This window comes from Populus nigra, chromosome 12 (genome assembly GCF_951802175.1).
Source record: "Populus nigra chromosome 12, ddPopNigr1.1, whole genome shotgun sequence".
In the NCBI taxonomy this organism is placed as follows: domain Eukaryota; kingdom Viridiplantae; phylum Streptophyta; class Magnoliopsida; order Malpighiales; family Salicaceae; genus Populus; species Populus nigra.
Window position 1 is genome coordinate 3,195,381 of NC_084863.1, and position 136,703 is coordinate 3,332,083.

The window sequence follows — 136,703 nt, forward strand, 5'->3', positions numbered from 1 at the left end:
AAAGATCCACATATAATGTAATGCTAGCGTTGCTAGATTTTATACGTACTGAAATTACTTACATGATGCACCTTATCTAGCAACATTAATAGATTTTATTTTAATAACAATAATAATAACATGATAATAATAATATAGTTGTAGTTGTAAATGTAATTATAATTTTCATTAATTTATCAATTTATTTTTTTCAAATTGAGTTTTCAACAATAAATATTGTTTAAGGTCAATTTTAAAGTGTGACCGAAATTATTTTTTAATATGTTTTTCACTCAATAATATTTTATTTTTTAAAAAATTATTTTTGATTTCAATATATTAAAACAATCTAAAAATATATAAAAATTAATTTTTTTTTAAATTCAGAAGCACGGTTCCACCGCACTCCTAAATATACTTTAAATATATGTGATGATCAAGATGAAAATTTTAAAAAAATTATTAAAATATTTATTTTTATATTTGTTTATATTTATTTTAATCATAATATCAAACTATTATTTCAATTTCTAACTATGCTTATAAATAAATTAGTAATAATGAATTATGTATGTTTTGAGAATCAAACATACTAACTTTATTATAATTATCAAACTTTTTACAAAGTAAATTTAAATTTTAAAAATCAAACTTTTTAATTTAATAAATTTTCAAATTTATTCATTTATGCATAATTCAAAACAACCTATTAGATTAGAGACAAATACAACAAAATAATTTAATGATACAGATATGAAACATGTGCCAAGAAAACTAGAATGTTAACAACCAAACAGAAAATAAACCCTGGCTTGGAAAGTGTCTTAAATTCGATCGATTGTATATAACTTTTTTCATGAATTAGTATGCTTGAATAACTAAATTAAAATTAAAGAATTAGTTATTTCAAATCATATCAGTTTCCTCTAATATATTACAATATTGTAATTTCAAGAATTAAAGAAAGAATAAAATAGAATAACCGATAATTTACTCAAAAAATTATCTAAACTATGATTATAAAATCCCTCTCTCTAATAAATCATCAGGCATCAATTGACTTAATGAGCGCAGCAGAGAAAGAGAGAATATGGGCTTAAGGCTGAGCTTAATGAAGTAGATAAAAGGGCTGCAAACCAAGTTCAAGAAGAGAAAATATGGGTTTAAACTCAAGCCCAACAGCAAAGTGGCAAACCATGAGCAAAAAAGAAATCAAACATGAGCAAAAATGCAAAAACATTTGGGTTATTCTTTAAAATTATCTTTTTCCTTGTAAAACATTAAAAAAAAACAAAATCAATAATAAGAAGAAGACTGATGATTTGAAAAAAGCTAGCTCGGAAAGGTTCTAGATATATACAGAAAAATCAGGTTGAAGTTTCAAACAAAATATAGAGCCTAATCATACCATATTGTACCTAGAATTGGAGAGGTAATGGAGATTTAATGTCAAATCAAATAATTTTTGGATGAATCTAAATAAAAATTAAGTTCAGGAACATAATTAGATTTTTTTTAATAGGCTAATTTAATTTAATCACGGGCCAAATTAAAAGTTTAATTATATTTAAGAATTAATTTGGATTTAATTAAAAGATTTTAATTAGGTGCAAGGACTTAATTATAATTTTAATGGGTAAAATTAATTTTATTAGATTTAATTGGTGAAAAATTAAGTTTGGGGGTCTAATTTGAATTTAATTGAGAAGATTGAAATTTTAGAAAACCAAACTTAATTTTTACAAAGTCAATTGCTTTACATTAAAGGTAAAATTGCAAGAAAAACAAAGTTTACGATCAATTAGAGGTTAAATTGAAGAAATTCGCAACTAATGATCTTTATAGAAAAGACGTCGAATTCTAGGAACTCAATTTGGTTAAAGACAAGGGCGAAATTGAAGAAAAATTAAAGTTTAATGGTCAATTTGCATAAGTCTAAGATCAATGATCAAAATGAAAAAGGCTTTGAAACTCAGGGCTGATGTTGAAGTTCAGTAGAGAAAAATTGCATAAAATTAGAAGTCTGAAGTCAATTAGGGATGCAATTGAAAGCAATTAAAAACCAAAGGATTAAATTGAACTTTGATCAAATCCTAAATTAAAACCCTAAAACCAAAACAGAGTCATTTTGACCATTAAAAAAAAACCAAACGACAAGTCGTCTGATTACTATTCATCATCATCTTCTTTTTGCCTGAAAATATTGTTTGGGTGGTTACCTTTTCAAAGAATTTAATACTTCATCTCTCAACGAAATCGAATAAACCCTATACCACTATGATGACCTGATATTGTATTACACCCCAAAATAAGTCTCGCCAACTGATTGCCTTTATAGTAGCTGCGACGCCGCCCCAGAGTGGCCAACTCGGTCTTTTAGCTTCACATTTTCACTGATTATGATGGCACCTTTGAGCTAACGGTTAGAACCTTTCCCACTTGAATCAAGGGCCAATACTTGTCTCTGATGAAGATGAAATGTCTCTCTTCCACCCCTTATTAATAGGGGTGGGTTCTAGGCATTTGAGGAGAAGTAATTCGAGTCTAAAATTGGTAAAAAAACCAGCCCTTCCCCCTGGTTTTTTACCAGCCAAACTTTCCTCTCTTCCTCTGCCATGCCTTCACAATTGTTTCCACTATCAACCACATGTTGGTCTTCCCAGCACCACCAACTAGCCACTCCCCATGCCAGGTAATCCTTTTCTTCCTTGTTGGTTGCACAAATTGCAGTCATTTGCATGTATAACGAGAACCCATTCTGTATGTAAAATGTAAAATAATTAACAAGGTCGTTGGGTTAGGCTAGTGATCATGTGGGCCTTGGCTGAGCTCGTTTTAGCCCATCTCATATGGTTGGGCTGGGTTTAGCCCAAAAAAAAGGAAAATAAAAGGAAGAAGAAAGGTTGTTCGACTGTCAGTTGGCCCAACCCATCTGGGTTGAACCTATTTTAGCCCAACATAATGTTTATTTTTATTTTAAAAAAAGGAGAGAGGTCTGTTAGGTTGTCAGTCGTCCCAACCCGACTTGACTGGGTTTAGCCCAGATAGCTGGATCAGGCCTAGCCCACTTATAAATAAATAAATAAATAAATAATATATATAATAATATTAAAAAATTTTCAATTTTTTCAAAAAGAAAGTTTAAAAATATTTGTGGGTCCCTCACATGTTTTTCCAATAATTTTGCATAATATCGAGTTGTAGAGTTACATTATAAAGTACAGACTTGGTATTAAAAATATCAGGTTTCCTCTTAAACTTAAAAAAAAATCTGAAAATTCAAAAATAAACTTTCATTTCAAAAAACAAAAAAAAAAGTGTTTGGTTTCCATGTATATAGTCAAGTCCTTAAGGTTTTTCATGCATATTTTCTAATATAAAAAAATAAAACCACCTTTTTATAATGTTTGAAAAAAATACAAAAATGAATATTGTAACCAATTTATGATTATCCATTAGGGTTTGATTAAAATATAAAAAATCCTATTATAATTAGTTGAGAGGTCATTTAGGTCGTCAGTCGCCCCAACTCGACTTGACTGGTTCAGCCCAGATGGTTGGGTCAAGTCTAGCCCACTTAAAAATAAATAAATAAATAAATAAATAATATATATATAATAATATTTAAAAAAAATCAATTTTTTCAAAAATAAATTTTAAAAATATTTGTGGATCCCTCACATGTTTTTCCAATAATTTTGCATAATATCGAGTTGTAGACTTACATTATAAAATATGGACCTGATATTAAAAGTACCCGGTTTCCTCTGAAACTAAAAAAAAACTAAAAAATCCTAAAATTAAAAAATAAACTTTCATTTCGAAAAACAAAAAAAAAACTGTGTTTGATTTCCATGCATATAGTCAAGTTCTAAAATTGTTTCATACATATTTTCTAATATAAAAAAATAAAACCACCTTTTTATCATGTTTTAAAAAAATACAAAAATAAATATCGTAACCGGTTTATGATTATCCATTAGGATTTGATCAAAATACAAAAAATCCTATTATAATTAGTTTGTCATTTAGAATGCTAAGTCTCAACTATATTCAAGAAATAAATAAGTTTGGACCTTAGAATGATTAAGATTACCAAATAAAGTAGAGACTTTCTTACGAAAATAGATTTGTCTTGTATCTTAGACAAGACCAACAGATATGAACACGACTTAGAATAATAATTAAACGACAATGCAACTTATTTTAGATAAGGTGCACTGAGGATGATGTGTTTTTTCCTTACACAATCAGTCTGTTATTCAGACTCTTGCAGACCATTAGGTTTTCTAGTGACCATAACACTAGATGACGACTCTAAACCTTATAATTATAATTTTATGATTAAACCCAAATTTTTTTTTTCAATACATTTAGGAGACATATCTATCATTCGATGTTGTACACGTCACGATGATAATAATAATTAAAAAAACTCCTTTTAATTTCACTATAATGGAGTCCCATATGTGACATTTTTTGCACTTTCAGGATGAGATTAATAATGTGAAAAAGAAAAATGAAAATGAAAATGATTCTTTACTTTTGAGTTGTTTTGATTAAAACTTATAAATGATTCTTTTTGAAAAATCCAAAAAGAAACCAAACAATTCTCTGCCATTTGATGTGATATTATGTTGAGATGGATAAAGGGTTCAATAACAATAAAGGTAAATGTGGTTCGGATTTGTGTGATATTAAGTTTTATGGTTCTACAAAAGAGCAATAGGATCCCTTAATTATATGTAGATATATTTTTTCTTTAATTTGGAGAAAATTTATCTCTTTGTCTAATTCCATCAAACTTAACAATCACGTCAAACTTTTTAACCAACCAACATATAATATATTATTGGAATGAAATAGGAGAATTAAGGGGATTAATAACATCATCTTAAATTCAAAATAGAAAGGATTCAATCTCTTTTTATGGAAATCATAGGGTAAGATTGACTGAAATCAGAATTATAAAAACCATATCATTGAACAATAAGTGCTTTGAGCTATTGTGAATTTTAAACCTTCTAATTTTTATTTATTTTTAGAAAAATTAAATATAATTTAAGTTAATCACATTTGGAAAGGATTTGTATTACACGTATTTCGAGAATAAAACTTAAGACACGTAGATAAGTATAACTAATCAAATACAGATAATACATATACGAGTATTATGACTAATTAATCGAATATAGATATATTCTATCTAATAAGTTAGTGATAAGACTCCTCTTTAAAATACTAAATAAATATTTAGTATTTCAGATCTTATTTAATCAAAATTAATTTTTGTTTTGAGCAATTTTAACTATACCATTAACTTCATGTATTTAGAAGAATAAATTCATTTAGATGCTAATATTGAGTGTGAAGACGAACTCACAAAATCCTAGCTTTGATGAGACGGAGAAAAGACTCAAGGAAAGGAGTTAACAAAGGCTACAATCACGACTGCAGATTAATGGAGGATTGGTGGTGATTCATGGGAAAAAATCATGGCTGGAAATGGAATGCGTGTTCCCCCATCTTCAACTGTAAATAGAAACCATTTGTAAGAGCGAAGTACAGACACGACAACTGAGGGGAGAACGAAGGCAGATAGAGTTTCCTTGGCAGTAGCTTGTAGCTGCAAGCTAAATGAGAGAGATGAGAGTTGAATTTCCTCCTCCTCCTCAACTTATATAGATATCTAAATAATTTGCATATATTTTATTAATTCTACAAGTTTTAAAATTAATAATTATATAAATTTTTAGTAATCTCAAAAATATTTAAATTTATAAAAAACAAATTCAAGACTTGAAAAGTTAACTTTCACTTATGTAAATTCTTGTTCTATGGATATAGAGGGAAGTTGCCAAACCATGCTTAGACTTTGCACACATTTTTACATGCTTCTCCGGAGGCTTTGGAGCTTGTTTTTTTTTGTTTTTGTTTACTTTTCTTTTACTCTATGCATATCAAATAAATTGGAGGATCACGTACGTGACATCATGAGAACCAGTAAATTTTTTAGTAATGTCTAGCGCTAAAAGTCTAAATAAAACAGTTTTGACAGTTAATTCTCGCGGGAATCTTTGCTGTTCTATTTTAGTAGTATTTGATAAAGCAAAAAAAAAAAAAAAGGGGGGGTCTCTTTCAAATCTTTTAAGTAGTCTTTTCCAAGTCTTTTTTTCAAAGGGCAATGCTTTCGGTCTCTTGTCTGCCATCAACAAAGCCGACTTTTAGCTGTTGGTCTGCTTGAATTTCCTCGCCTGTCTTCTCCTTCGACATTTTAATATTGTCAATGTCTGAAAACAACGTGCACTGTTGTATTTATAATCAAATACTTGGAGAATAAAAAAACAAGTACTTGTCTTGTTTTTGTTTGTCCTGTTTGAATCTCTCTCTCTAGTTGTACATTCCTGTCTGTTTTTTTTTTTTAAATAAAATTACTGAGATAACAGCTGCATGGGATTTGTTTCTTGTCTTGGACGTGAAGATGGGTCACTTTGACTTGAATCTCTGGCTCTGAATTCTTGGTGGTTTCTTGGATTCTTTACCTGCTCAGGTCAGCCTGTTCAGCTTTGACTTTTTTATTTATATATTTCTTCTTCTTCTTCTGGTTTCGATCAAGAATTTAATGTTATGTTTTTCTTTGTTAATAGTATTGGTTTTGAATTCCTTACAAGGGTTTTGTTTTGTGTTTTCTTCTGCCATGGATGTTAATTATTGTCAAAAAAATTATTTTAATCTAAATATTTAAATTATTAGGTAATATTTTAAAATATAATTTGTATTATTTTTAATATATTTTCTTGAGTGAAAATATTTTGAGTCTGAAATTTACATAAACTCATATTATTTTGTGCTTAATTTTTATTAAATAATTAGGGATGATGAGATTTGAACTCATGATCGTTTGATCATCAATGTTTTAATATCATATTAAAAAACCATCTCAATTTAAATATTTAAACTGTTAAGTAAATTTCAATATATGATTTATATTATTCTTTAATAATTTTAAAAGCTTTTGATTTCTGAAATTCATCCTCTAATTCAATTCTAGTTTTGTAATTGTTTTTTTTTTAAATAAATTTTTTTTTTGCTTCTAAGCTTTGGCTATCTGTTGGTACTTCCATTTTCATTTTCTAATTTTGGCTAAAATGCATTTTTTTTTAATAGTAAGCTCCTAATTTGGGTTCTAAATGGGGTTTTTTGGCTGTTGATACTGTGAAAATGGGGAGGTTTTCCATTATTCAAATGTTGACCTATCACGTCACCGGGGTTTTTTCCATGTTTTTTCGTATCCTGGTGCATGGGTATTGTCTTTTCCTTTGAGTTCTGTCTTTTCTTGTCAAGCTTTGGCTGCACATTTATATTTGCTTTTATCGATTTAGAACTTTCTCCCAAATTATCAAAAGAAAGAAAGAAGTTAGATTTGGATTCGGAATCAGATTATAAGTTTTTATCATGAAATAGAATTGGGTCTGCTAGCTTCTGATGTGGAAACATGTCTATGACATTCTTTTTATTTTATTAGTTTCAGGTCTCCAATATTCTTCAGGTTTATTACAGTGTTGAATCTTGCTTCGGATTGTTGAACATTTCAGGAGGGTTGGAGTTTCTGTTCCTTCGATTAATCAATATCCCATTCTGAAATTTTTTAATCCTGCTGGAGCATGGCTGCCAGTGGGGTTTCATCTATTCAATCAAAGAAAAAGTCCTGGAGTATCAGCACTGCTTTGGCATCTGCTGTTTTGGAATGGTTGCTAATGTGTATGCTCTTCACCAATGCTATTTTCTCGTATTTAATTACAAGATTTGCATGTCAATGGGAATTGCAAACCCCATGTTTGCTATGCTCAAGACTGGATCATATTCTGGGCTCTAGAAAGTTGAGATATTATTGGGATTTGATCTGTGGCAATCATAAGTTGGAGGTCTCATCCCTGGTTTTCTGTCACGCTCACAACAATCTCGTCGATGTCCATGGAATGTGTGAAAATTGCCTTTTCTCATTTGCCACCACCAATAAGTCCAATGCTGAAACATATAGATTGTTGGTTGGGAAGTTGGGGGAGGATTCTAGCTTTGGTTTAGATCAGGACCCACTACTTGATGATCATAGTTCAGTTGCGAGACTATGTTCTTGTTGCAATGAACCATGGATTCCGAGAGGATATTTCCAAAACTTGATGCGGGCTGCATCAGTTGGTTCCGGGGCTGCTAATCTTGATGTCCTTTTGTCAGGTACCATTAAACATGATTGCAGTAACATAAAGAAAAGTAAAAGATCTACATCCATCAGAAGCACCCGTCGAAAAACTAGTGGGTTTGATCCTTTATCTCATGTAGGTTACACTGAACTCAAGTTCATTTCTGATACTGAATCTGAAGTCATGTTTTTTTCTGATGATGGTGGTGCAAATGCTGCAACTCGCAAAGATATTTCAGTTGGATACGTGCAGCCAGAGCCTCGCACTATCATATTAGTCGATGATTCTGCCTCAGAGAAACTGATTGATCCGGTCTCTGCACCTGAGCCATCAATTTTGACCTCGAAGGTGCTATCAGATGTTATCCAGTCCCACAACGTTACAGCAACAGCATCTGCATTTCCTATTGGGAATGATTTGGAAGAGCTTAATTGGCAACAAGCTGATTGGAAGGCTAATTCCTTTGCACTTCCTGAGTTCATTTCCCATGATAAACTTCCTCCATCATCAATTTCCAGAGACAGCCCTCGAAAAGCGTCAAAAGGAAGAAAGCATATTTCTCTAGACGAAGTTCCTCGATCATCATATGCCAAAGAAACTCCATTGGAAGCATCGAAAGAAAGCAAGATTATTTCGGTGAACATTGTTCATCCATCATCAAAATGGAGAGAGAATCCTGTCAAAATTTCAGATGAGAGAAAGCTTATTTCTCTTGCTGACTTCCTTCCATCATCAAATGGAGCAGAAACTCCTGTTCAAGGATTAAAAGAGAGATGTAAGTTCAAACTCCTTCTACAAAATTGTGTTGGTGTTTCTTTTATAAACAAAGGATGCACTGGGATAATAAAAACGGAAAAGAAAAAAAAGCTCCTTTCTAGTATATAATTGTATAGAATACAAATATGAGACACATGCCATAGTATATAGCAGTTCTTTTTCTCAAGTAATAAAATAACGTTTGAGTTGCACCCAATACATATTAAGGATATCCGAGAAATATCATTTACACATTCAAATGCTTAACATGTTTAAGAATTATGCGATACACGCCAGGGAGAACTTGAACTTGAAGCAAACTCCTTATAGGGTGATGGAATTTGAGATTGAATAATTTTATTCTGTAGGGGCTACAAAGCAAGCCCAAATTATTGTGAATGATGGTAATTCATATTTTGGTTACCTTCTCACACTTAATTGTTATATTCCACAGGTATAGCCAGAGAAGTGGAAGATTGGCAGGCATATGTGATGGATTGTGAGGATCTATGCAAGGCAGAAAGTCAGCCAGCTAGAAGAACTGACACAGCTTCAGAAATAAACCCTATTTCAGGTGAAAATGGTCAGCAATTTGCAAACTTATCGGATCTCAGTGATGCTTATAAGCTAGCTGTTGGCAATAGGGGAAGACAGGTGTCTGGTGTTCTTGCTGAACAAAGGACTGGGAAGGATTCTTCAAGATTTAGCGAAGAGTTGAAGCTTTTACTTTCACAGCTCTCCACTTCTAGAGACCAGTCAATGAATGCTATGAGTCCTAAAGTTCCTATCAGTCCTAGAGTCCCTGTTAGTCCTAAATTATCATCAAACAGTGATGAATTAAGGATTTCTGATGCTTCTAGTGTCTTAGGAATGCATATTCTTCAAAAGCGAATCACACTCGAAAGAAATGAATCTTGTCTATCTTTGGATGGAAGTATTGTCAGTGAAATTGAAGGTGAAAGTGCCGTTGATCGGTTAAAAAGGCAGGTTGAGCATGATAAAAAACTGCTGAGTGCATTGTACAAGGAATTGGAGGAAGAAAGGAATGCATCCACAATTGCTGCAAATCAAGCTATGGCCATGATTACTAGACTACAGGAGGAGAAGGCAACACTCCACATGGAAGCTCTGCAGTACCTAAGAATGATGGAGGGGCAATCTGAGTATGATACGGAGGCCCTGAAAAAAAAGAATGACCTTCTCACAGAGAAGGAGAAAGAGGTCCAAGATCTAGAAGAGGAGCTTGAGTTTTATAGGAGCAAGTTCCCCGATGAAACAATCTTTCAGACACCGATTTCTGATAGAAAGGAAACAGGTTCAAGTGCGGATCACTCAGAAGCTGGCTGGATAGAAGATAGCACAACCACCAATAGAAACTCGGTTACAGAAAAACCTAATGTCTGCCATAAAGTTGAAGCAACGAATATGTCACTTGGGGATAAGAATATCGTTACTGTGAATAGTTCTTTGTTAGAGTTTGAAGATGAAAGGTCATATATTAAACAAAGTTTGAAGAGGTTGAAAAGGAAGCTTTATCTGTTATCTAACAACGGGCTAAGCTTAGACTGGATCAACGGTGAACATTCTGAAGGAGAAAAAGGAAATGACTTGAGGGAGCTGAATAAAAAAGTCGGTGTTGAACAGAACATTGGGGCAGAAAAGAATGAATTATCAATGACTGATAGAAGAAGCGAGCCTGTTCAAGGACATGTTTCTGCACTTGAGAAATTTTTCATTGGTAACGAGAACAATGAGGTTTTTTATAGTGGGGAAAGCTCTCCTATGCCCCCTCGAGAAATTGATCTAGACTCTCTCGTAAATGAAGTTTCTGATATAAGTGAGAGGTTGGAAGCTCTTGAGGCAGACCGGAATTTCCTTGAGCACGTCGTTAACTCAGTCAGATATGATGAGGAAGGGCTTCATTTTATTAAGGAGATAGCTTCTCACCTGAAAGAAATACGAAAGATCGGGATACCGAAAAGGGAGCAGGAGCAAATCACTGCTTAAGGCTGTCGTATAAAAACCATGACAAATGTGGGTACTTCAATGCATTCTTTCGCGTTAGAGACATTTGATTCAGAATTTCTCAAGGTTCTTTTGATTATGCAGTTCATTCATAATGCTTTCGTGCTTTAATTTATCAGGTGCTTCGTTATGCAAAAAGACATTGATGCGCAGGAAAGTATAGAAAATTTGCCAAACCTGGCAAAGAAGATTGCAATCAAGTGTACAGTATCACAAGCTTGTTTTCTCTTTGGACAGAAACCATAGGATTGAATATCAAATAGTGTCATCTCTCATTATTCCTTGGCTTGCAGTCATCACAAATTCAGTGATATTAATACCAATTCCCTTGCCCCCTTCAGACCTGCGTTTGGAGGGGGTTTTCTTCTTTATTTTTCAGGTTTTGAGTGTGATTAGTGAATGCATTGTAGTGCAATAGTTTATTTTTGTGTTTGTATATTAAACTTGACCATTCAAATATTACAAAAGTGAATAATTGTTAAACCATCATATCTATCCATTTAGAATAATTGTTCATATTAAGATAATATTTTTTCTATATTTATAGGTGTATACAAGGTCTCTTAAAGGACTAACCATACTTACTATCTTGTTAATGATATACCTCTCATTAATGTCACTAAAAGCAGAGGACTTTCCAGTTTTTTTTTTTAAAACGATAAAGTTTAGGGGATATAAATATCCTCTCAACCATCCAGATAAAAAATTCATAACTATTCATCTCTTAAGTCTTAATAAGTACTTGCATTTTTGCTAGACAGAACAAAAAGGAACATGAAGAAAAGCATGGCATTAAGGCTTTACACTATCACACTATGTAATCTTTTGATCATCAAACTATATTTAAAATTGTGATAGTGGTTGTTTTTTAAAATATTTTTTATTTAGAAATGTATTAAAATAATTTTTTTTGTATTTTCTAAAATTTATTTTAATATCAGTACATCAAAATAATTTAAAAAAATAATTTAAAATAATTGCATTTGACTACATAAATTATACACTAATAATAAGTACCAGCAATTCTGCTAGACACAACGAAAAAAAAAAAGCAAAAGAAAAAGCATGGCATTAGGGCTTTATATGCAAACTTTTCTGATTGTTTTTTAAAATGTTTTTTATTTAAAAATATATTAAAATAATTTTTTATTTTTTAAATTTATTTTTAATATCATCACATCAAAACAATTCAAACTCATAAAAAAATAATTTAAAAAAAATAAAAAAAAACTTTTAAAAAATTTTAAATGCAAAAATAAACACCCAATCACTCTGGCCGGTAAAGCAATAAATCGCCCACTCGAAGTTCTTTTCCAGGCATTTACAATTGGCATAGGTTTTTTTTTTTATTGTCCTTAAAATTACTCTAATTAAAAATGGTAGCATGGAACTCTCGATAATATTTAATAAATAGAAAACGACGAGTCCTTTTAAGGACTAAAATAGTTTTACTTTTAAAGATTGAATTTTTATTTTTATTTTTAATGGTTACTGGATATTCAGTGTTTCTGTAATGCTAGGCGGTATTTTTTTTTATAGATATAACATGTCTCTTAGATGTTAGTTTTCATATATATATATATATATATATATATGTTATGGTACTGAGGAGCAAGAGTCAAATTCCTCTTCAATTGAGTGTTTCAAGCTCACTACAAGTCTACAACACAAGCTGCTTGAAAGTATCACAGTTCGAAACACTGCCTAAACACGTGGAAAAAATTAAAAAAAAAAACCTAGGAAGCAAGTGTCTAACGTTTGACACTCCATTACCTTCCTAGTTACTAGTTACAGTACAGACAAAACCCCGGCCACAAAACCCGCCTCAGGTACAAGGATGATGCTTCTGCAACAGACAACCTCAGTGCCAAGACTTGTAGTGTTTTCAAAATCTGATTTTTGTTTCAAGCCTTGTTCTTCCTCTTCAACAAGATTATCTTTTATGGACAAGCACACCAACTCCTCCTCTTCTTCCTCTTCGCTAAAACAGTCTCTCAAACAATACCAAAGCCCAGTCTTGGCTTGTCAAGCATCAACTGACACTAACGATACTTCTTTCAGGTTCGTGCCCATATACCAATTTATTTTCTTTTCTTTTTATTGAATTTTATCAGTACCCAGATGGATTTTTTGCATGTCTTATTCAAGTTTGTGTTTTCATTGCCTTTTGGTTTTATTATATAGTGCCCTGATAGAATTTTTGATAGAAAATAAATACCTGTCTTGGTTGGTATCTTGTTGGAGCTGAGTGATTAGATTGTTTGATGTGGTGAATATAGGAAAGATTACTTGCCAGTTTATGGAGTGTCCGAGCTGATTGTTGGTGTATTGGGAGGTGGGCAATTGAGCCGTATGTTATGCCAAGCAGCTTCAGAAATAGCTATTAAAGTCATGGTTTTGGACCCACTTGTGAATTGTCCAGCGAGTTCGATTGCATATGATCATATGGTTGGAAGCTTTGATGATAGTGCAACTGTTCAGGAATTCGCAAAAAGGTTCGGTGTTGATGGAATTCAGTTGTGGGTATTGGAGATTTTGTGTCCTTTTGTATTTAATTTTGTCATTGTGGTGTTGTAGATGTGCAGTGTTGACTGTGGATATTGAACATGTTGATGTTGCTACGATGGAGAAGCTTGAGGAGCAAGGAGTTGATTGCCAACCAAAAGCTTCTACTATTAGAATTATCCAAGTATGCCCCTTTTAATTTTCAGAGTTAACTGGTTATGCTATTTTGCAAACCATATGCTACTTTGGCATTTAGACTTACTTTGTAAGGAATTTTGATTTGACTTTAAAACCAAAAACGATTTTGGCTTCATGATGAAATTTCTTGGTGGATCCTTGTTTTCAATCTTACAGGATAAATATCTCCAGAAGGTTCATTTTTCTCAGCATGGGATTCCCCTTCCTGATTTTATGCAGGTTGGTTGCTGTTTATAAGTATTTCCCTGGAGGATGCTACCTACAGTTTTCATTACCTATTATTAGCTTCATATGCTCCAGTTAGCTGGTATTGAAGTATGACTGATACAGATTGATGATCTAGAAGGTGCCAAGAGGGCAGGTGACTTATTTGGCTATCCTCTAATGCTCAAGAGCAGAAGGCTAGCTTATGATGGGCGTGGGAATGCAGTTGCTAAGAATGAAGTGGAGCTTACTTCTGCAGTAAATGGTAGGATGTTCTTTACTGAAGTTCAATTACTAAAAAATTCAGTATCCTATTTAGGCTTGAGAAAGGCTACACTTGTATTCCTATATGCTATTGATTAATAGCAGTTTAGTATCCACCATTTCTTAATTGTCATTCTAAATGTTAAGGATCCAAATGCTGTGGCTACAGAAGATCTATCATACGTTTTAATAAAGGCTATTTTCGTCTTTTGTTCTTTTTGTCTGGATTAGGCACGGGTAAATCATAATTGCTATTTGGCTTGTGGAGACCCAATCAAAAGATGTTATAGACCTTTAAGCTGGGTTTTTTGGGGTTTTGGGTGTAGAATCATACAAAATGAAACTGGCCCCTCCCAGGGCGTTGGAAATATATTTGATGGCATTATCAAATTCTTGGAAAGAATGTGAAAGCCAACTCGTCTAGTTTGGACCCATTAAATGGAAAAATTACCTCCTCTTGACAGTCAGGAATCTGTGTGATTGTGTCATGGTTTAGATTATGCTATATTCATGGTGTCTAGAGCTCATAATTTCATATATGTTAATCCAAGGCAACAACAGGAAATTGTTTCCCTCGTATCCTTAACAACTTTAGCAAAGAGCTGTTGAGACCTGGTACATTCTTTGCCCAGACAGGAAAGGTTTTCAATAGCTTGACTTAATGTTTTTGAATGATTATGCTTTACAATCTCTCTTGTTAATCCTCATCTTTTCATAGTTTTCTTGCGTATACTGTAGGAATTAAGCTTGTCTGACTACCTGCTTCATCTCTCCATTATTTCTCCAACCTTTCTTTGTCATACTTGCTTACATCTCGTCATGTTCATAGTCATATCGTTTTGAATGTCTAGGTGATTTTGAACAGTGGTTGGCAGTTGACTTCTTATCATTTTATGATCAAGGGCGTTTCTTGCTAAATTCTTCCTTGAACCTCATATATCTAGCCTTGCCATTTCAATTTTATCGAATGATCTACTTTAATTTCCTCATCCTTGCTGCATTTCATGCCAAGTTTGTGGCTCTTATTTTTATTTTCTATATGGAAATAGGTTGTGGTGGATCAACTCCTTTTTGTAATGTAATATTTATGATACTTTCCAATTTCCAGCTCTTGGAGGATTTGCTCGTGGTTTATATGTTGAGAAATGGACTCCCTTTGTAAAGGAGCTAGCTGTCATTGTGGGTAGAGGAAGAGACAATTCCATCTCCTGTTACCCTGTTGTTGAAACTATCCACAAGTATGATACAGCTATGACACTTCCATGTTCTTTCTAGTAGCTATTTTTTGGTTTTCAGTGCATTTGGTAGCAACAATATTTGAGTTTGTCAGATGTGTTTGATGTGATAATGTTTATCAATTCTTATTGTTGCATCTGCTTACATCTGATTGAAGACATTGAGTCTTGCAGAGAAAACATTTGTCACATAGTTAAGGCTCCTGCTCGTGTACCATGGAAGATCAGAAAACTTGCCATTGATGTTGCACATAAAGCTGTTAGCTCATTAGAAGGTGCTGGTGTGTTTGCAGTGGAGTTGTTTTTGACAAAGGATGATCAGGTTGTGCTTGTAATTCAGACTGTTAGATTTTCTCTGCAATGCATTTCATTATTCTCGGTCTCAGGAACTTACTGTCTTTGACTTACTTGTTGGTGTTTTCCCCTCTGAACAGATTTTACTGAATGAAGTGGCTCCTAGACCTCATAATAGTGGTCATCACACAATTGAGTCCTGCTACACCTCACAATTCGAACAGCATTTGAGAGCTGTTCTGGGTCTTCCACTTGGTGATCCATCAATGAAGACTCCAGCTGCTATCATGTACAATCTACTGGGTGAAGATGAGGTGAATTGTTTTCTTCTCCATTTCCAGTTTTTCTTTTCACATTCCATCTGTTTACTCTTTAAAAACTATATTAAGAACATTGGTAGAGACTTTTGTTTCCAGGTCACATGTTTGAACATCCTTTTATCATATGCACACCCACAACTAAGCATATGCACTCAGATAGAATTTGGTTACGTGTGTGTTAAGATGCGTGGGCTGATTTGATGATTTCAAAAATGCTTGCACGAGGCAACTTACACAAAGCATTGGCCAAATATCTTGTATGATCTGAGGGCCAATCTGAGGAAAGGGAAAGCTAGGACATGATTTGAATATTAACTTTGGATCTTGGGTGGGGATTATCGATATTACGTGCAACCAATTTCTTGAACTTGGGGGCATCAAATATTTTTAACATATTGAAAATTGGAAGAGGAGGCTATTCAAAGTTCCTAGCTAATAGTGAGTTCGCAATAGAAGTCATTCGAAGTTGGCCTGTGACATGAGCTTCTGAGTTTATAATCCTTTTTTCTAAATATTTGTTCACTTCTGGTGCTCATGGAACTCTGATTCAATTCCAGAGTTGTAGGATTCTCCATTGATTGCGTGGGCATTTTGTTTTGTTAGTTGGAAAATAGGCAGCTCCTCCATAAATCAACATAAAAAACATTGTCAAAATTTTGCTATGTTATGTTGTTATTTAATTGGCTAATGACAATGTTTATGCTTTTAGGGTGAGCCTGGTTTTCAGTTAGCTCATCAGCTGATTGGAAGGGCATTGAACATGCAAGGGGCTGCTGTTCATTGGTACGATAAACCAGGTTTGTTTTTCATAAATTCTATAAATTACCCAATTGCATTCTTTCTCCTTCTCTCTTCTTCTTCGTTATCATAATAATTGTGCAGAAATGCGAAAGCAACGAAAGATGGGTCATATCACTATTGTTGGCTCTTCTGTGGGCATAGTAGAAGCACAGTTAAAATCAGTGCTGAAGGAAGAAGGTTCCGAGACTCAGACCACAGGTAGGTTTTCCTAGCATGGCCTGATCACTGTACTCAATCTGTATGGCTAGATGACATGTTCTAGCTGTATGGTTTTCCTCACCTTCTCTCAGAACAAATTTCTGCAAGTTGCATTAGAAGTATGTATCTGTCCATAAGTTAAAATGGAGATTAATGCCCCCCCTTCTATTGTTCAATCAGGTTCAATTTTTGGATTCATGTTAATTCTTAATTTCTTGGAGATAGGTACTAGGGGTGGTGGACTTTTCTTGTTGTTCATTATGGAGGCTCTATCGTCATGAATATAAGCACAATTATGATCAGTTGCATATTTTTTTCTGGTTATTAATTACTATTAGACCTTACTGTTATGCTTTATGAGATATCTGTTCTTTCAGTTTAGGTTGATTGTGTTTCCTGTTTGTTAAAATGTAGTTACGCCATGTGTTGGGATCATTATGGGCTCTGATTCAGATCTTCCTATTATGAAGGATGCTGCGAGGATTTTGAATACTTTTGGCGTGCCTCATGAGGTTTACTTTCAAATTTGCATTTTTGTTTTCCTGGAATGCGCCAGCACTGGTTTCTTTTGGTCCATGTATACCAGACATTCATGGTTAACAATATATAACATGCAGGTGAGAATAGTATCAGCACATCGAACTCCTGAAATGATGTTCTCTTATGCCCTGTCTGCTCGGGACCGAGGCATTCAAATCATCATTGCCGGTGCTGGTGGCGCAGCTCACTTGCCAGGCTAGTTACATATATGCTATGCTTTTTATAAAATATTATGTTTGTCAACTTTCTCACTGTCCATAATGAAGCATCGGTTTAACTTCACAGGTATGGTAGCTTCACTAACCCCCTTGCCTGTTATTGGTGTCCCTGTGCGTGCTTCTGCTTTGGATGGAATGGATTCGCTCTTATCAATTGTACAGGTACACTATTTTATCGTAGATAATATAAATTTTTCATGATACCCAATGTCAAAAGTACCAGGGACCTCCAATTCTAGCGTTCTAAGTTCTAATACTAGTTTATTTCCCAAAATGGGCGCATGGGAAAGTAGACATGTCCATTTCCTTTCTTTAGATGCTTTTTTTTTAGGGGGAGGGGAGGTTTCTATTCTACTTTGAAAGGAAGCTATGGTTGTTTGTGACTTTGGTGGGAATTGTAAATGCAAGATTCTTTGGTTTGGTATTATCACTTATATTTCGTAGGTTCAGTTACTCTATAATGCAGGTAAAAGAATGAGAGCAGATTTTAACACCGTGTTTATATAAGTACAGAACATAACCCCAAGTTCCCATTTAAATCAGGAAGTTATAAGGATGATTTTGCCATCCAACACAGAATCTGCAGTTTGACCCTCGTTGCAGGAAGTCGGTGTCTAACAATAATATCCCCAGATACAATCCATTACTAGTATTTAATGTTTGTTTCATTGTTTTTTAATTTTCTAATTTCTCTGTCATTAAAGCCTTTGTTGCTCTATTACTATCCAGATGCCAAGGGGAGTCCCTGTTGCAACTGTGGCAATTAATAATGCCACAAATGCAGGTTTGCTAGCTGTAAGGATGTTGGGTGTCGGTGATGCTGACCTTTTGGCAAGGTTCTCTCTTTCTTTCTGTTTGTGTGTGTGTGTGACAGTATAACAATTGAAGGTGTCCCTAACGTTTCCTTTTTGATTTGCAGAATGAGCCAGTATCAGGAAGACACAAGGGACAATGTCTTGAAGAAGGCAGAAAAACTACAAACTGATGGTTGGGAATCTTATTTGAATCCTTGAGCACCAGAAAACTTGTCTGGTGATTTTTGTTTTCTGTCCCTTCTCTCTGATGGACCACAATCTTGAGAGTTCTATGCCTACCATTGAAATTCCTTCAACTTATCCCTACACAACAATTTTGTATCCGCAAAAGGATTATGAGTTAGTGTAGCAGATACCAAAAACCTGCCGCAGGCGAATTGAATTTAGGTGTGATGCATTTGGGGTCACAGTGGAATAACTGATTACTTTTCTGATAATTTTGTTGCATATTGGAAGGCTGAAAAGGAGATAGTTTTTAGATAGAGAGAGAGAGAGAGAGAGAGGGCCTTGTATCCGTAATTGTATGATACCTGTTTTTCCCTGATCAATTGTCAATTAAAGTTAATTCTTTCTGTTTGTGCTGAGAACCAGTTCATTTCTTTCTTCTTCTGTTTGTTCATTGAGGCTTCACAAGTCTCACAACCTACACTGTAAAGCATGTTTAGCAAGGTGATGGCAACCATGTTCCTCAGTATTCTCGAGCGATCCCTAACCTGCCAGGAAAGCAAATGGAGATCCCAAATTCCCTGCTTAGCACGTTAACAGTAACTGGGCAGTTGAAACTCTTTAACAATTGGCTGTCCTGCCTGGGACAGTGTCAAACCTTGACTTTGTCAAGATACAAGAGGTTCTCCATTCAATTACGAGTATTGGTAGATGGATTAATTTCCATGCCACCTTGGAAGACCGCTACAAGTAAATTTGTTTGAAGTCAGAAGTGGAAGTCATGAAATCAAAACTCAGGCGAGCCATTGCGGCCCGAATTGAGCTTGCATGTTGATCCTAGCACGTCACAGTACTTCACCGCTGACCAGGGGAAGCGGAAAAAGGTGTAAGGTGATGGCATTAGACAGGTTTCAAATAATGGAATAGACATTAGTCGCAGCAAACTGATGACTAAAGGGCATGAGAGAAGCAGAATAAGGAGCAAGGTGATGGCATTAGCCAGCTTTTCAAATAATGGAATGAACATTATTAGCAGCCAGCATAGTGCTAAAGTTCCAAGGACTGAGTTTTTTCTTTTTAGAGTATGATTGAGGGTGTTTTTAAAAGTATTTTTTACTTAAAAATATATTAAAATAATTATTTTTACATTTTAAAACTTGTTATATATATATATATATATATATATTAGCACATTGAACTAAAATACTAAATGAGCCGAAGATCATAACTCTCTTGTAAAGATACGAGTGAACAAGTTTGGCCGGCAAAGATGCCATGACCGTCAGTACCCGATTGAATTCCTCCGTCTCTGTGGTGGTAAGATGTTTCACGTCAATGGCAGAGGGTCGAAATCAAAATCCAATTGCATTCACATTTCATGAGAGGGGGTTTGTGCTGTGAATGCATGGTCAACCATTAGAACGAAGCAGAAAAATCAACATATTGGCCATAATTCTTTTTATGTCATGAAAAAGTCAATTGACCACCCAGGATTTGACCCCAAATATGGAAGAGAAATATAATAAGGCACTCAATATGAAATGCGTCAAATAATTTTACAAATTAATTAAGCTAGTTCTTGACAAAGTGTTGTTTTTTATTATTATTATTATTATTTCCTTTCTCTATTGATTTTACGGCTAGATCATATTATTATACCATTTTTTTGTGCAAAAAACATATGCACATTAATTATAACTACTACATAAATTTATTATTCTCGTATATGTAAACTTGAGATTATAATTAGAGCAAACCCTTTAATCTCAAACTTTTATCATTAGACCACCTACTAAATGATTAGATATTATTCTCATGCCAATTTATGTAAAATTGAAATGAAAATAACTTTTTTTTTTCTTTTATACTATTGATTAATAATCATATCACATATCCTTGAAAATAAATATTGAAAAATAAAAGGAGGCTCATAATAGCAGAATGTTAAGTGAAAATCATTCAGTAATTATTATTTTCAAGAGTTATACAGTTAGACTATTAATTATTATGTTTTGAACGACAATCCAATAGTACCCTGATTTTTAATTTGGTGCAATTATAGAATATATAATATAGATAAAGAATGAAACAATCTAGATTAATCACAATAAAACATATTACATGGTTCAAAGATTAAACAAGCTAAATAAAATCAAAGATGTATATTTAATAGATAATAAAAGTTATTTATTGGTAAATAAATATAGAAAATTATTGGAAATTCAAAAAGAATAAATATATATGTATTATAAATTAGTTAAATAATATGCACAGGAAGAAAGTAGAACAATGAAGAACACGAGTATGGACCCAAAACGGCAATTGACCAACAGCAAAATGTTCCCAAAACGAAGCCCAAATAACAGCAGGCTCCCTTAGTGGGTTGAGAAAGGAAATATTGCCTCCCACTCCCAGAATTCCATGGAGGACTCCTTCAACCTTTGATTTATATAAAAGTAAGGACTTGTTTGTTTTTCAAGGTCCGTGTCTTTGATTTTTACTCTCGCTCCATTCAAACTTCAAATCCGCGGCCATAAGTCAACACATGACATATACTGCGAAGCAACACCACCACACCATGCCTTAAAATATAAACCCCCCCACCTCCTCCTCCATTGGCACACACCGCAACTTACCGACCTAGCCTTCTTCGTCCTCAAGAACACACGTCTTGCTAACTAGCTAGCTAGCTCTTTACACATACCATAACGTTGTTGTTGTTTTTGTTTTGAGTCTGTCTTCTCTGGTATCACAAATGGGTTCCCAAAGAAGAAATCAGTGCTTAACGGTAATGATTTTTGTTACCATTGTTCTTGGATCATGTTCTCAGCAAGTATTGGCAGCTAGGCCATTGGAAGGAGAGCGGTGGTCGGAGAAGATTGTTGGAAATATCCAGTCTCTCCAAAGGGGTCCGGTTCCACCATCTACTGGGTCTCCATGCACCCATACTCCTGGCCGTGGTAGTGGCAAATGTTCCTTGGGTGAAATGAATTTTGCTGGCCATACTGTTGCTCTTGCACCACCTGCCTTTCCTGATGCCATCATGAACTTCGGCGCCGCAGCTTCTACCACCAGTGGAACTCATAAGCAAGATTCAAGCTCTTGAATATCGGTCTTAGGGACTGAATTAATCATACAAGCAGGTTCTTTCCAAGTTGTGAATAGCCGAAATAAACAAAGGATGGAGATGCTCAGCTTTAACTTCATACTTTCTTATTTTTTATTTTTTCTTTTCTTTTTTTGGAGCAACCACACTTGAAAAACAAGGTGGTGGTTTAGAAACAAATGATATTTGATGTTTATTCATTTTACTTCAATGAATATTTAACTTGATTCTTTTAGATTATATATTATGCTGTCTTGTTGTAATTGTTCAGAGAGTTTTAGAAAAGAAAAGATATATAATTAGTTTAATTACTTCATTCAAATTCCACTTCATTATTTATGCGATTACGTGTTGTTTTTTTTTAAAAAAAAAATTTGTTTTACTTTAAATTAATTTTATATTTTTTTTATTATATAAACATGTTAACATCAAAAATAAATTTAAAAAATTTATTTTAATACATTTTCAAATAACAATTTAATTCACTCTTGTGCAGCTTAAATATGAATTTTTCTCTATGTATTACTTTACTATAAGATTCAATATACTTTACTCTTACTTTATTTTGTTTCAATTATAATGAAGCCAGTAATTATATATCAAGATGGATCAAAGATTCATGAGCACAGACAACCAAAACAAGATTCATGAGCAGTGGTGAAGACAGCTTTTTTTCACTTTTAAACATGATGATACCCGCAGTTGATATTTTCAACGAAACAAATTATTAAAAAGAAAGAAAAAGTCGAGTATTTTAACGAGTTTGGGCGTCGTTTGACCTTATATATAATGTCGGTGTGTGTTACAAATTGCACAAAAACCTTTGCGAGGAGGAGGGTTTTGACTAGAATTGATCTGAAGACAAATTATGAAACAGAATTCCGGCTTTCATAAAGAAAAGGTGGAATTGTAACTCAGAGACGACGATATATGGACTTGGAACACCATTAAAGCTAAATAATAAATTATCAGTACCGGAAGATCAAGCTAGTGTTAATTTAATTAGCCATGCTATACTTTAAGATCATCAAGAAACTTAGTTCCTAATGACATATAAATTCATTCGAAGATATTCTTATCATAAAAAAAAATATGTTTTTTTTTATTATATTAATATTTGAAACGAATCAACATAAACATATACAAATTAATACAAGTATCAATTACCTCAAAACAAAGGCATCCCCAGCTTCTTTCTTTACTCAAGTCAGGGCCCTCAGATTTTGACCATGCAAAACTTGGTCAAAGCTATATATAAAAAGGGAAAAAGTCTTATGTTTTTCATTATTATTATTTTGGGTTGCGAGTAGCCACAGCTTAAGGACGAGCTAGGGCGTATGCGAGGGAGAAAACCCTACGAGGATTGAGTCAATGTTACAAAAACTGGGTTTATTCACGTATGAGGTATATGTATTATCAATTTGACCCGGTTTTATTCACGTTCAGCTTAATTTCTTGAGTAGAATATGAGAAATTGAGAATGGTTCATCTTTGATTTTTAATTAATTTGTTGGTTGGCATTATTTATATGCTACCATCTTTGGTATTTTATGTTTAAATAAGATGTTCTCGTATTAATAATTCTATATATAAAAAAAAAAAACTTGAAGAGGGTACGTAAGAGATCTAGCACTGAAGGGAATCACTCCAAACAAGAATACTAAAACATGCCCAGTGATGGCTATTGATTAAAGACACGGTGCCCTGCGATGCTGTTGTTCATGAATGTTCTCTCTGTAAGAAATTAAATTGTAGTGTTTTTCTAGCTCAGGGTAGATTGTTTCTGTCCGGACATGCGTGATTGGGTAGCAATCAAATAACAAGACAAGAGAAAGGGAACAAAGTTTTTTTTTTTTTTTTATAATCATGATGGAGTTGGTAAAGTAGATGGGTCAATAGGTATGTTTTCTACATGTTCATCAATTTAATTCTTTCTGTTCTGTTTTGTAAGCTTATTCAAAAGTGTAAAGATCTAGTTTCTTACATGCAAGCTGTTTTATATATATATATATATAGTTTTGTGTTGAAAGTAATCCTATGTCTGAAATTTTTGGTCCAAGAAACGAATAAATCAATCCTAGAGAAAAGTCGCATTTTGAAGGAATTATAATGTATAAGCTGACATGGTACGTCATCTCTCCAAGTCAACCCATGCAAGATGAAAGATGATATATACAGCCATCCAAGTCCCTTGTGATTGATGGTACAGCAAGCAGGCACAGACAATACAATAAGCAAAATGGTGGGCTCGTCTCCTTTGCAGCCCATGAAAGATCATAGATTGGTCCATGAGGACGATTTGATGAGATCATGGTTGTTGAGGTAGTAGAAATGGTGATGGTGATGGTAGTAATAGCGCCGGTTGTTAGGGTGGTGATGGGGTAATGGCCGCGGAAATGGTGGCGATAGCAGTTGAGGAATTATGGTCTGTTAATTTGAACGAACGCTCTAACTTGTGGTGGAGTAAGACCCATTGAGCTCGACTTTATTTGACCACAGACAGCATCTTGGGCTTTCAATGGGCTCAAGAGCACAGCAATTACTTAATCGAAGATAAAAATTTCATGAGTGGAAAGCATTAATTGCTTTTTATTTTTAATTTTAGTTAACTGAAATATTTTATTTTATTTTATCTTGTAATTGTTTTTCTATAAGAAAAATTATTTTCTTACTATAGATGAGTGGTTGAGGTTTTCAAGTATTCTAAATATTGTGTGACACGTGAATGGTTAAATTGATTGCCACGTATTAAAAAGAAGGAATTCTTCCTATTTGGGTAGCAAAGAATTATTGTTTTTCATTATAGAAAATAAAATTAACTGACACACTCTTTTTAGAGAATTATTGTCTCTAAAAATCATACATTAAAAACTTTATTTAGAAACTAAAATATAGGTTCAGATCTAAAATATATATATAATAATATATTTTACAAGTATATAGATAATTGACAGAGTCTTTTTTCATTAATTTATCAACAATTTTGTTATTTTTATATTTTATTTAATACTCTTTTTTTTATGTATTAACAAGTGAAACTTTCATTATAATACAAAAACTTATGAAATGACAGAAAAAACAATCAAACAAGAATCTTAAACTAAAAAAATATAAGATAAAGGGGATAAATATTATAACAAAAAAGCAAGCCTAGTAGTAAAAAACGCTAGACCTGTGATTCTTGCAGGTAGAAAGGACAAAATAAAGGGGAAAAAGAAAAAATAATTCTAAGAAAAAGTGTTGGGTGACAACTTACCTCAATTATTATTTAAATCAACAATGATATAGGTGTTTTTTTTTTCTTTTAATTTGGTAATTAATTTTTTAATTTTATCCTACTTGATTTTAAATTTATTTTCATAAATTATTTCAGCTTGTTTTTATAAAGTTTTTATACTTGATTTTACAAGTATTATTTTTGTAATCGTATGATTAAGTGAAAATATTTTTAAAATAAAGATCATTTAGTAAAGTCCATCACCTAGATTGCAAACTTGACGGGTTAAGTTTAGAAGCCGGATCAATTTAATATCTTGACATTTTATTATTAAAAAAATGATATCTTGAATTATTATTATTTTTTAAATAAAATCATAGTTTTATCATTATTTCAGTTATTTTTAGATATATCTGATTGAATGGGTCATGTCAGAATAATTCCTACACATACTTTAAAATTTTAAAGATTAATATGTTGGATCAAATTTAATAAGTATATTTGTTGATAAATACAATAGAAGTTGAACATCCACTACTCTACTCAAGAGTAAATAAATGGGCAATTTAATAATATAAATGTACTACAAAAGAAATTGATTTTTTTTTTGAGGGGGGGGGGAGTTGATACGGATTTAACACATCTTTGCTGGCTAATACTATATATATATATATATACTTGTTGATAACTTTTCTTTTTTCTTTTTTCTTTTTTATTTGACGAGTATAGGTATTTTTGAACTAGTTTTATAAGTCTTAATGTATATTTGATATATAAATTAATAATAATTTTCTTAATTTATATATTTTACTTGATTGGGAGTTTTTTTAGATTAGTTTAGACACCAATTAAAACTATATATTGTCTATTTAAACGATATTAATATTCTCTTTAATAAACTTACCTTGTAACGTTTTAAATCATACATTATTATACATTTTATTCTAAATGTATAATACTGTAAACGGCAAGATCTAGAGTTCATGGAATTCAGGTGATGAATTCCATCACCTCTCTCTCTCTCTAAAAAACAAATAACGAGTACGTTTCTTAATGAAAAATAGAGAAGTTAGGTTAAAACAAGTTCTATTTAATGAAAAATTGTGCAGAAGTTATGTTAAAAAAAGTTCTATCTTGAATATTAAGAAATAAATGGAATGGGAAGATCATTTCCAAGATCAACAGCATGGAATCTATTTCTGAAATTTTCTTAGCGATGGTAGGGAATAAGTAAGTATTTTATTTCTGAAATATTTATAAAGTTAGATCATAGTAATAAATTTCAACTGTACAATATAAACTGAGAAAACTTGTGTACGAGCATGTCAATAATATCATGAGCATTGTTCATGTCAGATGTCTTTGTAGATGAACGTTGACGGAGTAACAAACTGCAAAATAAATGAGCAGCGGCAAGACCTTATGCCATGGACATGGAGGGTACGATCCACAGGTGATGTGGGATAGAAATTAATTCCCCATGGATCTTTTAGCTGTGAGATTGTGTGTGTCCAAAGTGTTTTTCCAGCCTCCACGGCATCTAGTCGCATGGTGTTGGTTTAAATCTCCACAATAAAACTTCAATTATAACATCACTTGTAGTATTAAAAAAAATTTAATCATGAGAAAAGTAGTTTACTGGTTAGATTCTAGATTTGTTTTCTAAAAATTATCAATTCGAGTCTTACAAACCTCAGGGCCACTGAAGATTTACATGATTATTAACTTCAGGATCTGTGGGATTAGTCGAGGTGCGTGTAAGTTCACCCAGACATTTACATTAATAAAAAAAATTAATAAAATAAATTCAAGATATCAAAAAAAAAATCATTAATAGTAATCAATAACACTTTTTGCTTAAATGCATGGGAGTTGCCTATTGCAACGGCCAACTCTAGTGACCATCGATGATTTTTTTTTATATTGTTATATTCATTTCATGAATATTTTTTAGTGTACTTTTGATATTTTATTTTTCTTGTTGTAATTGTTCACTTGTTGTCAAATAAAAATTGTCACTAACTCCAATTACCATTCATGATTTATTTTAGGATAGCTAGAGTTGTCTTGTTAAAATCTTTTTGTTAATACTAGTGGTATGGTAATTAAAGATTCGAAATGTTTTCAAAATCTTTTTTCTATTTTTTCTTTTCTTATTATAATTTATACTTAGTTTTTAATAATTTCTTTGAAATATCATGTTTTTCATTAACAGCATCTTAAAATATCGCATTTCTTCATTATAATATATACCAAACTATATTATATGTTTTTCGTTACTTAAATTATTTGGCGAATATTTTGTTGAGATGTTAATAGAAAAAAAAACCCATATATTTCCCTCTTAGCGTCACTTTTTTTTCCTCTTCCGACAGCAAAACCTAGGCAGATGCATACATACATTACACTGTTACTCTTTTCAATGAACTTCAATCCCCCATCACAGTGGAACCACCCTGCTTTTTGCCTAATTGGAGAGCCAATTGATAGATGCTGACGAGTGACGGGAAAACAAGAAATATAAGCCTGGGTATTTATTCCTTCTCGAGTTCCAGGTTTGAATACATGGCAAATGTTTGGTTTTTTTTTTTTAAAAAATAATTAGCATAATAAATATAAAAATTTGGTATAATAGCATCTTTAAAAAAAAGTAATGAAATAATATAGTTTAATATTATCACACTTTAAAAACACCATATTTATTAAATATCATTATTAAAAAAAGCGACAAGAAACATCATATTTTTAAAATGTAATAAAGTAGGATATTGAAACACTTTACACTTTCAAAACACGACGGAAAAAAAAAAAAGTTGGTGTTGCAGCAATTAATCTTCTTCCACCAACACCAGCATATCACATACCTAAAGATCAATCAAACACACACTCAATCACACCACCATCTCCACCGCTATAAGCAGCACCAAGTCCCGCCATTTTAATCCTCAAAAACCCATAACAGAACTCGTTGGAGTTTTAACAAAACTTTGTGAATTGAAAATATTGTTTAACAGACGAATTAGCTTTAAAGATTGACTCATCGTAAAGTATTTTATTTCACAATATATTGATCAACTTATTTATAAACTATTCTATACAGAATATCAGTGGTGGACTTTTTAACCTAAAAACCAAGGGTTTAAAGTACTTCAAACATCAAATCAAGAGGCAAAGAAAGATAAAACAAGTGGCTAAAGTCGTGAGGGGAAGCGCGTGGAGGGAAGTGCCATGTGGGACATGCAGCAGCATCTTACACAGATAGACAGTCATAGGTGTAGCTCAGACTCTGCTACGAAAAGAAATGATAGGATTGGAATTTGAGTACACAAATCAACGAGACACCCTAACCACCCATCATGTTCGGAGAGCTGGGAGCATTACCTACCTTTACATCACTCTCCTTTCCACTGTGTATTAATTTGACCGACCCGATATTTTGTTAGTATTGCCGGTCTCCCACTACCAAAGGAACCCTCCTGAAAAGGTCGACAGTCGACACGCCCCTTCATATGAAAAGGAAGGCGACGCTGTTGCTGTTGCTGTTGCTGATGCTGCTACTGCTGTTAGAAACCAGTACCATGGTATGCATAGCAAGGTAGCTCGTAAACAGTTAGAAGATTCCTGAGGGGTGGTGGCCGGATACTGCTGGAGGACAGGTTTGGGGTCACGTTGACCTTTGATTATGGCCTGGAGGGACCTGTTAAAGGCCAGTAAGAAATGGACTGGACTGCACTAGCATGAGGGCATGTGAACATTTGGGTCCCATGCATGCGTTTCCCAACATTTCATTTCAAGTCTAAATGATTTTAATGTGTGCCCAGAAGTCGAATCATTCAATTGCTTGCCGCTCCTCATATACTGTAATCAACTGGGAAGATTTAATTCTTTTTTCTTTAGCATATTAAAGAGGTTTGATCCGAGTTATTTGAGAAAAAAAAAAGTGACTTCATCAAGGGTCACACAGTTACAATTCAATAGTTCAGATTCGGGATTTTTGTTTTAAATTAAATTCTTAGAATCAAAAAATGAAATTTAAGGATGAAATTAAGGAGTTCTTTTTTTTTAGTGCTACTGCTTTTATTATTATTTTGAGTTTCATGTATTAGTGGGGAATCTCATGTCTATAAAGTTTAATTATGATAGTATAAATCAGGGCAATGATAGAGATTTGCTTCTCCGTGTTTGAAGGTCGAGAAGATGATGAGGCCAATGATTTATGTTTAGGGATGGCAATGAATATTTGGGGTGTTTAAAAGTATTATAGTAATTATTTTTAAAATATTTTTAGATCAAAAATATTATTTCAGAAATATTTTTAAATTGAAAATATTTTTAAATTAATTTTTTAAAAAAAATATTAATTTAAACACAATTTTAAACAGCTCCTAAATCAGGTTGAAATCTTTTTTTCACTTATCCAGCTCTTTAAAAAATTTAAAATTTATATATCACCTCACAAAGACACATTCTAGTAAATTAATATGAATAATTTAAAATCATCGTAGTAATCTTATTTTTATAAAGTCCTATTTAAAATATTAACAATAAACTTGATTTAAAAATATAAAATTACAATCTTAAACATCACTAATAGTTCATACTAATTAGTAAATTATTAGCGATTAGCATGATTATACAACTTCTCATTTATATTTAAAAACCATGTGTTGAATTATGTGTTTATTATTGGTTAAATGACTGTCATGACTTTTACCATGTATCACTCTCAATACTTCATAAATAATATTATATGCAACATCATGGGACAACAACATGCAAATTTAATATATTCTTATGTAAATGTAAATGTAAATGGTAAAACATTATATAGTTTTTGCTCATACTATTCTTTTATTTCTATTTTCTCACTAGTCTTCTAAGAGTTTCTTGAGGTTTCTCTTGGTTACCACCTTCGTCCATGGTATTTTTTTCCTTTTATTTATTAAGATATGATTTTTTTTTTTTGTTTTTCGGGATCTTTCTTTTAGGTTTTGGTTTTCTTTTTTTATCTTGTAAAGTTTTCGGTGAAAGTTCATGCCAGGGATATTAAGCCGATTTAATAGATAATAATGCTTAAGAATGGAAAAGAATGCAATTACACTTTATTTTAAAAGATATAACTTAACTAGTTAGATTTTAAATTTATTTTTTAAAAATTATCAGTTTGAGTTTTATAAATTTCAGGGTCATTAGAAATTTATATGGTTATTAATTTTAAGATCCATAAAATTAATTGAGATACACACAAACTAACTCAGACATTCATGTTAATAAAAAAAGATGATGTACCAGAGTTGCATAATAATTTACTTCAAGTGCAATCCTCTTTTTATCTGTTTTAAATGTTATTTGAGACTGTAAAACCTATTTTATACAACTAATTTATCAATAAATCTTTTATCTTTATCAAGATAAAATAAAATATTTTTAATTAATAATCATTAATACTCTTTTTACTTATTATCACATGATCACAGTTATAAAAAGTAAAGGTAAACAGTATTTGTTATGTTAGTGTAACTCTTTCTCTCTCCCTAATCATTCATGATTCATCCATTGAAATCATGTTTCAAATCACGTTTTATAAAAGTTTAAATATTTTTATTGAAAATTATTTTTTTAATACATTAAAAAACACTTTTATAAAAAATCACTCTCGCAAACGCAGACGCCCACCAGATTGTCTAAGATCTTGGTTTGCTGGATGTGGTCCTGTGGAATATGAACACAAGGATTGCCCTAGTAGCTAGCTAGCCAGAACCTCTGAAACCTATAAAACCTATGAACAATTAATAATTTGAGACAATAAATTCACAGTCAATCTGGTCAAACAAGAAAACAAACTTAGGATAGCAACTACTCATTTTTCTCTCCCATTACGTCAAGTTACAGTGACTCGGTTAAATTTTAATTTACTTTTTGTTACTGAGTTATGTGAATAAAAACTCTTAATTTACTGTTTTGAAACAAAAAGTTGAAGTGGTTAACAATTTATGTACTAAATCAGCATTTTTATTATTTTGTAGTGATGTTCATGTTTATTTTAAAAAAAAACAACTTGAAAACTTATGTAGCTATGCATTTGGAGGGAGTTAATTTACCTTAATAATGGATTCGGTGGTGCCCAAATACCATATTTTGTTGTTAAGCATATGACTCAAGTTCAAAACTAACAAACAAAAAGGCCAAAGCTCTTGGAAAAAGATGAAGACCAAGAACAAGAATGCACAACAAAGAAAGTTTATCTGGCCACACTGGATAGCAAGAAAGTTTTCCGATCAAATTAAACAATAGGATTTGCATCGGACTCGAAATACAAATTTTCCTGTCAAGTTTTGTGGGTTTCAACTAAAGAACAGATTAGACAACAAGTTGTTCGGTCAAATTTGGTGAATCTTGACCCAAACACCAGACCAAATAATGAGTTGTCCAGTCAAGTTTAGAGGGTTTAGACCCAACACAACTCTTCGCATGCACATGATCATATATCACTCAAACTCTTTACTTCTTAGCATGCACATGCTCTCACATGCACTTAATTATTCGAGAGCACACATCTTGTTAGTACAATATTGTAGCCTTCCAAGACATGGCTACACACACCTTCTTCTCACTTGTAAAGCTATAATTTTAGAGCTTACAAACATATAGATTGTCAATGTGACGTCTACTTGTCTAACCAATAACTATCGTGCGTCCAATAATCATTACGATGCCTAATCTATCTTATGTGGAATTTGCATTTGACTACTCATCGTATAGGTTTCTCGTGTGGTAAAGATAATTATTCTTCACCGTTACTTTCATTTGGTATGTTTGCAACTTCACACTCCGCAAGGTAATTTCATGTTATCGAGGTATATAAATATCTCAAGTTACCATGTAATGATAGACAACAAGCCCACATAATAATACCACACATAATAATCACAACATCCATTGACTATGCTTTTCGTTCTCATTCCTTTTATTCTACTTATATTAAGGATCTCCTATTCTATCCTAATAAAGAACTTGTTTTGCAGGAGTTTGGGAACCAACCCAGCCCAAGTTAAAACAAAAATATATTCATAATTCATTATACCAGTCGTGAAAAGGCTCATGTTCAATTTGAGGTTTTTTCCAACTTCATCAAAAGCATTGTACGTGGGAAGTTGAACAAAATCTAGTTCACTCCCGTTTTACACACCACTAAAAGTTGTTTCCGTGGTTGACTTAAAAATGTCAAGGCACGGGAGAGTATTTGACCTTCCTATCACATGTACATCAACTCTTATAGATCTCAAACAAATCGTTCATCAAATAAGAATGCTCAATGAAGCTATTTAAGCTATACAAGAACAACTTTGAACTTTATCATCTCCTCAATAAGTGACATAATAATTGGCTTTCATTGTATGCATCGCCAAGTGCACTACTGAGTGCATATAAACAACTGCAGTTTCATGAAGGAACGAGGCAAAATGATGTGCATGAAATTAAGCATGAGAATGATCTATTGGTGTATATGCCCTCTAACTAATTGATCGGTTTTTTGTAACATTGACGTTGTTAATGTAAAAATATATTTATTATTTATTAAAGACTTGTTTATCTTTAATATTTATTTATGTGTGATTAATGAGTTTAGAGTAAAGAAAAAGTATTATGATAAAAATACTTTGAAAAAAAATATTACAAAGTAGTTATAATTATAAGATTTATATTACATCGTGATTAATACTCTATTAAAATTGAGCATTAGTATTCTAGATTCTTCTATTACGTAACTAAAAATTAATTTGGATATTTGGTATTCAATTTTAGTTTTTTAAGATATTAAAAAGAAATTGCTGGATTTGGATTTTTTTTTTATGATTTTTCAATTCATTTAATTTATTAGGCATTTTCTCATATATTTTTTAAACAAAAAAAGGCAAAATCAAACGTCAAAGAAGCCCTTAGAAATATCTCTTTTCACCGTCTTGATTTCTTGAAAAGCACACTAGTTCACACTCCGCAAGGTAATTTCATGTTATCGAGGTATATAAATATCTCAAGTTACCATGTAATGATAGACAACAAGCCCACATAATAATACCACACATAATAATCACAACATCCATTGACTATGCTTTTCGTTCTCATTCCTTTTATTCTACTTATATTAAGGATCTCCTATTCTATCCTAATAAAGAACTTGTTTTGCAGGAGTTTGGGAACCAACCCAGCCCAAGTTAAAACAAAAATATATTCATAATTCATTATACCAGTCGTGAAAAGGCTCATGTTCAATTTGAGGTTTTTTCCAACTTCATCAAAAGCATTGTACGTGGGAAGTTGAACAAAATCTAGTTCACTCCCGTTTTACACACCACTAAAAGTTGTTTCCGTGGTTGACTTAAAAATGTCAAGGCACGGGAGAGTATTTGACCTTCCTATCACATGTACATCAACTCTTATAGATCTCAAACAAATCGTTCATCAAATAAGAATGCTCAATGAAGCTATTTAAGCTATACAAGAACAACTTTGAACTTTATCATCTCCTCAATAAGTGACATAATAATTGGCTTTCATTGTATGCATCGCCAAGTGCACTACTGAGTGCATATAAACAACTGCAGTTTCATGAAGGAACGAGGCAAAATGATGTGCATGAAATTAAGCATGAGAATGATCTATTGGTGTATATGCCCTCTAACTAATTGATCGGTTTTTTGTAACATTGACGTTGTTAATGTAAAAATATATTTATTATTTATTAAAGACTTGTTTATCTTTAATATTTATTTATGTGTGATTAATGAGTTTAGAGTAAAGAAAAAGTATTATGATAAAAATACTTTGAAAAAAAATATTACAAAGTAGTTATAATTATAAGATTTATATTACATCGTGATTAATACTCTATTAAAATTGAGCATTAGTATTCTAGATTCTTCTATTACGTAACTAAAAATTAATTTGGATATTTGGTATTCAATTTTAGTTTTTTAAGATATTAAAAAGAAATTGCTGGATTTGGATTTTTTTTTATGATTTTTCAATTCATTTAATTTATTAGGCATTTTCTCATATATTTTTTAAACAAAAAAAGGCAAAATCAAACGTCAAAGAAGCCCTTAGAAATATCTCTTTTCACCGTCTTGATTTCTTGAAAAGCACACTAGTTCTCACTCAAATTGTGAGAAAAACGGGTAGGAACACATTCAAGCGATCCTCTGACGGACCGTTGCATTTGCAACAGTTCCCATTCTCTTCACTTGGTTTTGTACTTTCAAAGACACAGAACAGGACACTTCTTCTCTCTCTTTCTTCTGTCACGTGACATCTCAATTATAAAGAGAGGGGGTAAAGAAAGTGACTATTTTCACCAAGAACCCAAGACAAAGACACTTATTTCTTTGGTCCTCTCCCTCTTGTAATAATATCTATCAATCGATCTTTAGGAGATTCAGGCCGCTCTCTCCGTGTTGGATACTTGTCTGTTTAGAGAGACGGAGAGAGAAAAGAGAGTTTTTTTTTGTTTGTGTTAATTTGTGTGTGCCCGTCGTTGCAATATAGGTAAGAAAGAAATGCAACAGCACCTGATGCAGATGCAGCCCATGATGGCAGCCTATTACCCCAGCAACGTCACTACTGATCATATTCAACAGGTTCTCTCTTCCCTTCTCTTCTCTGCTTCACGCCTTCTCCTTCTCTTTTTATCTGCTTTTTCTTCCCTGTTTCCAGTAAGTACTTCAGCTTTTGTTTGCTTGCTTATTTTTCTTTTTTTCGAGTGTTTTGTGTGCCTCTAAAGTCCAAGTAATGTTAGTGGCTATATATATACGCTGTTGTTTTCACCATCTATTTGCTACCTTTTCCTTCAAGTTTTCTTGTTGGTTTCTGTTTCCTTATCATTGACAATTTCTTTTTCGCACTTTTCTTGTGAATTTTGATGTGTATTGGTTTACAAGTTTGTTCTTTATGTATGTTCATCTCTTTTTGTAAGTGGGTTTTTATTCTTTTGATGTTTCTTTATGTCTTGTACATGCTTTACTCATCACCTGGGGTTCATGTCCAGTTCATATTTTTCTGCTTTTTTGGCAGCAGTAACTTTTTCTCTTTGATATTTCCCAGCAACAAAAGCTTGAATCTTTAGATTATTTGGTGTATTTTTCTTTTGGAGCCAGAGGTCAGCAGGTTATATAGGGCATGTATAGCATCATGCTATTGATTTTTTTTAGCTGTTTCTTGGTTGTTCTTTATTTAGTGTTTACTTATTGTTTATTCCATATTTGATCATATAATATTGATGGATCTCATTGTTATTTTAAAATCTAATGTCCTTCCTTCTTTTGTTCTTAACTGGATAGCCTAAAAATGATTGGTGCCCTTACCAGCTACCATATGTTAAAGAGTTGGTATACATACAGAGGTTTTAAACCGTGCAAGTAACTGCTAGCATGGCAGAGCAGAAAACAAAAAATTAACATATTGGCCATTTGATTTTACAGATGGATGTGAGGACTCAATTTCTGCTGTCCAAAACCCAAGAAAACTAAGTAATAACACAAAATCAAAGGGATATGAAATACAACATGGTTTGGCAAATCCTACTTCACAAAAACATCTCACCATCTGAAATTCGTTTAAATCCAAGGAATTTTCATTACACAACTGTTAGCCCTCACAAACTACAATTGTGAAAAACTATACGATAAGGCAACCCTTTCACAAAACCCACCACTGCCCTCATCAAACAATACAACTATCAAGAAAACAATTATTTATTGTTGTATAAAACTAGCCACCACACATGCTATTTATTTATACTAGCAATAAGGTGGATCCTTGTTTTACTAGGAAAAAGGCTTCAAGTTCAAGTTCAAGTTCAATAATAGAATATGTTAACCAATCTAACCTAAACCAACTCACCAATTTAAGCCACAACTCAACAATTTCTTTGATTTTTCCTTTTGATCTTAAAAGTCATTGAGACAGAATGGTGTTATTGAAATGCTGATTTGCAGCGACCAGGTTTCTTGTTTGATCGAAATGAAGCACAAAAAAGGAGATAGTAGTTGACAGGACAAATAATGGTAAAATTAAATGTGCTAACCCAGTAATATGGTCCGTTTTATAGGCGGTAGAAACTATGAGAGGGTGTCAGAGTTTTATAAATTTTGGTTAAGATTTGCCTATTGGTGTACCTATTTTTTAGTTAGATAATCATTTGTTGGCTGCTGGCCTGCAGCTATATAGTTCTCTGTAGTTTCCTTGTTCGTTCCATGACTTTCTGTAAGTGCCTTGCCTTTATCGTAGGTGTATTAAGAACTTCTGAGGGGAAACACAAATGTTAGGTATTGTTATGGCTTTCATTCAACACACTTTTGTTTTTGATAGTCAGGATCAACCATATGAATGCCAGTTATTGGATGGAATAATGGCCTGCACTGCAGGGTCCTTTCTTAACATAAATTGTCATTTGTTTGGATATGTTCGCATCGTTGCTGATGAGATGGTCCTCTCTCAATGTTTTCATAACATGTCGTTTTCCATTTTTTGCCGTACATTTTTGTAATAAAGTTCTATTTCGTGGCTAACATGGCATTCTTCTCATGTGGTGAAACACATTAAGGTTACCCTAGGCGTTTGTTTTGTGTTTTTTAATGTATTATTGGCTTCTAAGCACTTAGGGGAGTACTAAATTACTAAGCTTGTACGGGACCCTCAACAACTGCCAAAAGAACTAGGGAAAATAAACAAAAGTATTGCTTCTTAGCCTATTTGAAGGGATGCCAAAATTAATAGAACCTTATGGTACAGCTACAATCAACAAGTTACTGTATAGGTGGTTTCATGTAGTAATGACTCAGTCCATTATGTTTACTATAGGAATAGAGAGATTTCATTAGTTGTAATCTCCATGACATCAAGGGCCAGTAAAAGTGTTTATGCTCTTGAAGTGAGCAATGCTTGTAGTTGCATGACTCATGATGTTTGGTCCGGATTAGATCTATCTAGGATTGTGCTTGTCAGTTGATGCAACTAGCTCACTGGTTTCTGAATTAGACATGAGAAATGCTTGGAAACAAATCACAGCAAGTTTTCCAAGTTTTGTTGGAAGCAGTTAAAAAATGGTTGGTTGGACTTGTAAGAGTGCGGACTTTGTTTTTATGTGTATTTTGTCAGTTTGGGCTGTGAAGAAATCAAACCTCTACATGCATTGCTGTATCTTGGGTAAAGCAACCAACTTCATTCTTGATGTCAGATGTGTTATCTACTTTGCAAATTAAACAAGAATAGGTATTTCTTTTTCGGTATGATTATGGAGAGCTGAGGGCAATGAAATTGATTACTGAGGCTTGGTGATAAGATAAACTAAAATGTATGAATAAGGCTAGGTAATGGAGACCTGGAGAGAAAATTAAGTTGCGTTGGATGGTGATACTAACTAGTGTTCTATCACTTACCGTGGAGGGAAAAGACTTGGCATTCATCTAAATCAATTTGTTCTCTCTCTCTGTTAGTCTTCAGCACTCCTTTTATGTGCCAGAAACTGTGAAGAAAAGGAAAGAAAAAAAATGTTGAATTGCTTCAGAAGTTGGTGATATTTCTTTAAGCATATTCACTTGCCATGTTTTCTTGTCCCTTTCATGAATCAACTGGAGAATAAGCTAATTTTTCAGGCCCATTTCCTCGAAAGAAGAAAGAGTTTCTTTGCCTACTTCTTTTATTCGTTATTTGTCCCTTCCTATTTATTATTTAACTATTTATTATTTATGCCTTCATCGTTTATTCATGCAGTATCTGGATGAAAACAAGTCATTGATTTTGAAGATTGTTGAGAGCCAGAATTTAGGGAAGCTCAGTGAGTGTGCAGAGTATGTAGTAGCCTCTCTCACTTTTAATTTGAAAATTTGCCTTCTCTCTGGTTAGAGGAGGCATCCTTGCTGCTAATAGTCTGCCTTTTACATGTCGGTAACATACACCTGTTTGGTCTTTGCTAGAAGTAAGGGAATATGGTAAAAGAGACATTGAACTTGGATCATAATCAGCGATTAATTTGTCCTTGATATCTTCTGCATTTGGCTGCTCACCATACAACTGGATATCTATCAGCCATGATCATTTTTAAACCTTTGGCATGCTGGTGTTTTAAATTTAATTGACTAGCCCATTTGTCGATGCAGGTTAGTACCAAAAATTTGCCCACCTATCTTAAGGGTTATACAGATCAATTGATCAGACTTTTAAGTGACAGAAACTTCACATGGCCATCCGAGTGCCTGTTTAGAGCTTATATTCTACTCATTTTCTCTTACCAAGATGTCTTCTTCTCTCCTCCAGGGTGGTGACTTCTCTTGGTTATAAAGCATTCTCTGTCATCTTCTTCCATTGTTTATTTTGTACCTCTCTGGTCCCAAAAAGATACTCTCCAAAGCTTGGCGAGCTGAAATGATGGTCTTGAATTCTATCTGGGAAAATGATTTTGTCCTTGATGTAGGCAATTTAGATCCTAGACTGATGTCTAAAAGTTAGAGCTGTAGTATAGGTGATGTCTGTTTGTGCCCTTTCTAGTTGGAGTCGTAACTGAATCCATCTGTCTGGAAGTGATTATTAAAGGATTAATTGATGACCTAAATATGTACACTACAAAATAACAAGCCGCGCCGAGGTTGGAAATTATTCATAATTAAATTGCTAAACACTGAGCATTTTGTGTCGTAGGAACCAAGCAAGACTACAGCGGAACCTGATGTACTTGGCTGCAATTGCTGATTCTCAGCCCCCGCCACCTACCATGCATGCCCAGGTAAAAGTGCTGTTGAGAATGTATAGTATGTAAATGCGCAGGCTTTAGAGAAGTATTTAATTTGTTACAGTTTGATTTTGATTTTTTTTATCTGTAAATCCCTGTAGTTCCCTTCCAGCAGCATTATGCAGCCAGGAGCACATTACATGCAGCACCAACAAGCTCAACAGATGACACCACAAGCCCTTATGGCTGCTCGCTCTTCCATGCTGCAGTATGCTCAACAGCCATTCTCAGCTCTGCAACAACAGCAAGTGCAAGCCTTACACAGCCAGCTTGGCATGAGTTCTGGTGGAAGCGCAGGACTTCATATGCTGCAAAATGAGGCCATCATGGCAGGAGGCAGTGGAGCACTTGGTGTTGGAGGATTTCCTGACTTTGGAATCGATGCTGCTGGTAGAGGAATTGCAAGTGGGAGCAAGCAAGATATTCGGAGTGCAGGATCTAGTGAAGGGCGAGGTGGGAGCTCTGGAGGCCATGGTGGTGATGGAGGTGAAACCCTTTACTTGAAATCTGCAGATGATGGGAATTGAGATGTAAGAAATGGTGAACCTACTGGTTTGTCAACATCTGAACTTAGGAATGTTTAGCCAGGAAGTTGATCTAGAGATAGGAACCAGGGAGGACTTGCTGCCTAGAAAACTTGTCATGCAAAAACTCGTTGAAGACTTACCCCAAACCATTGGCTGGCTTGTTTTGAAGTATTGGGACAACGAATCTTGTGGTAATGTATCATAGTAAATTTCTAGGTTATGTTTTGGTGTGCTTTAATCTTGCTCCCTTTCTTCATGTTGTTTGTGAGCTTGAAATATGGGTGGCTAGTTCCAATCTAATTTTGAATGTGGTCGAACCATCTTCTAGGAAAGCATGTATTTGCTAGCCATAGAAATCACAGAGGCATCACTTGGATACTTTCACCCGTAACTTTTGTCAGAATCAGAATCTAGAACTTAAATAAACACAAAGTAACTGGCGGTTTCAATTCGTTAATAGAAGTGAAGTTTGGAAATCTGAAACTTTGAACGACAACTTTGTTCTGTAGGTATTATTGAATGTAAAAATTGCAGTAATGAAACTGTTTGGAGAAGAAAGTCATGCTCATACGTGCTTTCAATCTTATGTTTCCAACAAGACAGTATTGTGCTGCTTCAAAAAAACCCAACAGCGTAGAAAATATAATTCAAGCTTATAGATTTTTTCGTGCCGAAATAGTAGAAGAAAATATCCTGAGAGGGGGGGCAAACCAACCGTGTAGCTGCAGGTAAAACGTAAGCTATTAATTAATCATACAAAAACACAAGGAGATCGAAATTCAAAAGACATCTCTGAAACATTTCCCCAAAAGAAACCATCTTCTGTCTGCAGCAATGGTGTACTGTTGGGAAAAACATCATGCACACCTGCCACATTGAACTGTGGAGTTCCATAGTAAGGAACTTTACTGGCTTCTTCATTGCTAATCACCGAATATGCATCAAAGGGATCTTCAACTTTGGAATCTTTTCCTGTTAATTCTTGAACAATTGCCCTAAACTCGGAGGCATTGGTTGCTTTAACCATTGTTGGGCTTGAAATGTATGTTATCTTGACTGGTTCTTTCTTGTGCTTGGTGGGTTTTTTTCCCCTTCTAGGTTCTCGACGGCCAGAATATTGTTCACCAAGCTGGCTCATTTTCTTCGATATTTGGTGGAAATATGAAGACGAGGAAGAGAGAGAGAGCAGCTGGTTTTGGTTTTGTTGTGTGTTGATCCTTTGCCTCTTATAGGGTTTTTTTTTGTGAGGAGCAGTTGAGCTCGAGGGTGCTTCCAAGAAAGGAAGTTTGAAGTTCGTGACAAAATTGGAAAAACCAACGGATGACTGGAGAGGAAAAACGTTCGGAGCGAACGCTGACTTCCTTCCTCTGTTTGGTGGGCACTAACTAAATTTCTACAATGGCTGCCTAAACCATGAGTGACAGCAGCAAATGTAGTATTATCCATCTTCTTTCCAGACAGAAATTCTAAGAAGCTATCTCATGAATAATCACTCCCAAGAAAACATTTATCTTGTACTTCGTTTTTTCGGACGGTCCACATATCACTTTTAACTCGAGATTTGAGTTCCAAGTACTCATGAGATATGATTTCATATCTAAGATTCTAAGTTGCGTGTGTGGCAATCAATTTCATATCTGGTAAGGTATTGACCATGTTCATGGTTAACAATGCCTTTGAGTTTCAGATTACCGGGAGACCAAAAATCTCCTTTACAGAGTAACCTAGATTCGAACTTTCTATTCTTTATTGACCAAAAACCTTGTTGTAATTAGCATATATTCTTATCACCAAATTAATTTTTTTTATTAGATTACATTAAACTTAATTAAAAAAAAAAAAAGACTTAGTAGCTGATCAAGAGGCAGTGAAGGAAGTAGAGTGCTTGCGTCCACTTTCGCAGCACGCCGGCATCAATATTGACTGCACAGGATCAATTATTAGACGAATCTATTTATCACAATTTAACCGATCATCAACCTAAAAAAATCCTGATTTCAATTTCCAGGACCATGCATGATGCATCAATAACCTAACCTTTATTCCTTGTAAGAATTTTCAATATATCTTTATCAAAACTATGAAAAAAAGATAGCAGGTTACAAACTTCCAACCATACCTCCAAGATCTGAAAGCAAAATGGTTCGACAGCCAAGTGTTGTCTTTTATCCAAGTGACTTGTGATCCAGCTAAGCTAGCCCACCAACTTATACTCAAAAAACTTTACTTGATTGAATGTGTGTTTATCAAGGTTTAACCCTTTTGAATTGCTTGAGCCTAAGTTTTGATTTGTACTTGGATTGATATTTAACTATTACACTCGGGTAGTTTAATCAAACTCCAATAAGATCTAGTTGGATTATCTTTAAAGACTTTTTTAATTTTTATTTAAAATAATATTATTTTGAGTTTGATTTGTGATCAAAACCTTAAGATTGTCGAAGAATTAATTCAACTCAATAGCTTAATCTTTTATGTGAGGTTCCAAGATATGATTTATATTATTCTGTAACACACTCTCTAAAGTGAAAGCCCTTTGGATTTGAAACTTGCACATATTTGCGCTACCTTGTGCTTAATTCTTATCAAATAAATAGGGATGATAAAATCCGAACTCGTGACCGTTTGGTCATCAAAACTCTGATACCAATTCTCTAATATATGATTTATATTATTCTCTAAAATACTCAAGATTTTGATAGAATGTTAAGATCTAATTCAAACTAATAACTTAATTTTTTAAGTGATGTTTCAAGATGTGATTTATATTATTTTTTAATATAAACGAGTATTATCGATACAAATAACAATAACGAGTGAGTTTGATTCAAGTATTCATATCGAAAATGAATCAACTATTTAAGTATTTATATAGAAAATGAATCAGTTCAATATATTATTTTATATATTTAATAAATAAATTTGTGTGATAGCTAAGCTATTATCGTGTATAAGTGATAATATGTCCAGTCATGGGTGACAGCAACAATATTTTTCTTGTTGATTCAGTCGACATGCTCATAAATATTTCATAATAACTAGTTTGAAAATCATAGAAGAAGTTTGACTATTCAGCTGGTCTGGTTTTCTCACGTGCTAATATTATTCTATTAACAGAAGTAGTCAAGGTGACGTCCTTGCAATCTCTATCAAGCTTTCGTATCAATCCTGGAAAAAGGGGTAATTAAATTTTTTTTTAAAAAAAGAAAAAAGAATAGAGAGAGGGCGTAGATCTATTGGTAGAATTGATGCATGTCTTGTTCTTGGGTTGAATAATAAAGGGCGTTGAAGCTTCCTACAAGATATGATCGAAGAATTACTCCAAAGAAATTTCTAACTTTCAACCCATATGGCCTCCCAAGAGGGTGTTTGTTTTAGTGGTGGAAGTTGAGGTTTGGGTGTGAAACCCACTAAAAAATTATAAAAAATAAAAAATATTAGTTTTTTGTGATTGAGTTTTATATATAATTAAGTTGTACCCAACCACAACCTTAACCGTAAAAGTTAAACCAAACACACTTTTAAGTGAAGTATGCAGAAATTGGTTCGTACATCTATGTTAATTAAAAAAAATATTTTTGATATTAGTATGTTAAAGAAATATAAAAAAATAAAAAAATTAATTTAAAATAAATAAAATACAAATACAGATAATAATAATAATAATATGTGGTGAAAGACAGATTGAATAATATTCTTGGTATTGCTAAGCAGTACTAACCAAAAGACAAAAGTGTCTTCAAATTGTTGGGGAGCACGTGTGAACTCTCTCTTCGGAACACGAGAACTGACAAAAGTGTTGGATTCAATAAATCTGTCTTTCTTTCAACAAAAATATAGTTTTCATATATTTTGATTTTTTTTCCTTATTCAAAAAATAAGCTGTATATCGAAATTAAACCCCTTCTCCTCGCAATTTGAAGGAGCACAATCTCCACCTGGATTTGATATATTAAAAAGAATTAATAAATTTTAGTACTGGATGCTAGCTTTAATACTTTAATTTAAAAAATCAAGGAAAATGATATATCCTCTCATCCACAAGCAACCCTTGATTGTTACACATATTTTCATGGACAATTTATTTGTATAACATTGTCAAGCAAGAAACATATACTTTTAATTAAGATGTAACTTAAATAATTATTTTTTAAATTTATTTTTTAAAGGTTATCGATTCGATTCAAGTTGTATAAATTTTAGAGTCACTGAAAACTTATATAATTGTTAACTTCAGGACTTATAGTATTAGTTGAGGTACTAACAAACTGATCTGAATATTTATGTTATTAAAAAATAAAAAAAAATTATTTTTACATAGGAAAATTGTTTTTTTTCCCCGCTGTTTATATCTTTGGTGATAGAAAATAGATGCTTCTAGAAAGGATTGTCAGTTTTAATCCATCAATTAATTAGTGGGACAGTCAAAGCAGATTTTGTTGACTTTATCACCAAATCAAGTTAACTTTTTGGAAAAATAGTTTTAAGACAAATGTTTTATATTAAATTTAATGTGTTAATCGATAAATTGATAAATTAGAAGTCCCATAAAATTTAAACAATTGGGCTCTCGTGAAAAAATAACTACACGTGTTTGTATAGAAATCTTGTGTGAAGACTTTCACTACCGGAATTTTTTTTATTTTCTTTTATTTACTTAACACCGCAGTCATTTTTCCTTATTTTAAGTAAACATCCTTTGTTTTTTAGCTGTGGTTCTAGTCTCTGTAATATAATTTGCTAAAAAAAAAAGGAATTTAATATATCAAATACATGCGTAGTTTGTTCTATAAATATAATTGTGTATGTAATATAAATCCATAAAACCCCAAATTAAATAAATTCTTCTATACCAAAAAAAAAACCCAAATGTGCTGACACTGTTAAATGAGTTTTTTAATATGAAGATTTTATTTTAGAAGGTTAAATAGATACCAAAACTTTTTGATGGGTTTTTTGGATAAGTGATTTTTTATAAAGGGATTTTGGTAATTATCCCATACAAATATTAGATAAATTAAAAAAAATATGAAAAAATCATGATCTGATAATGTAAACACTAGATTAGAGATTATTTAAGGTTGGGGGGGGGGGAAGGAATTTATATAGTGAAATTATTATTTTGATCTCAATAATAAAAATCATATAACTTACTGAACAAAATTATATTTTTCACATAACTTAATTCTCATTACTGAATTGAAAAGGGATAGAGTGGTTTTTTATTTGTGTAATATAATGTCTAAAATAACCTTAAAAATTAGATTTGTTTATTGTTTGGGCAGGGATGTTTTCGGTTTTTTTATCTTTGTTAGTATAGTGTAATTATTTAGATACCCTTAGAAGCAAGAAATCTATCGCTTAGATCAAAAGGATTTTTGGTTTATTTATGATTTTTTCATTAATATTATGTAATATCATGAACACTTAGATCTTTTGATAAATTAAATATAAAAAAGTTGGTGGTATGCATAGCATCCGTGCTAGTATGTGGGAGGCGTTCGCGCTTTTTGAATGAAAGCGCATGTGGTGCCGGCCATCAACAAAAAATAATCAACCGCTGTGTTTGCCAATGTATCACATGGAGGCACATCTAACGAGGTGATGCATATAAAGTGTGTCGCAATGATTGAATTTTTTTTTTTATCGTCGTTATTTTCTCTCTCTCCCACTTGAAAAATATGCTAGCTTAGTCAAAATTAAAGATTATTGTACATTTTTTTATTTCAATTATGATCCTTATTTTTTTAATTATTCTTTATTTGCTTTGAATGCTTTTTTTAATTCCTTAACATCTTATCATATTTAGTATTTAATCAAATTTGATTTTCTATCTTTTTATTGTTATTTTTTTTTATTTTTCAATTTCATCTCTTATTATTTGACTTAATTTAATTTTTATATAAATTTAACCTTATCCAATTAAATTTTTTTAGGAAAAAAAAATAGCACTATATACTTATTAAGCAGTACTAGAAATTAAAAAAAAAAACAAGTTGTGCCTTTTAATTTATAAACAATATAAATGGTCAGGTAGTAAAAGCCTACCATATCATCACCTTTCTCAACTCTCAAGGGAAAATTTACAATAGTAAATAAATAATTATTAATCCTTGCTTTATAAAAATAAAAAATATAAAAAAAGAAAAAAATATCTTTATATCTAGATAAAATTATTTTTATTGTTTCAATTTAATTTTTTTCATCTCTCTCTCTCTCTCTCTCTCTCTATATATATATATATATATATATATATATATATATATATATATATTACCATGAAAGGCTACTCATTCAATACTCTGAAATTTCTCCATTTTAACTTACCTTTCAAGTCCTTTTTTTTCCCCTTTTCCTAATCATCAACCACTGCAGATTCCTTTTCTTTAATTTGTTTATTTTTTTTATGCATGTTTTTTTAATATTGAATGGACTACATGTCATCCACACAATTTTAAAAAAGAAAAATGTGAGGTGCTTTTGATGGCCTTCTAGGTCCACAATCTTCAGATTTAATTTCTTTTTAGAGGCCTGGTATACGGGGTGACCTACACTCATAAACATGTATTTAAAAAAAATTAAAAGATTTTTTTTAAAATTAGTAATTTCATTTCTATCCCAAAATTCGTTTGTGAAATATTTTTTAAATGATATTGTTAATTTTGGTATAGTTTCTATTAATTATTTTATTTTATTTTTTCATATAACCACATGAAAATTATAAGAACAAGATTCTTTTATTCTTGTTTGAAACTTTCCTTTTAGATTATGACAAGTTTGTGTTTAAAATGATACAATACTAATAATTAAGAAAAATACATGTTTCTATAAAAATAAATTATAATGAAATGAGAGTTTTGCCTTAAGAAATAATTTCCCCTCGATTTAAATTATCAAGATTCTTGAGAATATTTATTTTAATATTCCAAATAAACCAACAACACTGTCTAACAATAAAACCAGAAATTAAATTTCCATTTCATTAACATGATAAATGATGACAAAGTTCCTTCCTTCTCATCATATTCAAAGGAAAACCCTTTCATGGACTGCTTGAAATGTTGTGATCATGGATTAAAATCAAACGGCCATTAAGAAGAGATGCAGCATAACATGGTACCGTCAGTCATAGCATACAGATGGAGACATTTTCGTCGAGAGAGAGAGAAGAGGTGGTTAGTAGCCACGAATTGGCGCGAAACCATAGGAAACCAAACCGAACTCAAAGGTCCTCTTGAAGACTGTCTCACCTATTGTCTTCCCCTCTCCCCCTTCACTCTCTATCCTTTCTTTTCCCCTTTTCTATACTAAGAAACAGATATAAAAAAAATTCTTCATTTTCTTTGAATATCGAATCTTTTATATCTATTTTTTACCCATAATTGGAATTGGAGTCGTTTTGTTTTTAAAAAAGAAATCTAAGTTGATCTAGTTTCTGTGAAATTTTGAGCTTGATTCATGTTTGTATCGAAAGTGTCATGAATGGAGGTTCCTATATGGTCATTGCTCTACTTATGGATTTGATATGATCAACAAGGTAGAATCTTGAGAGCCAAGAGAAAGTTGAATGGTTGGATCCTTACATTTTATGAAGATGGAGCTTGCTTAGTCCAACCTTGAATTTAAATAGCTTCAAAATGGTGCGTGGATATATATTTTACTAACTTCTTCTTCTTCTTCTTTTTTGGTATAGGCTACAAATTGATTTCTTGTTATTGGTTTTTTTTTTTTTTCATGTGATGATACCATGTCTTTGTATGAAATGAATCCCATTTTTAAGGGAAGAGTAAATGGTATGGCATTGATAAGGTTTGAATCTGTGTGCCTTGAGTGTGTTCTATTGAAGGAAAAAAGAAACAATTAGTTAGACTTGGCTGCTTATAAAGACATTGGGCTGATGATTATGAAGAAAATAATGACTACGTTAAATAGTTTGGTGATTCCTGGAAAGATACTAGATATATGGGGTTATGATGTGATGTAAGAATAAATCAGAATATGAATCAGATTCAAGGGAACATAACTCGGCCATTAGTTTCTATCTGTAGATCTATCCACACAAGGTTGAGCAGCTTGCAAAATACTTTCACAGAGATATGACCATACGGGGATGTAGTTTTGTAGTAGTGATGTGCAATATTCTGATGGGAGGCTTGATAGTGTTGTAAGATGGAAAAAGTTTGTGAAGAAGGATGCTGTTCGATAGGTTTTCATGCTTTCTAATGGATTGCCTCCCATTGTTTCGTTGGGAATGGATTGAACTTACTTTGGTATGTAAACTTTGAACTTAGTATTGTCGATTTGATCTAGCAACAATGTGGTGGTATTGAAGCTGTTAGATTGCTCCGAGGAATTGATGTAGCTTTCCACAGGGCTTGCAACGTTAAATAGCAATCCAGTTAACTACTCATCATCTATCTTTCATGAAGAAGAGAAGAAGAACGCTGGAAGAGAGAATATACTGTTGAGGTGTTAGCGAAGCTGAACATTTATCACCACTTCCTTTTCTTCTTCCTTGATCCTAAACAAGTTTCAGATAGCAACTGAATCAATGAAAAGTAAGGGTCATTTACACCTCTTAGGTTTGAGAGAGATAAGAGACAAACATTAGAGCATTGGCGTTACAAAGACTTCGGAGACAGAGAAGAAGAAGAAGATATTATGCTTTTAATAGGAAAATTCGAGCAGATTCTTTCTTTTATCTGTTGAAATCTCTCATCCAGTTTTATAAAGTATAGCTAAGCTACATTGTCGAATATCTTAACATCCCTTGTGCTATGATGGGGGCTTAAAGGTTAAGTTTCTGTTTATTTGATTTCTTTGCATCTGATTAAGGATGTGAAACCAGATATGCATATATTGTGAAAGTAATATTGTATTTCTAGCTAAATATTTACAGTCTGCACCTTATATATGTTCATGCTTTGAATATCGGCTTCAGCAGGGAAGTACGGAGAATATAATTGTAGGTTCTGAAGTTTGGGTTGAAGACCCTCAGTTGGCTTGGCTTGATGGAAAGGTATCAAAGATTACAGGGCAGGATGCGGAGATCGAGACTTCAAACGGAAAGAAGGTGCATCGAATGCCTTAGTTTTTTATGTTTTGATTTAATTTCTTCCCATGGAGTAACAGCTCCTGTGGTTAATGGTTGTCGAATGATAGTTATACCTGGATTTTGATGCTTTGTCCCTCTGTAATCATGCTAGAGTTGCATTTCATGGACTAGCTCTACATGTTTTGAAATTGAGAAGAAATTCTTCTTTTTAGCAGCTTGTGTCCTCGGTAACCGTTCATGCATGTCTCTGTTGCTAAAACAAAAAATTAAAACTAATCTTGCTGAAATATTCATCTGTTATTTATGATTTAGATACCGGTTATACAAAAATATAAAAATTTAAAGCAACTTGATAATAAAATCACTTAATCAGAACAATGTTCACATTGCATTTCAATGTTGGTTTTTTCCTGCTCCCTGACATTCTCTTTTCTGTTTGTCTACATACAAGGTCACTGCTAAATTATCAAAAATATATCCGAAGGATATGGAAGCTCCTGCTGGTGGAGTTGATGACATGACAAAGCTTTCTTACTTGCATGAGCCTGGAGTTCTGGAGAATTTGAAAACGAGATACGAACTGAATGAGATCTATGTAAATTTTCCTTCCCCTTCATGTTAATATTATAACTAGCATTGCTCTAAGTTTTCAAAAAAAGAAGAGGAAACTGTTAATTTCAGCCTCGATGGTCCGTGCAACAATATAAACCTCCATGTTTCTATTGCAGACGTATACCGGAAATATTCTTATTGCCATTAATCCATTTCAAAGACTGCCTCATCTCTATGATGGCCACATGATGCAACAATACAAGGGAGCACCATTTGGAGAGCTGAGTCCTCATGTTTTTGCGGTTGCTGATGTTGCATACAGGTTATTCCTATTCGTATTTTTCACTTTTGTCATTTTCTTTAGAAATGAAAATATATTCAACAAAGAGTTTTATTGACTTCAGGGCAATGATCAATGAAAGGAAAAGCAATTCCATTTTGGTCAGTGGTGAAAGTGGTGCAGGTAAAACTGAGACCACGAAAATGCTTATGAGGTACCTTGCATTTTTAGGAGGTCGAGCTGCCACCGAAGGACGAACCGTTGAACAACAAGTTCTTGAAGTATGTTTGAAAATTCAGCTTTTGTTGTAAAATTTGAAGTTTCACTATTCCATTTAATCTTCCATTTGGTGACATTCCTTTCATTTCTCATGAATTCTGACTAGGCCTTTCTATTATCTGATTTGATTGCAGTCAAATCCAGTACTTGAAGCGTTCGGGAATGCTAAAACTGTTAGAAATAACAACTCCAGGTGAGATAATTCACTTGACATGAAATTGGTATCAGATAAAATTGTTACATGCTTTAGCATCGGATCTTCCACAACAATAAGGGCTGAATTTTTACTGCCATGAACTACCTCCAATAATTTTATGGACAATGTCATTAAGATGTTTCAAAACTATATTCATTGGTGTTTTTGCGTTGATGTGTTCCTAAAATTAATACTGGTGCAGCCGTTTTGGTAAATTTGTTGAGATCCAGTTTGACAAGCATGGAAGAATTTCTGGAGCTGCCATCAGAACTTACCTTTTAGAGAGATCTCGTGTTTGCCAAGTTTCAAGTCCTGAGCGCAACTACCACTGTTTTTACCTTCTTTGTGCCGCACCACAGGAGGTAACTTTCTGGTGAAATGATAGCTCCAAATGTGATTTTATAGTCAATGGCGAATGCTTATTATGCCAGCATGTTACAACTTCTAGCCTTTTGTTAACAGGAAGTAGAGAAGTACAAGTTGGGGAGCCCAAAATCATTCCACTATCTTAACCAGACAAATTGCTTTGAACTGGCTGGTGTAAGTGATGCCCATGACTATCTTTCCACTAGAAGAGCTATGGATATTGTTGGAATAAGTGCGAAGGAGCAGGTAAGCTTTCAAAGAAGTATGCTTTTGACTGCTGCCAGTCAAGCAGTATCTTACCCTCTCTCTCTCTCCCAGGAAGCAATTTTCAGAGTCGTTGCTGCAGTCCTTCATATTGGAAATATTGATTTTTCCAAGGGAAAGGAAGTTGATTCGTCCGTTCCTAAAGATGACCAAGCTAAATTCCATCTCAATACAACAGCAGAGCTACTAATGTACAACACTACAACTCTAAATTTGCATATACGAGCATGGATGGTATCTGATACGTTTGCTTTCATGTAAGTGTAACTGTTGAATTTTTTATTTATTTCAGGTGTGATCCTGTAGCCCTGGAAGATGCATTATGTAAGCGTGTTATGATCACCCCTGAGGAGGTTATCAAGAGAAGTCTTGATCCTCAAAGTGCAGTGACTAGCAGGGATGGTTTAGCTAAGACGATTTATTCTCGTTTATTTGATTGGTAAGACATTAGTGTCTTCAATTGATATCATCTATAACTTGAAGAGTCATATGATGATAACCATGCGAGATTATGTACAGGATAGTAGATAAGATTAATAACTCCATTGGACAAGATCCTAACTCAAAATCTCTGATTGGAGTCCTTGACATCTACGGTTTTGAAAGCTTTAAGACGAATAGGTAAGAAGCAATGAAAAATAGAAGCATATATATATATATATACATACATATATATATATATATCTCGCAGGAACTACTTGGGCAGTTTTCATAACAATTTTACAATTCCTGCTGTGCAGCTTTGAGCAATTCTGCATTAATTTCACAAACGAGAAGTTGCAGCAGCATTTCAACCAGGTAATGCTGCAGACCATGTTAACTATTTAGCTAAAGTTATTTTGAACTTTTAACTGAAGAAGGTTTCATGATAACTTTCAGCACGTCTTCAAAATGGAACAAGAGGAATACACAAAAGAGCAGATTGATTGGAGCTATATTGAGTTTGTCGATAATCAAGATGTCTTGGATCTTCTTGAAAAGGTTTTTTCCCTGTGATTCACATTTTTCTTTTTTCTAAACCTGAATTCTAGAAAAAATATCTTAATGGGGCATGTATGTGCAAATTTTGAGTGTTGTTCTAACTATTTTTGAGTTGTTTTTGGCTCATTTTATACTCCATCACTCCAATTATTTACTACCCTTTTTTTTGTTATTGCAGAAACCAGGAGGTATAATAGCTCTCCTTGATGAAGCTTGGTATGTTACTTTAATTTATGCTTTCCAGGATAATTTGCATCTATATGAAAAGAATTCTGACTGTACTTACCACTTATAATTGTTTAAAACTCTCCCCTTATCTATTATCAGCCGCTTGTTGTTTCTTTCTTTAAGCATCTTGTTGAAGATCAAATTGGCTTCTCAATTCTTGTTAACAATGCCTTGTTTTCAGCATGTTTCCAAAGTCAACGCATGAAACATTTTCAAATAAGCTTTATCAGACATTTAAAGTTCACAAGCGTTTTATCAAGCCAAAACTGTCTCGCACAGATTTCACCATCGCTCATTATGCTGGAGAGGTAAGCTATATTGATAAAACATCAGTTGTGTATACTTGTATGATGTGAATTGCTGCTGCATTAAGATTAAGTTTCTCGTATTTTCAGGTCCAGTATCAATCGGACCATTTTTTGGACAAGAACAAAGACTATGTGGTTCCTGAACATCAAGATTTGTTGAATGGTTCCAAATGTCCTTTCGTAGCAGGCCTGTTCCCTCGACTTCCAGAGGAGACAAGTAAATCTTCAAAGTTCTCTTCAATCGGTTCCCGTTTCAAGGTAGAATTATTTGTTATCTAAATGAGCAAGGCAGTTGCCTTTTTCTTACATAAACAACAGTTGATCTCTATAAATACCCCCTATGTCTTTTGTCTATATTGTATGCTTTCTTGTGGTTCAAGAATTGAGAACTAACTTTCTGTATTCAAAATGATGCAGATACAACTACAGCAACTAATGGATACATTAAATTCTACTGAACCTCACTACATTAGATGTGTAAAGCCAAACAATCTACTAAAACCTGCTGTATTTGAGAATATCAACATCATGCAGCAATTGCGATGCGGTGTAAGTACAATTTAACATTTCTTCATTGTTGAGCTGGTTTTCTCAAAATGTACTTGTTTCTCAATGTCTTTTGCAAAAAAGGGTATCTGACTCTCATTACAATCTGACATTTAGTTTTGAGATGGTTTTCACAAATTCTTGCTAGTTTTTATTGGTTAGTTTAATTTTAATGGTTGTCAATGTAGGGTGTTTTAGAAGCAATTCGAATAAGTATGGCTGGATATCCTACTCGCCGCCCTTTCTTTGAATTCATAAATCGATTTGGACTTCTTGCCCCAGAGGCTTTGGAAGGAAGGTAAGTAATCTGTTGTAGGATAAACTGTTGTTTTAGTAGTTAATAATTGTGGCTCCTTTCACTGTGAAGTTGTGGCCACTTTGAATTAGTCTTGAATTTGCTGAATATACTTGAGAAAAATGTGGATTTATATAAAATTTGTTGTGAACAGCTATGATGAAAAGACTGTTTGCAAAAAGATTTTGGAAAAGAAGGGGCTTAAAGGGTTCCAGGTAAAGCTGAAGTTTCTTTGCTTCTTGTGCCAATAGCGGATAATGTAGGAGATAATTATGAGATTGTTTTCTGATGTGAAAGCGACATGAATGAGATGTGTTATGCATGATTCACAGTCGATGTCTATGTTTTAAATTAAAGGAAGTCCTCCATCCAGTCACATATTGTTTCGAAATAATTGAGTCCTCAGTCAGACTATTAATTCAATTGGCACTGGAATGGCTTGCAGATAGGCAAAACAAAGGTTTTCTTGAGAGCTGGTCAGATGGCTGAATTGGATGCAAGGAGAGCTGAGGTACTCAACAACGCAGCAAAAACCATCCAGGGACGGATACGGACGCATTATGCTCGCAAACAGTTTATTGCATTGCGGAAGGCTACCATAGTGGTGCAATCACTATGGAGAGGTCATTCATTAGAAAATATACTAGCTTAACCTTGTTTAGAAACGCAACCAGTTTTAAAATTTGACATGCTTTTACACGAATTTGTATGATTTTGTAGGAAGACTGGCTTGCAAAGTTTATGAAAGAATAAAGAGGGAGGCAGCTGCTAGAAAAATTCAGAAGCATATATGTAGATATGCAGCCAGAACAGCCTACAAGAAACTTCATATATCTGCGCTTCTCTTGCAAACAGGTTTAAGGGCAATGGTTGCTCGCAAGGAATTCAGATTTAGGAAGCGAACTAAAGCTGCAACCATTATTCAGGTTACACCCTTGATGATATGTCTCTTATTTGTTAATTCTCTACTTTCTGGTGTTCCAACAATAAATTATTTTACTCTTTACTTGGATGACAAATGCAGGCCCGATGGCACTGTCATAAAGCTGCTTCCTACTATAAGAGGCTTCAGAGAAGTGCAATTGTCACACAAACAGGATGGAGGTGTAGAGTTGCTAGGAGAGAGCTAAGGTTGCTCAAAATGGTCAGTTTCAGGCAATCTTTTATTTATATGGTTTTAAAAGGTTTTTCTTTTCCATGTGTAATTGTCAACTTCATGTTTGCAAGACATTGATCTAAGGGTATAACATAATTTAATTAATGTAATTCTGAGAGTGCCTGTATCAGCTTTACTCCACAAGATAATCTGAGTATCTTGGTTAACAAATTATTACCACTTGGAAAAAAGAAAAAAAAAAACGAGCTCTTCAATATATAGAGAAGTCTAGATATGGAAATTTGATCAGAATTTTAGGTGGTGCGTAAAGGAAGGGTAATTAATAGCCAAAAGTTTCACTTGAGTTTTCGGTATAAGCCATAGACATGGTCCTAGTACATGAGCTTCAAATTGAAGTATCAAATTCTGAGCTATACTAGTTTAGTTTGATAATAGAAACAGAGGATATTCAATAAGAATTAACAAGAACAATAGGTCATCATTGACACCTTAAGGGCTTTCATAAACATGACAAAGCCAACAGCTATAATCACAACATATATTTGATATGAATAGCATTTTTTTCCTGCTAAATGCTCGAAATATGTTTCATATTAATGCCTGCGATTTTTAAGTAGGATTATTGACATACATCTCCGATTTCTTGCAGGCTGCAAGAGACACAGGTGCACTACGAGAAGCCAAAGATAAGCTTGAAAAGCATGTAGAGGAACTCACATGGCGTTTGCAGCTGGAAAAACGTTTAAGGGTAACATGTTCTGCAGAATGATATTTTTCCAACAAGAGCGTTCTTGGTTATATGTGAATTTACAACATGCTATGAAAAGCAGTACTAACACAACATCAAGCAGAATAGTACAATTTTGAATCTAAATGGAAACTATTTGACCTCAACACCCTTCAAATACTATCAGATAATTTATGATGAGAAGAAATTGTTGCTTTTAATTGATGGAGTTTGATAATTATATGCTCATGCCAAGGCTTGACATCACGCATGCAGACCGATTTGGAAGAAGCAAAAGCACAAGAAGTGGTGAAATTTCAGAATTCACTGGAAGAAATGAAAAACAAAATAGAAGAAGCCAATGCATTGATAATCAAGGAAAGGGAGGCTGCAAAGAAGGCTATTGATGACGCACCTCCTGTAATTAAAGAAACTCAAGTACTTGTTGAAGATACCAAGAAAATTGATTCTCTAACAGAAGAAGTAGAAAACCTAAAGGTAAGAAGTTCAATCTAGTAATCAATAAATACCTTTTTCTGTAGAATCAAATGTGATATCAGGTAGTCATTTCATTTCCAAATGAGGAAACATGTTTGGAAAATAATGCATCATTTAGCAAAATCCCTTTCAACAATTTGGATTCATTTGAGTCAATGGGTGCATATTTATTGTTCATCCACTACTAGAAACACTTTTGAATTTGCACAGGTTTTGGTTTATTGCATGTACACTAGCTGCAAAATTTATCATCTCATTTAGTCAATCTTGTCATTGGTTTCATGCACCGAAGACCACGTTAGATTCTGAGAAACAAAGAGCTGATGATACTGAGAAGAAATACAGTGAAGTAAAAGAGATTAGTGAAGAAAGACGGAAGAAATTGGAAGAAACAGAGAAGAAGGTTCAACAACTCCAGGAATCCTTGCAAAGGTAGGAAATCAATATTATTTGTTCATGCCTGCTTTATTTAGTATTGTATCAACCACTTATATTCCGATACGATAACTGTATTCTCCTGGACTGCAAACTTTTGAGAGTTCAATTAGTATCTGTACCATGGAAATATTAATTCGACTTACCTTTGTATTATTAGGCTAGAAGAGAAACTTACCAACTTAGAGTCAGAGAATAAAGTCCTGCGGCAACAGGCTCTGTCAATGACGCCCAACAAGTACCTCTCAGGACGCTCCAGATCAATTATGCAGGTAATTCTTTATAATGTCATTTATTAGACTTTGCATTTTCTATCATGGGAAGGAGTTAGAGCTTTTCCCGTTTTCTGATATTTGGCAGAGGGCTGAGAGTCACATTCCAGTGGATGCTGCAAGAGCAAGTTTGGTAAGCATAGCTTACATAATTACACATTTTCAGTCTTTTGGGCTCCTGAAATGGTTTTTCTTGACTCCTTTTCTGTTTCTGTTCACCTGATTAAATGGATTAGGATATGCAAAGCCCTTCAATGAATCACAGGGAGCCCTCTGAAGTAGATGATAAGCCACAAAAGTCATTAAATGAGAAACAACAGGAAAACCAGGAGTTGCTCATTCGTTGTGTTGCACAACACTTGGGATTTTCAGGGAACAGACCTATCGCTGCTTGTATCATATACAAGTGCCTTTTGCAGTGGAGATCGTTTGAAGTTGAGAGAACCAGTGTGTTTGATCGGATCATTCAGACCATAGGCCATGCAATTGAGGTTTGGAATGCCAAATCTTATGCATTATTGTTTTGATTTATTACCATTTTTTCCCCACCAGAAGTCACCCCTTTTCACCTGTTATTTCAATTGTAACATCAGACCCAGGATAACAATGATGTCTTGGCCTATTGGCTATCCAATGCCTCAACACTCCTCTTACTGCTCCAACGTACATTGAAAGCAAGTGGTGCAGCAGGAATGGCTCCACAACGTCGACGATCATCATCAGCTACTCTATTTGGAAGAATGACACAGGCATGTACAAGTTTCTCATTGAAATCACCAAAAGCCATCAAGATAATTTCATTTCTTTACTAAAGTCAGGTTTCTTCCGTGTTATTTTCTTTCAGAGTTTTCGTGGAGCTCCACAAGGAGTCAATCTATCCTTAATCAATGGGGGCATTAATGGTGGAGTGGACGCATTGCGGCAAGTTGAAGCCAAGTATCCAGCTTTGCTTTTCAAGCAGCAGCTTACAGCATATGTAGAAAAAATTTATGGAATGATTCGGGATAATCTAAAGAAAGAAATCTCTCCTTTGCTTGGATTGTGCATCCAGGTATATTTTCTATGCATCAGAGACTACGTTGTTATATATATATAAAATTATGCTTCTGTTAACATGTGTTAAATTATTTGCTGTAAAATTCCTTAGATAGCTTTTTGTTTGAACATGATTTTCATAGGCACCAAGAACATCCAGAGCAAGTTTAGTGAAGGGGGCACGTTCAGTTGCCAATGCTGCCGCCCAGCAAGCCCTGATTGCTCACTGGCAAGGAATAGTGAAGAGCCTTGGAAGCTTCTTAAACACTTTGAAGTCAAATCATGTAAGAGTCCTTCCTTTGGTTTTCTTATTTATCAAATCCCCTGCTTTCTGCCTCGCTTATATGATAGGGATCGGCAGTAAATAGTCTTCTTGCTAGTCTAGTTGCCACCATACACAAGGTAGAAAGGACAGGAGGATGACCTCTTAGAGAATATAGGAATACTGAACACTGGTCACTTTTCATCTTCTTTTTCCTGCTTTTATATCCTCTTCCATAAAGGAAGGCTTCAAGGACTTCTACTTCCCTTTCTAAATTTCCTACAGGAACTCACTCATCCCATTTCCCTTCTACTTCGCTTCATCAAAACTTGAGTAATCAATTAACTGAATTCCTTTTTTCTTAACGGTTGATTTTCAGAACTTCTTAATATTATCATATGATTCTTCTTCTAGGTGCCGCCATTTTTAGTTCGTAAGGTGTTCACTCAGATATTTTCCTTCATCAACGTCCAACTATTCAACAGGTATTCAGTCCATGCTCTGATTTTCATTTTTCTTCTAAGGTGGCGATAGTTTTGGTTATTTACGAGGCACTTTTTTTTCGGCAGCCTTTTATTAAGAAGAGAATGCTGTTCATTTAGTAATGGTGAATATGTTAAAGCTGGGTTGGCAGAATTGGAACATTGGTGCTACAAAGCAACGGATGAGGTACCTAGAATTCACTTCCTCGCATTTTGTTGCTATAAGATATAAGATTTACCAACCTCAAAAATATAAATGCAGTATGCGGGTTCAGCCTGGGATGAGCTCAAGCATATTAGACAGGCTATCGGGTTTCTGGTATGTATTCCTTCTTTATGAGTGCTTCCACCAGACCACAATTACATGTTAAGATGGTGAAGAAGGAGAAACAATGACATGTTCAAGTTGATCTTTTTCCTGATGTAGGTCATTCATCAAAAGCCAAAGAAAACATTGGATGAAATAAGCCATGACTTGTGCCCAGTGAGTGATGAACTATCATCCTAAAGTGCCTGGATGTCGTTTATTCCTATGCTGTCATCTTCACCATGTCATAGCCAAATTAATTAATCTGTGTATGCAGGTTCTAAGTATCCAGCAGCTATACCGAATCAGTACCATGTACTGGGACGACAAGTATGGCACACATAGTGTGTCGACGGATGTAAGTTCTTACCGATACCATGACTACACTAGGTTAGAGTCATCTTTGTCACATGGGAAAATTGGTAACCGTTGCAGTATTACATTAATTTGATGAAAACTGATCCAGCTGAGCTTTACCATGTGTATGCTTTCCGTGCAGGTTATATCCAATATGAGGGTGTTGATGACAGAAGATTCAAATAATGCAGTTAGTAATTCTTTCCTGCTGGATGATGATTCAAGGTCAGCAAACAATGTTATCTTTTCCTTTATGTTCTGCATCATTTAACCTTTTTCTTTTATTATTTGAACTTGTGATACACATTTTTGTATACCCAGCTAGAATTTTAGCTGGAAAGGATGAGTGCTGAAAACTTTCAGCAAGAATCCAGTGCTCTCCACCTGTAGCTAAAACATCATATTAATGAATAGAAGTTAATCTGGAATGAGGAATATTTCTTTGCCACGAGAAGAGGCGCATCTCCTTAACCTGAACTTGTGGCTGTCACTGACCTATTACAAAAATTTTCATGCTTGCAGCATTCCATTTTCAGTGGATGACTTATCAAAGTCCATGGAACAAATTGACATCGCTGACATCGAACCACCACCTCTGATTCGTGAAAACTCTGGCTTTAGTTTCTTGCTGCCACGCTGTGATTAAATATGATCACACTGCAGAAATGGATCGAGTTCTATTCATCAGTCTCCCTTACTGAAAGATGTAAATTCAAGCCACAAGCTCCTTAACTGTAGATGCCCTCCTGAGAGGTTATTCATTTTGCGAGATTTTCCATTACGCTAGACATTACTACGTCCTTTGAAATTCTTTTCTATAGGTAGTCCATTGCTGCAAAAAGGGATGTCATTGCTCCCATATCAATTTAGCAACGTTTCTCTGTTTAATTTGTTGTACAACTAGTTGATATTTCTTACGAGGAAGAAAAAATAAAAGCTTACAAGAATTTTCTCTTGAATAACATTTGTCAAACCCTAATCCTTGTTGCAGAAGCAATACTCGAAGAAATTATGCTAAATATTAAAACTCGTGCGATATTCACAGAAGACGCCAGCACTATTCGCGCGCGCACAGATCACTTCATATGATCATAATGCTTTGATGTCAACTGCATCTGACCGAACAGATGTATACCAACGACCTTTGGAGGAGGTACTGAAGTTCTAGACTTGTCAATAATCATTCTGATTCTGTCTTTACCTTCATCCTTCAATTGGTGGTAACTAGCTTTCCATGAAATATAGCGCCTGGCCTATGGTTTCCTGCTACTGCATTTTTGTGTTGCGTCTTTGGATGTTCTATACCTTTCCCGTTTAGTATTTGACCGGATCATAACAAAAGTTTTTTAATGCAAAAAAATAAATTTGCAGGTTTTTATAATGCATTTTTTTGTCATCAAAAAAAATTTTTAATTGTAAATTAAAAAGTTAATACGTGTATATAATAAGATAAATCAAGAAAAAAAATGTGTTGATATTAACTAAAAACAAAATAAAAAAGTTGACAAATGACTATATATTAAAATATTTTATCTTTTAAAATAAATTATAAATCCATTTGAGTTTAATAACTTTATTTTTATTTATTTGATTAAATGATAATAAAAATAGATAGGCATAGAAAAAACAATTAAATAAAATTTAAATAAATTATGTAAGGTTGAACAAAAAGAGTGTAATTAATATTAGAAAAAAAAATATTGTGATTTTATTCTAAAACTAAGTAAAAATTGAATGATATATCATTAAGAAATATAACAAAAATATTTTTAATTAATTTCAATTAAAATTGAATACTTGATATGTCGAAGATCTCATGCATATCTTTAATTGATCTACTTTGATTAATTTAAATTTAAATAAAAAAAATTAAAATTCAAAAAGAGTTAGGTGCCTAAGCCTCAGTTGCATAATGCACCTACCTCATTTAAAGAAAAGGCTACACGTGTGGGCCTTTAAGGCTAGGCTTACATGCCTAATATGTTTTTTTCCTCGATAAAAGTAGTAAAAGACACATATCCATCATTTTTTTAAAACAAATGAACTATACATTTCCTACTTATTCAGTTTTTTACCATATGAGAAGTGGTTGGAAAATTAGGTTGTAGATTTTTGGATTTAAAAATTTAATTTTCAATATATTTTAACTTAAAAACATCTAATGAACATTCTTATAAACTTAAAATACAAATTTATCATCTTAAAACACTTTTAAATTGGTCAAAAAACACAAAATCAAGTTGGAAAAGAATTCTTTCATCTCTGATCTATTTTTTTCCGGCAAGATAAATAATAAAAAAACACCTAAATAAAACTCATCTCGTCAAATAAAATATGTAGAACCAAGAACGACTTGTTTCGTTGCTGAAATTTGGCCAAATATCAACTCTTTCTCCTTGGTTATTTTCCTACAAGTTTCTATCTTCTCTCTCAAATCCCAAGATTGAAAATTAACAAAACAAAGTTTTAAATCAAAAAAAAAATGACAAATTAAAGGGACTAAAAACAAAAAAGAAGAAGGATAAAACTGAATTTACAAAACTTTTTTGGCAAAAAGTGTTAAAAAGGTGTCCTTTCAATCTCAATTTTGCCCTCAAATTTTAATTCTTTTGTAAGCGCTATAATAAATAATACAAAATTTGCAAAATCAAGCAACAATTTAATATTGCGATGTTTTTTCAACATTAAGATAATGACATAAAAACCAATTAAAACAAATTACAAATCCTAACTCTAAATTAATATAGTGTGAAAGAATAAAAGTAAAAAAAATCCATTCAGAAAAAAATTAAAAAACCAAAAAAAACAAACTTTGTTGCAATTACGGTGTTATCTTTTCACATGATACAGTACCACAAGAATATCACCACTCCATTTAGGTTTTTGTTAATTTTTTTAAGGATTCAAATTTGCATTTTTTTTAATTTCAAATTTTAAGAAATTTGTTTGTCCATTTATAAGATAGACTCTAGGATCGTAAGCTAAATCTAGTTGTCTTCTCAACAAGCAGATCACACAAATTGTATTTTCTCTTTAGCCAAACCAAAGACCATCGAATTTTGCTTTTCATGAAATCTTATGTATTTTACTATTTACGAGATGACATGCTCGAGCGGTACTGCGGGCTTATAAAACAAATGCATTTGATAGTGTTATAATTGTGAACCAACGCTAGATAAATAATATAAACTAAAAGTATGATGGAGCAAATATTTCTTGACGAAAAAAAAGTTGTGTTGGTGATCAAAAATTTAGAGACTGAACAAAATGATTTGTAGCAATCTGCAGTGTTTTGTGAGGAAATATACAGTGCTTTCGCCACATGATTTAGCTTTTCTATTAATAAAAAGCAAAAAAAATTACAAAGTTAAATTCTCTACCAACTTAATATTTTAAAAAAACAACAAAGATAACTTTGGAAGGAAAAAAACCTATGAGGAAAAACGTTGTAGCAATTGACAATGTTTTATGAGGAAAAATATAGTGTTTTCCCCAATAAAATAAAATAAAAAACCATTTAGAGAAATATTATAGCAATGCACAGTGTTTTGTGAGAAAAACTACAATGCTTTCTTCATATGATTTACCTTTATTGTAATTATAATTTTTAACCAACTCAATATTCAAAAAAAAAATTGACAAAGATAATTTTGAAAAAAAATCATATGGGAAAAGACTTCAACAATTCATAGTGTTTTAAAGAAAAAAAATTACAAAACTAAATTCTTAATCAACTCAATATTAAAAAAAAAATCGACAGAGACAATTTTAGAAAAAAAAAACAAAACAAACACCAAAAAAATAGAAAAAGAATCATGTTGGAAACACTATAGCAATTCATAGTGTTTTATGATGAAGCTACAGTGCTTCCCCACATGATTTAGCCTTATTTGTAATGACTTGTAATTGTAATTCTCAAACAACTCAATATTAAAAAAATAAAATCGACAAAGATAATTTGAAAAAAATTATAAGAAAAAAAATCATACGGAGAGACACTGTAGCAATCCACAATGTTTTGTGAGGAAAGCTACAATGCTTTCCCCACATGATTGAGTTTTATTACAAAGTTAAATTCTAAACAACTCAATATTAGAAAAAATAAAATCGATGAAGAGAATTTTGAAAAAAAATATTATAAAAAAAGAAAACACAAAAGAAACTGGAAAAAATCCATGTGAAGAAAAACTGTATCAATCCATAGTGTTTTGTGAGGAAAAACTTTTATTTACTTGTAATTGCAATTCTTAACCAGTTTAATATTTAAAAAATAAAATTGACAAAGACAATTTTAGAAAAAAACATAACAAAAACAAAAAAAAAATCATGTGGGAAAAAATACTATAGCAATCAACAGTAATTTTCGAGGAAAGTTACGGTGTTTTCCTTACATATTGTAACTGTAATTTTTAACCAACTCAATATTAAAAAATAAAATAAAAAAGATAATTTCGGATAAAATTATTAAAAAAAACCATGCGGAGAAATACTGTAGCAATCAACAATGTTTTAAAGAAAAAAATTACAAAACTAAATTCTCAATCAACTCAATATTAAAAAAATCGACAAATATAATTTTGAAAAATAAAAAAATAAAATAGAAAAACTATGTGGGAAAACACCGTAGTAATCCATAGTGTTTTAAAGAAAAAAATTACAAAGCAAAATTTTTAACCAGGTCAATATTTAAAAAGTAAAATCAACAAAAAAAAATTTGAAAAAAAAATAAATGCAAAAAATCAAGAAAAAATAGGAAATTTGAAAAAAAAAAGAAAATAATTTTGGAAAAAAACAGAAAAAAGAGAAAAGTTGAGAAAAAATACAAAAAAAAAAAGGAATGCACTGTGGATTACTGTTGTAATCCACAGTACATTGTGTGTGGGGGAACAGTGATTCCCCCACCACATCATTTAGAGTATTGTTAATTCTTTGTACTATGACGTGGGAAGGAGCATTTTTTTCTCAACATGTTGGCATTGTTAATGTTTTTTTATAATTAAATTTTTAACTATATAAGGATTGATTTAATATAATCAGATCAAGATAATCTTTTTAAAAATATTAAAAATATAGATTTAAAACCTAACTCGGCAGGTAGACCTAGAATTCGAATGACCCGAGGCCTTGGCCATGTTTTAAGTGGTTTAAACTCAAGCTTGCAATTAGCCCGTTCAAACCCATATGACCTTCTAGGTCAATTCAAAACCCGAGTGACCCGGCATAACTCGAGGGGGACTCAATTTTTTTTTTTACATTTTTTAATAAATCTAAAAAGTTAATTTGTGAACACTTGGCCTTGTATATTTTTTTATAGCCTATATCCCCATGAAATTTTTTTTAACTTTTTCATGTGAGATAACTATATTTATAGTTTACATCTACATGAAATATTTCATAATTTTTCTACATGGAATAGCTATATATATAGCCTTTATTTACATGGAATATTTCTTAACTTTTCCAGAGAATTAGCAAACTCTATTGCTTGAGCTATTGATCTAGAAAAAGCAATACCTTGAATCAATAGAGTGTAAGTAGTCTTTATTTGATTGGCAAGCATTTTCAATCATTACTGCTTCCTCTTCAATAACATTACCAATTTTATGTGCTTTGCATAATCCAAGAAGAACAATTTTATAGTTGATTATATTTAACTGAAACCTTCCACTTAGCATGTTTGCCAACAACCCAATAACTTTATCCACCATTCCATCTCTGCACAAGCACAAAATGAGTGACTATATTCATATGTTAAGAATATGGTCGTGTTTGTTTTTGTATTTTAAAAATATTTTTAAAAAAAATTGATTTTTTTATTTTTTTCTTTACTTCAAATTAATATTTTTTTGGTGTTTTTAGATCATTTTGATATACTAATTTAAAAAAATAAAAAAACATTATTTTGATATATTTCTAAGTGAAAAGCACTTTGAGAAGCAACTACAACCACACTCTCAAACCGGTTGAACCGGTTTGAGAGATGAGAGGCAAATAAAAAGTTAGAGGGTTGGGGCGACTACTTTGATTTAGGTTAGGGTTGGGAAGTAAATTGAGTATTTATATTTTTTTAGTGTTGGTTGAACCGGTTTGGTTTAGTTCAATCGGTTTCGGACATTTGAAACCGAACCGAACTGGAATTTCTTCAAGTTTTCTAATTGATTAATTCGATTTTTTTTAATTTGAGTTTTTTGGTTATTTTTTTATTTTCATACTTTAATTGGTTTTTTGAGTTTTTTATTTATTTTTAATAAATATAATATTAAAAAATAAAATAAATAAAAAACTAAGTTTAAAATAAAATAAAAAAGCATTTTAAAAATTTTAAGAATCAAAGGAAAAAACTTCATGTCATCTAACTATAATGCCAATGATTTTTAATATAATAATAATAATAATAATAATAATAATAATTTTACTGTACTTCATCCATTAATAATTATGATTTCGAATTATACGTTAAATATCAAAAAGCATAAGTGGTTAATCCAGATAAGCTCAAGAAAAACGCGATGTGCTTCAACGTTAAATCCAAGTCAGTGAAGTAACTAATCCAACGGCCATAAATCACTCACTCTCACTCCTTGAAAACAAGAAAGAAATCTGAAAATCCCCTTTTCTCTCTCCTTAAAAAAAACCCTAAAATACACACTCAAATCCTAAAAAAAAATATTCAATTCCAGAAAAATAAAAAAAAATCTCACAATTCCCTTCTCTATCTCTCTAAAAAAGAAAAAAAAGAAATGGAACCCAACGACTCGCACCAACAGCAGCAACACTTCACCTCTTACTTCTCCACCACCACCACCACCACCACCACAACCACCCCATCACCTACCAATGGCCTCCTGCCACCTCATCAACCCACAGACTCCACCACTCCTACTGGGCCCCACATGCTCTACCCTCATTCAATGGGACCCTCAACCACTGCTACAGTGACAGGAGGAGGAGGAGCACCAGTGGAGGCAGCAGCAGCGAAGAGAAAGAGAGGGAGGCCAAGGAAATATGGGACGCCTGAACAAGCTTTGGCTGCCAAGAAAACGGCCTCCTCTAATTCTGCTGCTGCTTACAGAGAAAAGAAAGAACACCAAGCTGGTTCTTCCTCTACTATTTCCTCCTTTTCAGCCTATTCATCCAAAAAATCTCAACATGCTTCTCTTGGTAAGTTTTTCACGTTTATATTCCAATTAGTTGAATGTTGATTTTCGTTTTTGTTTGTGAAATGTAGTTTAATTCCTTGAAGAGTTTTGTCTTTAGTGATGTAAATAGTTGAGTTTGATATTTTTTTTATTGTTCTTGTTTGTGAAATGCTGTGTATTTGATTGAAAGATATGGTCTTTGCTGGTGTAAATGTCAGAATTTCGAATTACTTGAAGTTTTGCATGTTGTATAATGCTTGCATGTATTTGTCTAGCATTCTTCACTGATATTCTTTTTTATGTTTTATGGAATTTTTTAAAATTTTTTACTAGGTGTCCCATTTTTTCATGAAAACACGGTGTTTTGAAGGGTTTTTGTATTCGGTGGTGTAAGTAGTTGAATTTATTAGTGAAAGTTTTTGTGTTTTGGGGGATTTGTTTGTGAAATGTTATTTAATGCCTTGAGAAGTTTGGTTTTTGGTTGTGAAAATGTGATTTTTTTTCCTCTAATTTTTTCTGTGGTTGAATTGAAATTCATTGACTTGTGGTGGGTTTCTTTCAAGTTTAGTTCAGTTTTATACTGTTATTTATGGTTTCCGTTTATAAGATGTTGTTTAATTGCTCAAAAGGTTTGGTCTTTGATGGTTTCAGTTGAAATTTTTGAATTAGTTGGATTTTTCTATTGTGTATGAGTCATTGCATGCGTTTGTCTTAATTGTTTTTTCTGGTTTGATGATTTTTTTTTTTTAAATGACAATAGGTTTTGGAATTCTTTTTTGATCAATGAGTAAGTGAGTGAATCAATTTTTCTTGTTTGTTTAATTATTTCAATGCTTTTTCCATGAATATGTTTCTTGGGTGCTTTTCCTTGAACTGCTGTCTTTTTTTGGTGTTTTCAATGGACGTGATTTTTTTTTCTTAATTTTTTTTTTCTGCTTTGGTTGTGGAATTCTGTAGTGCACAAATTCCTTGAAAAACTTCTCTTTTTGGTGGTTTGCAATTGCAGCAAGTATCTAGAATCTTGCATTTTGTGCGATCATTGCTTGTGTTTGTGTCAAGTAACTAGTAATTTTGTAAAATTTGTTTTGTTCTTGGTCTGATGGGTTCTGCGAGCTTTCTGTATGTTGAATTTGTGTTTCTTGAATGAATGAGGGTTTGTTCCTCTGTCAGTACAATGTGCAGTCCACCCCCCCCCCCTCCCATTGGGTTATATTCATTTATTTATTTCTGTATTCTCTGCTGCTATCAGATGAGTTTCTGACTATTCTTTGTCCAAGATTTTTCCTGTTATAATGGTTATTTCTTGAAGTTCTTTGTTGACATTAATTTTTTATTTATTCTAGTATTAGAGATTTGATGGGAAAAATGAGCAAACAGTATTTAACTGTGCTTGTCCTACTACATGGGGTGGCTCTCTGCACGCTCTTTGGTGATAGGGCATACCATATTAGGTATAGCAGAATCCCTTGAGAAGCGCTGGTTGATCAATATTCTTGTCCTTGAGATTTGTTGATTTGAATTGGTATTTACTTGAAAGGAATCAGCAAGCACCTACTTTATTAAGATGGCTGGGCTTCCTAAGGACCAGTCAGTTGATCCTCTTGTGATCCTGTAAATTGTTGTGGAGGTTGCAACCATTTTTAGCATTGCAATTTGTGTTAATTTTGTTTGAGGATTCATTGTCATGTGTTTTGATTATTTGATCCCAAGAATGGAAAAGAAATCTAGGCAATATTTTGTATATTGGATTTTTTTAACAAGGCTGCATTTTCATCAGCCTCGCTTCCTTCCTGTCTCATTCTCTTTCCCCTAGAAAATTCATTGAGGGGGCCCCATTAACTGCATGCCTCTTTGATATGGTTACCTTATCTCGTCTTTCTGCTATTTCTGGCATTCCTTGTTCTTTTGTATTGTCACTCTAGTTTTAAATGCTATAACACAACATCATTCTTAACTCCCATCTCAGTTTTGAGTTTAATTATTCTGCTACTGTCTAGTGCTTTGTTGGATCTGTTTCCCAATGAATACCAGGCCCTATAATTGTTCTTCTTCATTACAACATTTTCAACATATAGATAAAGAAATTGATACAGAAGGCAAACAATATTTAGGTCTAGGCTATATGTGTGATATTATATAATCTACATAGCCTTGAGTAGGAGTATCTGGGTGTACCTGAATAACAATAAGCATTTTGTTTCATCAGCTTGTGAGTTATCAGGAGGATCTGATACTATCTCGTTGTTTGTAAGGCTCTTTTTTGTGATGTCACTTGACTCTTAGCTTGAGTGAGATGGCAACCTAACATACTGTACATGGGTTATGGTTTTGTTTAATGGCTCTTCTAATAATGCAATGTCACTTATGCTGCATGCAGATTATTAAATCAGTACTTCTGCTATAAATATGCAGGATACCTATATGGGGTGTTAAGTGTAGTTTGCAGTTGTACTGGATAAAGTACTTTCCCTTTGCCTCCTTATGCTGTCATTCTTCAAGTGCCTTTAGAGGTGTAATATAGCTGATATTCAGTGAGATTGAGCTGCTTTAGTTTTTATAATTTAGTTTGTTAGTTAGTTACTGGAGGCTGACTTGTCCTCTCATTTGTGATTGCACTTCTCCTTCATTATTGATACATTTTCTTTTGCCTAAAAAATGTAGTTTGCATTTGATAATATGTGCAGAGAAAGTTTGTTGATGTCATTGAATTTGTGTCTGACTTGCTCTGTCAGTAAATGTGTGCATTTCTTATGTGGTTACCTTATTTGATACTAGGAAATTGTTTGAGTTTGGTTGGTTAGGAACGTTTTCTAGTCAAATAGATGAGAATGCTGATTTTATTGACCTCGAATATGATGCCAATTTGCAAATTTGAGTTGGGAATACCTTCTTCAATTAGTTCTGGAGTTGCTTTCACACCACCATTGACAGACTCTCACTCCGTATAATGTCTTTAGTTGGTTTGGAACCCTGTATGTTATGAGACTGATTTATTTATTTTTCTGGTTTTGAGAATGCCTATTCAGGAATATCATTCCATTACATGATTTTTTGGTAAACAGTAAACTTGTATTTCTTTGATGAATTGTTTCTTTGATAAAAATGATATCAATTTTACTGCTCTCATTGATTTTATTGCACAGATTGAATGCTTACCCTTCTTGTTCTTTTCTCTTTGTTGCAGGCAATGCTGGGCATGGTTTTACACCACATGTTATTACAGTAGCGGAGGGTGAGGTATGGAAACTCTCTAACCTTGGATTATACTACTATTATCAGAACTTAGTTGGTAGCCTATTTTGCATTTATCCGGCTATTTCTTTTGCATGCTATGCAACAGAAAAATCTTTGTTCATGAAGATTTCCTGAACTCTGTCCACTATTTGTTTTGTTTTTATTTTTTTTATGTATTGCATACAGTGGCACTGTGTGCTTTAATGGAGCTTTCCTCTTTTAGTGACTTGGCAGGAAAACCATAGTCAACCTGCCCATGTCTTTTAAAAATGTGGATTCATTTATTTCCTTACTCTTGGGAAGCAATAATTTAGTGGTGATTTGCCTGGTTTTTTGAACATCCAATTTTAAAATTTTGATTTAGAACTGAAATATATACTTAGTTGTGATATGGAGGGATTGTTTTCCTTGCTTTCAGTATTCTTGCTGCTCAGTTTTGGTATGCATATGCAGACTTCTACATGTTTTCTTTGCTGGGAGAAAGCTAATGTTCTTGATGACTTAGTTTAATGTTATGGACATGTGGTATTTTTAATTGTTAAAGATAATGTAAGTATATGGTTGGTTTATGTTTGTAGATACTTGAGGAGGTTTGTTTGATGGTTGTGTCCTTTAGCTGTGGATGATTATGACGTCAATATTTAAGTTTTGAAATTTTGGTGATGTATCATGTGTTAGGTGGTTATCAGAGATGCATTTGGTGGAAGGTTATTGATTGCATCCTAAAATCAATATTTGTGCTGGCCACTATCAGCATGTGATAATTGGGGAGAAATGAATAAATTTTTTATAGTCTTATAGATTTCAGTTTACCTACAATGAACTCCTGGATGAAGTTGGGGTTCTTTCCTTCTAAGTTCCTCATGGAAATGTGGTTGGCTTTTTTGTTGTTGTTGAGAAAGTTGTGAGAAAGTGTTCATTGGCATGCATAGTGAAGCGTTGCATGTCGACTTGAAAAGATAAAAAAGACTATGATCTAAAATTCTTCATTGGGCAATACTATGGCACATACTTTACTTATGGTTTCCATCCAGGAAAGGAAATAAATAGGAAGTCAGAGAATAGAGTTGATGGTGGAAGAATCTATATATACGGTGTCTGTGAATTCTAGAGACGGTATTTCTTTGATAATGTAGACTCTTTTGATTGGGGTGGAAGATAGAATGTTAAAAGTCTGGTTTTTGGGTTGTTAATTGTTTCGAGATCCCCTTTGCTATATGTGTTGAATTCGTTCTTAGGAATTATCATGGTCATTATGTCTTTTTGTTTGAACAACTTTAGTTACGTTCTTTACTGTTCCATTGGGAATGACAATTTTTTCAGAGAATTTGTCCATATAGATTTCACAATATTAGTCGGTCAAGGTAACAAACTGCATGTGCTTTTCATTTTTGATTACTGGTTTGTCTTGGTTCCTTCTGTGTGCAGTTTCTAAGTATCTGTAAAGCCTATGACTCGTTACTTATTTGTTATTTTAAATGTTAAACAAGGTGATTGGATCTTTCTGTGGTATTTCATTAGCACACACAAGCTGGAAAGCAGCTCCTTTAAATGTGATGCATGGGTGATTGTATGTCTGTATATTTCTGTTCCAAAACTGTCAGTAAAGAATTCCCTTCATTGTTGGTTTTTATTCTGATGAACAACATTATGTGGTTGAGTTTTATACTTAATAGTCCTGGGCTTTCAAGTGATAAAGATTTGGGATGTGATTAGGGTGTAATAGATCATGGTTAATCTATTTCTGAAGTCATTTGTTGCATCTATTAGTAACTAGATGCTACAACAAGAGAGTAGGATGTGATTAGGGTGTGATAGATCATGGTTAATCTAGTTCTGAAGTCATTTGTTGCATCTATTAGGAACTAGATGCTATGAGTAGTTGGCATGCCAATAGTGGTTTTATAGATACATCCAAGTCTCTGTTTATTCCTCAGTAACATAGATTCTCAACAGGATGTCACCCAGAAAATCATGCATTTCCTACAACAAAGTATGCGTGAAATGTGTATTTTATCAGCATCTGGTTCAATTCTGAGCGCATCTCTCAGCCAACCAGCAACTTCAGGAGGCAACATTTCATATGAGGTAATTGTTTATGGATGTTTTTTACTTTTCAAATTCCAGAACTCTGTTCTTTTTCCCTTGAATCTTCAGATGAATGTGATATTGTAGAACAAGAATTTAAGAACGATGATAAAAAGATTTGAAACTTACATTCTCTTTTATTAAGCTGCCAACTGACAATTTATGCTGCTTATGGCCTCTGGTTATCTTTTCCAATATCATGATTCTGTATCTGACTGAAAGAAGGATACTTGACTGAAAGAGGAAATAAAGAACAAAATATAAGAAGGGAACAAAAATATTGCATCTCTTCAAGGGTATATGATAAAGAAGAACCACGTGACATGACAACTGCAAAGAAGTCACCTCATGGTGGTTTAAGTGCTCCTCTGGTTCTGAGAAATGATTTCTGATTAGTGGAGGAATAGTGTGGAACTCTTAATGTCTGCACGTAGAAAAATAAGATTCATCTCATGGAAAATGGGATGGCGGGCAGGCGGGTAGGAAAGGACATGTCAACTGTAAAGGGTTTGGTATGGAGGTTTTTATTTTTTATTTTTTTCTTAATAAAAGACCAAGCATGTAAAGGAACCTATGCTTGGGTGGTTCAGTTCTTCTAATCTACAAATCTGCACAACAGGGAAGTGCAATATATAGCTGAGCACCATTATTAGTACATTTCCATGATATCATGGTTTGTTTTTGTTGGTTAGACCAACTAATTGAGGAAGTCTGCGAACGATACAGGCAGAAGCAGCTTTGCAAAAATTCAACAGCATATACACTGTATCACTCAAAAATCAAATGGTATACAATGTTGCTTTCTAGCTCTCTTATATCTGGAAGCCTTTTTATTACTTTCATTTGTGCCCAAAGAATCCTCTGATAGCATATACTCTTGGTAAATTATCATTTTACTGTTTGCATGAACAATTGATCCACCTCCGATGAAATTTTATGCTCTGAAAACCAACTTGACAATTCGAAGTGCTAGTTAAAGTGGTAAAAATGATGTTCTGGGATGATATGAAATTAATTGTTTTTCCTGCGTCTCTTCAACATTAGGGTCGGTATGAGATCATTTCACTGTGTGGATCGTATGTACGTACTGATATGGGGGGAAGAGCAGGTGGGCTCAGTGTATGCCTATCTGATACAAATGGCCAGATTATTGGAGGAGGAGTTGGTGGACCTCTAAAGGCCGCTGGCCCTGTGCAGGTATTGTTTAAAATATACAATTTCTCCAATAAAACACCTGATGAAGTAGGGAGCAAACCATGATGAGGACAATCCTTTTAGTTTGCAAGCACATGCATGCATCTGACAGAGTCCTGATCATAGAAATCCTTGTTCCAGATTTAAAGGGGTTAATGCGATCAGGTCTTTAATATTTTATGATTTATTAGTTGTTTGTGCACAGGTCATCGTTGGTACTTTTATGCTTGACAATAAGAAGGGTGGTAGTGGAAAAGGTGATGCCTCTGGCAGTAAGTTGCCATCACCAGTCGGAGCATCAGTGCCAAGTTTCGGCTTCCGCTCTCCAGTTGAATCTTCTTTGATGAATCCAGCTAGGGCAAATGATGACCATCCTACCATCGGAGGGAATCCTTTTACAATGCAACCTACCAGCATGCATTTGACACCTACAAGGCCCATGGATTGGATGAGTGGTCCAGATGTCAGAACTGCTGGTTATGATTTTACAGGTATATCAACCCCCCTCCCCTCCTTCCTCTAACCCACAGACAAGACCGACTGACATCAGGTGTTTTTTCTTTTTCAGGAAGAACAGGTCATGGAGGACCCCAATCTCCGGAAAACGGGGACTACGAGTAAATTCCAGATTACAGATTGGTTGACTTTTGAAACTCTGTTTTGCCATCTTTCTTGTGATCATTGACTAGAGAAAATGCACGCACAAGCTTTTGGACCCTTCGCGGAGTGCCAGATGATATATATCTGTACAGTTTAGTCGCAATCATCACTCATTGCTAGCTTATGCTTCCTAGATTATGGCCCTAAATTAGAAGTGTTAGCCTTATTTTATGCTCCTGTACTGTTTTTTTGTTTTTTCGTTTCTCCATTTACTCTGGTTTTGCACACTGTAGTTGGTGGCTGATTCCTGTTGACATTGAATTAAGGTTCAACGGCAAACCTGGCATGAAAGGGAAAGTTGTGCAAATTGAGATGATTTCTATCATGCGTACCGGTACGCCTACGCACCACCATGAGATCTTCGCCTGATGAGTATACTAAGCATGTGAGGATATACGCCATCCTAGTAGTTATAATACCAGCAGCTTATTATAAATAAGCTGAGAGTTGCTCGATTAATGGTCGAAGATTGACAATTATACTTTATAAAATAAAAATTACCCCTATTTAACAAAATACTCGAAGTACAGAATGAATACTGCACAAGGTATTCTTTGTTAGATACACATAAAATGAAGTAGACAAGATGCCACTCGGCAGGTCAATGATTTTCGCTATTGTGAGCAGGTCTTTTTCACTTTATCGGAATCGATTATCATGCTTGCAATCTCATTTTGAATCCTGTGAAAAATTTAATGGCCATGTATTGTTTTTAGTATTATTAAAATTACACATTTCTATATATTTTTTTAATTAATGATAAAATTAAGAATTTTCAAAACTTGAGAGGGATAGTGGTGGAGGTAGGATGGTAATAAAGATCAAAGATCTCAATAATATATATATATATTTTTTTTTTAGTTTAACATGGATGTCCGGGTTAGCTTGTGCGCACCTCGATTAATTTTATAAGTTCTAAAGTTAACGACCATGTAAGTCTCTAGTGGTTTTCATATGAGCAACCACAGGGCTCGAATCTAAGACTATAGAGGAAGCAAACCTCTTGGTCTCAAACTCTTACTACTGACTACCACCTAAATGATTAATCATATATACTTTTAATTTGCTTTATAAAGTGTTTAGTATCTCGACATGATTTAAAGAATTAGCCGTGATAGCTTGTTTAGAAGAGCACTAATATATAGTAATACTACCACATGTGAATAAATATCATGTTTCGGAGGGATCTTTCTATAGATGGGACAAATACCCAACTTCTATATATCCAATCAATCATGTATTTTATTATTTTGAATTTAATAATAATCTCATATAAGTTATTTTATGAAGATAACAAAATATATGTTTCACACCATTTAAATGATTTCATGTCAGTGTTGAAATATACCTTACCAATAACCTAATATATCATATACAAATATTTTATCAATAAAAACTGTACTTTGATTTTATTTTTCTCTATAGTGATATAATTTACTGAAATTTCTTCATTCTTAATATTTATTTACTTTGAATATTTTTAGGTACTTGATTGACTTCTAAAGTTGTTTATTTGACTATGTCCACTACTTATTTTTGTGTCTGAACCATTTGAAGGGTACTAAAAACTATAAAGATGATGACTTTCTTATTTTTCATGAATATATTGGACAAAATATTTGAATATCATAACTTGTTACAGTAATAAAATGACAAAACCAGTTATGATAAAGATTAATAATTATCTCTTTAATATCAAATAGTCTTTTCATGAATGTTTATCAATGTACATTGAATTTCTTCTATGAGGACTGTCTAGGATATGACTCTTTTTTCATATTAGACATGCAATTAAGATTAACACTATCATAATTTAATTTTTACCCCTTCTAAAAAATTCACATCAAATTTAATAGATTTTGAAGGAAATGATAGTAGTTAAATAATGATCAAAATATAAATATTAAAAAAATATATGATTTGGGATAAAATTAGACAAATAACAAATTTTTAAAAGTAATAATTAAGCCAAAGCATGTACAATTAAGTCGAGCATAATTGTTTATAAACCATTTGGAGTTTAATTGAAGATAAATTGAGAAAAAAGGTTCAGATTAAAGTCATTGCCAACAATTTGTCTTCATTATAACAATTAATTAGCAATTAAAAAGGAACAAAGCTATATATATATATATATATATATATATATATATATATATAAATATAATCGCATGTGATGTGCGGTGTGATGGGACATTAAGGGTCAATAAAACGTTTTCTAATTATTTGGTTTATAATCACTAAAATACTTAAGTGTATTGGTCTTGTTAGAAATTGATAAAGAACTAGTTGTGACTAGAAAAAATATTAACATTTCTAGTACACGTTACCTGAAGTAAAATACATTGTGTGATCTAGATATGGTCTAAATATTTTGAAGGTTTCTAACTGGTAGTTAGTCAATGACTTAAAGAAAATAAAAATACTTTTATTAATAAATCTTGCATTTTGAATTTATTATCAGCTCATATACCCGGATAAATTTTTATATGAAAAATCCATAAAAAATTTTCATGTGAAATATATATATATATATATATTATTTGATAATTTATTTATATTTTTATATTATCATGGAAATAAATAATTGTTTTTTACTAAAAAATTTCCAACAATTTCTGCTACATCAAAGACAAAAAAAAAAAAGAAGAAGAAGGAAAAATCAAGGCTTAAAAAAAGAAAAAAAATTGGATGATTCTTAAATTATAACTATCAATACTTATACTATAGAAAAGAGATTAATAAAAAAAAAAGCCTAATAAAAACAATAAAAATATATTAAACATCTTAAAAATTCATTTTTAATTATTTATCATATTTTTCTATTTTTTTATACTATAAATATTTAGGGTGACACACTGAGCAATATAAAATTTATGATATAAATAAACGAGAGAGAAGCAAATTCTAGATGAGAAAGCAACAAGCTTCAAAGAAAGGCCTACCATAATTACCATCTCTCTATTCTATATAAATAATATTCTATTCCCTCTTTCATGGGGGTTGATGAGAGAGAAGCAGAGAGTGTCTAGGTTCTCTTCACCTTCACTCTGTGGGGACCCCACTTCTTAAACCCTTTCCATCCTTTTCGCTCTCAACCTTGAAAAAAAACCTACACTTTCAGCTTCGGACACACTTCCTTCAACTCTCTCTCTCTCTCTCTCTCTCTCTCTCTCGCATCCTATCACATCACATCTTAACGCTATATCTCTCTCTTTGATCTTTGTTAGAAAAGAGAGGGAGGGAGAGAGGGAACTTCTGCTTATGACAAGAAAACAAAGAAAACGGAAGATCTTTTCTTGCTCTTCTTCTTCTTTGTGAGAGTGATTGATAGCTCATACAGCAACAATATCTGAGAATCTTTTTTTTTTCTTTTTTTTAACAGTGATTTGAAAAGCTGAGACATTTTGATCTGGGTTTTATTAATATACCACAAAGGGAGTAGTTGGTTTTGGCGTGGACAGGTGGTTTTGATTCAAGAGGGAACAAGGTGTATTCTTTTTACCTTCTTTTATTTGGTCCGCTCTTCATTTCTGATCCCTCCTTTTATACTCCAAAGTGATAGATAGATAGATATTTGTTTTCAATTTAGAATTTAGAATTTTGGTTTTTTTTTTTGTTACTTTTGTTGTATGGCTATCTAAATAATTGGAGCAATGGAGAGATGAGCAGTGGTAGGGAAATGTGCTAAAGACTACTGGTGGTGGAAAAAGATTATAGTTGTCTGATTTCTTTTTCTTGGGATCTGTAAGATCTTGAATTTTAGTTGATCTTGTTGTTGATTTTTAGTGTAAAATTCAGATTGGTATGTTAAATCTTGAAGTGTTGGGCATGGCTTTTTAGTTCATGGAATGTATGTTCATGCTTGGGGTTGTAGAGATATAGTTCAAGTAGTTTTCTTTCATTTTTTATTTTTGTTTATTAGGAAATACTAGAGATTTGTAAGAATTGAATTAGGGCAGAGACAAGAATGCATTAGGCCAGTGTTCATTTGGTTGCAATGTTAAGAGCATTAGCTCCTAGATTCTTGTTGATTTCATATCTAGTGATCTTGGTCTCTGCCAGTGACAATGACTTTGTAAATTGTAATTGCGATGATGAGGGTTTTTGGAGTATACACAACATTCTAGAATGTCAGAGAGTGAGTGATTTTTTGATTGCAGTTGCCTATTTTTCGATACCAATTGAACTTCTTTACTTTGTTAGCTGCTCCAACTTTCCTTTCAAATGGGTCCTTCTTCAGTTTATAGCGTTCATAGTCCTTTGTGGGCTGACGCATTTGCTCAATGCATGGACTTATTATGGACCGCACTCATTCCAGCTGATACTGTCCCTCACCATTGCCAAGTTCCTCACAGCATTAGTTTCATGTGCAACTGCCATAACCCTTTTAACTTTGATTCCACTTCTTCTCAAATGGAAAGTGAGGGAGCTTTTCTTAAAGCAAAATGTGTTGGAATTAGATCAAGAGGTTGGGATGATGAAGAAGCAAAAGGAAGCCAGTTGGCATGTTAGAATGCTAACCCAAGAAATTAGGAAGTCGCTTGACAAGCATATGATATTGTATACCACTCTAGTTGAGCTTTCTAAGACTTTAGACTTGCAAAATTGTGCTGTATGGATGCCAAACGAGAATAGAAAGGAGTTCCATCTCACCCATGAGCTGAAAACTAATTCAAAAAATTATCCTCTTTCTATCTCTGTTAATGACCCGGAAGTGTTAGAAATACAAGGTAGCAAGGGGGTCAAGGTTTTGAGGCCTGATTCGGCACTTGCGGCTTCAAGTGGTGGAGGTTCAGAGGAGTCAGGTGCTGTCGCAGCAATCCGGATGCCAATGCTACAGGTTTCAAATTTCAAAGGGGGGACACCTGAATTAGTGGATACTTGTTATGCTATACTGGTTTTGGTTCTTCCAAGTATGAGTTCTAGAGGTTGGAGCTATGAGGAAATGGAAATAGTGGAAGTAGTTGCTGATCAGGTAGCTGTGGCATTGTCTCATGCAGCAGTTCTAGAAGAATCACGAGTAATGAGAGACAAGCTTAGTGAGCAGAATCATGCGTTGCAACAGGCTAGGAAGAATGCAATGATGGCGAGCCTGGCAAGGAACTCATTTCAAAAAGTGATGAGCCATGGGTTGAGGAGACCGATGCACTCAATCTTGGGCCTGCTTTCTATGTTCCAAAATGAGAATATGGGATTCGAGCAAAGGATTGTTATTGACACATTGGTGAAAACCAGCAACGTTCTTTCAACTTTGATTAATGATGTGATGGAAATTTCAGCAGAAGATACTGGAAGGTTCCCTTTAGAGATGAGGCCCTTTCGTCTACAATCCATGATCAAGGAAGCTTCTTGCCTTGCCAAGTGCTTGTGTGTGTATAAAGGTTTTGGGTTTGAACTTGATGTTCAGAGTTCTTTGCCTGATTTAGTGATAGGAGATGAAAGAAGGGCCTTTCAAGTTATTTTACACATGATTGGATATCTATTAAACATCTATGATGGTGGGGGAAATGTTATATTTCAGGTTTCTTCAGAGAATGGCAGTGAGGGCAAGACAGATAGAATGTTGGGGATGTGGAAACCAAATGCTCCAGATGAGTTTGTATGTATAAAGTTTGACATGGAGATCAGTGAGGGAAGTTCTCTCTCAGATGTAGCTAGCTCAACGACAAACTCTTCTGGTAAAAGGCAAAACAGTGCTAGAGTTAAGGAGGGCCTGAGCTTCAGCATGTGCAAAAGGCTTGTACAGGTGAGACATCAAATATTATTTTATCTATGTGGCTACACATATGCCATTCTTTGTTAATTGTTGCTTCATTATTGTGCAATAGAGGTCACGACAGCAGACATCCCATGAGGTAAAATGTTGCCATTTTATTTAACTGCATCTAGAGATGAAAATCTGTTGCATGGAGTAAAATTTGTGAAAGAACACTTTCTTTTTCAAGTTTACGACATTTTTGGTGCTGGTTCCATTGTTTAAATCTAGAGGATAGTTATCATGCTTTACTTCTTGTAAATGCATCTGATTAGATTGGAGGTGTTCTTCTTTTGTAGGATGTTTCTATATGACCTTATTGCATGGACAAGCTCTCAGCTAATTCTGTATCTGAAAATGACAACTCACTTCTGCATCCAAATAACCTCATCAAATATGGCTCAATGATTTCTTTCCTCCTAACATGCTTAGAGTCAGTTGGCATGACTTTTACAACCAAAAGAAAAATCATAAGTATGTTTGGTTAGAGATAACTTATTTAGATCAAAAACTTATTTCTAGAATTGAGACAAAATTTTGCTCAAAAGTTGAAATTTCTACCTTTCAAACTTTTAACCTATTGATTCTAACTCGTACCATCTCCTTTCTTCAAAGAAATTGTTTTGAGCCCATGCCTTCCAAAGATAAATCTAACTTGAATTATTCTTATGAGAAGTCATTTTTTAAATTAACTTTTGAATTTTGACTTAAAGTCAAAAGTAGTTCTCTATAAGTCATGCCAAATGGACCCTTAATCTGTGTCTCATTTGTTTTTTAAAGCCTTTTTTTTTGTGGGGGGTGTGGGGTGTCAGAATGATCTTTTTGCCTTTGTTCCTTGGCTTGTACCATAGCATACTTGAAAAGGTTTATTTATTTATTTATCTTGTTAATTTGTCTTCCTGGAGTATATTTAAGATGCATTAACTATGTATCATATTCAACATTATTAGAAAGAAGTGTATATGCAGATGATGCAAGGTAATATCTGGATATCTTTGAACCCTCTGGGTTTTGCACAAGGCATGACTCTGGTTCTCTGGTTTCAAATTCGGCCATCTTATGGAAGAGCCATATTTTCCCTGGGAACTTCCTCACAACAACCAAATTCCAATTCTCAGTTCAGAGGCCTTAGTGTTATACTTGCTGATGATGATCATGTAAATAGGACCGTGACCAAGAAGCTACTTGAGAAGTTAGGCTGTGAAGTGACTGCTGTTTCATCTGGGTTTGAATGCCTTAGTGCTCTTAGCTCTGCTGAAAACTCTTTCATACTAGTTGTTTTGGATCTTCAAATGCCAGAAATGGATGGTTTCGAAGTGGCAACACGAATCCGGAAGTTTCGAAGTCGTAATTGGCCATTGATTATAGCTGTGACTGCCAGTGCCGAGGATAATGTTTGGGAGAGATGCCTACAAATGGGAATGAATGGAGTGATTCGAAAACCTGTTCTCTTACAAGGGATGGCAGATGAGCTTCGAAGAGTTCTGCAGAGGGCTGGTGAAGGGTTGTGAAAATAAGTTGTAAAGATGATCAGACATTGGTTCATAGAACAATCGTTCAGGGTTCTTCAGTCAGCTCTTCATCAAAATCCAGCATTGGGATGTTTAACGTAACGTTATACTTCATTTACACACAGTGTAAACTTCTACTTTTTTCTAACCATTTTCCTTGTCGAGCTCAATGGCTAGAATTTCATAGAATGGATAATGAGAAATAACATTATTTTGATGTCTCCTCATGAGAAATAACATTTCTATATAACAGTAAAAGGAACTAGAATATGATTCACAGAAGTGAAATAATACAGATAGATTGAACTTTCCACATTGTTTTGATGTCTCCTCAATTAGTGTTTTGTAAAAAGTTGTAGTAGATTTTATATTGTTTTCTTTTATTCAACCAAGTTATCATTCCAGGAGAAACACCAGAGAACACACTTTATGTTTTGAGTGATGGAAACATTTTTGGTCCTGATATCTTTGTTGTGTTGTAGGTTATAGGTTCACGGGGTGGTTTGGCAAAGAATGTTGAGTCAAAGGTTAGATGATGTACTGAATTTAAAAATGCAAGTCATGTAGAACAATGAACTTAAATTTAGTTGAAGTTAAGATGATGTTTGCAGTTGGCTTCTAGATTTACTTCAATACATGCGATGCAGATTTTTATTCACAGTTCATGTACAAGATTAGTTGGCTATTTGTTAGTTCAGTTGCTTTTTACTCTTATATTGCTAGTAACTGCTATTTTATACATGGTAAGATTGTCAGGATGCATGTCTTGGTCTGTGATTTATGTCTGCTGCACCTTTCATCTTTCCGTGGAGAAATAGAAGCTTTCAGAATTCACAAAGCAAAGGGTAGTCCCTTTTATTAACGTCTGATTATGATTATTTGCTGGAAAATAATTTTTTTTTTTGAAAAGTGAATTTCAAGAAAATAAATTATTTTATGATGTTTGGTAGTGTAATGAAAAATAAATTGAAAAACACTTTCTAGTGTTTGGTTATGTTATGGAAAATGAGCTGGAAAATAACTTATTAATGTTTTATTTTTTTTCAAGTTTATTAGAATAATGAGGAACAAATCTTATAAATTAAAAAGTTGAATGAGAATGAAATTGAAAAAAAAATATAATTTTATAAATTATCTCAAATAAAATAATAATAATTAACATTTCATAAATTATTTCAAATAAAATAAGTAACAATCAAAAGAATGAGGATCAAATTTAATAGATAAAAAATTTCAATCAAAAAATGATAAGGAAAAAGCAAATAACAATTGTAAAAATGAGGACCAAAGTTAATATAAAAATTAAATTTTAAGAGATGAAATTGAAAAATAAATATTCAAAACAAAATATATATAGTAATCAAAAGTTTGAGGATCAAATTTGATATAATCAGCAAATAATATGATATTTTTAAATTTTTCACAATTTTCTGAAAGAGTTTTCCGTCCAAATTTTTCAGAAAAATACTTTTCTGGAAACCAAGCCAAATTTTTCCTTAACTGGAAAGTATTTTTCGTTGACCAACTTTTCTAATGACAAACAAACAAAGGAAAGTTTGGAAAGTGGTTTCTCCAAAACCACTTTTCAAAAAACAAACATAGCCTAAAAAAAATGAAACATCAAATCATGATCAGGATTTGGATCATTGTAGCTTGGGTAATTTTCTTTTCTAATGTTTTGGCAAAATAACATGTAGTTAAGAAAAGTTACAAGAAAATAATATAGTTTAGTCAAAAATACGAGTTTTGTATTTGATTTAAAGATGTGAATCTCATTCGTGTTTTTCACTAAAAGACGTGAATAAATTTTATGTTTTTTTATTCAAACTCTAATTTAACTTTAAATATAAATTCAAACCCCAAGTTTATAATCCCCAACCTTAAATTTCTAATTATAAAAATCAAACCCCAAACCCTAAACACTAACCCTAAATACAAACCCCTAATCCCTAAGCATTAACCCTAAATTCAAACCCTAAAAATGCAAATAATCCCTAAAACACATAACAAAAATGGAGGGATATTGTTGTATTTAAAAAAGCACAAAAAATGGCATTAAAGTTTCCATGTAATATGTTAATGTTGGTTTTTTTAATTTAACTTAATGTGACGTAATTCATTCACTTATAAATGTCTTTGCATTTATTATCCTGTAAATATCTGTTTTATAATTACGAACAACTTGTTATCGATGATCATTCACTTATAAATTTATGATTTTAAACTCTACTTATTCAAAATAAATTTGAATGTTCATAATATTAAAATCTCAACCTGAGAAGTCCAAAATAATTATAAGAATTTAATAAAATACAAGAAAAAAACTCCTAACTAAAAAGATAACACAACATAATTCCATTCTCTCTCTCTCTCTCTCTCTCTCTCTCTATATATATATATATATATATATATATATATATATTGTCTATCTATGTTTGTGGCAACCAATCGATGAGTTGACTTCATTAATAGCATGATTTTCTAGCGTTTACATGGTCTCATCCTTTAACACAATATAATCCAAACATAATGTTTTTCTAAGTATCTCAAGTGAACCAATAAGATGCACAACGGTAAACAAGTCCATCATTTTTAAAATCATGAAGATCAACAATGACTTCTCGACCATCCTATAATTCCAACCTAATTGATCTCATAAATAATATTAATTGCATAGAAACATACCTAATCGAATGATTCAAACTATAAATTATCTTGATTCAAATAAAATATCCAATTATGAAATACAACACAAATAATAATAAATCAAAACTAAAAAGCTTATAATTTAACAATGAAACCATAAAATTAAGAGAAATATAATGTTTTTACCTTGATTTGTCAATGGTTAGTTGGTGGTAGCGGTGATCATAGCAGGGAAGACTGAGGGTGTTTGGCTTGGAGGTGTGGTGGTTTTTTTTAAAGGTACAATACATTTAAGCACAAACCACACTTAACCACACCTCTAAAAGCTATAAAAACATGATTTTTACTCAAAAAAAAGCACAACCTACCTCTACTCCAAACACTCCCTACAGAAAAAGATTGAGCCTATGTTTTTTCTTGAAAAGCATTGAAGAAACGAGTGGAGATGAAAGGGATATGATTTTCGTGTTTTGATAGAGGATATAAAGTTGTTTCTAATGTCTTGTAGGAAGGAGACGAGTTATTGCTGTGAAAAAAAAAACAAGGTTTTTATATTAATCAAACATGCTATTCTGAATTATATTTTAATTATATAATTGTGATTAAAAATTATATTTTTAAATAAAAATGTAAATGAAGATCATGTTTTTATTTAAACAACGCTATTTTCAAAAGAAAATTTTCAGTTATTTTGCTAAATTTTACTCAAACAACACTATTTTTTTTTTTTTGAAATATGTTAGCTTGAGACAAGGCACATGCTACGATAATGTGGAATCATTCAAGATTGGATCCTAAGGCTAGATTGCTAGGCTTTGGTGGGTTTTATGACACGGGTGCTCATGTGGTTTTGATTTTTGTTACTTTGAACTTGCCCGTTCGGAAATCATTACCATTTTTCCTTAAGGTCCAAATTATGCACGATAATGAAGCCCTGTTGTGATTGCTCTAATAATTAGGCAGTGTTCGCTTGCCGATAGCCTAAGAGGTGATGGTTGTTGAAGCCTGAAGGCGGCGACTATACCTTTGGCTGTCTGGAATTATCTGTCCTCGTTTCTAATTCTCCACCAGCACATCCCACTACCCTGTCCTTAGTGACCTTTTCATTCAGAGGCAGTGGTCCGCCACTGGTAGAGCTCTCCCCGTTCAATGGCTAGGGTTGACTTGGATCTTGGGACCAAAGCTGGGTAATTTCTTATCACTTGGACAGTTAACCATGGTGCAGGGACAGTCTTTTCTTCATTGCTTTACTCCACCAAAGAAATGTAAGTGCGCTGTATCAACCCCTGCAAGCACATCTGATTCCAAGATCAGCACTATTTAGACTATTAAATTTAGTTTGCTTTTGGAAACGCCATTGAAATTATATTTTCTAAAAATTTAAATTTTTTTGATAGTTTAAAGTTGATAAGTAGAGTAATTTTGAATTCAGAGTATTAATAATATCAAAATCTAATAAATGGGTATTCATTTCTTTTCATGAAGAAATTCAATATATTTATTGGATACTAATCTCAATATTTTATTAAAAATAAAGAAAAAAAGAAAACGGGGGAGTATCCTTTTTTTGCAACTAGACCGAACCTTTAGGGTTATATATAGCTTCTCTGCTTCCGGGATAGAAAGAGGCAGAATGAGTGTAGAAGCAGAAGCAGAAGCAGAAGCACAGTACTTCTCCAAAGACTTTGAATGGGAAACACTAAGACAAGAAATAGAAGATAACCCTTCTTATCAATACCACTTACTCCCTTTCACTTATACTACTCCTTCACAACAACAAGAAATTCAAGTAAGTGAAGACTCAAAAGCATGGAAAAGGTTCCATCTTCGCCATTCCACTGGCAAATTCTTCAAGGTCTTTACTTACTATTTTTTTTTCAATTGAGTTTGGATTCATTTTCTTGATTTTAAAGAAATGGGCTATGTTTTTTAAGTGCAGGAGAGAAGGTATTTGTTGAAGGAATTCCCTGAGTTGGTTTCTTGTAAAGAGTTTTCGAAGGTTTTGGAAGTTGGCTGTGGCAATGGCAGTTCTGTTATTCCTATCTTACGGTAACCTTATAAAAACAATCGCAACTTTGCTTTCTTTGTCTGTTTTAAGGTTGTGATTTTCTGTGGAACTGTTCTTATGCATAGGAATTGCAAGTGTGTTCTTTCACTTTACACATGTCTACATTTTGGACTTTATTAACATTTTTTTTACTAGAAACTAAAAATGATTGAAGTGAGAACCTGGGTTGAGTTGTTCATGCCCATGTCTTTAGTTTGAATCCTCACATAGGCTGCTTGGATGTATTGATATGTAGGTGATAGGCTTGCCTACTTAGGTGCAAAAAATCATATTCTAATGGGATTTGTATTGTAAGAAGATTCACATTTGATAAAGTTGTAAGGGGGAAAATCTCTCTCTTAAAAATGTTTTACACAATAGTGACCAAAGTAGGCTTATATAGGGTTTTTCTTTTTTAAGATAATCTGATAGAACAAAACCGTTGCCATAAATGGTCCTGATGATGACATAATAATTATCACAATTACAACATTTTTTTCTCTCTTTTCTGCCCCTTGTTAATAATTTTTGTCATTTGGAAGATCAACATTGGAAAATTTCTCATTTTTTGGTATTGACTCCATGTTAGATATAATTTCGTATGAACTATTTATTTGCTCTGTGTCATGAACAATTTGTTATGTATTTTTTGGTGACAATGTTCCATCGATTACAGCAATATTCAGGGAATGTGTAGTGATACCTTGATTCGAATTCAACTAACTGGTAATTAAGTTGCAGATGTGAACTCGTGTTTGGGAATTCTGATAATCATCTTGCATGCGAACTGTATGTGTTAAACTTAGTTACATTCTTTCATTGATATTTCGTGGATGAATCCTCATATGTTGCACTCACCAGGTTATATCATTTCATTAGTAGACCTTAAATCATGTTTCTGGTGTTCCGTCCATTAAAAAGCTTTTCTCTTTTCTTTTTGTAGTGGCAACCAGGACATTATCGTATATGCTTGTGATTGTAGCAGTGAGACTCTTGAGAGGGCTAAAGAGATTGTTCATTCCACTAATATATTCGCAGTCCAAAATCGTTTCCACCCATTCTTCTGTGACTTTGCTTTTACTGGGTTCCCGAAATGGTTGGTTTGTGATTCTTGCGTAGAAATTTTTTCACTGAAACAGCAAGAATACTCCTCAGGTTGGTACTTCTTTCTTGTTTGCTTTTTCATCCTTGACTACTGTAACCACAGGGGTACATTTCAATCTGGTTAATTCTGCTCACTTCTTCAGATGTTAAAGAGGGTGGTGGGGCAGATAAGAGTGGTTCATATTTGTCAAGAGAATGTGGCTGTTGCATTGGTGGGGTTGATTTTGTTAGCTTGGTATGTTTTCTTTTTTGCTACTTTGCTTTCTTCTGTTACTGACATCCATCCGACCCACTTTGTAGCATGTGGTTGTAGCAAAATAAAACAGCAAATAAGTTACTATAGTATGTCTCATATAAATTTCTTGGATAACTAAAATCACATTTATCTAAAATAGGCTTCATAGAAAACAATAAAAGATCATTTATTTGAGATAAAAAAGAAATAAAGAGAAGATCTTTGGAACATAGAATAGATGCAGCAGCCACCATGGAAGCGCGCCAACCATGGACTGCATGTATTGATTCAATCATGACTTTTTTGTGTGGCATGGTTAGTGCTTTGGGAGGAAAATTTTCAACTTATTGCAGAAGAACAAAGAAAAGAGTCATTTTTTTTCTCATAACTTAGATCACTTAAGTTGTCCTGGTAAAGATTTTTTTTTGAATTCTTGTAAGAACTAGCTGAGAAGACAATGTTTAAGAACATAGACAAGATTCAGGTGGATGTTTCAAAGTTTATCATGCCATCTAGTTTTTTATCTGTCGGTCTCAATCATCATACAATGAACACCCACCATGATCTTGAATATACTCTTGTTGCATGTGCTTACATGACTTCAAGTCTTGCTCCTCTCTTTTTATCTAAAGGTAATGTTCAGTGTTTTCAGTTTGGAGATCTATACTTGGTAGTATATTGCTTCATTTCATGTGTCTCATGCATTTATGAATTATCATCAATGCCAAACAAAATAAAAAAATAAAACAGAGAATTTCCATGTTCTGATAGTTTGTTTTGCAATTTGTTGGAAGCAGTGACTTTTGTTTATTGAGGTGTTTCTTTTCTTGTGTATTATGCCAGATATTCACACTATCAGCGGTGCCACACAAAAAAATGTCCTCAGCTATCATGGAGTGCTTTTCTGTCCTGAAGCCTGGTGGCCTGCTACTTTTCAGGGATTATGGTAATAGAATTACAACCATAAGATCAATAATTGACAAATGATTAATTAATACCATGCATCTGTATTCCATTTTTCGTCCTTTCCATATGCGCACTGTATTTCTGCAACTACTTCATATAACTGCTATCAGATGTTTTGATGACATTCAGGGCTGTATGACATGACTATGCTGCGGTTTGAGGAAGAAAAGAGAGTGGGGTTCCGTGAGTACATGCGATCAGATGGAACTCGTTCTTATTTCTTCTGTTTGGATACAGTCAGGGATCTTTTTGTGGGTGTAGGATTCATTGAGGTACTTGTTTTATCTCTTCTATTGGGCTGTTGCAAACAGTTGTCATTGCATTCCAGATTTCTATGGTGTATGATTTCACTTTCTATTAGGCCTGCATGGTTGCTACCAAGTAACTGGAACTGAAATTATTATTTGGTACTCAATTGATATCGAGTCTTAAAGTTGTTGATTAATTCCTGACTACTTGGAAACTTAAACATAAATACTTTATATTTTAACTGTTGCATTAATTCACTTATGCACCTGCAGCTTGAGCTTGAGTATTGTTGTGTCAAGTCTGTGAATCGCCGTAAAGGGAAGAGCATGCAGAGGGTGTGGGTTCATGGGAAGTTCCAAAAGCCCGCATACAGTAGCAGTCAAGATGTCACTTGTTGAGGTACAGCTTTCAAGAGATAAAACCTTCTTGTTCTCCCACCATACATTTCATGTTACAAGTTGCTTCCTTACTGTTGTAACATCTAGATGAGATTAACCAGTTTTGGGTTTTATTTGTTTTTACAAAGAGCTAGGTAGAATCGATTGTTAGAGAAAGCATCTTATTCTTTTTTTTTCTTCTCCCTAATCTTCTTATCTCAGTTTGATTGTTGACAAGATTGCTGCAATTAATGGGAAAACTTTGATTAGTGGCAGGATAACTGTTCATTTAGGGACTCAAATTTATAATTTCTTCTAGAAAAACTGTTCAATAATTACAAAAACATAAAAACAATATATAAATCTGAAAATTGACCACTCACCAAAATGCCTAGTATATTTTGGATGAAACCTAGACTTAACTATCAAATATAATAAAATTTGGCATCAAAGGCTCAACCCTAGAGCTCAAGTCACTTGATAGACTAAAAAAGAGAGTTGTATGTGAGGGGAAATATTGAGAACCTATAATAATTACAAGAAAGATTGAGAATGTGATGTCTATTATAGGGTTTAATAGATGGAATTTGTATTTAACTATGAAAACAATCCAGTAAAGATCCTGGAGAGATACAAATTATAGGGAGTATTTATCTATATCACATTAAATAATTACAATAAGATAAAATAATATATAAAGCTAAAAATGCATCACCAGGATTTAATTATTAAATTTAATTACTTTGTTGTAATAGCATGTTCTTTAAACCAAAACATTCATTCTCTCACCGTGCCTATGCGTTTTTGCTTCTGTGCCAAGGGCAGCTTTGACTTCTGTGGCAAAAGCGAACTGGTGTGTGGAATGGATGTCGACTCAAGCCTACTTCCTTGAAGCCTACTCCTTAGATGTTGCAGTTTCCTACTGCACAGAAGCTCCCTTTGGCTATTTGAAGCTAAAGCTTGATTGCATTTCTGGGTTCTTACATCCAGAATGTGATGTTCTTTTCTTCGGGTTTTCTGCCCTATTAAATTTTCAAAAAACAAATTCTATCCCAGCAGTGGTTCCAGGTGACAGCATGATGGAGATGTCTAGCTAGTGCTCAAAGTACAAACAACGATACAAATATGATACTGTCTATAATAGTAATAATAATAATAATAATTACCCTAAATTCGTCGAAAGGTATTTGGATCTGGGAATATTTCTATCGGGCATCTTGGGTGCATGGCATCCTGTCCCTAGTTCAACCAAGGACGTAGGCAACTAGATTCCTTAATAGTTCATCTTTCTACATCAAGATTGTAGATTGTTGTGCTACAATAAAACTTCCATGGAACTTAAGTGAAGTTATTTTCTCACTAGACTGCACATGACATGAAGGAAAGTAATTTTATGTTTTTAAGAAAAATTGTATCCTTGGAATCAGTTTTCGTACTTTGAGATTTACTTTGAACATCAAAGTGAAGTTACTTCTGAACTGGATTTGAAATAGATCACTTAATGTTGCATTCACAAAAAAAATAAAAAATAAAAAATAAAAATCTTGTGGTCTCCATTAGAATTTGAGCCTTTAACATGAGGAGTAAATCCACTTAACAACCTCCAGAGATGAGTGAGGTTTTGTTGATCACCAATATTGCTACACCTTATGTACAATACAGGAGTGTTTTCTCCCTGCTGCAGGATTAACAGAGGGCCATGATATGGACAGGTGCTGCCATATTCCTGGAGGGCCTTAGGGGCATATATTAAGTCAAAAAGTAAACAGGATCCTTCGAAATTTGATCATTTCAAAGGTCTTTTCTCACTTTAATTTGTCAATTTTGAAGATTATTTATTCTTGTTCATATCCATGACAAACTCTATGTTGTTGCTGATCAATTTGGCAAATACCATAGACCTCCCTTGAAGTCTTGCAAAATATTACTGGTATCCCCTAGGCTAGGTTTCTATTAACATTCCATGCGTGAGTAGTCTAGAGCTTAAATTGTAATGTTCACATATAACCCCAGAAGCTAGAGTGTGGACGATATTCATGTTCTGACCACAACATAGTTTCAGTCAGGGTGTGCACAGAAAGAAACACAAAAGGAATAAAACAAAGGAATTAAATGCTCAGGAATCCAATATTCAATGGATGAAAATATATAAAGTTTACAGGAAAATGTCAATATTTTTTATGTTGAAGCACAAGTGGGAAATATTGGGTTTGTCTAAATTATTCTTATAACTCCCTCGGTTAGGAACCTTTTAAGAAAAATGGGAAATGGATTTTTTGTTGTTTACAAGACTAGGATAATTTGATTAACCAATTCTAAATTGTGAAGAAATAGTTATAGGAATAGCATTTGTAATATCCAAAATAAAAATAAAAATAAAATAGATTTGAAAAGTCAATGGTGCCTTATGTGCTTTATTACGAGTGTTAATGATTGAGGAGCAAATTGGATAATTAATATATATATGGTAAAAAAAAATGAGAAAGAAGAAACCAAAATTATTTAAAGGAGAGAGACATAATCAAAAGAAGAAGAGAGGAAGCAGGAAAAAGAAAGAGAAAGGAGGAAGAAAAAAAGGAAAGAACAAGTGGAAGTTGGAGATAAGGTTTTTTAAGGTAAAATCTTGATGTTTTTATGCTTGATTCTATTGGATGATTTAAGATGTTTAATTAATGTTTAAGTTGTTAGTTTGGATTAAATCGAATTGATATGAGAACTAAATTTATGAGTTTTTGAGGAACATGTTGAATTTTTAGGATATGTAATTTTGAAAGACTAACATATTGAGATTCTAAGATCTCAATCAACCGGTCAATCGATTTGTCTAAACAGGTCGATCGGTTGGCCTAATGGTTTTGGTCAACCGAGCAGTGAAGATTGATTGATTCTTTTAGGTTCGGTCAATTTGAAAAATATTCGAGATCGATCATGTGGATTTGTTTCGGGTTTATAATTATATTTTGATATCTAATTTTAGAGTTGTAATATTTTATATTATCTATTTCAAGTTGTTTTTGAGTATTTTCAGTATTCGATATAAGTTCTGCTAATATTCCTCCTAACGATCCTTAATAATCTCTAGTTTTATATTTGTTTGTCTTTTACCTTTATTTTCCGGATGAGTAAAATAATTTTTAATACGCATGTAATATAAATATGAATATATTGATTATATAAGGAGTACAACTGATTATTTCTTGAATATTTATATATATGTTACTTTATTTTTCGAATACTCGTCAATTTTTGAATTTGTGCTCGTATTCTATTGAATTAAATTCTATTTAATATGACATTTATTTACTTTGATAATTATTCAAATATTTATTATGTCTTGATATCGGGATACTTGTTAGAAACTTCATACTAGTAGAGAGTATTTAGTCTATATACATATATTAGTCTATATACCAAGCTCGTGAGAGAGACACTAACTTATGACGACTGATTCTCCTACAGTTATCGAGTCCGCAAACCTCATCTATTATCAGAACCTTAGGGTTTTTGTCTATTACCTGACATGTATTCCACTACCATATACTAATATGCTTAATATAGACACACACACACACACACACACACACACACACACACACAATAGTTTTATTCTTCAATTATATCAATATAAATATGGCTTAAAATTTATAATATCTACAATGTATATTAAAATTTATTTTCTCATTGAGTTGGTTGAACTTACCCATTCTTTTTAATTTTATTTTCAGGTTTTTAGTCTTTGTTAAGAGTTCATGCTTCTTCACTTTTGGTTGGTTTGCCTTACTTGTTTCCATGATGCTTTTCTTTTAGTCTTGTTTTAACATTTTAGAGTGCTCCATTATTACACTTGTTTAGTTAAAGTTTGATTTTTTATATTGTAACAAGTATTTGTTTTTATTGGTTTTGAAGAATATCTTGAAAGTTTATGAAATGTTGTGAAATTTTATAAAATTTATTTTATGTGAAGCATGTTTGAGGCTTAGCGTGGATGGATGTCTTTTTGTCACTGCTTTTGCGTTGCTGACCATAGGCTTGGAATTTGGGTCATGACAACCTTAGTGCTTGTGCTTCGCCACGAGGATGAATTATCTTTTTGTGTGGAAAAAATGATGTTTAGTTGTTACAAGCGTGTATTTTTTTAAAATACAAGACTCGAGTCATATACCTGACTAGAACAAATAAGTTGGTTTTGATTCAATTAGACAAAAAAAAAAAACAATAGCAAATGGATCTAAAACCTATTAAATATGGAAGAAAAAAAAAGGGTAAATAAATGACATAAAAAATTAGTCTTAGTCAACTCGAGTTAGCATGACAAACCTATAACCTTGATAAATAGGGTCGAGCCAACCTATGATATCCTGTTAAACCTATGTTAACTTTTCAAACTTGTAACCCAGATCATCAGACCTGAAGCACCCAATCTAGAATAATCATGAAGTTTAATTCTCAATTAATCAAATATTAAAGCATAAAATTGAAAAAAAACTTCAATTATATAAAAGGATTAAGAAAATAACAATTAAAAAAATAAAGATCAAAATTGAAATAAATTATTTAATTGAAGGGTGAAATTTAAAAGAAAAACCAATTTAGTAAAATGACAAAAAAAATCAAAAGAACGTGGATTGAAATGACGTAAAAAATAAAATAATATTGTCATTAAAGGGTGAAATTGAAAAGAATAATAAATTTTACAAAATGCTAACAAAAATTAGATATCAAAATAATGAGAATCAAATTGGAAAACATATTACTATCAATTTGAATTAAAGAATGAAATTAAAATCACTAAAACTTTTACAAAAGAGCTAAAAAAAATAGAAATTCAAAGAATGAGACCCAAAATGGAGAATATAATATTTGGTAAATTGGGATTGAATGATAAAATTGAAGATTAATAAAATTTCTACAAAAGAGCCAAAATCAAAATTTAAAAATCAAAAGAATAAGGACTGAAGTTGAAACATCAACAATAAAAAAAATTATAATTTTCAGGGAAAGAAAAAAAAAACTTCATAGTGACAAACTGGACCACCAATATTAACATACACCATACCACTAAGAAAATGACATGACAGGGCTATCAATGACATGGCAGAGCTATCAATGACACAACGAAATGTAAACTATAATTTTTAAAAGAATAAAAATAAAGTACAAAATTAACTAAATTAGATCGTCATGATAATTTTCCTTTAAAAATAATAATATTATATAACTAGGATTTAAGCATAGAACAATATTTCAATATATATTGTTTAATAATTGCGAAATAGCAAACTAGAAAAAGCTAGTGTTGAACCTTGGAGGGATCAAATTTCTGCCTCTTCTTTCGAGCTCAAGGGGTGATGGCTTTTCATAATTATAATTTCTTATCAATAAATTATCCTTTTTTGATGTGATGATCAAGAATATTCTCATATCACTTTTATACATTAATTAAAATTATTTTTTCTTAAATGATTATAAAACCTAAGAAATAAGAATGACAATATGTGAAAATAAAATAATATATGAAAAATTATAATTGAATGATTAAATTGAAAAAATAAAAATTAAAAAAATAAAGACTAAAATCAAAATATCAAAAACAAAAAGGATCAATATGTATTTTTTTGAGGAGGATAGAGAAAAAAAGTGAAAAAAAATTCTAATTATATTTCAATTTTTTATTTATTTTGGATTTTAATGGTTAGGTCAGTACTTTAATTTGTTGTTTAAACATTTCTATACTCTTTTAACACTATGGGTTATTGACATTTAGAGTTTATTAAATCAAAATTATCTGAATACTGTAGCTATAACTTTAGAGTATGTGAAATGCTGATTTGTTTTCATTATACGTTCCTTTGGATTATTAGCATATTCTTAATTAGAAGGTTTTATAATGGACTTCATAAATTTATATGTTTCAAAGCTTAATTAATCATGTTTAATTAACATGTGTTTGCTATACTTCCACCCTGCATCGCATTTAAAATCTAATTAGTTTAGCTTACTTTTCAGGAACAAGGAATTTGCAAACTTTCCATGCATGCTTAAGAAGTTTTATTTTTTATTTAAAAAAAAAACAGAAGTTCAAACTCAAAGAAAAGAGATGCTAGCTAATATCAGTGGAAATACAACTCATTAACTATTGCCTAAAATTGGAGCACAAGAATAATCATGGCAATATTAATGTTAAGAAAATGATATATCAAATTAAGAGAAACCTTGATTTCCATGTCATGAATTTGTTCTTTTCACTCTTTCTCAAGATAACTTATCTTAGATAGTTTAACTAACTCACACCTATTCAGGATAATTATATTTGTTTTCCTCTTCAAGAAAGCTGGTACGTACTTATCGACTATTTAATTTAAAAATTTAAGTTGTTGGATGAGATTAAAAAATATAATTTATATTATTTTATAATATATTTTTTTAAATGAAAATTTTTTGGACTTGAAACTTGTATAAACTCATACTATTTTGTACTTAAATTTTATTAAATAAATAAAAATAATAAAATTTAAATTCATAATTGTTTAGCTATTAAAACTCTGATATCATATCGTATAAAGTTAGTGATAATGTTCATGCCATTACATGAACTGAGCAATACCAGGGTCATATATCACTTAGAGTTATGAAACATAACTATATACTAATGCTTAATTAATTCTTAAAGAAACGGTAAGAAGGCCTCAAAGTCACAAATACGCTTCCCGATTAGTGTAAATGAGATGATATTAAGAATATACATAATCCTGACGATGAAGCACAACCTTTCGTGCAGAGTTAGGTCAAAAGACAAATAATTCTGCCGAGAACAACGTGTAATCCACGTCAATTGCGTGCGACGAACTAAGAAATTTTCCAGCATTCAGGACGTGGAAAGTAAATATATATGAATAATCTTTTTCCTCGATGATGCATGATTCTCCATCATCTCTTGTTATTAAATTAATCAATTTGTTTTCATTATCATGTAACTTAATTAGGCTTTATCTGGTGGTCCACACATCGGCTCAATGCTGGGTTTTGTGGATTCCTTTTCAAAGTATTATAGTTAATTGTGCTGTTGGACTTTCGACACGGCTGGTGAAACAACACTTCAGAAAGTGAACCGGTGCGAGGAAAGGAGGAGCTACCGGAGAGATTATTTTAATCAAAAGACATTGAATAATTATTAACCCTAGGAGGGCTGCGAGAGGGCACTGCTGCTTTATTGCTAATAGCATTAATATATAGAATGTTGTGTGCATGAATGTAACAATTAAGGTCAAATAATTGTACGAAGTTCATTAACAATGGCATGTGAATCCATGTGAAGATGGTCCTCTGTGTTTCTAAACCCTTCAAATCCATTCGAGTGTAAAGAAACATCGATTTTAGAAACGTTGTACTGATCTTAGCCAGAAAGTGTTGTGCTCGTTCCCTTTTTTAAAGCTTAAATATATGATAGTTTTCCATGTTGGTATGAGTTTATATAATCATGCTGGCTGGCTTATCCTGCTCCCTCGAGGTGCCGTTGTGAGCATGTGAATAATACTTTAATTAGGTATGAATTAATCTAAGAAGCCATCAACACAGTTCTTATTTACTTGGATATAAACATGGTTTTTTTCTATATAACTAACTAATTAATTCTAAAATAAGAAGAAGAAAAAGTCTGTTTTCACGAGAAAATTCTACTTATCAATTGCAATTTTGTAGGTGGATATATATTAAATAAATCTATTCTGTTATAAGATAATATAAATCATATCTTGAGATTTTATATAAAAACTTAATTTTTTAGGCCGAGATAATAAATTAACATTATATCAAAGCTACATTTCTAAAATTCTTGAACCCTTGATTTTTTTCCCTTATTGTTGTCTTTTTTTTAAGTTTTTGAATCCTTTAGGGAAAATAATCAAATCTTTCTCTCTTTGATATATTAAAAGAAAAATATTGTGTTTGTGTTTAATTATTTTAAATAGAGAGATCCAAGAAATTTGCAATTTGTTAAAATAATGATTTGGGGATCTGTTTGGTTTTGATCAAATGCTTTGATTAGAGTTATTTGTGATTTTATTGAGTCACGCTGAAATTGTGACATACTATAATTTGAATGGTGGAGATTGGACTTGGAGCAGCCTAACTAGTGTTTTTAACCATGAACAATAATCACAACTTTATTATTTATAAAAAAGAGAGACTTATTTTTGTTTGTTTTGTGATTGATTTGGATTTCTCAATCTCAAATTAGAGAGAGAAAGATATATATATATATATATGAATTCATCAAAATATTGTGAGATGAAATGATGAATGAGAAAAGGTAATTGCTAAGTCATATAAGACTTATAATATTGCTACAACCACTGCGCACTGAACTGGACCCAATTAGTCAAAGAATAATAATGGTTTCGACAAATTTACTTACAAAAAACAATTATTGTAATAAGATGGGTCATACCAAAAGTCGATATTACGAGCTTGTGAGATATTCACAATGATGGAATCATACTTGTGATTTATAAAAGAAGAAAATCAAGAAAACCTCCACTATACCAATTTTTGAAACAAAGCTAGGAGGTGATATTGCTAAAAAAAACCCTCAACATTGGTAGTAGTTGCAAATAATGATGATAAGGTTTTAAATATTTATATATGTACTTGTTTCTAATAACGCATGGATAATTTATTTTAGTGTTATAGTTTACATGAAATTTAATTCTACACATGTCTCACCTTTTAATTTATCATCATAAAAAATTATTTTTATTGTTAATGGTACTTCAACCTAAATTACCAAATAAAGTTTTTTAACCTTTACTGATATTTTGAATTTAGATTCTATTGTAGTTATTCCGTCATTAAATTCTAACATGTTTTCAGTTGCCCAAATAACCTCAACTTTATCTTGTTCAAGTCAAGTGTTCTTATAGTTTTCAAACAGGTTGGATATGTGTGATATTTTTACATCAATTTGAGGGGGCGTATTGTTAAGATTTCCTGATTTCATATTAGGACCTTAGAGTTAATTTCTTAATTATTAGGTTCCTTATTTAATGTATAATTATTTTTCTAAGTTAGATTAGTTAGTATTGTGTATGTATCGTGTTCCTTATTCTTTAAATAAATAAATAATCAAAAGAGTATTTGCTTCATATTAAAAATATAGCATTAGAGTACGGTTAAATATGTTGTAAAGTTAACTTGTATACAAATTTTACATAATAAAAACACATGGGGCGGTAAATTTGGGATTGCTTGGGCATAAATTGCAACAGCGAGAGCCTAACATGGTATCTAAAAGTATATTTGATATGATGTCAGAGTTTTAATTACTAAATGGTTATGAGTTGAATACCATGATTTATATTCTCTTTTCTAATTAAAATTAATTAATAGCATAATATTACGTGGGTCTGTGCAAATTTGAATTTTAAAGAATTTTTATTTGAAAAATATGTTAGAAAATAATATAAATTATATTTTATAACCTCACTTAACATTTTAATGTTTTAAGATGAGATAATTCTTTAATATGTATCACTTCTCTCAAGAATAACAATGAGTAGAAGCTTTTGTATATTGATTTTCAATAACTACTAGTATGATCTTTCTCTCTGGTCTTTATGTGTATATTTCTCGAGGTAAATATTCAATTAGTTTGTCAAATTAATTAGGGGCTAAATTCAACACATATCGACATGATCAAAAGTAAACTCTTAAAGTCCTTTTGATTTGCTTAATTTCAAGAATTCAAACTTCAACTTGCAATTTAAAATTGCAAATGTAAGCATTGGTCCTATAGTTGCCAACTCCACCATGCCACCACCTTGACAATCACTACCATTAATTCTCCGTTCAAAATTATGACATTTTCCTTTCTTCCTTCTTTTTCTTTTTCCTGCTACCCTTTGATTTCTTGTTGGAGCATAACACGCGCCATGAACTATTTAGTAAGAGTGCATGCATTCAGCCATATACCATTCCTGGCTTCTTTTTGGAGAAGAAATCCATGCGTTGGAACCTAAGACTTGGCTCATCAGTTTTAATTGAATGTTATTAATTGGTCATTTTATTAACTAATGAAGTATATTAGATAATCGATCTTTTGACAAATTATTCATAATATATAGCTCACGGACTATGGGTCAAATGAGAAGGGATACTTTTAGTGTTGAAATCTTGCAAAACGTTATAGAATGCCTTCAATTTTTTAAGAACAGGGTACTTAATTTCTCGTCCTAGCTCAACCTCCAGTCTCTTAATTGATATATAGGTACGGAAGAGCAACACGTTTGACTTCAAATTAATCACAAGACAGACTTCACATAGGTGTTAATTTGAGTATCTTATATTTTTAATAAAATACGACATAATATATATATATATATATATATATATATATATATATTGAATTTAGATGTTTGTTTAATGGACCTCATGTAAGTTGGGAGCCTCATTTATAATTAATCACATAGGTCCATTTTAAGGGATTTAATTGAACAGCAATGAATTATCAAATGCCTTAGACGACTAAATTGAAATTGGGCATCCAAAAGGTTATTTCCAATAAAATTTTATGAATTTTGAAACCAGCTAGACACCGTAAATTTTGGACACAAAACCAAACATCGAGAAATGTCAATGTTATTATAATGGATAGATTGTCTCTATTAGAAAAAGACTATAGAATAAATTGAATATTTGGTGTTTGGTTATGTTGTGTGATGATCACATTTTAGTTGAGCATTGTTGTCGCACAACAATTAATTGGGTGTACAATATGCTCTTTTTTTATATATATAATAATTAAGAATTTTATTGAATAAACCAAAATACTATTAATTAAGACTATGACATATTAATTGTCAGCATTAGGGGTGAGCAAAAAAACTGAGAAAATCGATTAAACTGAAAAAACCGGAAAAAAAATAACCGAAAAAATTAAACCGTGAAAAAAACCAATTAGAATTTTAAAAAACCGACCAGTTCGGTTCGGTTTTGGTTTTATAAGTCTGAAACCGAAAAAATCGAATCGAACCGAAACAAAAAAATCAGGAAAAATTAAGCCAACCTGAAAAAAAACCGAGCCAAACCGGGAAAAACCAAGTCAAACCGAAAAAATCGAGCCAAACCGGTTTGAACCGGTTTTTCCCCTAAAATAATCAAACCGAAATCGATCGATTTGAACTGGTTTCCCCCCCAAAATAACCGAACCGAAACCGGTCGGTTTGAACTAATTTCGGTTTTTTTAAAAAAACCGGTTTTGGTTATTTTTTTGATAAAAACCAAGCCGAACAAAAAATAATCACCCTTAATAAGAGCAGAGTAACAAAAATAAACAAGAAGGAAGTTAGAAGAAAAATAACATCTTTCAAAAATCTATAAATAAACACTTATCACCTATCATATCATTTCAAAATATCATTAAGATCTTTAAACAAATCATTCTAGTATATGAGAAATCACCACTCAAGTTTAAGACCTTCAACCAAAGAGTGAGACAATTAAGAATGAGCTAAAACATTACATTCTAATTAGGTTGTTTATCTTTAAAGATCAACTTGTTTCTTGCTGTTCAAATATCCCATAAAATTTCATATGATAGCGCTGTAACTTTTCTTTAACCATTCCACTCAACTGCATAATCACTTGATCTATTGATTTTGACATACACCCAGAAACTCCAGACTAGTTCAGAAAGCGTTGCCAGATCCTCCAAGTTTCAAAGCAATGAAGGAGAAGATGATTAACATGATCCAGTAGTGATTTAGGGTTTAGCAATTTACTTAATATGTGCGTGACAAATTTATTGTTGCCCAACATAATAATTGATTCATACCACAGCTGATACTGAGTGATGATAGCTAGAAATTTTGTGGCAACGAACTAATAACATATAAAATGCGACTGAAGGAAATTTTCGGATTTGGGTTAAGGAAAATTAAGTTGGAAAAAAAACATATGTAGTATAAGAAAAGAAAAGAACCTGTCATTAAATTTTGAAAAACCATGAAACTCAGTGAGAAGATCAGAAGAAGATAATAAACTCCAAAGTGATGCAAATATTAAAGAAAAATCATAGTAGGAAAATACACAAGATATTAAAGACCATTAATATCTTTATTTATTCATCCTATCTTGCCCTATTATCTCTGAACATGTATACCCTTATCAGCTCTAAATCAATCCCTTTCTTGTACGAATCCTCTCTCATTCCTTTTTATCTCAATTGTAGCAATTCCTAGCTAATAGGGTGGTCTGCCGTGAGCCCACCCATATCCTTCATGGTTCAATTGTCCATTAGGCACCATATTTGGCAATTGATAAACTGGCATTGATGTTGCTGGATCCCCCATGCCCCCACCATTACCCTCACCGCTACCGTTGCCGCCACCGAGCTGCCCTTGTGCGCCGCCACTGCCTTCCTCTTCATCTTCTAGTGGCAATCTCTCATAAGTAGCATTTGAAAATGTTGCAGCAATAACCATTACCGGTCCTGATGCAACTAGTGATCCTACCACACTGCCTCCTACCACTTGTCCTTGCCCTCCGGCTAAATATATAGTTAGTCCTGTCGCTCCAGGTGGGGCTGGTCCAGGCAAGAACGCTCCAGTGAGTGACAAAATCTCAAACCTACCATGGAGAGCCATAACAGCACCTGAGGCAGAAGGTTGCTTGAGGGTTACATTGGTTACCATACCACTTCCACTAAGCACACAAACTCCTCTTTGTCTCTTCCTTGCAAAACAAGCTAAATTTTCAGCTATATCAGATCCACTAGCTATCTCCATCACATGACTCTTGAGTGCATTAGGGCTGTCTCGAGTAACGAAAATTGGTGGCTTAGGCTTGTTCTTGGACCCTGGTGGACGGCCTCTAGGGCGGCGAGAGGCGATATCTATAGCGCCTTCTCTAGGCTCGTCGCTATTTTCTCTTTCGTCTTCTTGCTCATCTTCTTTGCCAGCACCACTCTCGGTTGCTTCTCTATTGTTGTTGGACATGGATATACCTAGATCTGGCTTTTTCATTGGAGATGATGAACTGGTTGATGTGTCCATCCCCGGCAATCCCACTTGCCCTGTCCACCACCGGTTTGCCATGGTTGTCAAAGGATCACAAACAAGATGGTTAAAAACCTATATTACTCACAAGACAAGAAGGTCCTCTCCTTCCTTAGGAACTTATGAACTAAAGATTGATATATATATATATTGTCTTATACGGATATATAGTGCTAAATAGGAGACATCTAGATACTGTATAAGTAACGAATATATATAGATCAAAGAAGGAAGCAACAAATATTGACGATCTATGTTAACACAAGTAATTAAAGAGATAACGATTTACAAAATAAAGAACTAAAGTAAAGTAGCTAGCTATAGTAAGTATTAAATGAGGAAGAAACTAATGACTGATCAAAACTCCAAGCCCTAGCTAGGAGTATAAAAAGAAAGAACTAGACAGACTTGATTTAGGATATGAACAAGAAGAAAGATCAAGAACAAGAACTGTTTCTTTATCTTGGATTCATGGTTTTTATGGATGCTAGTGAGTGTTTGCCTTGATTTGGGGTGCGTCAAGTTCTTGGGGGAGCTGTGGGGTTCTGTATTTTTCTCTCTAACCAGCTAAAATGTGGGTTTGTGCTTGTCTTTCTTTCTCTAATAAATTTTTCTCAAACACACTGTCATGGCAATAGTTTATTTAGAAATGAGAAGATGGTGGTCTTCTTGGAAATTAGGGTTTTGAATGTATGGTAGTGTGAGCTTGAGAAAGTGGGGTGCACGTCCTTCTCTTTGGCCCCAACATGTGCGGTGGAGGAGAGGGATGCTCTCTAGTCTCTACAATATGGTAATAAACAAATACAACTTTCATTGTTAAAATATTGCACAAGTCTTTGAATGTATGTAATTTGTATCTTTTATTAACTTATTCTTGAATATATCATCATTGGGCTCCATGAGATTATTAACCCTTCTTAATTTAATTTATATATGGTTTTGTTTCTTTCTCTCGATGAGAATGATACAGAATATTCTTAACTAGATAAGCTACAAAATATATAAATATTCATCATTCTTTAAAGCATTTGAAGTTAGCCTTATGAAAACAAAATGCTATCAAATTTTTTTCCATCATTATGCAATATTAATTTATTTGATTCCTTAAAACAGAAATGATTAGTTTAGAGAAGGCTAAGTAATTAATTAATCAAGTATCGTCAACGAGGATGTAGCTAAACTGACAATAGAATTTTTTTTCTCGAGAGATATTGTGTTCGAGCTTTTTTTTTTTGTAATAAAAAAATTAATCTAATTTGATATTAATGCTTTACAAATTACCCTAAAAAAGGGAAGTAATTCATCTTAGGAAAATAAAACCATTAATATTTGAGTACTTTTCAATTCAATGGACAATTGGGTATTTTATTAATATACAAGTACAAGTGTAACGCTATATATAATCATGCTACTAATTACTATTTAACAATTGATTTAATCATGCATCTTCTCAAAATTAAAACAAAGCAATGATTAGTTTAATTGAACTGCTTATTTCATTGCACGTGTATGAGGAAGAATAAATGATCAATTGTACTATATATTAACATATTAAAATATGAAAAAAAAAAGGAAGCTATAGAACTACTATATCAAAGACAAAGTTCGCCAGCGATTGAAGAAATCCCAAAATCCGGAAAGAATGAAAAGAAGAAATCAATCCAGTAAAAGAAATGCAGAGGCCGGCCAGCAAGCAAAATTAGATATGATCATATCTACTCATCCACATTCTTTGCATGGCCATTTCATTAATTCTTTGTATGATCCTTTCATCACCTACACAAACAGTTTTAGATCTCTGAAATCTCTCTCCAAATCATAATTAATTACTAACATCCTCTATAAAATGGGGACGAAGGGATACTTATTTAAATACTTTGTTAATTAATATATTTATTTTCTCATACATAGTTCTTTTGTAGCATGCCGATTTTATATTGTAAATTAAAGATAGATCACACTGGAGAATGGGTCTCCCTTCCCTTAAAATAATGTAGAACGTTTGCATCACTCACTGATAGCTAGGAGCTATCTAGCCGGTTTTATAGGCAATGAGTAATTCATCACCTTCCCTTGGAATAATTCAACTTTTATATGATGCTTTTCCTTTTTTTTCCTTCTTGCAACGTAAAATGATGTTAACAATATATGAAAACTATATAATAGTATAGTTTGGTTAGTAGACCGACAGTATAAACATGAATTAGTAATTAACTAGTTCCACCTTGTAAGATGTGTAATATTCTAACCAATAGATACGTAGACAATGTGGACAAGTGATAGTAGATTCTGTCTACTTTTAAGATTAATCACATATTCAAATATTCTATATGACGCATGTGCTTCATTATAAGGCGAGATTAAAGTAATTCCCTATCTTTACAGGGTATGATACTTTTAAAATCGTCAATGAAGTTTAGTTTTGCTTGATATGTAAAATTAGTTTGAAGATAACTTTTTGTTGAGAATTTTGCTTAAAAACATGGTTAGTGGATATATATATATATTTGAATCCAAATTAAAAGTGGAGTTCAATTACTTTTTAAGTTAAAACTTTGTTAGAATTTAATCATTAACATAAACTCTTTAACGCGGAATATTAACATGATTTCAATAAATTTTGGGTAAATAAGAACTTAATCTCAAATAATCCTTAGTTGATATGTTTTGGCAAAACTCAAAACCTTTTAAAAGAACTTTGTTCTATATAGAAAAGAAACAAAACTTTTTTGTTGTTTATAAAGTCGGAAGTGAGAAGTTAAAATTGGATCCAAAGAGCACCCAAACTCTTAGAGAGAAGAGATTCTAATTAAAGTGGACTTAAACTCATGCGTATGCATCGACCCGGCTCAGGCTAAGTTTGGGTTAAATATTATTTTGAGTCACGAAAAATTATTTTTTCTGTCTGTTGGTTTGTCCAGGCCATGAAAGGAAGAGATTGACAAGTTTTTCAAGAACTCTTCAACAATACATGAAAAGATTTTTCAGCTCAAAAGTTACATGATTTAAATACAAAAACATTCATTTAAGACTTTTAGTTAAACCAAGTCATATAATATTCATGGTAACACTAAAACACTATCATTTCCTACTTATTCTATGATGATATAAGTGCTAGCTGCAACGTGATAAATGATGAGATGTGCTTTTAATAGTTTTCATATTTTGGTATACCAAATGAATTATAACATAATAATCTTAATGAAAAATCACTTATATAAGTGAGAAACGTGATCGTTTCTTTGAGAATTTTAAAAAGACTAAATTCTCTAAAGTACTTGTGAATCTGGAAGTTGTTCAAAGCAAAAATGAATATAATAGTGAGAACTAAAGAAAATGTCTAGGTAGAGAACTATGTAAGTACTATTATCTTGATTTACATAAAAGATGAATAGTTTAAGATATCATGTTCACTATTTAATGAGTAAATATAATAGTATTTCACTAAGAAATGTTCAAAGCCAAAAGCCACCTCTCTTGATGGAATGATCTATCAAATCAGTGTCTCTTTACAAATCTTCGAGTCATTTTTTAAACTTGCCAGAAAATTTTCATTCATGTGGGGATTGTTAGAAAATTTATTTAAGAACATGATTAATGAGCAAATTTGAGGTCAAATTAAAAGTGAGGTCCACTTATTTTTAGGGTTAAAACTTTGTGGAAATTTAATCTTCAATATAAGCTCTTTAACATGGAAAATTAATATAATTTAAACAAAGTATGAGTATATGAGAAATTAATCTCAAATAACCATTGGTTGGAATGTTTTGGTAAAACCCAAAACTCTCTAAAAGAACTCTATCTTACATGGAAAAGAAACAAAACTTTCTTAATGTTTATAAAGTGAGAAGTTGAGAAGTTAAAATTGAGCTCAAATAACACCCAAGCTTTTATAAAGAAGAGGCTTTAAACAAAAGCTTTGGATTTAAATGTATAAATACATACTCGTGCCAGCACAATTCGAGCTCGTGCTTCAGGTTAGGTCTAGGTTTATCATAAAATAATATTTTAGATCATAAAAAATTATTTTACCAATTAAAATCTGGACCTAGGCATTATCTATGAAGAATTAATTATTCCAACCCGTTGGTTTGTCTAGTTCATGAAAGAATAATAAACTAATTAGTTTTTTTAAAACTCTTTCAACAGTACATGAATATGTTTTTCAGCTCAATAGTCACATGATTTTAATCCAAAAACATTCATGTTTAATTCTGGTTTTATTGTGGGTAATCAAAGTTGTTGGTAGGGAAAGTCCATAAGCTTTTAATTCTTAAAATTCTGTATAAAAAAAAGTTTGAAGAAAAGTGTTTGAGGATTGGTTAATTATGCATTATTTTGACAGCCTCTAAAACTTTCTCTTAATCTAGAGTTTAGGTTCAATCTTTGTAGAAGTCCTGAGTACTATCTTCTTGGATTGCTGAACTTTTTTCATAAATGTATTTAAATAAGGTGGTGTTGTTGGAATCCTGAAGATTTATTGAAGAAAGCTTTTCTTACACCAAGTGAGAAATAATAAAATTTTAATGATAAAGAATTGATCATTGACAAACACAAAACTTGATCAAAATTAAAGTGCTCTAACAAGTAAGTAATTTTTTTTTGTTTTTTTTTTTAATTTATACAAAGATATATTATATGATTAGTATGCATGTTATGATCTTTTTGTTATCAATTATAAGTTTGATATATGTTACACACACACACACACACACACACACACACACACACACACACACACACACACACACATATATATATATATATATATATATATATATATATATATATATATATATCATGTTGATTTGTCAATCTAAAATGCATTATTTAAACACATGTTATGTTAAAGGTTAACTTTATAAAAATTATTGTTAATTTGGTTGATGAATGATTCATTGAGGAAAATGAGTTAAATATGCTAGTCAAGTGGTAGGAAGAAAGAGCATTTTGCCAAAAATGATATACAAAATTATTTATTTTTTAATTACTCTTTGATTGAGTAAAAATTAAAATAACAATAAAAAATAAAAAAGTTTTTTACCTTTCCATAAAAGTAATTTATTTTAAATTAAATTCACAACTAACAAGTGAACAAAAACTTAAATTAACCAAATCTTAAGTTATTTGTGAAATTGCTTTCATCCAAATTTTATAAATTAGCTTAAAACCTAGAATTTGAAAACTCATTGTATTTTACCCTACCCCTAATTTATGTAGGGATATTCAAAAAAAATTAATTTATATATAATATTTATATTATTTGACCAAACTCAACTCGTAGAAGTCAGATACTGTGAATGTTATAAATGATAGTAAATTAAAAAAACCTAAAAAATAGATATCATGGATCGGGTAATGAATTAAGATTTTTTTAAACCCAATCAATTTAACACAACCTGTATGCCTTATACTCCTTTTGTCTTTATATTTCATAATTTATGGATTGAGTATTTATTTTCATTTTAAAAAAAAAAATTTGACTGCAAATTTCTTTTTAGTGGGCTTTCTATTAGATTTCTTTAATGCAATAAAAAAAGCTTGTTTCTTTGCTAGAAAAGAGATGAGAGGTAACTATAATTTAATAGTAATGCAATAAGTGAAAATTAGACCTAATATTGACGATGTTATAGCATTTACAATGCTATATGCCTGCTTTTAAATATTGACTCGTGAAAATTAGTAATAAAAACTCAACCATGTGTAATTTTCATAAAAAAAAAATTTAGTTTAACTTGATATATTCAACTCACTTGAGTTCAAAAAAATTAAATAAATAAATTTTATAATTTATAAAATATCAAAATTTTAATTGTATATAATTACGAGCCTAAACCAGACCTTATATCCATAAAACACATTAAATTTATATGAGTTTAATCAACTTAACCAAATTAGGTGATTAAGCCCAAACGTATTTCTAATTAATGGACTATGACAGGGTTACCCAAATGATCAAAGTTGAGTACTGAATCATACTGGGCTTCTTCAGCCACAGCATTTAGGCTTCAATCACAAACTTTAACTTGGCCCATTAAAAGCAGCATCCATCCATCATCGTCTTCCTCAGTCATTAAAGAACCAAAAGGGCTTAAAACTTTCGAGTTTTGATCATAAGATAGAGAGAGAGAGAGGGAGGGAGGGAGGGAGTGGGGAGAATCATCTTGTTCAGCAATTGTAATAATTTGCAAATCTGAATGGGTGATAGTTTATTTGAAGGCTTGCCACCACCTTCTCATCAGCAACAAAACCAAGAAGCAGAAGCTAACGATACTTCAAAAACAACTAAAAGAGAACCATCTACAGTGCCAGCTCCACCAAAACCAGCTTTGAAAAGTGCCCTCAAGCGCCCTAAACCAGTGGAAGCGAAACCAGACCCAGAAGGTAAACTTCCATACCTTTCTTTTTCTTTCTAGATTTTGTTCTTTTTATGCATGTATCTTTGATAATAGTTTCTGGGGTTTTCAATTTATTTTCAAGGTTTGAAGTTTTGGGTTTTTTTATTTTTTACTTTTGAGTCTAAACCACTGGAAGGAAAGAATTTTGCTTCAAGAATGTCTATGGAAGTGTACCTTGTGCTCTTTGTGATCATGTAATGACATTTGTTCTTCTTATTTGGAAATAGAGTTTTTCCCATAATAAAAGTTTGAGTTCTTTTTATTAATTTGTTGTTAAGTGGATCTGAAATGTCAGGGATACTTGAAGGAATGCTTGTATTAGTGTTTGTAATGGAGGGTTTAGTTTCTTTGTGATCATAAAGGATTGCTTTCTGATGATATTATTGCCACTGCCAGTTCTGAATTTATTTCTGAAAGACTATTAATGTTTCTTTCACTCCATATATCTTGCTTAGATTCTGGACTTTGATATGATTTGGAGTTTGCCTAACACATCCTTTCAAATAGAAGTTTTATTTTATATATCCTATTATTTGCTCTATAGAAGCTAAATGTCCCATTATAACTAACAGATGGTGCAGCTGAAAAGGCCACTGCATCTGGAAAGCGGTTGAGGTTTAAAACAACAACAGATGCCTCAGAGACGCAAGTTATAGAGGCCATGAAGAAGATAGCATCGCATATCAAGACTCCAGCTAAGTTTTCTAAGGCTTCAAAGCTTGCCATACAGCTAATTCAGGCTGGAAGTGTAAAACCAGGAACTAGTGACCACTTCTTTGCCATACTTGAGGCTGCCATGTCCTCAACCACTTCTTGCACAGATCTTTCTGTGCGGGCAGATTATCATGCCTTGTTCTCGGCAGCTCAGGATGCAGCTGAAGTAAGTATGTAGCATCATAGTATATTTTCAGAAGAAAATGTCTCCTTTGGGTCTTACCATATTTTCCTATTGCAGTGCCTCAATAAGAAGCAGAAGAACCAATTAGCTACATGGACAGTTAGGGCAGTGTTAGCAAATGACTTCTTCACTGATGACAGCTTTTTGGTATGCACTTTACTTCTATCATGGCATTTTCTTTTTAAAATCTCTGAATCCTTACTTCAAAATCCATCTTCATATGTTACAGTATGGAGTGTGTGACAGTCTGCATTAGTTTTTGACATTCATTCGTGCTTTGCTAATTTCTGGCTAGTTCTTGCTTTCATGTTTGCTTTGCTAATATTTAGGATATTGGATATGAAAATCATCAAAATGTTCATATATGATTTTGGTTATTTGCAATTTCAATCTACTGTAGTTTATATTGCATTCATTTGTTTTAGCTCACTTCTCCTTGCATTCTGTATCACTAGTAGTCAATATACTTGTTAGCTGTAGAAGTGTTAGGATTGTAAAATAACATTCACTCGATGAAATCAATTATGAGTGAGTATCATCAATCATTAAGGATCCAATTGGGGATTTTTATTTTGTGTGTGGCCAATTGCTTGCACTTCAAAATCATTATTTTTTTTTTCTCAAAAAAAAAAAGAAGGAATGGCAGTGATTAATTATTATGAGATTGAATGTACTGAGTAATCAGCTACTAGAAGATATAGGATAATTGGTATCAACAAAATAATTGTTATTTTTGGAAGGATGGAAAAAGAAATGTAATATGTAAAATGCAGCCAAATATAAGGGTGGTTTCACCTGTGTGTAAGTATTAATTTAAAACTATTTGGTGATGTTTCTGATGAGTGGGATACCCTATTCTTATTAATTTTTTTGGTCTTGACCATTGACATTTCATATAGATTGTTGTTGGGTTGTAAAAGCTATGGGCCACAGTGGTTGAAGCAGATTCTTGTTGCCTACCATCAGTAGTTGGGTAAGGCATTGTAGATTTATTTTCCATCAAGTAGATATTCGTGAGGACCTTGTACTATATTTTCTTGTCCTTGGTTTAGTTATCATATATAAGGAAATTCATAATGAACCTTGAAATACTAGAAAATATGAAAGACTAGCTCAGATTTTATAAATAAAAACCCAAGACTCTTAAAACTTCCAGAAAACTCTAGAATAATCAAACATATAAAGATTTTCTCCATTGAACATTCAATGCAGACCACGCACAAGAAACTCACTTAAAATAAGCCATAATGTAATATTAACGATCAACTGCATGGACCTGCCACCTCCTATCAGTTTTGTTATAGATTAATCTCATGAGAATTTCATCTAATTCAAAAGAAGAATCAGATGAAAATAGCTCCTAGATTTCTTTTTCCTTGGCTGCATCTATCAGCTTGAACAGATCGAAGAAAGAATACATTTGATCGTAGTAGCATGTTCCTGTCCTCCTTAATTTTGAACGTCATTTTCTTATCCTGGCAAAACAATATGTACTATTAAGATAAGACAGAGAAACTACAGCAAGGACATTAAGGTATCCTCCTACAGATGCCTCTGGGATGGGCAGCTACTGCTGTAATATGGTCTTGTGGGTTCAAATTATTGGAGAAACTCCATAAGTTGCTTTAATGTCAGAAACTTAATTGAGGAATGGAAATGTTGGGTAGATATGCTGTTCAAGCTAAGAATGTTATTGATGACATAACCAGGATCTCTTTTGCTTTAATTTTATCCATTAAAAGTAACAAAGAAAATGAGGAGTAATACATTCAAAGTCAATGATGGGCATAGTTGAAATTTAATGTAATATAGTTGATAATTTAGATGGTAAAGTGGTGTTTGGATGTGGATGTGACTGTTGTAACCAAATGGTGCTTCCTAAAGATACAGTAGAATATATATTTTCTTGCGGTTCTTTTTTGTTGGCTGATTAGTGAAACATCTTGTATAAATATACTTCACTATGATATCAACCTCTCTGATTTGATTGGTTATGTCTAATTTATTATACTGCCTGGTCTGTTTTCATCATGGTCTTTGGTTTACTTTTTGTTTGTTATTTTTCTGTTTGATTTTGAACTTTTTGAGATGAACGTTCTGTTAATGATCTGGTCTTTTAAGTAAAACATAGGCTGAGAATTAAAATGACTGACAAGTGTGATAACATTTTTTTTCTGTGATCTAAGAGTATGCTAACTTAAAGATGTTACTTCAGATATTGTAACTTGTCTGATATATGCTGTATTTTGTGGACCTTCATATAGTTTTCAAAGACAGCTGGACAAGTAAAAGATGCCATAGCTGATCTTCCTGTTGCAACCAAGGATGATGACATAGAGGAAGCTGCATCACTAATCGATAAGGCAGCGACAACTGATGAATATATTAAAAGAGAAGATACATGTTCAGGTGCTGAAGCTGAAGAGAATAAGGATGTGTCTGATCCGTTTGGGCTTGATGCTCTGATTCCAAGCACAGTGAAGAAAGATGAGAAGGTTAAGGGGAAGAAAGATATGCCAGTCAAGGTGAGGGAGGAAGAGGAAGAAGAGAGTAAGAGATTCCTCAAGTACCAGCGAGAGGCCTTGATTACCTGTTTAGAGATTGCTGCTCGGCGTTACAAAATACCATGGTACAAATATTCACCTTTTCTGCACGTACTGCACACACACTTCAGATATCAAATACTTTTCTGCACTGCGAGTGATAATTATGTAGTCTCTTTTATTGAAAAGCTCGAAACTTTTTCATGTCAGGTGCCAAACAGTGATAGACATTTTGGTAAAGCATGCCTTTGATAATGTCGCAAGGTTCACATCTTGCCAAAGGGATGCCATTCAGAAACTCTGGGCTTCCATACGGGAGCAGCAAACACGGAGAAAGCAAGGGAAATCAGTAAATGGGAAACTTGATGTGAATGGTTTTGAATGGCTTCAACAGAAGTATGCTGGTGAGAAAATCAGTATTCGGCACTCTGTTGGTGGCAGTGGGGATCGTCGCGCCTCACAGTGGCTTGGTTAACAGTTAGTCTGCTGCCTTGTAACGCAGCATTTGCAGTGACAGCTGAACCGTGAAGCAAATTGGATCTGTTCGAAATTCTGGTTGTCTAAATCCAACATGTATTATTACACATTTTCAGGAATACCATTAACATGTGGAACTTGAGTTGTCGCGTTTCCCTTCTCTGGCCTGTTGCCTAAAATTCACATTAGAATCTCTGTTGTTTTGCTGTTGACAATCAGCACCAAAGTACGAAGCCCACTTGTACTTGATTTACCAATCCTTGGTGTCACAACAATTTATCTATCTTATCAGTTAGTAACTTAATTCATTTTTACATAATTCTGCTACTTACTAAATATTATAGTACAATTGAATAGAAAATAAGCGACACCTGAATTCATACCTGTTAGATTATGAACTGTTAAACAAATTCATTTTATGTACTGTAAAAAGGTTTCTAATTTTTTCATAATTATAATAATCACTAACAACCAAGTACAATTTTAGCAAAAGAAAGTTTGAAGGAAAAGGTAGTATGTAAATCGTCAAGAAATTAATCTTTATGTGATTATAAAATAATATGCACTCGCATTTATTGCATCGTAAGCTTGAAGGTATTACAAATATAGCATCTTCAGATAATGCTATCAAGCACTAATAGATCTCATCTTTACTACCATCCTTGAGTATATAAAAAGCCGATTGACAATTGGAACCTATTTGATTCAAAACCTGCTTTATAATTTACAACACTTGAGAGTGGGTTGGAGGTGCCCGACAGTTCGAAAACAGTGAGAAACTCACGAGAAATTCCTCAAGGAAATGAGGTTTTGTTGCTCCAATCTTGGAAAGGTCATTTTCCAATGTTACAGTCTCTAGCTACATCACACTTGCAGTACTGCAAATATTTCAATATTTCCTTGCTTCTTTGTAGTGACGTAATGAAAGAACTACATATTAACAATGCTAATCGAGAGTTCAAGATGGTCTCTTATAGGATCCTAAATTTCAGATCAATAGAAGGTTAGGATGCTGCTGGTTCAAACAGACATCTTTTCCCAGTTGGACATTTGATAGAGCTTGAACATAGCTTTCAATGTAATTATCTGCATGTACATAAACGATTTATAATAATAATAATACAGAAACTTTCTTGGTATCGTTACCAATAACCACCACAAGAACAAGATCCTTCTCTAAAATGGTGAAAACGGTTACGGTCCCTGACTATAATTACCCTTTTGTAGATCTTAGACAACAGCTTGGTTACTGTATGGCAGTCCTCACAAATTCGGAGATTCTTAACAACTCGAATAGGAGTCCCTGGAGCAGTACTGATGAGACCGAAAGCCATCGCCAACTTCTCGCTATGGTAGTTAAGTGCAGTTTCTTTCTCTTCCTCGTCAATATTGTGCAGGACTACAGATGTGTCTGGCAAGTAGCCAGCCTCTTTTAATTTCTTGCTCATCTCAGCTAGCATTTCACTGATTTTTTCAATCAGAGGGTGTGCTGTATCTCCCATTTTAAAGTCGTGAACTAAACCATTTACTTCGATTGAGCTCATTCCCGGTTCCTTTTTTATTCCTGTATCCTTCACAGCTTTTCTCATGCCTGCAGCATCATTCCATCTGTTTGCTGCAGCATATATGTTTGACATGAGAACTTTGTAACCACAATTTTGAGGTTCCAATGCAAGAAGCTCTCTCGCTGCTAATTCCCCCATGTCAGAATTTTTATGAATCTTGCAAGCAGCAAGCATAGCACCCCATATTGCAATATTAGGTTTCACGGGCATGCTTTCAATCATCTTATAGGCCTCATCAAGCAGTCCAGCTCGACCAAGAAGATCAACCATACACCCATAATGCTCAACCTTTGGAACCAAGCCAAAGTCATGGATCATTTTCTCAAAAAGTCCTTTTCCTTCCACCACCAAACCAGCGTGACTGCAAGCATGCAGAGCTCCTATAAATGTGATGTCATTGGGTTTTACACCCAGTGTCTCCATCTCTGTGAATAGTTTCAAAGCTTTCTCACCATATCCATGCATCCCGTATCCAGCCATCATTACATTCCATGTGCAGATGTCTCGATCTATGGCTTCGCTGAACAGCCTCTGAGCCCCACTAATATCCCCACAATTGGCATACATGTCTATTAAAGCAGTTTTCAGTATCACATCTACTTCAACACCTTGCTTGTCTATGTAAGCATGAAACCACTTGCCCATGTCAAGGGCTCCATTTTCTGCACATAACGAAAGCAGGCTTACCATTGTCAATTCATTTGGCCTCACTCCGTTATCCCTCATCTGGACAAATAGTTGAAAAGCATAGTCTATACAATTAGCTTGCGCATAAGCCGATATCATAGCTGTCCAAGTCATAACATCTTTGTTCTTCATGCTATCAAATATAGCTCTTGCAATTCTTATCTCACCACATTTTCCATACATGTCAACCAAAGCAGTGGCTAAAGCCAAAGACATTCCAAACCCATTTCTTAAAATGTAGGCATGTAGCCGCTTGCCCAATTGTACAGCCCCTACAAATCCACATGAAATAATCAAACTCAACATGGTGATATCATTAGGAAACACATTTTCTTCAATCATTCTAACGAATAATCTTTCACCCTCTTCCAAATCATTGCACCTAATGTAGCCAGCAATCATGGCAGTCCATGAAACAATGCTTCTTTGAGTAAAACCATAAAAAAGTGTTATTGCAGCATCTAAATTTCCACACTTTGCGTACATATCAATCAAACAAGTAGTCAAAGGCACAACCATTTTCTCACTATTGCTATTCCTTATAACATAACCATGCATTGCTTTCCCCATTTCACCATTCTCAAGGTCAGAAAATAGATTAACCATGCTAATCATAGCTACCTCACTAGGCTTAACATTCGAAAAATGCATATTTTCAATAAGTTTCAACCCTTCTTTGAACAATTTGTTTCTACTATAAGCTCTAATCATCGTACTCCACGAAACAACATCTCTCTCACTCATTTTATCAAACAGCAATCGGGCCGATACTAAACTACCACATTCCGAGTACATTTGCATCAATGCATTGACTACAAAAACATCACTAACCAATCCATTCTTAACAGAAAAACCATGAATCTCTTTCCCCATCCGGGCTACTGAGATTTGGCTGCAAGCTTTAAGAACTGATGGTATAATGAAACTGTCAACTTCTATGTCAAGTTTTCTCATGTAAGTATAGGTGTTCAGTGCATATCTTGGCTTGTTGTTTTTAATGTATGATGTTATAAGGAGATTGTACCGGGCTTCATGGCTTAAGTGTGATTCGAAGGGGCTAAAAGAAACTTGTTGGGCGTGATTGAAGTGGGTTCTGATTATGTGGGCATGGAGCTGCTGGGTTTGGTCAAGACAGAGGTGGTTATTAGGAGTGAAAGATAGATGCTTTTGGTGTTTGTTTTGATGTTGGGGTGATGGGTTTTGTGGGGTTTTGGTGAAGGTGGAAGGTGGAGGAATGGGTTGTTTGAGTTTTTGAAATGTGAGGGGGAGGGGGAGGGGGAGGGGGAGGGAAGTAGGCTTGGACACCAGCGGCATTTCCATGATTTAGGCCCTTTTCTGTTGGGCATCCTTGTGAAGTTGTCATGTAAGGTGATCACCTTGCATGTTTTTTCTTTTCAGCCACACAAATATCATCCATCAACCCCTCTTTTCATCAAACCCTAAAAGAAAAGAAAAAAAAAAAACCCTTAAAGAGCTATGGAGTGTGAGTGCTCATACCATGGATCTTAGTAGTTTAATTACTATTCTAGTCTTAGGTCTGTTGGGACTTGGGAGGCTGAGTAGTTAGAGAGACAGCTTACCTCGAGCCAGGCCTGGGAACCAGCCATCCAGCATGGATTAGCCTAGACGAGCCAACCCACACGGCCAATGAAGTGACCTTTTCTCAGACAATGAAGCGAGCCTTTTTGTTTCGCAAGCTGAGAATCTTTAATCTAAGAAATCTAAAGGCAAACATTTGAAATGGACATTGGAAACTTTATTCTTTGATTTTGAGGAAACCCAGGAATATGTTCTTATATATTCCTTTGATTTATAAAAATATATTATTAATAAAATGTGTAGTATATAAGAGTATATGGATAGGTTTCTTTTCGATTTATTAGAATGAAGAGGAAGGGATTTTTATATTGAATTAAGCATTCCTAATATTTTCTTCTTTACCTTGTTTTCATTGCGAGCACCTCTGGTTCCTGTCCTCAAGTTCTGCAAGAACAGTTTCTTTTGATTTTATCCTATATTGAAGCATAGAATATTCAGCATTCGTAAAGGCTTTCTTGCATCCTCGGCAACATAGAAACAACAACTGCTTTGGAGTATTGCTCCTTGTTTTATTTTTGTTTTGTTTCTTGCTTCTAACTCAAAAAGGAGCAACAAATTCTCTAACCCTTAACCACATGACCCAACTGCAGTCGACCTTAATTTGCTTGTTGCTTGTAAAAAGCACTCTATCACCTCTGCACCAGAAGGGCTTTGTTTTCTTGCAATTCGTACCAAGTCAAATCAAGAAGCAGCCTCGTCTGACGTTCTGGTTTCTGATGCTTAAGTTGCTCACAAAATCCCTTTGTTTGTCTAGCTATGCTTGCTAACCTTTTGTTGATATCAGTTCAGTTGCTAGCACTGAAGTTCATGGTCTCCATTTATTTTACAAGTCGAAAAATATAGAACAAAATCGACAAAAGATCAATCATCAGCCAGACGTAGTACTAGCTAGGCGATGTTCTCGAATAGCTTACAATTTTCCAGCAAGCCAGCACACACCAACGCGGAGGCAGTGAATAATTAGGCAAATGATAACTGGAGAGCTTGTTGTAAACCTGATTAAACAGCTGATAGAACTATAATTACAAAAAAAATATTACCATGCTCCTACTTTTGGTGTTCACATCATATTCTTTTCCAAGAGATCTTGGCAAGCCTTTCAAACACAATTAAGAAAAGAAAAGCTATGATCACACATAATAAGCATGAAGCTCGTAAAATACACAAATTTTGCATGCATGCATGCGTGTGTAGCAACCTGCCATCAAATATCAGACGACAGTAATGACAGCTGCAAGGAAGTATTAAACCTGACAAAGTGTGTGACTGAGTGTGTGTGTGTGTGTGTGTGTGTGTGTGTGTGTGAGAGAGAGAGAGAGAGAGAGAGAGAGAGACAGAGAGAGAGAGTGCATTAAAAACCCTGCTAAGTAAGACCAGATGCATAGCAATGACAACATTAAACGTTTGATCCTACGCATACAAACTATTAGAAAGGAAGCATGCGTAGATGATAAGGCTGAAACTTTCTAATTGTAGTGTTATTTTGATTTGCAGTTGCTCCCAACACATTCAGTAAAAAGCAGGGATTTGAAAAGGAAAAAAAATAAAGGATATTTCAGCAAATAAACAGAGAATAAACAGTGAGCGGTGTAGTACAGAAAACTCCTTGGTCATTTTCAAGAAGATAACTAACACATTAACACATTACACTACATACGAGGATAAACTCATGGAACTGTGAACTGAAAAAGACTGAAATCCTTCCTGACATGGCATGTCAAATAACTACATAAAGTTGCTTACCTGTCATTTGTTCTCCAAATCTGCCTCTTACAGTACTCTGTAAATTCTAATCGAACTAAAAGATCAGAATGATTGCATGGTGTGCATCAGAGATATTGATTGCCACTCTACGACAAAAACAGAGCTAGCACAAAGACCCTAAGCTGAAAACTTGAACCATATTTCAGCTGCCAGAACTTTGTATCACAAAAAATTGAACTTCGTCAACTAAATAGATCCTTTAGAGCTTTAGAATGTCCAACAAGAGCATCTTAAACTATACTTGTAATTGAAAAGTACGCACACAAGAGCACAACTTTTTTTCTTCTCCTCCCATCTTTTCTTTTTTCTTTTAATAGGCAAAGCTCAAGAACGATGAAAACAGATAAACTGGCTCTCCTCGGCTGCAAATGTATGAATTGCAAAGCTATGGGACATTTTGGAAATAAAAAATTGTTTTACATCCATACAGATGCTTTACTAGATATAAGCTGTTGTTGCATAACCTTTAATGGTCCAGCCAAATCTTTAAAGAAGCCCCTGAATAAGACGTAATATACCTTCCGATTTTCTCAACCCTCTCAGGTTCGCCATCTTGGCCAAAATTATGAAAGCAGATGGAAGGTTTTATCAAAATGGCATCGCAGAACACAAACTTTCAAAGAATGACTTAAATGAATTCTCTGAATTATGCTACTCATGACATGCATTCCTGATACTGAGAAAAGCATGTAAAATTGCATTGTTATGCATTCTTCTACTTCGTATCACTTCTTTTTGAAAACTAAGACAAGCTAGCAAGAGGAATAACAGATAACACACACTGTTAAGGGTCAAGAAGGCTTCCATCATATGTTAGCCACTCTAACACATCATTTTAGGATGGAATATGGACGTTCAAGATGTGGAAATCTAAAAGGAGAATGATTAATGGAATCTTAAATTATTATGTATCATAAATTACAAATAGTACAAAAATTAAGTTGCCTCCTAACAAATAACACAGCAGAGTATTAAGGCAGCTTGCTAGTTTTGATAATAGAAAGGATTGCAGTAACCTGATACAGGGCATTGATGCCCGTATCAATCCCAAGTTCAAGTCTTAAGCATTACTAGCATCATACAACACTGTCTATTAATCTCCATGTAATCAAGAGTAAAATAGAGTTGCTAACTCACTATGATTTCACTCCCAGTCCTCATCACTCAACTGATCATCGGTCTCGTACCTTGGTGGCCGAACCACCAACAACACAGTCCCTAAACATTCCACCACATTCCTTTCCTTCAACGCGGAACCCCTTTCAACCTTGAAATCACCACCGGCACCGTCAAGAGTAACCAAATAAAACCCGTCATCTGCTTTCACTTCCTTGCTCCCCCTATCAGCAACCACCAAAATAGACTCCTCTTTATACCACCTATTTGCCTTCCATGGTAATACCCTTGCATCTGGAAAAGCCACCGCCACTCCCCCTCTACCCAACCCAAGTACCGGTTCCCACCCTGGCAACACCACCCACCTTTCCCACGCTTTCTCTGCCACCACCACACCAAACTCACCCTGGCCCTTACACTCCCACGGTGCTTCCACAATTTTTCTTTCCCCGTCCTCTGATCTACAAACCGGTAAAACCACAACACTAGTCGCCTCCGCAACCTCACCAATCTTCAACCTAACAACCGGAACCCGAACCCCATCTGCTGTTTCTCCTTCTGCCCTCTCTTTCATTTCTCCCCCTCCTTCTAACTCCTTCAAAATCGCACTTTTCGCTTTTTCAGACTCTGCAACCTCTAATGCCATCTGTAGAGCATTAGTCCGCGACTCTGACGGATTCTTATGCTCTCTAGACTGCCTGTAGTACATAAACGACAGGCAGTCTCCTGGGAGAACGTAATCAAAGCTCTCCCAGAACGTATCCCCGCGCCTACGAGGAAAATCCTTCATGGCACGGGCCAAATCTTGAGCACCCTTAGCGTCCATCTTATTAAGGACGATATAGCGGGCAGCTGCAGACCGCTGCGTGGCACTAAGGAGACGAATTTCATACAATAACTCCGCACCACCAAGGTCAAATGAAGCAACAATTTCTGGGTCAGTGTTAGACTGAACTAAAGAACCCCTCACTTGAGCTCCAACAACTAAACGGTTTTGCTCAACCCCAGAAATACCAGTGGCTTCTTCTATTGATGGTGGAGTAAAACCTTCTTGGAATAAAGTAGGGATTAAAGGGGCATACTCGTACCAAAGGCCAAGACGATTAGCGAGGATTTCGAGACGAGAAGGGGCGTCAAGAGACCTGTATTGAGAAGGGACAGGAGAAGGTGGAGGTCTAAAGGGTTGGTAGAGTTGTTGATTTGCAGGAGGTGGAGAAGAGGGGATACGAGTGGCTGAAACTGATAGCGTTTTGGTGGGTTTAAAAGGGGTTTTTGATAAATGAAGGATGAAGAGAGGTTGTTGGCTAAGGAAAGGAGAGGAAAAGGGTTTGTTGTTAGAGCTTGAAAGAAAGAGAGGCTTATGGGTGTTTAGAGTTGGAGAAAGCATAGTGACTGAGTGACTGAGTGAGAGAAGGGATGGGCGTTTGAGGAAGATAGGGAAAGGGTGCCTTATCTTGAAGGGAGGGAGGGAGGGAGGGAGGGAGGGAGAAGGAACAGTTTTGTTTTGTTGTGCTCTGTGGGTTGGTTGGGCCTTGTAAGCGGGAAGCTAATAGGATTGAAATTCGGAGTTGGTCTTGTTGAAATTTATTGGAGTAGGAATGGGCCTTATTGCAAATACACAACTATTTATAAATGATTTTGAGCTCCATTCTTTTGCATTTCAAAAATATTTTAAAAAACATTAAATTTTTATTTTATTTTAAAAAAAAAATTAATTTTTTAAAAAAATTTAATATAATAATATATTTTATTTAATATATTTCTAAATAAAAAAATACTTTTAAAAATAATTGCTACCATAATATCAAATGGATTTTTAAATTAGAAAATAAAATTGTTTATATATATATATATATATAGTAGGAAGTATTTAGAAACTATAGTTTTAATTTCTCCAATTTGTGTTCCGGAGTTATATTTTTCAATTGCAATATTCGTCATTTCGCCAAAGTGTTCTAAATTCAACTGTTTTTTTTTTTCCTTTTAAATACAATCACAAGATTTAAATCTAAAACTCCTTTATTCAACCATTCTCAATTAAAAAAAACCATTCACAACAATTATCATTATCTTCTACAAACGACTGTTACCACGAGCATTTGTATTTAGATTTAATTCATTTAGCTAATACTAGGTAATTTATTCATGCTTTCTTGTTGGTCGGATAAATTTTTAAAATTTTTTATTTTAAATATGCATGTATTGCTATTATATTTGCAAGTAAATATTAATTATAAACTTAGATTTAATATACAAGTAGAATTGTTTTTTAAATATCAAGAGTATAACATCTTCGATCGACCTAAGTTAATTTGAACTAACTTATTAAACTTGCAATTTAGATTATAAACCCCACCAGATTTAATAATATTATTTTTTTAGATAATTTTTATTTAATTATATTATTAAATAAAGATAAAATAAAATTAATCTCATGTTTTGTTCACATGATTCCTCTCGCGAGTTTTGGCGACTTCACCTGAATTTTTATTATTTTGGTTTTTTAGATTTTTTTAGCTAATTTTATTTTTTCAATTTCATCCTTATATGTTTGGATTTACAGGGATTGGCAATTTTTTTTTTATTTTTATATGATTTTTTCTTCTTTAAAATATATTAATAGTTATTTAACATTATTTTTTTACATTACAGAAAATTCAGCCAGGTTCATAGCGAAACGTAGGTCACCTTTATAGTTTTAACTAAAAGACATATTTTTGTAACAATCCTTCAAGTTTTTCTCCATAAAAGGATAGGGGTGATCATTTTCGATTCGGTTTGATTTTTATATAAAAAAAATAACCAAACTGAATTAAAAAAAACCAAAACCAGTTCAAACCAATCGGATTCATTTCGGTTTGATTTGGTTTTTTAAGACAAAAACCGGTTCGAACCGGTTTGGCTCTGTTTTGACTTGGGTTTTTTGGTTTGGCTCTATTTTGGCTCGGTTTAGCTGGGTTTTTGCTCGATTTTTTTGGTTTGGGTTCGGTTTGGTTTTTTCGGTTTCAAGCTTATGAAACTGAACCAAACCGGGCGGTTTTTTCAAAATTTTAATCGGTTTTTTTAATGGTTCGGGTTTTTTGATTTTTTTTTCTGGTTTTCTCGGTTTAATCGGTTTTTCAATTTTTTTGCTCACAATTAATTTGTAAAAATAAAATTCATTTTTTTATACTTTTTAATAAGACATGTTGATTCATTAATCGTCACAATTAATATATATATATATATTCTCTAAAAAAGTATATTTTCAATCAAAATATGTATTTTTAAGAAACAGCTCTTTTAGAGTTTCCTCAATAAATCAATATTTAATTTTTGATAAATATATATTAGTTTTATTTATTCTTTTTAATAAGACAGTTCATAATGATGTTAATTCATTGAATAAAATCTTCTATAAACTTATCACAAAAAAGTTCATGTTCATCCAAAATACATGTCTTTTTGAAACAATTCTTTTAGGATTTCCTCAATAAACACGTGTTTAATTTTTAATAGATAAGAATTAGTTTCAATATATATCATTTTTAATAAGACACTTTGTAAATTATTGAATAGAATCTTATACAAATTTTCTATTAAAATAATATATTTTAAATCAAAATACATGTTTTCTTAAATAAAATTTTTAATTTGTTTTGAAAAAATAGATGTTTAATTTTTAATAAATATGAATTAGTTTTATTTATATTTCTAATAGTACATATCATTATATTAATGTTTTAATTTATTAAATAGAGACTTCTATAACTTTTTTTAAAAAAATTGTAATTCTTTCAACTAAAATACACATTTTTTTAAACAAACCTTTTTATAATTATCTAAAAAAAAGTTTTTAATTTTTAAGAAATAAATATTATTTTTATTTATCCTTTTTAATAAGACACATCATTTCATTAATGATCTCAATTTATTATTGAATATATTATCTTATAACTTATCCACAAACTTATACAATATGTAATATGAACAAATAACTAAAACAAAATGAGGATTTATTGTAGCTCCTCTTATATTTTATTGTTCATCGCTATAGTGTAATGACTATTTTTTTATTCCCATAAAAAATTACATATCTTCGGACCAGGGTTATTTTTGGTAATTATTTTACAAGGTGCATTAGTTATTACTAATTTGTTTATGAGTGTTTATGTCTATTCAATGTTTTGTAAACAGTAAAATAATCAAAATACTCTTAAAAGTAAAAAAACTTAGTGGTCTAGGGGTAGGGGCATTTAAATATTTTTTATTTTTTATACACAGTAGAATTACGCATGTGCCCTTAGATGCAAGATATTTAGTTCATTGTAGTCAAGGGTATTTTGATATTTTAACCTAGATTTTGTTGTTAATTATAAGTTTGGTTGAATGTGGTAACATAATTCCCTTTTAAAATAATATTTTTTTATTGGAAAGTTTTTGGTGTGTTAGAACAGCCGCACACTTTATGCGACACTTACGGTGGTTTTCGACGATTAAAAAATATCCTCTGTTGTCTTAGTTGATTCCTTTTTAATTATAGGCGACACATGTATTCCAAATGTAACTGATGTATTGATGATGATCATTTTTTTTCCTTCTTTAATTTCTCTCTCATACCCAAGTAAATACATTATGGTCCTCATTGCTTTTATTCTTTTCAAATTTAGACCTTTTAGTTTTGATTGTTGTTTTTTAGTTATTTTTTGTTGTTGAAGTTTTATTTCTTTTCAATTTAACCTTTGATTTTTAATTTGTATATATAAGATATTTTGATTCAGTCCTTTTACTTTTAATTTCTTATTGTTTTTCTTTGTTCTTTTGTCAAAGTTTTTATATTTTTCAATTTTATCCTTCAAATCAGGCTTATGATTTTTATTTTTTCAATAATAATAATGATTTCAATTTGATCCATTTTCTTTTGATTTCTTATTGTTTTTCTTGGATTTTTTGTCTAAGTTTTTATAGTTTTAAATTTTATCCTTCAAATCAAATTCATGATTTTTATTTTTTTCAACAACAACAACAATAATAGTAATAATAATATTTGAAATAATGGTTACGGTAATAATAATGATGATGGTAATGATTATTAATGATAGTAGTGATAATAATAATAGTAATAAGAACAACAACAATAACAAAATTAGTAGTGATAATAATAGTAGTAATTGTTGTAGTGGTTGTGATGGTAGCAATATTTTTGGTACTACTACTTCTAGTTTTGAAACCCAGCCTAGTCTGACGGGTCGACCTGGTACCCGACTGATACGGGGCGGGAACCTAGCCGGGTTGAAGAAAAAATAGAGGAAGAAAAACTCAGTGTGACTCAGTTGACCCGGTCAAAACTTAGTTGCAACCCATTGACTTTTGTTTTTTTTACTAAAACGACATCATTTTGATTTAAAAAAAAATCAATCCAAGCGACCTGGTGACTCAGTCATAACCTAGAATCTGGACCTTGGACGAGGCTGGCCACCTGGCTGGGTCTGAAAACTGTACTACTACCATTAATAATTATGATGATAATGATGATGATGATGATTATAAAAATTAAAATGAAAATACTAATATTATTGATGATGATGATGATGATGATGGTGATGGTGATGATAAAAATTAAAATAAAAAATACAAATATTATTGATGACATAATGATGATGATTATAAAAATTAAAATGATAATACTAATATTATTGATGACATGATGATGATGATGATGATGATTATAAAAATTAAAATGATAATACTAATATTATTGATGATATAATGATGATGGTGATGATGATGATTATAAAATTAAAATGAAAATACAATTATTATTAATGATAACAACAATAAAAACAAAATTAATAGTAGTAATAATAATAATTATTATTGTGATGGTTATGGTGGGAACAATATTGCTGTTATTACTACTACAAATAATAATAATAATAATAGAAATAATAATGATTTTTATTTTTATTTTTTTAATTGCTGTTTTTTTTAAATTTTGTATGATTATAATTTTTTTTATTTTATATTTTAATATTTAATTTTTTAAGAATTAAATTTTATAAATTTTTTAATGGAGTGTTTTAATTTTAATGACTAGTTTTAAAAAATTAACTCTTTATAAATAACAATAATTCATTAAAAATGGCCATTCTAGTCTAGCAAACCGACACCACAAAATCTAAAAAGAAGTAGCAAATTCATTATCAAATGAGGCAACTCCATGCAAAGACCGGTGAGGAGAAAACTAGCCAGTTCATGGTCTTATTTGGCGGCCAAAAGCTTCTAGATACCCGTAGTAAGGACATCACTGAATACAAATGGCAATATATATAAGTGTGTGGTTAGTATCGCTATTAAATCCCACTCAGTTATCATAATCTTCTGTCGTTATCATAAACAGGTCTCTTCTCCTTGGAAATTAACCAGCAACGATTACATTAGATACATGGAAAGCTCCGAAACGCAATTAGATTTGGTGCAAAACGGATCAGGCTATGACATAGAAAAAGAAATCAAGGCCTTTGATGAATCAAAGGCTGGTGTTAAGGGTCTTGTAGATTCTGGGATAGTAAAAATACCACCCTTCTTTGTGGTTCCAGAAAAAGTAGTCTCTTCTCAACCGACTCCTGCCCATCTTCAGATTCCTGTCATAGACCTCGAAGACATCCGCGATGATCCTGTTCGACACGAAAAGGTAATCAAGGAAATACGAAGTGCTTTAGAGATATGGGGTTTCTTCCAGGTTGTGAACCATGGTGTATCAAAGGATATTACGGAGGGAATGATTGAAGGAGTGAAGGGATTTCATGAGGAAACAAATGAAGTCAAAAGGGAATATTATACGAGGGATGTGAAGAAGAAGGTGACTTACACTAGCAACACTCTTATTCATAAGACAAAAGCAGCGGATTGGAAGGATACCTTGTATTTTCGAATGGCTCCTGATTCTCCACGTCCTGAAGAACTTCCAGTTGTCTGCAGGTAACTATATATATATTTTTTTTAATTTAAGGTGGAGTCAGTAATCAGTTACCCTGCTATGAAGTTTTAGAGTAACACTCTTATTCATAATTAGTAGTTAGTAGAATACTTAATACTTTTTGACACAAGTGATTCATTGCGATGTAACGTTCTGAACCTTCCAAACAAATCAAAGGAGAGAAGACGGGCATTTCTTTTGCAGAAATCTCTTGGAAAAATAAAGTTCTTACTCCTTTCACCAAGAACTCCTGAAACATCATACTTGCATTTAAAGAAACGGCTGCATCATAAGCAACTCCAACTGAAGGGTTGAGAGGGAGAGCCTATAAGATGCCAATTATCCCACCAAAAGAAAAAATTGATTAAACTCCAAGTTGATTCGTAGTATATCCTTTGTAGGCTCTGTAATTGCTATAAAATGCATGAATTCTGATAAAAGTAACATATAAGAGCATTTTGTTTTCTTACCACACAATTAAACACACTAACTAGAAAGATATCTTGGGATACAGTTCTGAACTAGTTTCACATGTTGCAGGGAAACAACAATCAAGTATTCGGCATATATAAGGGGTTTAGGGGATACCCTTCTTAAATTAGTATCGGAGGCTCTTGGACTCCATCCTAATTATCTGATTGAATTTGGGTGCGCTAAAGGGCTCAAGATTATGTGCCATTACTATCCACCGTGCCCTGAGCCCAACCGAACTCTGGGAAGCAAACCGCATACTGATCCTGACTTCTTGACTATCCTTATGCAAGACCATATTGGTGGTCTCCAAGTTTTTCATCAGAATCAATGGATTAATGTCCCTCCAATTCCAGGAGCTTTTGTAATTAACGCTGGTGACCTTCTACAGGTTAGTACCTTGTTCTTGTGATTTCTTTCACATACATCTTTTCACCTTTGTCTGCAATTGACAAATTATTGTATCAAAACAGCTTATATCAAATGGAAAGTTCAAGAGCGTTGAGCACAGGGTGCTGGCTAATCACAATGGCCCAAGAATATCAGTGGCCAGCTTCTTTGCTATTTATGACAGGATTTGTGGTCCAATAAAAGAGTTGCTATCGGATGAAAATCCTCCGTTGTACAAGGAAGTCCCTCTCATGGAATACATTACTCAATACATGTGGAAAGAACAAGATGGAGGAATAACCACACTTGATCGTTTCAGGCTGTGATTTTGGAAATTAGAGTACGTTGAAGTCTACTTACTCACTCCATTTCAGTCATTCCAAAATTTTACATCTGAGCAGCCTCTGCTCGGGGAATTCATAACATTTAAGTTTCTGGTGGTGTTTGATAAGCATTGAATGCGCATTTGTGTGTTGCAGTCAAGAATTTATGCTTGATTTTTTTTGTTTCAGTTAATTTCAGTGATGCACTTGAGAAACCGAACCATTTAGCATATCAGATTACTCTGTGTTGTATGACTCTGTGTTGTATGGTAGTGGCAGCTACACACCTATCTACATGATCTTATTCTTGTCGTTTTAGCTAAACCATGAAGTAATAAATTGATAAGACTATTATACTCTTGCCAAGGACAGCTAAATAACTGAATTGACAAAACAAATTCTATTTTCTTGAATATTTTCAAATCAATAAAAGGAAGAAATCAAGAAATTGAATGACCCAAGACAATCAGTTCAAGAACACTGAGCACACGGTGATGGCTAGTCACCTTAACTGGTCCAAGAATATACGTGACAAGCTTACTCGTAACAAAATCTTACCCTTCTTGAAAAGGACTTGATGGTGGCTCCCTTGCACTTGGTAATTTCATGCTGTGAAATGGAAATCACTGAAGCTTCCTCTGGTACTCTATTTGGTTATGAACTTGGAACGAGAACATATTAGTTGCATTTGTTCCTTATTTTGTTATTCAAAAGTAGCACCAAATTTAATAATTACCCAAGTTTGCCTGTGCAGAAATCTGAGGGCATCTATATCTCCTTTTTCTATCTGTTTGTTTTCAAGATTGCCAAAACTTTATTCTTCTTGTTGGTATTTGAATCATCCTTGTTTGCATATTGAGAGCCTCCTCCTGGTTTTTCTTTCAGAGGATTTGATCATTATTTTGCATGGTACAGCAGCTACAGCTATCTGCGCTTTTGTGAATGCTTGCTGAAAATGCCTTGTGTCTTCTAATTAAGTGATCGTATCTCATGTTTCTAAGATTGAAAATATCCTTCCCTGAGATCTCAGGTCCATCTTGGAACAATCTGACAGGCAGAAAGCAAGGATATGCTTTGATTCAGTATTCTAATTCATTTTATAATGCAATGCTTGCCTATATACATCACCAATCCCTCAAATTTTAATCATATCTCAGTAAGAAGTAACTTTAACCTACCGTTTCAGGAAATACTGGAGAGCGTTGTTCCCTTCCAGTCCCCATTATGCCCAAGTATGAACCTGATTTATTAAATCAATATTCGAGTGATCTGCTCACCATTTTTTATAACTTTTAAGATTTAATAAATGATGTTAGAAACTGAAGCTGATCTCACATGCTTTATTGATAGCACAAACAGCCAGTTCAAGTTTTTAACAAGTTTCGTTCTATCACAAAACAGCTAAGAGATATGAACAGAGGGCATTTCTAGGGAGGAGGTTATGGAGAGATGAATGTCAAGCTTACTTCAGTCATTCCATGGAATCCTCTCATGCCTTGAAATCATCTCTCAAGCCTTAAATTTCACCTTCTATCATTTCATGATGAAGTTCATTCACTGACTTGCAGCATCCCAAAAATCCAGATTGGCTTTTCTGACACAAATTTTATAGTCTGCCTGCCTGCCAGCCAGGGTTTACCAATGGACTTCAGAGATTTTGATAGCAACTTTATGACAACATCCACATTTTTTGCAGCTCTTAGATAGGCTTACTTGAGGATGAATCCCTTGAAGAAACAGACGTTTTTTCCGGCTGCAATGTCAGCATATGAAAGGAATTTTAAAGAGAGCAGATCATGAGAAGTATTATTTGGACAATTGACTTCCAACCTCGACGAGAGTTATTTAACTATTTTTTATGGAGGCAAGCCGGCAGCATTCAGTAACAACTCATAGTTTTAGGTTGGGAATCTAACTCAAACCTCTTGTCATCTAATTGAAAGATTGATTTATTGTTTATTCCTTTTTGTCTCAGTCCTCTCTCTCTCTCATTGTCCCTTTTGTTTGTTTGTGTTGACTTTTTTTCCGTTAGAGGTCTCTTCTCCTTTGAAACATAACAAAATGGATCTGTCTGTGATATAGAAAAAGAATTACAGGCTTTTGACGAATCAAAAGCTGGTGTCAAGGGACTTGTAGACGCTGGGATAATTAAAACTCCTCCCTTCTTTGTGGTACTAGAAAGTGAAGTCTCTTGCCAACCAAGTCCAGCCCATTTTCATATTCCTGTCATAGACCTGAAAGGCATTCAGGAAGATGATATTCGACGTAGAGAAAATGTTGAGCAGATGTGCAATGCTTCAGAGACATGGGGGTTCTTTCAGGTTGTGAATCATGGTATTTCAAAAAATGTCATGGAGGGAATGGTTCAGGGAGTGAAGGGATTTCATGAGGAAAGAATGAAGTGAAAATGGAATATTATACAAGGGACACGAAGAAGAAGGTGACTTGCACTAGCAATTCTCTCCTTTAGAAGGCAAAAGCAGCAAACTGGAGGGATATTTTCGCATGGCTCCCGACGCTCCAGATTCTGAAGAATATCCAGAAGTCTGCAGGTAATTCTTTTTTCTTTTTTCTTCAACTCATTTTAATCCACGGTTATGACATAGATCCTTTAATTAAAAACTCGCAGCTAGTTCTAGTCAAATCTTTTTCTGCATAATTTTAATTTTGACTGTGGAGACTATCAGCTGAAGAATACTTCATGGTAGTCTAAGATCTCCACGAAAATGCATTCCCTGTGGCAGAAAAAAGTGCACATTCTTTTTATACAGCGCAGCTTATTGATGAAAAAATATTTTGGGTGGTGCTCATATTTGATAACCCGCATTGATCTAGAATTTGCCATCATTTTATCTATTAGTCTGCAGACTTGCCAGTCCAGTGTCCTGACTGCCAACCTGCAGTAGAGCCTGCAAGCTGCTTCTCAGAATGTCGATGTAACAGGTGAAGCTTGTTTATATGATGTTAGATCTCACTCTTACCCAGCATCATAAATCTCCAAGTTCAATTTGCAATCCTACATAAATCTCTACCTCATCAAATTCGGATAGCCTTTTAAAACATGCTGCATTTGTTTAGGTACAACAGTTACTGTGTTAAATTCTGCCGGCTAAGTTTTTTAAGTTTTTAGGCAATAAATTTATAGTAACAAGTATTACTTGTCATTATGTTTTATGCAAATGCACCAGCTTCTGTAATAAATATTAGCACCAGCGAGAACAACTCCCCTGTATTGGAACAGAGCAAAAAAGTCCAAGGCTGAAGAAATGAAGCTGACCTAGCTGACAAACTCTAGTGTGCGAATGCCTATGAAACTTCTGTTGATTTTGGTTTTGAAGCTGTTGAGTTTCACTTATTGCAGGGAGATAGAAATCAAATATTCAGCATATATAAAGAGGTTGGGAGGAACTCTTCTTGAATTACTATCAGAAGCTCGTGGACTCGAGCGTAATCATCTGACTGAAATTGGGTGTGCTAAAGGGCTCCCCATAATGATCCTGACTTCCTGACTACCCTTTTGCAAGACCATATTGGCGGCCTCCATGTATTTCCACCAAGATCACTGGGTTGATGTCCCTCCAATTGCTGAAGCTTTTGTAGTTATCATCGGTGATTTAGTACAGGTAAGGACCATACGGTGGCACTACTTTACAAATCCTGGAACATTTCATGACCTATTTTGTGCTGATGATTTTTTTGCCAAACATTGTTCAACTTGATTTGTTTGCTCTGACAAGTTATGTTATTGAAACAGCAAGTTCCAGATATCTGAGCACAGGGTGCAGGCTAATCACATCGGTCCAAGAATATCAGTTGCGAGCTTCTTCGCACTCTATGACTGGATTTGTGCCCCGTTAAAAGAGCTGATATCAGATGAAAATCCTCTGTACAAGGAGGTTCCGCTGAAAGACTACATTGTTCAATACAGGTGGAAAGAACGTGATGGTGGCATCTCTACACTTGATCGTTTCAGGTTGTGATTTTGAAAATGAGAACACACTGAAATTACCCTGTTCATTTCATATGGTCATCAGAGACCGTTAAAAATTCAGTAAATTTTCCTTCTTGGCAACCTGAAGGCTGTCAAAGAACTCTTTTGGCCACGCTATGAACGGTGATAAGATTTGAATCTGTGATCATAGTATTATTATCTAATAAAGCATCTAAATTTTTAATTTCGACATCAACAAAACCCTGAAAGTACTTGTATCTGTCGGTGTTGAAATAAGCATTGTTGCCATTGCGAACCTGTGCTTAGTATTTTGTTGTTTATGTGAATTGCAATTACACTCTTGAAGAAAATGACTCAGTGCAATTTCTGTCTCCACATTCTTTCTGCAAAAAAATGTATCTATCTCATGAGGGTTATCAGTCTCTCTTGGTACCTCATCTTTGTACTGCAACAATTTAGTCCTTGTTCTTGAGCTTGAAGCAGAATAGGGTTTTTTTTTTTTTTTTTTTGGATTTTTTGGATGAAGGTTCAACCATTTGAACCTTGAGCAGGAATATAGAACCTTGAGTACTTTATCTTCCTATTTCTGGACTGCAAATAATTCCTTGGAGAGTTTGTCCATCAATTAATTAATTTCATAAATAGCGTTTTATATTTGTTTTTTTTAATATTTTTTTAGAAATATATTAAAATATTTTTTTATTTTTTAAAATATATTTTTAACATCAGTACATCAATAAAAAATATAAAAAAAAATTAAATAAAAAAAATTCAAATTTTTATTAAACAGCTTTTGCAAAACGCTACCTAAATGGAATCAAAAGAGAAAACCATTTTGGCACAATTATTTATTTTATATAATATTCACGTTAATTACATTTTGCAACAAATACCTTAGTTCATATATATTCAACAAAATATACATTCTCAAAATAAAGTGAAATGCATAGTATATATAAAAATATTATACCTTAGACAAGTGCATTTCAAATAACAATTACAAATATTATTTCTCTCAAAGTATTTGTTTTATTTTTATAAATGGAGCATTGAGAAAACTAAAGTATTTATTTTATATTTAAATTCAATTAAAAAATAAATATAAATATTTTGTACTAATATGGCAAGATTTATTTGTATACCTCAATTGAAAAATGAAAGTGGCAATTGCACAGGAAATTATAGAGTTGACACAGTGTAGAGCTAGAAAAACTAAAAGAAAACATTAAGTTGCATGGAAGAGAAAACAATTAAATAAATTAAAAGCTTTTAAAGTAAGTATATAAATAAAGCATGTAAGTAATGCAGTAAAAAAAAACATTAACATAAAGCATATATCTAAAAAAATAAAAATAAATTGTAAAAAAAGCAATAATAAAAACTTGGGAAATTATGTATTGATTTTTCTTCCGGGGTTGACCAATGAAAATACAACAAGTGTTAAATAATGTAACATAACCATCTAGTAGGTAGTCTAGTGGTAAGAGTTTAGGATTAAGAGGTTTACTTTTCCTATAATTTTAGGTTCAAGACCTGAGGTTGTTAATATTAATGGTCACAGGCTTATATAGTCATTAACTTTAGAGCCCGTAAGGATTAGTCGAGGTGCATGCAAGCTGATCCGGACACCTTCACATGAATCAAAAAAAATAAAAATAACAAAAATGTTCTAACCCCTAAACTTACTTGTGATACCAGAAATTAAACCAATCTAAAAATCAATTTTTAACTAGAAAAAAGTATTAATTAGGCTATATTTAGTAGGAGGATAAAATTTAACCTCCAAGTTGTTTTGTCTCTCACCTACTTTTTTATTTTAAAATACATAACAAAGATTTTTTTTCTTTCTCATTAGTCATTATTAATTATTTAATTATTTTCTCTCATTTAACTGTACATTCTTAAAATTCACTTTTACGCTCTTAAAAACTAAAATATAAGTGATGCATAAAACAAAGAACAACGAAAAAACAATTAAAAACCAGAATTTGATGAACAAAAAGGTTTTAGACATAAACTTTAAATTTATAGTTTTATTAATTCTAATAAATTCTGTCTCTTTAAGAGATTTAAAATTCTTTTAAATAGGTTAGAAACTAGATAATAAAATCAAAATCCTAAAATATAAAAAATAATAAAAAAATCAAAATAAAATATAAAATCCAGAAAAATCAAGAAAAAATAATATAAATAGTTCAAACATTTCTACTACTCCATAAAAACATCTATTAAATAATATATTTACAACAAATCCTCATTTGATTTGTTCAGATTTTTCAATTTATGTAGGCATGATTGCATCAATAAGGTCTAAAACATTTTTCATTATCGAACTCCCATTTTTTTACTCATTTTTATTATTTTTTTTCTAATAAAAAACTCGGAACATGTTCATTGTCTAATTTTAGATTTTTTTTCTTGTTCAACTTATGAATCATAAAACTTGTTAAAGTTAATTATTTTATAGAATTACCAACAAGTCATCCTAAAACATCACACCTAAAATAAATTATATTATTATTTATTTTATGACTCAAATACCTATTATGTCCTTGTTAAAAACCTGTCTACACTAACATACGTGTCTGTTTATGGTAGAAGACTAGCATGAGATAAGATGATTTGAATCTAGATGAAAAAAACAAGGCGCAGTCTTCATATTTTAAATTGGAGGATGATGATTGATTATTGGGATTTATCTCATTTTTTAAAATGAGCCCATAAATCTCTTCTTGCTCAATGGATCTTTGCATGGTCAAGCTAACCCCGACCAAATCTTTTCATAACAAGAATCCTAGCAAAAAAAAAAATTACAAATAAAGACCAAACAATATAAATATGTGTGCGCCTGTATATATATTTAAATAAAATATTATTAATTTTAAGGGGTATAACTTAACTAGTAAGGTTCTAAATTTGTTTTTTAGAAGTCATCAATTCGAGTTCTAATAAATCTCAGAATTACTAGATTATTCTTAATCAAGCATCCTCATAAATAAAATATCTAGATAAAAAAGTCATCAATGGATCTTTGCATGGTCAAGCTAACCCCGACCAAGTCTTTTCATAACAAGAAAATTATTCTTATACAAGCATTCTCATAAAAAAAAATTACAAATAAAGACCAAACAATATCATGAAGTATGTGTGCGCGTGTATATATATTTAAATAAAATATTGTTAATTTTAAAAAATGTAGTTTAATTAGTCAGGTTTTAAATTTGTTCCCTAGAAATATCAGTTCGAGTCTCATAAACCTCAGTTTTTTGGAGACTTACATGATCGTTAACTTCAGGGCTCGTGAGATTAGTTAAGGTACGTGCATGTAGATCCAGACACCTATAATAATAATAATAATAATAATAATTTACCTTGAATGTAACTATATGGATAAGATTGCAGTTTATTGCAAGAGGGAAAGTTAAATTAAGAAGGTATTGTCATAGATACTTTTAACTTAGAAATTTATATTTATATTAAAAAAAGATATTTTTTTTAAAGAAAAAACAGAATATATTTATAATAACATGGAAACATTTTTTATTTTTACTTTTTTATTTTTTGGGAAAAACAAGACATCAACATCCAAATAACAAAACCCTTTTAGGATTATTCTACCAATGAATCGATTCTTTGATAAAAATCAAAATACTTAAAATGATTTCTTTATTTTTTGTATAAAAATATTGCCACCGTATTATTTTTTAAAAACAAATTCATTGAAAATAAGGTAGCAATAAATCTTTATCAAACATGTCCTCAACAAATTCAAATAATTCCACACGCACATTCAAACATGTTCACAAACATCCAAATATAAAGATTTCTACACTGAAAAATTAATAAACGATTATTTTAATAAATATTCAAACAAAAAAAAAACATTTTAAAAAGACTGTAAATCAAGACTGAGGTTCGGACAGTAGCTTTGAAACGAAGCTTCTCATCTTTTCTAGCTTTTGATCTTGTAGATATGAGAGCTGTAGGAAGTAGGAACCTCACTTACGGGTCAGCTTTTGTTACCAAATGAATTTGGATTGGCTTTTTGACAAGACAACCTTAGCCAGATTATCCGACGGTACTAGGTTATAACCAGCAAGAATTCTATGGGTAACAACTCTTGTATTATTACTTATTATGACTAAAAATTCAAAAAAATAATATCCTTTGAAAAAATAGACATAGATAAAGAGCTGAAAAGAAGAAAAAATAATTCAATTTAGAGTTTTTGATATTTTTTAGAGTTCAATCACAAGATTTTTAAATAATTAAATATTAAATTAAGTTTGAATCATGACTCCAATATTTCATAATCAATTTCATATATTATGTATTCAAGATACTATAGAGTAGAATAAATATTTGACCAAATTAAAAACCATCTTCATCAAAATAAGACAACAAACCCACTTTCTCGTGCCATCAACAAGATCCATTATAGAAAGTCACACGTTTATATTTCAGAAAATTAAAAAAAAAATCATGAACAAACTACCAAAATAAAAAACCATAAAATGAGCTAAGAAAAATTAAAAAACGACTTCACTTTATATTATAATATAAAGTGCTTCCTCGTGAATGAAAGTGAGAAGTGATAATAAAATCCTTGAGGAAAAAGGAAAAAGGAAAAGCAAAGCTTCCACTTAACTTTCATGCATCACCCATTACCCATAAAATTGAGCTTTTTGACCAAAGTTTTTATTATGAAGTTTGAAGTTCCAGAGACTTTCAAAAACTTCTGGAAGTCCCCCATCATGTTTCATTGACCAACCTCAGAGGTGACACGTCATTCCAAGTCCCATGCTATTTTATTCACACAATCATCACCTTATCTTATAAATTATTCATTTATTGACCCTCTTTTGAAACCATGAGCCCGGTGGATAATTAATGGATACATCAAGTTGCTTACAAGGTTTACAAGCAATATGAGGGTCATGTTCACACCTGACTCTGCCTCGAGGAACTGATAATGGATGCATCAACTTGAATTTTTTATTAACTTCTTTCTCTATTTTTTTTTTAAAAAAAAACCAGTCTAGACCAAACCGGGTTTAACAATAACGATCCAAATTATTATTTTTTACTGGAACAGGGGATTAATGTGTTAATAATATTATTATACGCTCCAACTTAAAAATCTGTAATTAATTTACATTATAATACTAAATTAGATTAGAAAAAAAATATTTAAGTTTTGTTTATAATTTATAAAATGGGACAGTTTTCATTTGTGATGAAAAAGTATACTAAAGAAATTAAATTTATTAGAAAACTGTTTCAGTCCAAAGAAATTTATATAAAAACATTATTCCCTTAAATGGGAATATGATTTTTTTATATAAATTTATAAAATAGGACAATTTCTCCTTGTTTCTTCCTTTAATAAATGAGATTTTATTCTTTTATTAAAAAAGCATTTTGCTTTGGACTAAACTAGCATTGAGATTGCTTAATTTTTGTTCGCCTACGAATTAATTCCACCTAATTCTCCAATAAAAGAAAGAAAATAGAACCCATAATCTGGGATATTAAACTTTGATTTTGCCCCTGAAGATTTATCAATGTTAATTTCACGTCTAGCCTTATAGTTTAAAATTCTCAAAGCTAATTTAGTCGAAAGCAGACCAATATTCATTACAATTAGGGAATTAATGATAAATTATATCCTCACAATCTGTTCTTGGAGTTCAATCCCACAGAACAGGGAGCATATCCAGTTACTAGCAAAGTCATCAACTCCAAGGATTGCTCTCTGTTCGAGCACAAGATATAGTTTCATCTAGTAAGTGCAGCACCGGGTAGTCCTCACGCTTTACCTCTAACCTCCATAGAATAATATCATGGATAAGATTAGTGCCTCATTCCATGGTAGCTTGTCAAGTTAGGCAGGTCGTCGGAGGGGTCAAAACCCACGTCTGAAACCCTCGATCGTTTGTTTTTGAAGCAAAAACTTTTTGTAATGATATAATTATAGGGAAAGTAATTTGGATGATGGCATTAATTCAATGTTTGCCCATGGCAAGTCAAGACTATTTACACTTAAAATACTAACTATTGGCATTTTTATATATATGCAAGTATAATTAATGTTCAGTAGAGATTAGGGTTCACGCATCTAATTCAAGGAATCGCATTTGTGTTTGCTTAATTAATTATAGTGATAATTTCCTCGTTGCTGGGGAAATGGATTCAATTGGCACGAGGGCTAATTGAAAGCCAAAAAGGAACCTAATTTTTGGCACTTTCGGTGACATCGTTGAAGGTGATATTATGAGTGCTGTAGATAGTTCGACGAGCAATTACTCATCCCTATAAGGCTATAAATGGATTCTTTAGAAATAGGTTGTTTGGTGACGAAGATATTTAGCAATCCATTGAACAGGAAAAAGATCAAAACAAGCTGGTTGGGAAAGCAGAGAGTGTAAATGTGCTGGCGTTCACACATGCTTGCTTCATCCAAATTCATCATCTTTTTTAAGTTTGCTTCTGCATATTTTCTTCGAAAATTAATGATATGTTTGTAAAAGCATCAAGCAGCTCTTAACACTATATATTGATTTGTACGTAATACAAAATTATGGGAAGAAAATAAACTCGAATGCACGAATATCTTTAACGCATGCAACATATATATATTCAAAGAGATATAACTTGTTTTAAAAATAGATGAATTACTTATTAGACATTTTGTTTGGAAAATAAATCAATATCATATTTTTCTTAAAAGTTAAAATCAAACTTGTAGCGACACCTAGTCACACACAAAATAAAAAAGAAAAGAAAAAAAAAATAAGGATGTTTCTATAAACATAGATATAATAATATTACTTATTAATAATAGTAGCAACAGTAACTTTTTATTTATTTTTTAAATTGTTATTTGTTTTAAATCTTTTTCTATAATTGAAAGTTTTTTGTTTTAATTTTATTCTTTAATATTTAATTGATTGATAATCAAACTTCATGATTTTTTCAGATTAAGTACTTTAAGTGTGATGACTTGGGTCATAGATATAAGAAGTTAACATATTTTTTTTAAAAAAAAACTTTATAATTCTTTTTATTTTTTAATCGAGTCATTCCAGTTACATGATTTAGACCGCGGG

At 32.8% G+C, this 136,703-nt stretch overlaps 13 protein-coding genes across 41 annotated transcripts; 10 read left to right on the top strand and 3 right to left on the bottom strand.

Annotated features, from left to right (window-relative positions):
* Positions 1-7,643: 7,643 nt before the first annotated feature.
* Positions 7,644-11,076, top strand: LOC133669180 (myosin-binding protein 1-like). The gene is made up of 2 exons (XM_062089231.1): positions 7,644-8,955; positions 9,391-11,076. The coding sequence occupies exons 1-2, from the start codon at positions 7,644-7,646 to the stop codon at positions 10,941-10,943; spliced, it is 2,865 nt and encodes a 954-aa protein (XP_061945215.1). The 3' UTR covers positions 10,944-11,076.
* A 1,508-nt stretch (positions 11,077-12,584) lies between these two features.
* Positions 12,585-19,129, top strand: LOC133669163 (phosphoribosylaminoimidazole carboxylase, chloroplastic-like). Of its 7 annotated transcripts, none has more exons than XR_009833848.1 (15): positions 12,585-13,022; positions 13,241-13,456; positions 13,539-13,650; positions 13,821-13,883; positions 13,995-14,133; positions 15,241-15,370; positions 15,542-15,689; positions 15,802-15,975; positions 16,691-16,778; positions 16,864-16,980; positions 17,395-17,492; positions 17,598-17,715; positions 17,806-17,900; positions 18,189-18,574; positions 18,658-18,699. XR_009833848.1 is itself a non-coding variant. In XM_062089204.1 (15 exons), exons 1-15 carry the CDS (start codon positions 12,799-12,801, stop codon positions 18,749-18,751), a joined length of 1,923 nt encoding a protein of 640 aa, XP_061945188.1. In that variant the 5' UTR covers positions 12,585-12,798; the 3' UTR covers positions 18,752-19,129. The 7 variants fall into 7 exon arrangements, 6 of the variants coding, with proteins under 6 accessions (XP_061945188.1, XP_061945190.1, XP_061945189.1 ...); XM_062089204.1 differs by having other exon boundaries at positions 18,468-18,574; positions 18,658-19,129; XM_062089206.1 differs by having other exon boundaries at positions 12,883-13,022; positions 13,246-13,461; positions 18,468-18,574; positions 18,658-19,129.
* Positions 19,130-34,278: 15,149 nt separating this feature from the next.
* LOC133669187 (GRF1-interacting factor 1-like) lies at positions 34,279-39,592 on the top strand. The gene is made up of 4 exons (XM_062089237.1): positions 34,279-34,679; positions 37,813-37,889; positions 38,737-38,821; positions 38,929-39,592. Exons 1-4 carry the CDS (start codon positions 34,599-34,601, stop codon positions 39,352-39,354), a joined length of 669 nt encoding a protein of 222 aa, XP_061945221.1. The 5' UTR covers positions 34,279-34,598; the 3' UTR covers positions 39,355-39,592.
* A 6,901-nt stretch (positions 39,593-46,493) lies between these two features.
* Positions 46,494-59,232, top strand: LOC133669893 (myosin-11-like). The gene is made up of 39 exons (XM_062090221.1): positions 46,494-46,529; positions 46,829-46,891; positions 48,299-48,427; positions 48,861-49,004; positions 49,138-49,283; positions 49,366-49,522; positions 49,655-49,713; positions 49,919-50,078; positions 50,179-50,328; positions 50,401-50,537; positions 50,639-50,785; positions 50,866-50,967; positions 51,087-51,144; positions 51,226-51,327; positions 51,506-51,543; positions 51,737-51,863; positions 51,951-52,121; positions 52,281-52,412; positions 52,598-52,707; positions 52,859-52,919; positions 53,150-53,327; positions 53,425-53,630; positions 53,729-53,848; positions 54,471-54,569; positions 54,825-55,046; positions 55,339-55,478; positions 55,642-55,753; positions 55,842-55,886; positions 55,990-56,244; positions 56,347-56,502; positions 56,598-56,804; positions 56,932-57,072; positions 57,465-57,535; positions 57,620-57,719; positions 57,795-57,851; positions 57,960-58,016; positions 58,117-58,197; positions 58,339-58,421; positions 58,719-59,232. The coding sequence occupies exons 1-39, from the start codon at positions 46,494-46,496 to the stop codon at positions 58,840-58,842; spliced, it is 4,683 nt and encodes a 1,560-aa protein (XP_061946205.1). The 3' UTR covers positions 58,843-59,232.
* A 5,532-nt stretch (positions 59,233-64,764) lies between these two features.
* On the top strand, positions 64,765-72,818 carry LOC133670122 (AT-hook motif nuclear-localized protein 14). 2 transcript variants are annotated; one of them, XM_062090587.1, is made up of 7 exons: positions 64,765-65,357; positions 68,520-68,572; positions 70,526-70,657; positions 71,384-71,443; positions 71,702-71,854; positions 72,057-72,342; positions 72,420-72,818. In XM_062090587.1, exons 1-7 carry the CDS (start codon positions 64,937-64,939, stop codon positions 72,470-72,472), a joined length of 1,158 nt encoding a protein of 385 aa, XP_061946571.1. In that variant the 5' UTR covers positions 64,765-64,936; the 3' UTR covers positions 72,473-72,818. The 2 variants fall into 2 exon arrangements, with proteins under 2 accessions (XP_061946571.1, XP_061946572.1); XM_062090588.1 differs by lacking the exon at positions 71,384-71,443 and having other exon boundaries at positions 64,770-65,357.
* A 2,680-nt stretch (positions 72,819-75,498) lies between these two features.
* LOC133669833 (protein EIN4) lies at positions 75,499-80,095 on the top strand. The gene is made up of 2 exons (XM_062090158.1): positions 75,499-78,260; positions 79,238-80,095. Exons 1-2 carry the CDS (start codon positions 76,512-76,514, stop codon positions 79,778-79,780), a joined length of 2,292 nt encoding a protein of 763 aa, XP_061946142.1. The 5' UTR covers positions 75,499-76,511; the 3' UTR covers positions 79,781-80,095.
* Positions 80,096-83,158: 3,063 nt separating this feature from the next.
* LOC133669834 (uncharacterized) lies at positions 83,159-88,586 on the top strand. 3 transcript variants are annotated; one of them, XM_062090160.1, is made up of 9 exons: positions 83,161-83,691; positions 83,964-84,281; positions 84,366-84,475; positions 85,417-85,628; positions 85,721-85,812; positions 86,656-86,758; positions 86,908-87,050; positions 87,300-87,426; positions 88,230-88,586. In XM_062090160.1, exons 2-8 carry the CDS (start codon positions 84,060-84,062, stop codon positions 87,423-87,425), a joined length of 1,008 nt encoding a protein of 335 aa, XP_061946144.1. In that variant the 5' UTR covers positions 83,161-83,691; positions 83,964-84,059; the 3' UTR covers position 87,426; positions 88,230-88,586. The 3 variants fall into 3 exon arrangements, with proteins under 3 accessions (XP_061946145.1, XP_061946144.1, XP_061946143.1); XM_062090161.1 differs by having other exon boundaries at positions 83,159-84,281; positions 88,225-88,586; XM_062090159.1 differs by having other exon boundaries at positions 83,161-84,281.
* Positions 88,587-99,431: 10,845 nt separating this feature from the next.
* Positions 99,432-101,121, bottom strand: LOC133670109 (AT-hook motif nuclear-localized protein 19-like). The gene has a single exon (XM_062090573.1). The coding sequence runs from the start codon at positions 100,490-100,492 to the stop codon at positions 99,638-99,640; it is 855 nt and encodes a 284-aa protein (XP_061946557.1). The 5' UTR covers positions 100,493-101,121; the 3' UTR covers positions 99,432-99,637.
* A 5,441-nt stretch (positions 101,122-106,562) lies between these two features.
* On the top strand, positions 106,563-111,088 carry LOC133670233 (uncharacterized). 2 transcript variants are annotated; one of them, XM_062090752.1, is made up of 5 exons: positions 106,563-106,837; positions 107,433-107,731; positions 107,807-107,896; positions 110,014-110,378; positions 110,503-111,088. In XM_062090752.1, the coding sequence occupies exons 1-5, from the start codon at positions 106,651-106,653 to the stop codon at positions 110,765-110,767; spliced, it is 1,206 nt and encodes a 401-aa protein (XP_061946736.1). In that variant the 5' UTR covers positions 106,563-106,650; the 3' UTR covers positions 110,768-111,088. The 2 variants fall into 2 exon arrangements, with proteins under 2 accessions (XP_061946736.1, XP_061946735.1); XM_062090751.1 differs by having other exon boundaries at positions 106,564-106,837; positions 107,424-107,731.
* A 730-nt stretch (positions 111,089-111,818) lies between these two features.
* Positions 111,819-114,788, bottom strand: LOC133669768 (pentatricopeptide repeat-containing protein At1g08070, chloroplastic-like). 2 transcript variants are annotated; one of them, XM_062090040.1, is made up of 2 exons: positions 114,602-114,788; positions 111,819-113,293 (listed from the first exon to the last, which is right to left on the bottom strand). In XM_062090040.1, exons 1-2 carry the CDS (start codon positions 114,633-114,635, stop codon positions 111,912-111,914), a joined length of 1,416 nt encoding a protein of 471 aa, XP_061946024.1. In that variant the 5' UTR covers positions 114,636-114,788; the 3' UTR covers positions 111,819-111,911. The 2 variants fall into 2 exon arrangements, with proteins under 2 accessions (XP_061946024.1, XP_061946023.1); XM_062090039.1 differs by having other exon boundaries at positions 111,819-114,460.
* A 2,467-nt stretch (positions 114,789-117,255) lies between these two features.
* On the bottom strand, positions 117,256-118,995 carry LOC133669769 (rubisco accumulation factor 1.1, chloroplastic). Its single transcript, XM_062090041.1, has one exon. The coding sequence runs from the start codon at positions 118,885-118,887 to the stop codon at positions 117,529-117,531; it is 1,359 nt and encodes a 452-aa protein (XP_061946025.1). The 5' UTR covers positions 118,888-118,995; the 3' UTR covers positions 117,256-117,528.
* Positions 118,996-123,733: 4,738 nt separating this feature from the next.
* On the top strand, positions 123,734-129,817 carry LOC133670091 (1-aminocyclopropane-1-carboxylate oxidase homolog 1-like). 18 transcript variants are annotated; one of them, XM_062090544.1, is made up of 8 exons: positions 123,735-124,460; positions 124,999-125,320; positions 125,403-125,659; positions 126,829-126,874; positions 127,044-128,194; positions 128,503-128,585; positions 129,004-129,265; positions 129,397-129,817. In XM_062090544.1, the coding sequence occupies exons 1-3, from the start codon at positions 123,925-123,927 to the stop codon at positions 125,643-125,645; spliced, it is 1,101 nt and encodes a 366-aa protein (XP_061946528.1). In that variant the 5' UTR covers positions 123,735-123,924; the 3' UTR covers positions 125,646-125,659; positions 126,829-126,874; positions 127,044-128,194; positions 128,503-128,585; positions 129,004-129,265; positions 129,397-129,817. The 18 variants fall into 18 exon arrangements, with proteins under 18 accessions (XP_061946522.1, XP_061946529.1, XP_061946532.1 ...); XM_062090547.1 differs by having other exon boundaries at positions 127,339-128,194; XM_062090538.1 differs by having other exon boundaries at positions 123,734-124,460; positions 126,528-128,194.
* On the top strand, positions 128,148-129,622 carry LOC133669894 (deacetoxyvindoline 4-hydroxylase-like). The gene is made up of 3 exons (XM_062090222.1): positions 128,148-128,194; positions 129,004-129,111; positions 129,397-129,622. Exons 1-3 carry the CDS (start codon positions 128,148-128,150, stop codon positions 129,620-129,622), a joined length of 381 nt encoding a protein of 126 aa, XP_061946206.1.
* Positions 129,818-136,703: the final 6,886 nt, after the last annotated feature.

Coding starts and splice junctions, on each gene's coding strand:
- LOC133670233 (XM_062090751.1), top strand. CDS start 106,651: ATGGGTGATAGTTTATTTGAAGGCTTGCCACCACCTTCTCATCAGCAA. Junction 106,838..107,423: donor AGCGAAACCAGACCCAGAAG/GTAAACTTCCAT, acceptor TATAACTAACAG/ATGGTGCAGCTGAAAAGGCC. Junction 107,897..110,013: donor TCACTGATGACAGCTTTTTG/GTATGCACTTTA, acceptor ACCTTCATATAG/TTTTCAAAGACAGCTGGACA.
- LOC133669894 (XM_062090222.1), top strand. CDS start 128,148: ATGGCTCCCGACGCTCCAGATTCTGAAGAATATCCAGAAGTCTGCAG. Junction 128,195..129,003: donor GAATATCCAGAAGTCTGCAG/GTAATTCTTTTT, acceptor CACTTATTGCAG/GGAGATAGAAATCAAATATT. Junction 129,112..129,396: donor AATCATCTGACTGAAATTGG/GTGTGCTAAAGG, acceptor TTATTGAAACAG/CAAGTTCCAGATATCTGAGC.
- LOC133669187 (XM_062089237.1), top strand. CDS start 34,599: ATGCAACAGCACCTGATGCAGATGCAGCCCATGATGGCAGCCTATTAC. Junction 34,680..37,812: donor CTACTGATCATATTCAACAG/GTTCTCTCTTCC, acceptor TTATTCATGCAG/TATCTGGATGAAAACAAGTC. Junction 37,890..38,736: donor AAGCTCAGTGAGTGTGCAGA/GTATGTAGTAGC, acceptor TTTGTGTCGTAG/GAACCAAGCAAGACTACAGC.
- LOC133669768 (XM_062090039.1), bottom strand. CDS start 114,341: ATGGAAATGCCGCTGGTGTCCAAGCCTACTTCCCTCCCCCTCCCCCTC.
- LOC133669833 (XM_062090158.1), top strand. CDS start 76,512: ATGTTAAGAGCATTAGCTCCTAGATTCTTGTTGATTTCATATCTAGTG. Junction 78,261..79,237: donor TGTGCAAAAGGCTTGTACAG/GTGAGACATCAA, acceptor GTGTATATGCAG/ATGATGCAAGGTAATATCTG.
- LOC133669180 (XM_062089231.1), top strand. CDS start 7,644: ATGGCTGCCAGTGGGGTTTCATCTATTCAATCAAAGAAAAAGTCCTGG. Junction 8,956..9,390: donor TCAAGGATTAAAAGAGAGAT/GTAAGTTCAAAC, acceptor TATATTCCACAG/GTATAGCCAGAGAAGTGGAA.
- LOC133669163 (XM_062089204.1), top strand. CDS start 12,799: ATGATGCTTCTGCAACAGACAACCTCAGTGCCAAGACTTGTAGTGTTT. Junction 15,976..16,690: donor ATCTACTGGGTGAAGATGAG/GTGAATTGTTTT, acceptor TTATGCTTTTAG/GGTGAGCCTGGTTTTCAGTT. Junction 17,901..18,467: donor CGCTCTTATCAATTGTACAG/GTACACTATTTT, acceptor ATTACTATCCAG/ATGCCAAGGGGAGTCCCTGT.
- LOC133669834 (XM_062090161.1), top strand. CDS start 84,060: ATGAGTGTAGAAGCAGAAGCAGAAGCAGAAGCACAGTACTTCTCCAAA. Junction 86,759..86,907: donor GCTACTTTTCAGGGATTATG/GTAATAGAATTA, acceptor GATGACATTCAG/GGCTGTATGACATGACTATG. Junction 87,051..87,299: donor TGGGTGTAGGATTCATTGAG/GTACTTGTTTTA, acceptor ATGCACCTGCAG/CTTGAGCTTGAGTATTGTTG.
- LOC133670122 (XM_062090587.1), top strand. CDS start 64,937: ATGGAACCCAACGACTCGCACCAACAGCAGCAACACTTCACCTCTTAC. Junction 70,658..71,383: donor GAGGCAACATTTCATATGAG/GTAATTGTTTAT, acceptor CGAACGATACAG/GCAGAAGCAGCTTTGCAAAA. Junction 71,444..71,701: donor TATCACTCAAAAATCAAATG/GTATACAATGTT, acceptor CTTCAACATTAG/GGTCGGTATGAGATCATTTC.
- LOC133669893 (XM_062090221.1), top strand. CDS start 46,494: ATGGAGACATTTTCGTCGAGAGAGAGAGAAGAGGTG. Junction 55,479..55,641: donor CTCCAGGAATCCTTGCAAAG/GTAGGAAATCAA, acceptor TTGTATTATTAG/GCTAGAAGAGAAACTTACCA. Junction 56,245..56,346: donor CCATAGGCCATGCAATTGAG/GTTTGGAATGCC, acceptor TTGTAACATCAG/ACCCAGGATAACAATGATGT.
- LOC133669769 (XM_062090041.1), bottom strand. CDS start 118,887: ATGCTTTCTCCAACTCTAAACACCCATAAGCCTCTCTTTCTTTCAAGC.
- LOC133670091 (XM_062090538.1), top strand. CDS start 123,925: ATGGAAAGCTCCGAAACGCAATTAGATTTGGTGCAAAACGGATCAGGC. Junction 124,461..124,998: donor GAACTTCCAGTTGTCTGCAG/GTAACTATATAT, acceptor CACATGTTGCAG/GGAAACAACAATCAAGTATT. Junction 125,321..125,402: donor ACGCTGGTGACCTTCTACAG/GTTAGTACCTTG, acceptor GTATCAAAACAG/CTTATATCAAATGGAAAGTT.
- LOC133670109 (XM_062090573.1), bottom strand. CDS start 100,492: ATGGCAAACCGGTGGTGGACAGGGCAAGTGGGATTGCCGGGGATGGAC.